Source organism: Lampris incognitus, chromosome 4, assembly GCF_029633865.1.
Source record: "Lampris incognitus isolate fLamInc1 chromosome 4, fLamInc1.hap2, whole genome shotgun sequence".
Taxonomy (NCBI): domain Eukaryota; kingdom Metazoa; phylum Chordata; class Actinopteri; order Lampriformes; family Lampridae; genus Lampris; species Lampris incognitus.
In genome coordinates, this window is record NC_079214.1 from 61,643,470 (window position 1) to 61,754,187 (window position 110,718).

General features: G+C 45.8%; 1 protein-coding gene across 1 annotated transcript; it reads left to right on the forward strand.

The window, feature by feature from the left end:
* Positions 1-9,166: 9,166 nt before the first annotated feature.
* Positions 9,167-97,186, forward strand: LOC130111866 (insulin-like growth factor 1 receptor). Its single transcript, XM_056279163.1, has 20 exons — positions 9,167-9,303; positions 71,247-71,550; positions 71,728-71,864; positions 74,080-74,224; positions 75,577-75,785; positions 79,072-79,198; positions 79,330-79,565; positions 83,983-84,150; positions 84,280-84,487; positions 86,267-86,574; positions 87,024-87,157; positions 87,889-88,048; positions 89,264-89,363; positions 90,555-90,625; positions 91,409-91,638; positions 92,089-92,196; positions 93,176-93,299; positions 94,925-95,054; positions 95,608-95,742; positions 96,685-97,186. Exons 1-20 carry the CDS (start codon positions 9,219-9,221, stop codon positions 97,184-97,186), a joined length of 3,621 nt encoding a protein of 1,206 aa, XP_056135138.1. The 5' UTR covers positions 9,167-9,218.
* Positions 97,187-110,718: the final 13,532 nt, after the last annotated feature.

Here is a 110,718-nt window from a genome sequence, read left to right on the forward strand (position 1 = left end):
TCATCAAGGCTGCCCTGCTCATTCCTTCTCACCTTACCTCTCATGCAGAATGGTATTTGTGAATTAGTTTTCACCCTTGGGGCAGACTGTCACAAACAGAACAGAAATAAGGGTTTAATCGACTCGCCGTCCCGGCAACAGCAGCAAGTGGCGCTTCGGCCGAGAACCCGTATTGTTCCCTGTTTCTTTAGGAAACGTCTTTGTCTTTCTGTAGATTTACTCTCGTTGTTTATGTGGACAGTGGAGGAGCAGACGGCGACGGGGAAAAGGTTATCAAAAGTAAACGTGATTTGGCGCGCCATTAAAGCGCCGGGGGAAAGACGTGTGTACACAGCGGTGTGAAATGTGCTAGCAGAGCGGGGGCTGAGCCGCTACACCTGCTGTCGGTGTTTCCCCTTAGCTGGCGCGCAGAGCCAAGATTTGGATCAGAAACTTATTTTAATTTTCTCCTTTTTTTGTCACAGAGCCTTAGTGTGGTTGGGAGGCAGTTCCCGTGAAAGGTCTCCATGGTGGCGTTGCAGCGGGGGCCACACAGGGTGATACGTTTTTAGCTGCTGTGATGTAACTAGTCACACGTAACGTCGCCGGGCAGCGTGTGTTGTTTTCTGGGCCGGGGTGTTGTGGATTGTTTTTGCAAGTCGGCAGCTGCAGACTGTAGGCAGTAGCAAGTAGATTAAGTAGAAAGATGCAGCGGGCGTAGCGGACAGGCACGCTGCTTTCCCCGGATCATAATGGGGGGCCTTTTGTAATGGCATAGCAATGGCTCTGGCGTTCTCTCCGGAGGGAATATACAGATCTCAACCGGTTGATTAAACACTGTAAATATTGTGCCGTTATTGATTCCTTTTTGTATTCTGTGGTTTGCTATTCCACAGGGAAGAAAATTAATAATATCGAAATGAAAAGTGACGTCACAGACAACTGTCTAATTCAAGGAAACCTCAACATGGGGTCCTAGTAGGGGTTTGGGCCATAGACTCTGTAAGTATTAAGGACTCTACTGATGTGATGACACTCCCAAGATCAGTTCAAATGAAACTTAACTGACCCATATGGGGCAACATTTTTTTTCATATTGACAACAGATAAGCAAAAACAGTACTAGGGCCGTCCTGGTGGTGTAGCGGTCTATTCCGTTGCCTACCAACACAGGGATCGTCGGTTCGAATCCCCGTGTTACCTCCGGCTTGGTCGGGCGTCCCCTACAGACACAATTGGCCGTGTCTGCGGGTGGGAAGCCGGATGTGGGTATGTGTCGTGGTCGCTGCATGAGCGCCTCCTCTGGTCGGTCGGGGCACCTGTTTGGGGGGGGACTGGGGAGAATAGCGTGATCCTCCCACGCGCTACAATCCCCTCACGTGCTACGATCCCCTGGTGAAACTCCTCACTGTCAGGTGAAAAGAAGCGGCTGGCGACTCCACGTGTATTGAAGGAGACGTGGTAGTCTGCAGCCCTCCCCGGATCGGCAGAGGGGGTGGAGCAGTGACCGGGACGGCTCAGAAGAGTGGGGTAATTGGCCAGATACAGCTGGGGGAGAAAAAGGGGGGGGGGAAGCCACCAAAAAAAGATGTACTAATACAACCAGTCTGCGTTACACAGTAAACACAAAGATACGCCATTCTGGATGAATATTTGGCGGTTACCTGTCATTCTCCCGAGAGCAGTGTGGTACAGTTAATGCAGTCCCTTTGTGACTACTTAAAGTTAGAATCTTAAAAGAGTTGAATTATTTAGGGCAGGGATTCCCAAACTGTGGGGGTACGCATTGTGTCAGGAAGGGCATCCGACATAAAATTATGCCAAACAATTATGCGGATTGACAAGACCGTACCGGATCGGTCGAGGCCCAGGTTAACAGCGGCCGCCATCGGTGCTGTGCCCTCACAGGCTACCGATGGGAAACTGTACAAATTCACTGTGGTGACCCCCCTCAGAAACGGAACAAGCTGAAAGAAGAAGATTCCCAAACTGTGGTGGTAGTATGCGAGGCTCCACCCGGTGGTACGCAGGAGCCTTGCTGAATGGCCTAACAGTTGCAGTCCAGCTGGCCAGCTCCTTAACCTAAAACCGAAATTTGTCATTTGATTTCATTTTATCACAGACAACAGTTAACATCCATCCATCCGTCCATTATCCAAACCGTTAGGGATGCTGGAGCCCGTCCCAGCAGTCATTGGGCGGCAGGTGGGGAGAGAGACACCCTGGACAGGCTGCCAGGCCATCACAGGGCCACAACAGTTAACAGGCACATTAAAGTGATGTAAAAATTAGTTGTTAAAATTAGTTGTTAGTCATTTAAATATTTGGGAAATAAAATGTGCCTATGCTTAGCCACGTGGGTGTGTGTGTGTGTGTGTGTGTGACGTCACGTCCGACATAGCACGAACTAGTAACGCAGACCTTGACGCAGGGGGATTCGGATTCCTCAGTCGTAAATTTTAGTTAACATTATTAGCCTGTCGTGCTTAAGTACCGCAGCCGAATGGACGCAGTCGGAGCCAGATCTGTGGTGTATGCTGACTGCACCCACGCCTGACATTCCAGGACTATGTCGATGCAAACAGGCTTATCCATCCCACTGAAATGGCATGATTAATATTATTATTAATGATATTAGTAGTAGTAGTAGTCAGGGGTGGACTTACGTAGGTGAGGCGGCTCTTTCATTGTTACGTTGTTGGTATCTGCAGTGGGAGGTGGTTTGGCACATAGTGGTACATGGTCCGAAAAGTTTGGGAACCTCTGATTTAGGGTGTTGGGGATGCGCAGACAACAAACAGAATGCTCTAAGTCTTGGTTGTTTGTTAAAAAAAAAAAATCGGATCGGTATAATTTCACAATTACACCAAATACAAAATAGTTTCTTTTGCAAGTTGTAATCAATTTTGTCTTCATTTATTTATTTATTGGGGATTTTCTCCCCAATTGTACCCAGCCAGTTCCCCCACTCTTTTGAGCCGTCCCGGTCGCTGCTCTACCCCCTCTGCCGAGCCGGGGAGGGCTGCAGACTACCACATTCCCCCTCCGGTATATGTGGAGTCGCCAGTCGCTTCTTTTCACCTGACAGTGAAGGGTTTTACCAGGGGTGGGGAAGGGACGCCCGACCAAGTCAGAGGTAAAGCGGGGATTTGAACCAGCGATCCCCGTGTTGGTAGGCAACGGAATAGACCGCTATTTCCTCTGCAGCAGGCAGTGCTGATGGTGTGGTGGGCTGCCACAGGACAGTCTATGTATGAAACACTGAAAACCAGTCGGTTACCTTGTTGTCTCAGACAAAAACAAATGATGAAATGTAAGTATGACGGTAGCATTCACCTCGGCAGTCTTGCTCTCTCATTGCTGACCGCTCAATGAGGATTTGAAAAGCGAAGGGCCTCATGGCTGCGTATCAGTTTTACTATTTTAACCCACCGCAGTCGTGATTATCACTGTCATTACTCTCGTCAGAAACTGAATATGTTGATATTCTCACGGCTGATGTGGACATATTGTGAGAGTTCTGATCATGGATGGTTGGGTTTCACCGCTGTTTGCGGAGATGTTCTGGTGTCGCCGGCCGACACGGTCCAGGTGCGTTTTGTCTGTAGTTGATGGATCAGTTTGCTCCGCCAGCTGCTATTTCAATAGACGTCGGGAGAGCGAAAAGGCAAATTTCCCCACAGCAGTCGGTAAAATGCTGGACAAAAGACGACGGGGAGACCGGGCGCAGCTTAACGGTTGTTTTGCTATAAGTTCATTACTGAAATATAACACCTGTCCTTGTGTTTGCATATAAAAGGCGTCCTCGAGAAATCTGCTTACATGCACGTTTTTCAAAATCGGTCTGCAGCTTCTTTCCCCCCCCCCCCCTTTTCCCAGCACCATTCTGCTTTACAGTCATGCAGTGAAGTTACAGACGTTCAGCCCGGTACTGTATAACCCGTTAGCCTGTTTGTGTGAGTTTTCGGTGACTCATTGCCCCGCAGCCTTTTAAGTCAGACTGGCGGTGTTGATGTGTGATAATGGCCTCCTCGTGTTAGGAGCGAGGTGGATGAGTTTTCCTCGGGATCCTGCTCGGGCTCGGCTCAGGTTATGTATTGTTTGCACAGTGCAAAACACCGTGCCAGTTTTGAAGTAGATACTGAAAACAGTACACGCTTGTCCTGCAGCAGTCCTTTGGAAGCCCTTAATGGAGGGTTATGTCATTGTGAGGTATTATTTCTAATACGGGTTCTTGATTTATCACTGCACAGTTTTCCGGACACCTTTTCTTGTCGGTTATTTCTTCTTCTTTCTTTTTTTTTTTACACAAAATATATATTTTCCTCTTCTTTCGTTCTAGAAATAAGATATGTTTTCCTTTCCTTTTTTTTTTTAGAAAAATATGTTTTCCTTTTCTTTTTTTAGAAAAAAGATTTTTCCTTTTTCTTTTAGAAAAAGGTGTTTTTCTTTTCTTTAAGAAAAAAGATTTTTCCTTTTTCTTTTAGAAAAAAGGTGTTTTTCTTTTCTTTTAGAAAATATGTTTTCCTTTTCTTTTTTAGAAAAAGGTGTTTTCCTTTTCTTTTCTTTTAGAAAAAAGATTTTTCCTTTTTCTTTTAGAAAAAGGTGTTTTTCTTTTCTTTTCTTTTAGAAAAAAGATTTTTCCTTTTTCTTTTAGAAAAAAGGTGTTTTTCTTTTCTTTTAGAAAATATGTTTTCCTTTTCTTTTTTAGAAAAAGGTATGTTTTCCTTTTCTTTTCTTTTAGAAAAAATGTTTCATTTTCTTTTGGAAAAAGTATGTTTTAATTTTCTTTTTTTAGCAAAAAAAGATAGGTTTTCCTGTTCTTTTTTTTTTTTTAGAAAAAAAGATGTTTTCCTTTTCTTTTCTTTTAGAAAAAAGATTTTTCCTTTTTCTTTTAGAAAAAAGTTTTTATTTTCTTTTAGAAAATAGATGTTTTCCTTTTCTTTCTTTTTAGAAAAAAGGTATGTTTTCCTTTTCTTTTAGAAAAAATATGTTTTTCTTTTCTTTTGGAAAAATGTTTTTCTTTTGGAAAAAAGATATATTTTCCTCTCTTTTTTTTTTTTAGAAAAAAGATGTTTTCCTTTTAAGAAAATACATTTTTCTCTTTTTGGGGGGAAGCTATGTTTTCCTTTTAAGAAAATATTAGTATTTTCTCTTTAAAAATTGTAAGTTGTACAATTGCTGAGATTAAACTCAGCTTAATTCTTTTAATTCAAACCTCGGGCTTCTCCGTATGAATCCCGTTTAAAGCATTTAAAGTTCCAACTTCAACTTAACCATCATTACAATTCCTACACTAATCAAAATAACTTGTTTGTTTTGTTGATATTATTCCATGAATAAAAAAATATTAATTTATAACAACAAAACTTTGAAATAACGATGCACTCAAGAGTTAAGTTTTTCATTAAAGTTTGTTAGTGTAAAATTTCATTTGAGATATTTCAAACTACATTTGAGCTTGTATTGCCTGGGTCTATATGAAAATAACCTGCTCTGCTGCGGCTATCACTTGGTACATTTATGTTGTATTCTAGTGGATAGACTTGACCAACTGAGTCTGCACACTTTTCACGTTAAACCAGGAAAAACAAAGCGGCTCCATTTAGATAACTTGGAAAATCACTAAAGCAACTTTTTCCTGGCCTCTGCAGTGCCATAAGCCTGAAAAACACCAATTTGCCATTTAATTAAAGCAACAATTACCCAGCATTCTTTGTAATTCTCATATATTCACTCAAGGTTCGGCATGGCAAAAATAAATGCATGTATTATGCAAACTGTACGACTTTGCATAGTTCCCTTAGTAGATGGCAACTTGGCGTCTTTAATGGCCCCGCCGTACTGGAGATTACGGCTGGGTAGCACTTGGATTTTGTTAATACTCGTTCTGATTCTGCTTATTATTGGCTTATAACTGAATGCCAGCTTGGATTTTTAATCCATATATTTTGAAAAGAAAAGACGACAAAATATTTCCATTGAATAGAGTTCTTTGGATTGTGTGCATATCGTCCTGACAGATTTAGGCTGCTACAACCAGCAAGTTACATAAGGAACTTTCCCCTCATGTTGTTAACAAAGAGTGCAGCAGAATAAAGAGTCTGGCATGTTTTCGGTTGACGTTTGACTCGGTAGCAGCAGATGCTTGTCCTTGTCCAGACTGCCCACAGATGAGGCTGAAGTTTGATTATAATCGTTGTAAGCTAATGAGACCTACTCGTCAATTGGCAGGTCATCCTCTCTTCTGATTGGAAGGTTTCAGACGCATGTTTAACACACAGCCATCTACTTATATGTTGACCCTTTTTGTTTGTGATTTTACCCCCTTTTTCTCCCCAAGTACACTTGGCCAATTACCCCGCCCTTCTGAGCCACCCTGGTCTCTGCTGCACCCCCTCTGCCGATCCAGGGAGGGCTGCAGACTACCACATGTCTCCTCCGATATATGTGGAGTCACCAGCCGCTTCTTTTCATCTGACAGTGAGGAGTTTCACCAGGGGGGACATAGCCTGTGGGAGGATCATGCTACCCCCCCCAGTTCCCCCTCCTCCCCGAACAGGCGCCCCAACCGACCAGAGGAGGCGCTAGTGCAGCGACCAGTACACATACCCACATCCAGTTTCCCACCCGCAGATATGGCCAACTGTATCTGTAGTTACGCTCAACCAAGCCGGAGGTAACACGGGGATTCCAACAGGCGATCCCTGTGTTGGCAGGCAACAGTATAGATCGCCACGCCACCCGGACGCCCATGTGTCATATTATGTTCCCCTCTCTGTTTTCCATCTAGTGGCATTGCCACCAGCATGACTTACTGGGACCAACCTAAAAGCAGTGAATCATGGTTATTGTATTTTATAAGCACACGTTCAGTGCTCGAACACATTAAATCAGCATTGTTGTATTTTTGGAAATGATCCTTAATCTTCAATTTATAAAAATGCAGTTTTTGCCCTGTAGGTACAGTATAATTGTGAGCATAACTTTTCCTGCATGTTACATTAATGTAAGATTATCAGTACCCTTTCATTTTATTTGTCAGATCTCTTAACGGGTGACCAGTTTTATCCTACATTTGCTTTAAGGTTTGTGAATTTGGGAATTAAGTAAGGCTGCTATGATGCAGAATATACTGTGGGGACACTAGCTGGACAGAACACAAACAATAGGCTAGATTCACAGTGGTTCCCAAACTTTTTCTGCAGGGACCCACTTAAAAAAAAAAAAAAAAAAAGACAAACCATCGCAACCAAATTCACAATAGAGCAGATCTATAAATCATGAGAAGAGCGAATTGGTGCATAAATAAACACTCCTGACCATTTTTGCTGCCATTTCCGCATCACCTCATATTATCCCGAATAGATAAACCAGCCATTTTGAAGAGATATCCATTCCGTCCATCCATTATTCGAACCGCTTATCCTGCTCTCGGGGTCGCGGGGATGCTGGAGCCTATCCCAGCAGTCATTGGGCGGCAGGCGAGGAGACACCCTGGACAGGCCATCACAGGGCTTGAAGAGATATACGTTTGCTAAATCACAACTTCATTTTATGCGCGTGTTATTGGAGACACATACATGTGTTAAATACTTTATAAATGAGACCAAATAAATGCGTTTAGGCAGAGTTAACAGGCTGCCGGTTTTTTTGCTCTCGCCAGTAAAACAGACAGGATGTACGCTAGCCTTTCATATTAGATTCAGTGTTACAAGTACAATTATCAGAACAATATGAACATTCAGTACTATCAGAAACAAGCCTTTGTTGACAGTTTATCAGAACAAGTGGGCTTGTGTTTAAGTGCAGCTATTCTTATCAAACAGATAATCAGTTTGAACAAACAGCAATCAGTTCGTTAACCACATCCGGTCTATTCCACGTCTAATCTCATTAGGCCCGTTTTGTGCTATTTACTCATTCTGAATATTATCGTTTTAGGCCTACTCCAAATATCCAACTGTGTATATTAATCTTACTTATACCTTGCTAATGTGATAGCTGGGCCTGCTTGTCGTGTAGCATTGATTTCCAGTCCAGTGTACAAGAGAAGAGCGCAATGCAGCGTTCACTCTATTTTTTGGCGGGAACCGAGAGTGTGGTAGCAATACCAGCGAGCTCTCCCATGTGGCTGAAAGTTGTGCTGCAAATTCATTTGGTGACCCAAATAAAATCTTCTGTGACCCACCTGTGGGTCGCGACCCAGTCTATGGGAATGCCCGGCCCTAGAGGCTTGACAGTCAAAACTTTATTGCATTGTTTACCCATTTGTGAATGGAACCTAGCTGAAGTATTTGCTCTTTTACAACTGTGCTGAGCTTGGCTTTGGGATTTAGAGAACTGAAAAGCAAATGGGCTTTGTGAACCGTTCCTCAGCTCAAATATAAACTGTCAATATTTTAAAAAAAAGTATTGATACAAATCTGGTTTTAGTTCATAGTATTTCAGGAATGCCCATTGTTTTGTAAAAACAATCACATTAACTTGCACTTTTTACAAAGGGAGGGTAAATGGCTATTGAAATGTCTTTTGTGACCTAGCTGTTTGCAGACAAAGAGTTGTGTTTCACCCCAGCCATGATGCATTCATGTTTTCATAAGGCTTTATCACTGTTTATCAGCTGTAGCACTGGTAGGGCTGTTAGCATCAGCCGAGATTATAACTCCATGCGGAAATTCTTTCATGTAATTTTCAAAAACGCTTTATTCTCTGACTTTTCTAACCATGTGTCAATCTTCCCTTTCTTCCGCCATCCAGTCTGTGGTCCCAGCATCGACATTGGCAATGACATCAGCGAGTTCCAGCGTCTGGAGAACTGCACGGTGGTGGAGGGCTACCTACAGATCCTCCTGATCGGAGACAAGAACAACAACCTAAACCAGGAGCTGTTCCGCACACTCAGCTTCCCCAAGCTGACCATGATCACTGACTACTTGCTGCTGTTCCGCGTGTCGGGTCTGGACAGCCTCAATACGCTCTTCCCCAACCTCACCGTCATCCGTGGGCGCAACCTCTTCTACAACTATGCCCTTGTGATCTTCGAGATGACCAGCCTGAAGGACATAGGCCTGTATAACCTGAGGAACATCACTCGGGGGGCCATCCGCATTGAGAAGAACCCTGAGCTCTGCTACCTGGACTCAGTGGACTGGTCACTCATCATGGATGCCGAGTTCAACAACTTCATTGCTGGCAACAAGCAGTCAAAAGAATGCAGTGACGTATGCCCAGGCATCATGGAAAACAGCCCTCAGTGCAGGAAGACCATGTTCAATGACAACTACAGCTACCGCTGCTGGAGCTCCAACCACTGCCAAAAAGGTAGGCTGTCAGTCTTCACCTTTGCCGATAGTGCGTCAGAGTTTCTCTGGAAGCGGATCATACATACCGTTTATCCTGCAGCTTGTGTGAGGGGGATCAAATTTGCATGCATTGGATTTTTGAATCCGATAAACACTTTTGTGTCAACAGCTGTGACATGGAGATAAATGTTCAGATGTTGGGTCCCACTATGACGTTCCCTTGCGGTTTGCCAACCATATTCAAAGAAGTCATATGGCACCTTTCTGCAGCCAGAGCTTAATCATGATTTGGCTGGGGGTTGGGCTGCTGCAAACCTATGTTGTGAAAACATGGAGAAGGCCTGCGTGAGTGTGTGTGTGTGTGTGTGTGTGTTTGTGTGTGTGTGTGCGCGCCCCTGGCTTCTGACACAGTTAAAAACATTTGCTCTCAATGTTTAAAGAGAAGGCAAACTTTTCCTCAGTTTGTGTCTTTAATGTGCCTTGTTTAAGGAACTCTGTGGAATAACTCCCCTGCATCGTTTTTTTAATGGTCGTCTTTAAGATATTGACTTTTTTTCCAACTAAATTATCAGTATTTAGATGGACGACGTAGGCATCTGCCAAATTTGCACGTATATCTATAATTCCCAGATTTTCTCTCCTTTCAGTGAATGATGCAGTGATTAAACTTCAGGTAGTCATTTTCTGTGGGCTCCCCGGAAGTTGCTCAAGTGCCCCATGTATCTCAGCTTTGGGCTACAGTTTTGAATTGAAGGGCTTTTTGCGTCCCCTCTGCCCCAGTGGGCTGGAGGCTGAAGGTTGTCTGGTGTTTTAAAAGCAGCCTACAGTGTTTCTGGCCTTGTTCGCCGTTGTGTTTTGACTGACAGATCTGTGCATCTGGCTGACTCGTTTCCTTGGGGACTGATGGCCTTGCTGCTGACATGGCACGTTAGTGTTTTCAGTCTTGTGACTTGAGTCTGCCACTGCAGGGGCCTGGTTTGCACGCACACACACACACTAACGCAGTCACAGACATATCTCCTTTAGCGTTGTAGTAGGGGAGAGGTGGTTGTGGTGCGTAGGTGTAAAACAAAAGATTAATGAGGCGGATGAAGTATTCGAAATACGCAGTGGAAATTGAGGAGCTAACAAATGAAGCTGCTCCAGCCAGGTTGTAGTAACCATTTCAGCCAGTAGGGGAAAACCCCGTTGGCAAGCCACAGCATCCCCTGTCATACATATCCTTTGCACCTGGGCTACATCGCCCTCCCAAATGTCAGCTCCTCCTCCCCTCACATCTTTCTCTCCTCTCAGCCTCTGTTCTGTCTGGCCAAAGCATCCACCCTCCCAACAGAGCCAGGAGGTCTTTACCTTTATCAGGGGCACTTTACCTATGTCCCCGACCATAGGCTTAGGGGTCTTTTTTTGGGGGGGGATGTTTCTCCCCCTTTTTTCTCCCAAATTGTATCTGACCAATTACCCCACTCTTCCGAACCGTCCCGGTCGCTGCTCCACCCCCTCTGCTGATCCGGGGAGGGCTGCAGACTACCACATGCCTCCTTCGATACATGTGGAGTCGCCAGCCGCTTCTTTTCACCTGACAGTGAGGAGTTTCACCAGGGGGATGTAGCGCGTGGGATGGTCATGCTATTCCCCCCAGTTCCCCCGAACAGGCGCCCCGACCGACCAGAGGAGGCGCTAGTGCAGCGACCAGGACACATACCCACATCCGGCTTCCCACCCACAGACACGGCCAATTGTGTCTGAAGGGACGCCCGACCAAGGCGGAGGTAACACGGGGATTCGAACCGGCGATCCCCGTGTTGGTTGGCAACGGAATAGACCGCCACGCCACCCGGACGTCGCCTACAGTGGTGTCTTACAGGGCAACTGAGTACGACTCTTGAACCTCACCTTCTGAGTAAAAACTTCTAACTTGCTCTTTCGTTTACACTTCCAAATATGCGGTTTAGACTTGTTGAAACAAGTGTGACGGTTGTGTTGGCCCCGTTTGATGCCGTTGTAAAGCTGAGGCAAGCGGTGGTCTTGTGTCCGAGATCTCCACACTGAGGCCAGTGGGTAAAATGACATCGGAACCGATGTGCACGATAGCAGAAACGATGAAAATACGACCCAAGTTTTAAAAACAAAAACCCAGAATTATCATTTAAACAATTGCAACCACAAATTGTGTGTGTGTGAGAGAGAGAGAGAGAGAGAGAGAGAGAGAGAGAGAGAGAGAGAGAGAGAGAGAGAGAGAGCACCTTTGTTGCAAGTGACGTTTTATTTTTTTTGACCATTTGATTTCTTTTGCTGGGGCCGTCTGGTGACAGAGCTCGGCTTTGGTATCTTTCGTCATTCCCTCCCTCCCTCGTGGAACTGTCTGACCCACTCTGCAACCGCTGATACCAGCCCACTTCCCCTCCTGCCCCATTCCAACCTCTCCTCTACTGGAAACTAGGTTGCCATGACAACACTTTCATTACCTTCAGAAGCAATCCGTCTTCATTTGAATGATGACACACAGTTGATGAGCGGAGGGGCTTGCTGTAAACAGGACTGTCTGGATTACTGTTGTTGAGAGCAACCCGTGGTTAGCAGGTTGAGGGTCAAGCTACAGTGCCAAAATAACAATCCATTGCTTCGCTAAACCAGACCTTGCAGACAGCTAGACCTGAGGATGGCACAAACGTCTCCTCATGCCCCACAAGACAAGACTGACCTTTATCTGTTATTTTCCTACCCTGTTTGGGCGAGACAGAACTGCTGGGGTCTAGTGACAAGGACGTGTAATACAGGGGGCTGTGATTGTCAAGCCAACAGAATTCCAGGCATCTGTCCAGATGCACTGTGGAATGATGCCAGGGACAGAAAGGGGGGAGCGGTGCGTCCGGCTAGCTTAGCGGTCTTTTCCGTTGCCTACCAACACGGGGAATCGCTGGTTTGAATCCCCGTATTACCTCCGACTTTGTCGGGCATCCCCTACAGGCAAAATTGGCCGTGTCTGCGGGTGGGAAGCCGGATGTGGGTATGTGTCCTGGTCGCTGCACTAGCGCCTCCTCTGGTTGGTCAGGGGGGAGGGGGAACTGGGGGGAATAGCGTGATCCTCCCACACGCTACGTCCCCCTGGCAAAACTCCTCACTGTCAGGTGAAAAGAAGCAGCTGGCGACTCCACATCAGAGGAGGAGGCATGTGGTAGTCTGCAGCCCTCCCCGGATCAACAGAGGGGGTGGAGCAGTGACCGGGACGGCTCGGAAGAGTGGGGTAATTGGCCAAGTACAACTGGGGGAGAGAAAGGGGGAAAAATCCACAAAAAAAAGAAAAGGGGGAGTGGAAACCATGTACAATAAGGCCTGAGCTTGATGAAGACCTTCGCTTGGTATTCCTACTATGGACCCTAGTTTGGTAGACTTGCATAGGAGAATTATGACGTGTGAGGTAATCACGACGCCACCTGTGAAATCTCATGAATTTAAAATTATAAAACCAGATTTCACAACAGTCAAAACTCTTGAAAATATTGCAATTAATTGCCACATTTGCCCAGCTAGATGTGTAAAAAAAACACGACAGACGCTAACTGTATGGAAGCGTGAGCGCTATAAACCCACGTCAGAGGGTCCCCAAATGTTCTGTTGCCCCCTTTCTTGAATAAACGCCGTTTTTTTTTTTATTGGTGACTTGAAATGTCACTCACGTTGCAGCCAAGCTCTTGTGCTCACATGAGGCCTGATATTTCCTCGTCACTATTTCCATCTTATTACAGAAATAGCCTCTGAATATTTTATTGAACCAACTTCTAGTGAGCTGAGCACAAACAACCCATTTATATATCCAGCAAATCATTCAGTATTAAATATAGTATATTTATACATCCTAACTGCAATACTGGCTTTTTTTATATTAAATATACACAAGCCAAGTGTTCCTGGATGACGATGGGAAACCAGTGATACCCAGCTTGATAAGGCACACCAACGTGTTGTGTTTTCTGTTTCTAAGTTGTACTGCTTTGTAATTTACCAGAACCGGTAAACTGTATTTATTCAAATCAGCCACAGATGTAAAACAATAACCGCATCACTTATACAAATGACCAGCCTTTATAGTACCTTTATAGTATTTATTGGATGTGCGCATACTCGGTTCCTCTTCTGATATTAAAATTCAGCCGCATGGATTTTAAGAAAACATTTTGCAGGAGATTAGCTTATCTATTTTACCAGTCCATACTGTTGGCCAATCTTTTAGTTTATTTGCATACATACTGATACATAGTGCGTCCACGCTAGAAGACAGGAATGGGTCGTAAGTACATTGCAATATAGTTTGCTATCTTTTGAAGTGGTTTATGAGTAGCCATGCTGTTTTGAAATTAACATGGTATTTCCACTCTATTTCAACTGACTGCTGTCATTTTGAGTTTATCTCATGGTGCCACTTGGGTCCCTCCTGGTTAAAGTGGTATGCAAATGTTTTATTGGGACATTGTTTTACATAGGAACGTTGTTATCGGGACATTGTTTTACAAAGTGCGGCACGGTGGCACAATGGTTAGCACGGTCGCCTCGCAGCAAGAATGTCCTGGGTTCGAACCCAACCTTGGGGGTGGTCCTGGGTCGTCCTCTGTGTGGCGTTTGCATGTTCTCCCCGTGTCTGCATGGGTTTCCTCTGGGTGCTCTGGTTTCCTCCCACAGTCCAAAGACATGTAGGTCCGGTGAATCGGACATACTAAAGAAAAAAAAAAGGTCCCTAGGTGTGAATATGTCACAGACTAATATCTCCTCTCCTCTAGTTAATCTCCCCTCTGCAGCAAAGAGACAGATGAGTACCGAGGGTGGATGAATATTACCTGTCATTTAGGGGTTATATTCCTTCTTAATAGTTGTTTCCTTTATTTAGGGAGGGATAACAGACAATTTAAATGTATATCCTGCTAATTAAATTGTTTTTATTTCTATCTTATGTTAAAACTGACTACATATATAGTTGGTATTTTTAATGATAGTAAAATTAGAATAGGAGTTCTAAAGAATGATAATGTCAACGTGTAGTAATATGAGTATGATATTGCTGTGAGGCGTCTAAGTTCTCTCAAGCCCCAAATACTGTATTGAGATAATGGTTTTTGCATTTGAGATATTTTGGAATTCAGCAGGAACCAGATTTGATTCAGAGACTAAAAGGATCACCCAGTGCCGGTGTCAGAAGATGTCCACGCGAATTCACATTTGCGGCGGCCCCACCCAGTACCATCCATGCAGTGTCTTTGTCCACGTATGCGTCTAAGTTTTGTCTTTGTTTGATGGCTGGGAGAGCTGGCGCTGAATCGGCTGGGAGGACTTGGTAATGCCAGGGGCGGTCTGACAGGACACGGAAGTGGGGCGGGCTAAGCTAACTGCTAACCCATGCAGACCGGCGGTTCCGACAGTCATCCTGGCTGGCAATGTTCCCTTGGACAGTGATTTTTTTTGTGTAGTTTGGATATATGTGTTAGTTTGGATATGTGTTCTTGTAGTTTTTGGATATGGTTTTGTCTTTGTGTTGTACTGCTGTGGGCTGGGGGAAACGGCATTTCCTTTCATTTCATGTACACCAGTGCATGAAGTGAAACGACAAAGTGTTCCTGATTCCTGACAAAATGGTAAAATCAATGTATTCAGAAAAGCGGTGCCCGCTTTTTCCCAGCTGATTTCTTGGGATCTGGTGAGAAGGATAACACCTTTAGGCTTGGCTAATGTGCAAGTGTTCAATTAAACCTACCGGAAAAACAAGTCTGCCTCCTTGATGGGAGGACTCCGAGTTTAAGTAGACTTAATGAAGGTAACTTGAAGACTGACCCTTCGAGGCTGTTTAAGCCAATCCACACAGCACAAAGAGAGTTTGTTAGCCAGGATAAACAGGCCTTCATTTGGGAGTGCATTCCTAAAAGAGAATCGATCTCAGAAACAATGTGAGCAAGTTCAGAATCCCAGAGCCCTATTGTCCTCGCTTCAGTGTGACAAAAGACTATGCTGTGTTGCTATTTATTGGGCTGTTTATATGGGCAATGTCCGGGCATCATTAAAGAGAGGAAGTCGGATAACTCTTAATTACTGAATTGACAGCCCAAAGTTTTCCATCCCCTCAGGCCATTCTCTGGCAGCCCCTGGACCACCTAGAGACCACTCTATGTTAAGCTGCGCCTCAGTCCTTTGTTTTCATATGCTGTATAAAAGGAATGGGTGGTGACTGTCTCCTTGCTGCTAGAAACTGCCCCACTTTAGGGCCTTGTTCAGACTGCTGGCCCAAATCCGTTGTTTTTTGTTTTTTTTGGCATATCCAGATTGTATTCAGATTGATTTTAGAAAATCTGGACGGCAAAAAAACAGCCACATGAAATGTGATTTCTGCAGATTGGATCTAAACCACATTTGGAGGTGCTTTGGAATCCGATTCCAATCGGATTTCTACAGATGTGTCTCAGTCCGGAAGCTCTGGCCACCTAAATCGGATTTCAAACTGTCTTTTGCATCACTGACGATGTGGATGGCACCACATCTCTCGGTGCACAGCGAAGCCTGCTATGACTGCAGCATGGCATGGACCATCACAATATATACCAGCCTCCTCCGTCGTTGAGTTTGTCTGGTGCAGCGGAGGAGTTCTGCACCGCGGCTTGACAGCGGGATTGTTTGGAGGGTGAGATGATGGATCGCCGTTTTTCATGCTTCTGTTGGTAAACCATTACCAGCATACGTAGTTACTCACGCCTACGCCGTTACCACAGCAACTCATGCAGATAGGTTAGTGAAGTCTGGACACACAAGTCCGATCTGATCACTTGCAAATAACAGTGTGGACAGTCTGTCTAACAAATCCGATTTTCCTGCAGTCTGAATAAGGCCTTTGTGATGTCGTTACCCTGTTGACAAGAGCAGGAGAAGTGAGGGGTTATCTGTTGGTTAGAGAAGCTGTCTCTCAACCACAATTACCCAGCTCTAAGGTCCTGTGTCAGCAGAAACCCAGCCAGTTGGGGCATCTGGGTGGCGTGGTGGTCTATTCCATTGCCTAGCAACATGGGGTTCGCCGGGTTGAATCCCGGTGTTACCTTTGGCTTGGTCGGGCGTCCCTACAGACACAATTGGTCATGTCTGCAGGTGGGAAGCCGGATGTGGGTATGTGTTCGGGGGGGGGGACTTGGGGGAATAGCGTGATCCTCCCCCACGCTACGTCCCCCTGGTGAAACTCCTCACTGTCAGGTGAAAAGAAGCGGCTGGTGATTCCACGTGTATCGGACGAGGCATGTGGTAGTCTGCAGCCCTCCCGGGATCGGCAGAGGGGGTGGAGCAGCGACCGGGACGGCTCGGAAGACTGGGGTAATTGGCAGGATACAATAAGGGAGAAAAAAGGGGGGACATTTTTGAAGAAAAAAAAAGAAGAAATCCAGCCAGTTGAAACGTCTTTCGCCACTTAAACGCTAAAATCCTGGTATTTTTCAAGCATTTAAATCTGGGAATTATCGCTACAACTCCCTCATACCGAAAAGTTGCTCTCTTTAGCCCCATTAACAACACCGTGGAGCTCCAAGGGTGGTGAAGTTGATCTGTCGGTCTGTTCACCAGTTTGTTCGATGGGGTTTAAGGAGTTGTGCCTATGACCGCCGACTAGAGAGCCTGTGTGTGGCTTCACATTCACTCCCATGCGGACTGCCTGCATGTGAGCAGTGCCCTCTCTATACAAAATGCCCAAGTGAAACTCAAGAAGAGGGTGGGAAACTGCATTGTAGTTGGCAATACGTGCATGAAAAATGTTATTTATCACATCTTTTAGTTACAGTTTTGTTAGAGGTTAAGTGTTTATTGAGATAGCCATTTCCAGTGCACTGCCTCCTTCATCGAGGCAATGAGTGTGAGACGTGTCGTGGCTGATGGTCTAGTCAATGCAAATTTTGAAAAAAAGTCCCAAAAACAGTGTTTTTATAGTAAATCTTATTGTCCGAGTGCTTGGATATTGCTGATAAAGGTAGCAAAGTGTGTCATGAATTATATGCATATTGAGACAGGACATGACTCGAGATGCAGACTCTTGTTTGTATATTGCCTGTGTTTGCTCAACGTGCAGTTGCTTTTAGCCATCGTTACCACATCAGCTGCAGGGGAATATGAAGGAATGCCCTAGAAAGATTGCTGTGCTGTATCCAGGTCCAGTTTCCCAGGATGAGATATGGAAGATCTCACACTATTTTTACTTGTATTGTTTTGGCTGTCCTTTCTCTCCTGATAACAACCCTGTGATCCAGCACATTTCTTCTCAGCTAGGATGTAGTTGTGATAGCCAGATGTTTCTTTATTGTAGTGTTTGATTTCCAGAGAGCCCTGTGTGATCGGTCATGTCCTCTTTTCTCCATTTATTTCATTGATTCGTGGGAATCGGCGGCTGACGTAAGGGAAACACAGCATTGTTTTTGAATCAATAAAGAGCTAATGGTATTAGTGTGAGCTCATTCATAAAAGCATCAGAAGGCACAGTGTGTTAGCTAACCAAGTCTGTTGTCTTTTTAACATCTCTGCACACTGGGAGGCTTGAGCAGGAGAGGCTGGAGGTATTGCAGCTTATTCTAAAGGAGGAGCATCACCAGGGCAATTATTCAAGCAGCCACTAGACAATTTTACTGCCTTGTTTTGTACACGCCAGTTAGCCTACATTTTAGTCATTTAGCAGATGTCCTTTTCCAGGGTTACTTGAAGTTTCTTTCCAAAGTAAGCAAAATTAGATTAACTAGATCACCCACATTACAAGCAACAGTGAGGGGATCAAACCTGAGAGCCACAGTACACCGATGCAAGGTTACAAGAACGTGCGAGTGTTCCTGTGTTCCGCTTGCGGTGTGGGAAGATGGCGGCGCGAATTCACGTTTGCAGCGGCCTCACCCAGTGCCGGTGTGGGAAAATGGCGGCGCGAACTTACATTTATGGCGGCCTCACCCAGTACCGTTGATGCAGTGTCTTTGTCCACGTCTGTGTCTAAGTTTGTTTTGTCTTTATTTGATGGCTGGGAGAGCTTGGTCTGCGGCGTCCTGTGGGCCCAGGGACCACGGCCCTGATCAGAGCTGCATCTGAAGCGGTAACACCAAGGGCGGTCTGACAGGATGGAAGCGGGGCAGGCTAAGCTAACTGCTAGCCCATGCAGACCAGCAGTTCCGATAACACCAAGGGTGGTCTGGTGGCGGCCTTGCCTAGTGTTGACTTTGTTTTAGTGTCATTGTGTGGAGTGCGGGGGATGTGTGACGACGGTGTCTGGCTGGGAGAGCTGGCATTGGATCAGCTGGGGCAGCCTGGTCTGCTGCGTCTGGTGGGCCCAGGGACCATGGCCCTGCCGGAGCTGCTCTCAAGGAGGAAACGCCGAGGGCGGTCTGACAAGATGCGGAAGTGGGCCAGGCTAAGCTAACTGCTAGCCCATGCAGACCGGCAGTTCCGACAGTCATCCCGGCTGGCGTTCGTTCTCTGGACAGTGGTAGTTTTGGACTGTGTTGCACTAAGTGGACTGTGTAGTTAGCCGTGTGTGTGTGTGTGTTTGTGTGTGTTGTTGTTGTTGTTGTTGGTGGGTTTTTTTGCTTTGTTCTCTGTTTTTGATGGTGTCGGTTTGGGGAAATTTGGGATGTGTGTTTTTGTCTTTTGTGTCACACTGCTGTGGGCTGGAATTTTGTTTCTTTTGTGTACGCAAGTACATGAAAGAAATGAGAGTAAATTGTTCCTGATTCCTGATCTTAATATTCTCGATGTCCTTGGATTGTGTGTGTCTGAGAGCGCCATTTTAGAAGATTGAGGCGTTATCACTCTGGTCCGCTTCAGTTCACTAGGGCACCACTTACCCCAGAATGACCTGCTGCTCGTAGCTAGCAGGTTTCAACTACTGGTAGTTTGAATTCCAGGCAGTGAAAGATAGGATTTGTGACTTATTTTACCAGAGTCATGGAACAAAATCACAAGTGTAAGATATGATCTCAGAAAACAGCCGATGAGCCGGATTTTAAACGAGACTGTGGAAGATCAGTTGTTATGATCCGCACTTGCACAGAACTCTCTGTTCCTGCTATGGACAGTGTCGCACTTCACACATGCCCCGCTTAAATATCACTAAACAGTCGAGCCGTGACTCTCAGACCTGACAGACTGAGACTGTACAGACTGGGAAGCAGCCCGTTGTTTCTCCGGTATTCCTGTTGCATGTCAGCTGGCTTTCAGCTGGGACACGCCGATACGGCAGCTGGGTCTCATTACCCTCGCAAACAATAGATGATCCACCTCATTGTTGAAGTAATAGGTCTCCATCTTTATCAAAACAGATGAGTCAAAATAAAAACTGTTTTGACCGCTGCAGGGCGCAACAGTTTTTTCGCCTACAGGCCTCGATGACCAGTTTATTCAAGACTTCTCGAGAGTGCATTTAGGGAACATCATTTTGCCAGTGAGCCCCTTAAGTAATGAATGTCCCTTTGGAATCTGGTTGATGTGCATCGTACCCACGTTTTAACATCACATGCATTGGAAACTTAAACTACACTAAAAATTACTTTCTAGGTGTAAAAAAATAAAAAGGAAGGACCTCGAGTGCCAACACTGATGGTTTTATTTTCAGTTGATGTGTCTCACATTTGAGAAATCCATTCTGCTCTTACTCATCTCCCAGCCAGTTACTGTTGGTATTGATTTATTCATCTTATGATCCTCGAAGCAGCTTGTGAGATACACAACCCACTCAGACCACACTAAAAACAACAGCTCTGCCTCAGTGCGGGTTTTGTTTTGCTTTTTTTGTTTTTTGTGAACCCCCCCCCCCTTTTTCTCCCCAATTGTACCCGGCCAATCACCCCACTCTTCCGAGCCGTCCTGGTCGCTGCTCCACCCGCTCTGCCGATCCGGGGAGGGCTGCAGGCTACCACATGCCTCCTCCGATACATGCAGAGTCGCCAGCCACTTCTTTTCACCTGACAGTGAGGAGTTTCACCAGGGGGACGTGGTGTGTGGGAGGATCATGCTATTCCCCCCAGTTCCCCCTCCCCCCCGAACAGGTGCCTTGACCGATCAGAGGAGGCGCTAGTGCAGCGACCAGGACGCATACCCCCATCTGGCTTCCCACCCGCAGACACAGCCAATTGTGCCTGCAGGGGCGCCCGACCAAGCCGGAGGTAACATGGAGATTTGATCTGGCGATCCCCGTGTTGGTAGTCAACAGAATAAATCGCCACGCCCCCCGGATGCCCCCTCAGTGCAGGTTTTGACTGACATCTCTACAGATTAAGAAGAGCAGACAAATTAGGTTAAATTGTGTAACAAAGGACTTCACCAAAGCAAGACTCAAAATTTGACTGATCAATTATTAACATAATCATCAGCTGCAGCCCTAGTCCACCTTCTTCCATATACATGCCTGGCTGTTATTGGCTCTGAGTCAAATTAAACTCCCAAACTCACCCACAAAATTCCAACCCACCGCTCCGTTCCTTTCTGATATACATCAAATCATGGAAGTTTGCAGTGCTCGAAATGCCATTTTATGGGACCCTTTAAGCATGGTATGACAGCAGGGGAGGCTGAATGGTGCTGATTGAAACAAAATGGTTCACTGTCCTCCCACCCACTCCCCAGATTTGCATGTTCAGAAACACAGAAGCCAGGCCATACAAGTAGTTTGTAGTTGTTTGACGCGCCAACACCTCAAAAGGCTTGGCTTCAGGTTCTCAGTGAATTATGCAATGGTTGCAGTGAACAGTATTATCTGAGGGTGTTTGACAATGACATCTTGGGAAATGTGCTGTGTATCTTCTACCTTTCTATAGGATTTTTTTCTCTCCTTTTTTTCTCCCCAATTGCACCCGGCCAATTACCTTACTCTTCCGAGCCGTCCCAGTCGCTGCTCCACCCCCTCTGCCGATCCAAGGAGGTTCTGCAGACTACCAAATGCTTCCTCCAATACATGCGGAGTCGCCAGCCGCTTCTTTTCACCTGACAGTGAGGAGATTTGCCAGGGAGACGTAGCGCATGGGAGGATCACGCTATTCCCTGAGTTCTCCTCCCCCCTGAACAGGCACCTTGACCGACCAGAGGAGGCGCTAGTGCAGCAACCAGTACACATACCCACATCCGGCTTCCCACCTGCAGACATGGCCAATTGTGTCTGTAGGGACGCCCGACCAGGCCGGAGGTAACATGGGGATTTGAACTGGCGATCCCCGTGTTGTAGGCAACGGAATAGACCGCTATGCCACCCGGACGCCCCTAGGATTTTTTGCCTTAATTGATTTTATTTGTTGTTTTTTACATTGTTTAACAATGGGGATCAGGATTCAGGTGCAATAATAAATAGCACTTTTATGGCTGATTTATGGCTCTGAGTGGAGGTGACCATGGAGCACTGCTGCAGGCTATGGCAGTGTCTCCATAGCTAAGCAGGGAGGCAACGCCGTAGCCTACTTTTACCTCCTCAAAAATGTGTACTGAGCGTTGAGGTTATACAAGCTAAATGGACACTGCAACAGCTGTGATTGGTTTGCTTAGGCTGCTTACCTGCTATGTGTTTCCAGATCTGGCAGTGTCATCCGTCTCTCGCATTTAGCAAACAAAATGGCAATCCCTTGTATCCTTGCCTCAACATGTTCAGTGGTCTCACAGATCAGCTCCTCTTCGAACAAAACAAGAAACTCCTCTCAATTATGCCAACAAAATTTGCTCTTTTTGCTCATCTAGCAAAGACGTTTCCATCTCAAACCTTCTCTTCACTGGTTTTGTAACCAGTGAATGTGAGAGAATCATTTCATTTCATGCACTTGTGCGCACATGAAATGAAACAAAACATCGTTTCCCCCAGCCCACACTAGTGCAACACAAAGACAAAAAACACGTCCACAAACTACAAGAACACATACATTCAAACTAACACAAAAATCTAAACTAAACAAAAAAATCACGGTCCAGGAGAGCGAACACCAGCCAGGATGACTGTTGGAACTACCGGTCTGCATGGGTTAGCAGTTAGCTTAGCCTGCCCCGCTTCCGTGTGCCGTCAGACCGCACTTGGTGTTTCCTCTTCGGGCACAGCTCCAGTCAGGGCCATGGTCCTTGGACCCACAGGATGCAGCAGACCGAGCTCCCTCAGCTGATCCAACGCTAGCTCTCCCAGCCAGTCACCTTTGACACACTTCCCTGCACTGCACACAACGACACTAAAAACAGAGTCAAGGCTCAGCGAGACCGCTGCTAGACCGCCTTCGATGTAATCGGAGCTGCCAATCTGCATGGGCTAGCAGTTAGCTTAGCCTGCCTCGCTTCTGCATCCTGTCAGACTGTCCTCAGTGTTACCTCTTCGGACACAACTCCGGGCAGGTTTGTGGTCCCTGGGCCCACAGGATGCAGCAGACCAAGCTCTCCCAGCCAAGTTAGCACCAGCTCTCCTAGCCATCACATGAGGTTGAACTTAGATGCAGACATGGCCAAAGACACTACATGGACTGTACTGGGTGAGGCCGCCGCAAACGTGAATTCATGCCACCATCTTCCCAGACTGGTACTGGGTGAGGCTGCTGCAAACGTGAATTTGTGCCGCCATCTTCCAACACCAGATGCAGAAAAAGTGGAAGAATGAAAACATGATTACTTGCTTTCGCGCCAGATTTTTCTGCATGCATGGACAACACTGGCATAGTGCGGACAACTCTGCCATCTAGTTTTTCGTGGTGCTCAACAGCTAATGGCTTGCATCTGCAGAGTAGTATAAATCGAGTGCTTCATCATAGGCGCCTACAACAGGGCCTCATGGTCACCTTGACAAGGAACCATAAATCTCGCCTTCATTAACTCCAACATAGTTGCACTATGTCTTTACTATACGCTTCCTTCAGATGTTGTTGGTTGGATTTAACCCTTGACCACACTTCCACACTGTTTAATTAAGACAAGAATGGAAACGTTAAAATATCATTGGAATGGATTGAAGGCATGGCATCACATGTGAACTTGAAATACTTTGGGAAGCCTAAGCAGTATTGAGATTTTTTTTAATATCATCTCAATGGAAATATGCACCGCATAGGGTTGTCAAAATAGTGTACGCCACTGTTTTCCACTGAAAAATGCCACTGCATATGCGGTAAAATTTCCTCTCCGAGATTTTTTTGTGTGGACCAATTTTTTTGCAATAGGTAAGCTGCTCGGTACCTCTTTCTTTCTTAACCTTAGCTAGTATTGTGTTATTCACATAGATTTTGTTTTTGACAGCTCTACTTTTTTTCCCCAGAGCTTCCATTATCTCTCAGCAGACTGAGAACAGTCTGTGTGGTGTTTGCTTATGTTTCTCCCCAGGTTGGAAGGGCTAGACTATTATATAACAATAACAGTGTGCCAGAACATCTGAGAGGTTGACATCTGTATGTGTTCCATGTGGGGCAGAGTCTTCTCAGGCCATCTGATCACAGACAAGACCTTCACTACTTACCCAAGCAACCGTTTGCTGCAGGTTGAGGGAAGACGAAGTTGTGTGTGTGCACCCGCATGTGTACGTACTAACCTCTCAAGGGCTTATGTGTGCAAATATTTGTAGTAATTGTATTTGACATAGTGTTGGTGCTCCATTGTATTCCCCCCACCTTTTCTCCCCAATTGTACTTGGCCAATTACCCCACTCTTCCGAGCCGTCCCGGTCGCTGCTCCACCCCCTCTGCTGATCCGGGGAGGGCTGCAGACTACCACATGCCTCCTCCCATACATGTGGAGTCACCAGCCACTTCTTTTCACCTGACACTGAGGAATTTCACCTGGGGGGCGTAGCGCATGGGAGGATCGCGCTATTCCCCCCAGTTCCCTCTCCCCCCCGAACAGGCGCCCCGACTGACCAGAGGAGGTGCTAGTGCAGCGACCAGGACACATACCCACATCCGGCTTCCCACCCACAGACACAGCCAATTGTGTCTGTAGGGACGCCCGACCAAGCCGGAGGTAACACGGGGATTTGAACCAGGATCCCCGTGTTGGTAGGCAACAGAATATACTGCTGTGCTACCCGGATGCCATTTATTGAAAATCTTTGCGAATTATATCAATTATATTTCCATTTTCTCTTTAACATCAGTGACACACGTGCTTAGACACGTGTACTTGTTTCTTAGACACATGTACATGCCACGATGGAGGCACTTAATCAACACTCGTATCCAGAGATACAAAGTCTCTTTTTCAAGAATGCATCCGAAAGATGCATGGACGTTGATGGACACAGTTTTACTGTTGTGGGAATCGAACATGTGACCTTGGCCACTAGGTTCCTGTGGGGTAGCTCTATGTTAACACAGTTATGTAATTGGGAGCCTCAGCAGTCCCCTCCCCCACAGGACCAAAAACATGAGTGGAACGGGCAGAGGAAAGAGAATAAGGTGACTGGGGGTTAACCAGCCTCGGGTACGATATGTTATTCTGTCAGGCCAGTGAGCTGAACACATGTGATCACTTCTCTGAGAAGGTTCCAGATTAATTGAGGATGTGTGTTTGTGTGTGTGTGTACTTGAACTACTATCTTTGTGAGGACCAATTTGAGTTTTTAACCATCAAGGTGGGGATATTTTTGCAAAGTGACGACATTTTTGCCAGTCCTCGCTTTTTTAAGGGTATGTTTTAGGGTTAAGTCAAATCAGTTTTATTTGTATAGCCCAATAGCATCAATCTATGCATCCATTATCCAAACCACTTATATCACAAATTACAAATTTACCTCAGGGGGCTTTACAGCAACACAACATCCCGTCCTTAGACCCTCACATCACACAAGGAACAACTCCCTAAAAATCCCCTTTAACAGGGAGGAAAAAATAGGGAGAAACCTCGAGGAGAGCAACAGAGGAGGGATCTCGCTCCCAAGATGGACAGACATGCAATGGATGTTGTGTTTACACAATTAACAGAATACAACATTAAAATATGATAGCAGAAGTATAATGGAGTTATAAGATATATGAAGAATAGGATGATGAGGACGCCAAGCAGTGTCCAGATGCCACCGGAACAGATTAGGACCTGAGCTACGTAATCGCCATCACCATGTAGACCTGGCAGGGGGACAGACTAGACATGCACACAGGGAAGACTCGCGTCACACCATTCACATACATGGGAGAAGAGACAAGAAAAGACATTAGTCACACATTGGAGAGAGAGAAGGACATTGGAACAGGATAACACAATTATATGGATTCATAAGATTTCTAAAGAATGTGTTGAGGAGGATGCCAGGCAGCATCTTGGGGATGACCACCATCACTATGGAGACCTAGGTGGAGGACATGACTACACGCGCACACAGGTGAGACTCGCATCACACCGTTCACATACATGGGAGAAGAGACAAGGGAAGACATGTGAGAGAAAAGAGAACAGTTGCAATAGTCTGTCTCTGTACTCTATAATCTCGTCTGCAAAACAGTGTGTGAAAAATTCACCGAGACAGAAACTGACCAACCATGCAGTTCAGGTCGTGAAGTATTCAATTTAAAGGCAACTAAGTGTAGGTTAAGGCAAAAAACTGAGTTTCAGTTTTGGATTTAAAGGACTCAGTAAACTCTGATTGTCTAATGGCAGCAGGCAGGTTATTCCACAAGAATGGGGCCCGATGGGACAAGGTTCTGCCACCAGCTGACTTCTTTTTAACTTTGGGTACACACAGGAGCCCTGTATTTTGAAAGCAGAGAGCTAGAGATGGAATGTGCAGTTTAAGGAGATCAGACCGGTATGATGGGGCAAGCCCGTTTAGGATTTTATAAGTCAGCAGAAGCACCTTGAAGTCTGATCCAACATGGATAGGAAGCCAATGAAGGGAGGCAAGAATTGGTGTAACATGGTCAAACTTGTGCATAATGACCGAAACCAACGACCAGTTTCATATGCAAATATGGGTGTGACCATTAACTAGAGCTTCAAATGCCATGTGTACTGTTCACAGAGGACTAGGGAATGTTGCAATCACAGCATTGTAAGATGGCGACAGATGTATAATGACCGAAACCAACGACCAGTTTCATATACAAATATGGGTGTGACCATTAACTAGAGTTTCAAAGGCCACGTGTACTATTCACAGAGGCTTTTAGAATGTTAGCAATCACAGCATTATCAGGGTCCTGATACACCAGGCTGATGGTCGGCTGTCGGCAAATGTTGGGCTGTCGGTGAGCGTCTGTGACCCTAGTTTTTGCAGTGTGTCCTGCACCATCGGCACTAGTCAGACCCCTGTCGGCAGCTTTTTGGCTGATTCAGCATGTTGAATCGGCGGAGCTCGTCAGTGAGAGAGATCACTCTGATTGGCTGTTCCGCATAGCAAATCAGTGCAGAACGTACACGCTAGTTGGCCATTGGCTGTAATCTTTGTAGTGTGTTCAAGTGCTACTTTTTGGCCCAGACGGCAGGCAACTTGAGGCGACGCAGCAGTCGGCCTTCGTCGCCGCTAGTCCGTTTGGTGTGTCTGGGCCCTAAGATGGCGACATATGTACTCTTAGCCCCCACCCCCCTCGGTTCAGGGATGGTCCTTCCCTCTTTACATAGATGGCCTCTTTGCAAACATTCCCAAAGTTTGTATTTATTGTATTTGTTTGCCTTATGTGCTCTATTTGTGTGTTTAAATGTTGCTGCTGCTACACAACAATTGGCCCTCTGGGGACAAATAAAACCTACTTGACTTGACTTGACTTCTATATGGGTCGAAAGTTGTTGATACACAACTCTCTCTAGTACTTAAGAGAAGAATGGAAGATTAGAGACTGGTTGATAGTTATTAAAGACCCTGGATCAAGGTGCAGTTTTTTAAGTAGAGGTCTGACCACAGCTTTCTTTAAACTGCTGGGAACAATGCCAGTAGTAAGTGATAAATTAAAAATGTCTAACATTTTAGGTCCCAGGAAAGGCCAGAAGTCTCTAAAAAGTTCTGCTGGTAAAAGGCAGAGTAGGCAAGTAGTTGGTTTAGAAGGTGACACGAGCAAAGTACCAAGAGAGACAGTCTCAAAAGCTGTAATAACAGGGAATATCAGTGACTCATTGTAGAGATATTAATTTGGTAAGACAGGATCTGCAGAAGTAGCTGGAGTAGAAGAATTCCGTTTCTGATCTCATCAACCTTATTGCAGAAAAAGTCTGGAAACTCATGGGCCGTGAATGGTGAGCAGCTAATAGAAGGATGCTTTTTAGTAAGTTTAGATACAGTGTCAAAGAGAAATATGGGGTTATGTTTATTAATATTGATTAGGCAAGAGAGTAGTCTAGATACCCCTAGACAGGAAAGTGTACATACACATAGAGAGGCCTACATACTCAAGTTCAAATGCATTCATTTGAGGGAAAGAACTAACTGTTGCAAACGCTAACGTGTAGGGACTAGTTAGTCCTAGTTTCCAGAATTAGCAAGCCGAATACGTTCATCGTCCTGTAACAGTGGCTGTCCCTAGAGTTGAGCATCGTGAACTGGTTCCAAGTTAGAACCGGTTCCAAAATTTCGATTCCAGTGGACTCATTAAGACATTTTAATTTCAATTCTGCTTACCGGTTCCTAATAGAGTTTCCCTCGCGCTAGTTTCAGTTTCAGTACCAGGTCATGGCTATATCTGTCTGCACGGCTGCGCCTGTAGTCATGCGAGTTGAATGCATGCATGTCTTCCCGTCTCCGAAGCCACACACTGGTGCTCTTCTTGGACTGAACACTGCCGCACAAGGCAATACATTTTGTTTGGTTTTTTTCTTTTGTGAGAAGAGCAATAAGAGTAGACCACAGCAAGCACTCAAAACGTGGCTTCATTTTGTTTAAAGAAATGGTGGGTCGGCATAATGCAACGCCTGTGGTAAAACTTATTTCGTGCAAGGGAGGATGCACTACTAACATTGCAAAACACCTTTGCCAGCATGGTATGCAAATCAATGAGTGCACCGTGTTTGACGTGTTGCGTATTTGACGTGTCTCCCTCTCCCTCACATGCCTCATCCTCCTCAGTCAAACCTCAGCCAACATCCAGCAACTTGCCATAATTGGGTAAATGAAAATTAAGTAACGTTTGTCTTATTAGCAGCGAGACAGCAACCAAGCTATACTTAATCAAATTGTTAAAAACTGTCAAATTTGTGCAAATATTGTAATATATTTTTTTGTAGATGAACGTTCGTACAAGCTGTTCCTACTTCTCACTCGTCAACACCCACATGGGCTGCAGCTCCATCCATCCATTATCCAAACCACTTATCCTGCTCTCACGGTCGCAGGGATGCTGGAGCCTATCCCAGCAGTCATTGGGCAGCAGGCGGGGAGACACCCTGGACAAGCCGCCAGTCCATCACAGGGCGGGCTGCAGCTCTCTAAACAGTAAATTAATTGGTTTTTAGAGTGTTGCCGCGTTGTCATTTTGGTGAGTTTCAGTGTTACAGTCAGTACATTAAATGAAAAAAGAATGAACCGATTTTTATTGAATCACATCGTTTAGTAAGAGCAACCAAATTAAACTGAATGAAATTAACTTACAGCTTCCACAAACTGTATGAAGTCAATTGCAAATACGAATGACTTGTGTAAAGGTGTTTTAAATAGGTTTTTTTCCCCCCTGTGAAATAAGCATGTGACCTGTTTTGACTCCGCTCCTCAAAGAATTGGAATTGAGAATTAAGAAACCGAATCAATAAACTGAATCGGAATCAGAATCAAACCGGTACCCAACCCTAGTTGTTCCTTAATAATGCCATCTTGTTAGAAATGTGAGGTGGCACTCTCTGCGTTCAGGACAACTTCCAACTTCTTCTTCTTCGTTTGGCTTGTTCCCCGTTTCCCAGGGGTCGCCACAGCGGGTTTGATAGTTTCATTGGTACCCTGTGAGGGCACAGCACTTGACCGATCTGGTGTGGTCTTGTCAATCTGCATAATGATTTGGTAAAATATCACGTTGGATGCCCTTCCTGACACAACCACTAATCCTATGGACGGGGGCACAGGTAAAGTGCTGGATGCCATTCCAGTATTCATGGACTTGTGCCCATGCCTGTCGCCATACACTTTCTGCGTTCAGTACAACCATGGTCGCAATCTTTGTTGTTGCAGATTTTGCTGTAACAGGTCGGAAATGACAAAATAATGACAATACAAATATTTGTTCTTAACCGAGCTGTAAATCTTGGCCTGTTCAGAATCAAGCTCACTCTCTCTCTCTCTGCTTAATCCTGTCACATTTATTCCAGGTTTGCCTGATTGCAATTATTTGAGCTGACTGCAGTCATTTTGCACACTCCTTAGATTCCACAGTCATATGTTTTCACCAAAATTTTAAGGGAGTTTTACAATGCTAAAAATATTGCAACACTCAGTTTAGATTAGGTGCATTCCATCAGTTAGGTTGAGGCCACAAAAAAACCCCCCAAAAAAAACCCCTGATCTACCTGAAAACTAAGTTCCTCTGTTAGGAAAAAAAGCATGGAAAAAGGGGTTTGGCTACCTTGACCTCACTGTTATTGGGCAGGTGGTTTTGTGTCAGCTCACATAAAACCATTTTTCTTGTTTAACAAAGTAAGATGAGAGCAGAGAGGTGCCAATAGGTCACTCTGATGCTTAAACCAATGAGTCTCCTTATTCATAGTGGAGTCTGTACCCTATGGGCGCAGCAGTGAGTTAGAAAGTTCTTGGAAAAGTGGTGGAGATAATTTATAGACAGTCTCTTTTTCAGTATGTTTAAACTATGTAAGTGTATTTCTAAAATGTTCCAATATAAAATGTTACAGGAGCATCCTTGGGGGGGGGGGGGGGGGGTCAATCACACAGCAGTGGAATATTCTGACATGAAGGCTATAACAGAGCAATTTTACTCTCCAACTCTTACCTAGTGAAAATATTTATCACACAAATTGGTACTTATGTAGTTTAGGCCTACACCTACTATTGATGACTGAATATGCCTGTGACAAGTTTGGTTTTCCACTACCTTCATGGCTACTGGACTTGAGTTGCTGCCACTCATAATGTTAGAAAAATGCAGACATTTTTAAAACACATCTACAGATTCCCCATGCCAATGACTGAAACCATTGAAGCATTGAATTCTGGTTGTAGTCCGTGGATTTGTGGACCAACATGAGGCCAGTTGCCTTAGATTGTCCAGTGAGGCAGATCATTAGACAGGTCTACCAGGTCAGGCTGCCCAAGGGTGGCTAGGCCTCCTCTCCACTGGCTCTTGGATCAAATTCCAGGGATGTTTCTGCCTTTGTGAACCAAGTAAACACACAAATACAAAGAACGAGGAATGCAGAAGACTCCTTATGATGTAGGCAATAGAAACTTTCATATTAGGGATCAGTTGAAAGCACTAATATTTTACGCACATTTCCTTTTAACAAGAAAAGAAACACCCTTCACGGGGCTTCACAGTTAATCTTGTCAAACCATACATCATGATTGTAGTTTTCAGTCAGTTGGTCTTCAATATTTGATATGTCAACGTGAAAACACGTTGTTTTCATAAAGAAAATTATTTTATTTGAAAATAATGATAATACAAACACATTGAATAACACAAGGTAGGTTGTTGTTTTTAATGTCTTTTAAATACAATCACGTTTTCAGTATCTTAAAAGAAATTGTCACATTTAGATTAAATGGAATGTAATGACATTTGGAAATAAACAACTTATATCTGGCTTAAATATAAAAAAAGAAAATAAGCTGTTGTCTATTGGTATTTCTAATACCAATTAGGCTATCCATCTCATAGTGAAAAAACAACCATGTAGTCAACATTTTAGTAACTGCATTAACCATCAAAGTTTTTTCATTTTATTTCATTTACCTTTATTTAACCAGGTTAGCCCCATTGAGATTAAAATCTCTTTTACAAGAGAGACCTGGCCAAGAATGGCAGCAGTACATCAGTTTCAGCACACACACATGAAGACAACAGACTAGCTCAATGTGCAAAATAGCATAAAAATGAAGGTAAAAGGTACAAACCTGTTATCAACTGAAACATTTACAATTTCTAAAGTGAAGTCTTGTCTTGAAACAAATCTGACAGAGAAAAAACAAAACTAGGTTAAAACCTGGTTTATAGCTGCCTAAAATATGTGCTCCGGCGACTCTGATAGATACATTTTTAAAACGGTTTATTTCTGAGTCAATTTTCAGAGCGAAATAGGCCAAAAGAAAGGCGGTAGCATTACATTCGAGGTTGAGGACGCTAAGAAATCTCTCGACTTCTTGTCGACCGAGATGGCAACAGTCGGCGCTCAGCAAAAGAGGTTTTTGGAGCTGATGGTCGGAAGTCTAGTCACCGAAGCAACAAAACGTGGAAAAAGATAGAACGATCACATCTTTGGAGAACCAAGTGGCCAACCTCAAACAGTACTCCCGGATAACTGATCTGATTATCACCGGCCTAAAGACCAGGCATCAGACCTACCCAATGTTGGCCTCTGGGCACAACAATGCCTGGAGCAGGGCCGAAGACTCCCAGGCCGAGAGGGAATCACTGGACATCAGGTAGTTGGCATCCTGGATGGCGAAGGCTTTTCTGGCGACAGCAGGGACATCGGGGCTTGTCACACCCTGCCCAGCAAAAACAAAAGTGCAATGCCAGCTATAATTATCTGCTTCAACAACAGGAAGAAAAAACAGGAGCTTCTCAAACAAAGATGGGAATTAAAGGGCTCTGACGTGCACATAAATGAACACCTCACCCAGAAAAATGCGGACATTGCAAGGAGCGCATGCATACCAAACAGAGCATGATCCAGGTGACATGGACAGCAGGCTGCATAATATTCATTAAGCTGAATGGATCAACACTAGAGGCAGCTTAAGTTCTTATCGTACATGACATAAATGAACTGGACAAGTTTGATGTATGAAAGCTGGGAGAGCAATCACAACAAGGTCACAGTATGAAAACATGAAGATCAACAAGGTGACCGAACTCACGAAACACACCAATGTCAAGTTCGCATAGAAATCACTCATCCACAGAACATGAAAAACTGGACTTGAAAACTTTCAAATATACTGAATATAAATCACAAGACATGATGAGGCCACAACACAGCTGGAGATTGGGGTTTGTTTGGTGGTGTAACAGTGGCTTGTGTATGGCTGCAATGATTCTGAGGTAAGGGGCTCCTTCCGCTATGTAGCTTAGTGGCTAGAGAATCATAGTAACACTGCCATAGACTCACAAGTCAGCCTCTAAATACTTCACTCAATTAGAGACTGAGGACAATTTCCCAGCTTCCGTTCTAAAACTGGGTGGAAACAATTAGAGAGTTTAAAAACCCCCAATCCAAGTTCTTTAGGACGGCCCTTCATATTGGGGCAGGGACATGCAGAAGTCATGTGGTTGTAAACACTGTCATACCAGCAATACGTGCATTATTGGATGGCTCAGCAGCAGTCACCGAAGAAAACTCCTTTCAAGTTTGTTGCCTTTGGGGCGAAACATATTCATCGGTTAAAAAAACAAACAAAAAAACCACAATCAAATAATCGAACATTGCTCGGGACATCCATTTTCAATGTTTTAAAAAGCTCTCTCCATGTTACAAAGTAATTCACTATATCTCCAGTTTGTTTCACTATAGAGGAGGATGGCAAGAGGCATCATTTCCGGTAAGGCAATTTCCAAAGCAGTAGGTATGGGTTTGTTACTGGTCGTTCTCGCCGCCATTGTAGCAACTATCTTGCATTTAGAAGCCTTCAGACATCTATCCATCCATCCATCTATTATCCAAACCGCTTTGTCCTCTGACATTGGTATCAGAATCAGAATCATGTTTATTAGCCATGTAGGTTTGCACATACATGGAGATTGACTCCGGTTTTGTAGCTCTCTCAGTGTACTTAACGTAGAATAACGACACTACAACACAACAGTCTTCAGATATATACACATGCTTGACTTATACAGGTGAAATAAGAAGTGATGAGGTGCGGTGGTGCAGAGAATATATCAGAGATGCTGAAATAGATGTTAGCAGGTTACTTACATACATGCCTGAGGTAGATGGACATGACGGAGCGTACCAGTATATGTACAATGTACAGTATATACAAAAGCGGTTGGATTTATTTGACGGTGTTAAGCGTCCATCTGAATGACAGCCTGCGAAAAGAAACTGTTTTTATATCTGGTTGTTTTGGGGTACAGTGTTCTGTAGTGCCTGTCAGAGGGGAGGAGTTGGAACAGGTTGTGAACAGGGTGTGATGGGTCTGCAGTGATGTTGCCTGCCCGTTTCCTGAGTCTGGAGGTGTATAAAGTCCTGAATGGAGGGCAGGTTGGCACCAAAGATTTTCTCTGGAGACCTAACTGTCTGTTGTAGTCTGCCTCTGTCCTGTTTGGTGGCTGATCCAAACCAGACAGTGATGGATGTGCAGATGACAGACTGGATTATTGCAGTGTAGAACTGAATCGGCAGTTCCTGAGGCAGGTTGAACTTCTTGAGCTAGCGGAGAAAGTACATCCTGTGCTGGGCCTTTTTGATGATTGTGTCTCTGGAACAACTTACCAATACACATAAGATCTGCTCAGACCCTAGAGACTTTTACATCTTGGTTAAAGACCTACCTCTTCTCACTGGCATTCAATTCAAGTTGAGCTAGACACCGTGATTTTATTGTGGAAATATACTTTTACGCTTGTGTTTTGTTGTTTACATTTTAATTCCTTTACTTTTACATTTATTTTTATATTCATATGTGTTACTTATTTTATATTTTATTTTAAGCTTGTGCAGCACTTTGGTTCAACTGTGGTTGTTTTAAATGTGCTATATAAATAAACTTGACTTGACTTGACTATGTTGGATGCCCACCTTACGTAGGTGGTAGGTGGAGGTCTCGGATTGTCTGGTATCACGAGACTGACACTGCCAGAGTTCAAGGTCTCATTCCCATTTTTGCCACAGAAAATTGAAATGGTTGGTCAAGGTGGCTTTACTGTGCTGTGGAAGAAAGTCCGTTGAAGGGCAGACACTTGTATACAATAGTACAGCGCACCAAACATTTGCTGAATTTTTAGTGGTCAACTAAGCCTCAATATGCCAAAGATCCCAGATGTTAGCATCCCAATCTGCTCAGCAGACCGACTGTGGCTCTCTCCGCATCCCCACACTAGTGCTCGGCAATATGGAAAATGTTAGCATGATAATCATAAGGGGATTTTACACAATAGCTGAGGGTCATCACATTGAACTGTCTGCTAATTTGAAGTATAAAATCAAACCAACGCGGTGTCCGGGTAGCGTGGCGGTCTATTCCATTGCCTACCAACACGGGGATCGACAGTTCGAATCCCCGCGTTACCTTCGGCTTGGTCGGGCGCCCCTACAGACAAAATTGGCCATGTTTATGGGTGGAAAGCCAGATGTGGGTATGTGTCCTGGTCACTGCACTAGCCCCTCTGGTTGATCCTGTTTGGGGGGGACTAGGGGGAATAGCATGATCCTCCCACGCGCTATATCCCCCTGGTGAAACCCCTCACTGTCAGGTGAAAAGAAGGGGCTGGCGACTCCACACTTATCGGAGGAGGCATGTGGTAGTCTGCAGCCCTCCCTGGATCGGCAGAGGGGGTGGGGCAACGACCGGGACGGCTCGAAATAATTGGGGTAATTGGCTGGATACAACTGGGGAGAAAAAGGGGGGAAATCCACAAAATATATAAATAAAATAAAATCAAACCGACACTAGTTTTCAAATAATACGCCCTCCCTATATTTCAGTCAGTATTTATTTTAGGAAATAAATTCTCACTATCATTCGTTTAGACAACAGAACTGGGTGTCACAATATGATGGTATCTGAATTTCATCCTGAAATACCCCTTAAAGAGGATTAATGATGATATTGAATTACTGCACGGCTCTACCCCACACACGTCACTTCGTTGGAGAATGCCTTATAAGTTCTTACTACTGCCCCTTAGTGCAGTGGGTAGGTATGTACCATAGCACTACCCTTGGAAATGACAGACTGCTGTTGTGGTTGTGCCTGTTTTGTCCTCTCAGAAGTGGAGCCATATCAGCCCCCCCCCCCCCCCCGCTTATCTCTGTTCAGCGTCAGATGTGTCGGGTAACATTTCAAGTGATCTCACGGGGTGTTACTTCCTCCATCTTTGCTCTCCGGACAAAACCAGGGGAGCCGAGATGGTACGATTGTGTTTTTCGGGGGTGGGGATAGGGGTGTTAGGAATTCCTTTTGTCCCGAGACTGGCTGTTGTGTCAGGCGAGTTGAGAGAGAATGAGGGGACGGTGAAGAGGAAAGTGTTTTCCCGTAAGGAACAGAAAACAGACAGGTTTTGAATGCACCGTTTGCTTGATGTTGCCGCTAAGGCTTTGTCTAACAGATAAATGTGGGAGGATGATTTGGCTATACAAGCTGTACAGGTAGACTGGCTAAAAAGCCTCTTTTTGTTTCCCTTTTTGTCTGCTCTGCTTTGACTTGTGCCCTAGAGGACTCAATGTTCTGCAGCATTACTCAGACTCTGCCACCACCTTTCAGCAAACTAAATGTAGGCAAACGATTAGGGTCAGGACCGGTTTCATGAGCAATTCTTTTCCACCGTATGAGCTTACTTGATTCTTTTTTCTTTTCTTTTTTTTAACTCTTGGTATTGTTCAGAGACGGGTTGCGTTGTCCCAGTACACATTTCACTTGTCATAATGCCAGCGTCCGTGTAGTAGTTGTTGGGATATGGGACAGGGAACGGGAAATGAGAATTTAGGGCTGTTTAGAGTTTGTGATTAAAGACTTGAAGCATCTCAGCCCACTGGTGGTTTTGGGGTATGACTGCAGGCCAATCGGCAGTACAGCAAGCGGGCTATTACAAGCAGCAAAAAAAAAGAAAAAGAAAAAGCGAGAATGTCCATACAGAAAACAAGCCAGACGTTGGGCGGAAGACAATTGTACACAATGTACAATTGTGGGCTTCTTGCACATCAGCCCCCTTGTCACCCTGGACAAGTTGAGCTGAGACTACCTATGGTGGTGGTGTACAAACAGCAGGGCTAGCCCGCATGGGCCAACAAAAAGGTGATGGTACCCGCTGAAAAAAAGGCATCGCTGTCTTAGGGGCGTTTAAAATGGTCTTGCAGAAGAACGTGCAGATGCATTAATGTGCAGCATTTCTGGCCTCAGGAGAAGCCTAAAAAGAAGAGACGTGTTGGCAATTGTTCGAACTGAGGTTGAAATGCAGTAATATCTCCAGATACTTTCACACAACTGTGGGCACACAGGTATTTTAGACAGGCTCATGATTTTCATTGAATCCCCGATGACACACACAACACACACAGATGAAGAAAGAGAGGGATCACTGAGCAGTGTGGTCCTTTTGTTAGAAATAATCATAGGATATTCTGGTAATCACAGTCTCCAGGATGTCATCATTTCCTTCCATGCTCCTACTGGTTATTCATCAGAACAGCGTTGTAGCTGTAGTTTTTGTCGTCGTATCCCCCTTTCACACTTTATAATCACAGCCCAAATTTTCTGACACTGCTAGAACTTCATCGGAGCCTACAAACAGCCCTCTGTTGGCTGTCTTTAAGTCTATCACACTGAACCACCCAACAGCCGACCGCCGCTCAACGATTTCCCTACATCTGAACTTTTTTCCAAGACGACCTTACGAGAGACGGAGAGTCCTGTCCCCATACTCTCTCCTTTCTATTCACAAGCAGGAACCAGTTTATTAGAGGGTCTCACCTTTAAATGCAATTTGTGTGTTTTCTTCTGCCATTGGCCACAGGCCCTTCCTGCTTTCTGCTACAGCTCTCCAGGCAGCTCCCACCTTCTCCTCCAGGAGGATTTACAACCCCCAAACAAGCTGTAATTATCCGCAGGAAGCTCTGACTGCTCTTTAATAAAATGTTGTGAGCCAGTCCCCCGACCAGGCCTGTCTCCTGGGAAGCCTCCTCAGCCTGGATGAAGAGAGGGGATGAATGTGGTCTGGTAGCACTTTGATGTCTTGTCAGCAGCACGGCATAAAACTACGGCTCATTAGACATAACATACATCTGGCGCCCACCTACCCCCCCCCCCAAATTCTGCTTGCACTTGCCCATGCATGGGCCCTGATATCAGAAAATGACGTTACGCTAACCTGCACATGTTAGGGGTTTGCGATACCACGACCTTAGACAGTGATAATGTACACAATGATCAAAACTTCTCCACAATTTGCCTCACAGAGAAATCGGAAGTGTTGCGCCTCATTGCTGCTGTATATTTTATCATAATAGTCGTGCTGACAACATTCATACGCACCGCTTCCATGCAGCTTTCTCACCTCATCTTTTGGCAACGTGCAGGCCTAACTCAAGTCACACTCCGTTTTACTAGCCCTTCCCACATTGCTCAAAGCACACTCATTTACAGCCCTGCTGACTCAACATCATGGGGTTTTTTTTTTCACAGTCTGTGGCTTATTTGTACCTCCAGCCCTGCCGTGACCAGCACTTTATGTGGCTGCGAACTTGCTTGTAAATAACGCTACACTATTCAAAATCCAATTCTGACGCGGTGATCTCACAGTATACGGTCCAAAACACAACCCGCTGTGGTCTGAAGTGTGCAGGTGCCCGATTTCCAAAACCAAAACACGTTTAAAGGGTTGTTGATTGTCTCGCGGAGCACACACGATGGTAAAACCGATGCGGGTTTCAGAGAATCCTTTGAGATTCTTTAGTTTATGCTAACTGTGACGGCTAACCTTAGCATAACTTTATGCTAACTGTGATTGTATACTTCAAGATAGCTGGCTGGTGTGTACAGTCTCAAAATTGTTTAATTTAAGTACTTCACAGAATTTCACGCTTGAATAGTTTACCTTTTGATACTTGCATAGATTTGAGGGATTGTGTTTTGTTTTGTTTTAAACTCTGATTGCGTGGGCGTGCTAATTAATCGGCAATGTTTAACTCGCTGGATGTTTAACAAAGTTGCACTCAGGTGTTTAACCTTTAGAAACTGATGTGGTTTTCATTAATAAATGTTTGGGGAAAGTACTTTGCCCTCAGTGGTCTTTCAATTAGACCTATTTTCAATTGTATTACAAATAGTGGAATTTGATTAATTGTGTTTGTAATCTTATATATTTTCTTACATTTTCCTAAATATTTCCTGTATTTTCTTAAAATGGTGCAAATACATGTATCAGCTTGGATGCACTGTTCATTCACTTTCAAAATTACATTTGAAAAGCGACATGGAAAAAATAATTGTTTCATATCGTGTATTGTGATATTGCCTAAAAAAAAAAAAATCATGACATTTTTGCCGTATCACCAAGCCCTGTTTATATGTTGACATCCTGAAGGGACCATACCCCGCAGACAGGCGGGCCCATTTGTCGGGTCACTTTTCCATGTGATCTGCTGCTGTCCCACTCCATGTGTCAGAACATGAGGCAACCATCAATGCACTCGGTGACCACAGCCGGTTTGATGAAAAGCACTTCCTGAACAACACATTTCAGCGGACCAGACTCGGCTGTGGCCAGCTCTCATGTCCAATGTCTGGGCTCCCTCTGTGGGCTGCTGGGAGGTGAAGAGATTAGCCATTGGGATAAATGATGGTCAGTCATGCACAGAGTTGTGAATGGAGAGGCTGAATGGTCCTCTTTGTTGTGCTGAGGGCAGAATGGGCACAGTCGGGATGAATCAGCCTGGGACACAGACTGTTGGATGAACACAGCAGAACCATGGGAGCAGACACGGCTGACTGACTGTCTATTTGACTGACTGGATGACTGACTGGGTGACTGACTGACTGGCTGGCTGGCTGGCAGGCTGGCCGACTGAGTAACTGTAACAGAACATACTTTGTCTTTAGGAAGTGACACAATAGTTTTTTTTCCTCCCTCTGTGTCCTTCATGAAGTTGTTTTTCTGTGCTTTACATGCCTGTCTGTCTGAGGAAATTGTATTAACTGGCCACTGGAATGCTTTGGGAAAGAGAAGGGGAGGGCAGACAAATAGGGCAGTGGGACGAGTGGAGCGAAGGAAACTTATGACATTTTTGCCACTAAAGAGTAGGGAGCAATTTCGATTTTCTTATTAAACTTCATTTACTACTTAATAAACCTGTGCCCCAGTTGAAGCCCCATGGGCAGTAGCTGGGCCTTTAGGGGCCAGGATAATAAGGTGACCTGAAGAGCAGGAGGTGGGTCAGTGTTATGATGTTGTGTATGACTATATTGGAACTGCCAGTGATTTGACCTGTTTGCCTTCCGCTCTTACAAAATCCCCTGACGGTGGGATTTCAAGTATAATTTATTGAATAACAAGTTTCCAAAAGTCAGACTGGTTTAATCATTTGTAAGCCGTTTTAAAGACCAAGGCTGTCTCTCGCACCTTTTTCTATCCGATAGGTGCAATATAGTAAACTTTGCAGGGGCAGCCGGGATGTGTTGCAGAATACAGTGTAGTACTACACCATAAGCTCCGTCAACCACAACATTAACTGCAAAAAATTCTTGCTTTGATCAGAAATATTCAGTCAGAACAATGTTAACCTCAAGCTTCAGTTTTTCATCTGAGGTTGGAGTGGAGCCAGATGTCCCCACAAGTTGTTCATTTGCAACTGACGGGGGCAAGAAAAGCTAGTTTATACCTTAAAAAACTTATGGCGTCTCAAACAGTTAAACTCGTCTACTTTCACCATGTTATCAGGCATTACAAACAAGTTTACCACCCAAAAATGTGATGTTAAGGTTTGGCATTCCTTACATTACCTATACCTTGTTACTTCTGCGCACTTTAGGCAGCTTCATTCATAAAACGGGATTAATGTCATAGCAAAAGAGCATTATATGGGCATCCGGGTAGTGTGGCGGTCTAGTCCGTTGCCTACCAACACGAGGATCTTCAATTCGAATCCCCGTGTTGCCTCCGGCTTGGTTGGGCGTACCTGCAGACAGAATTGGCCATGTCTGCGGGTGAGAAGCCGGATGTGGGTATACGTCCTGGTCGCTGCACTAGGTCCTCCTCCTCTGGTCGGTCGGGGCGCCTGTTCGGGGGGGAGGGGGAACTGGAGGGGAATAGCGTGATCCTCCCACATGCTACGTCCCCCTGGCGAAACTCCTCACTGTCAGGAGAAAAGAAGTGGTTGGCGACTCCACATGTATGGGAGAAGGCATGCGGTAGTCTGCAGCCCTCCCCTGATCGGCAGAGGGGGTGGAGTAGCGACCGGGACGGCTCGGAAGAGTGGGGTAATTGGCCAAGTACAGTTGGGGAGAAAAAAACCCCAAAAAAGGGCATCATATTCTGATTCACCAAATGTCTAACTGCCTTTAAGTGGATGGAGATGAGATGGATGGTGGATGGAGTTGGCAGCGTTTGAGATGTAGAAACAATGTTAACTCGCATGCCCAAAGCTGTATTTACATGCAGGTAAATAATCTGACAGCAGTCTGACTGATGGCTTGATCAGAGAGACTGACCTTCCTATGAACACCTGAACCGGAAGAGATTTATCAGATTGAAAATTCTATCCATTCACGGGGTGGTGTCACACTTCTTGATGGTTTGTTAACTAGCCATACAGTTGGGCCTGACTTTTCTTAGTCAGTATGGTTGTGTACTTTTTTTGCGCATGATGACTTGCGTCACGCTGTCGACAAGCAACGACAAACACGCCAGGTTGTGGTAATAACTGGCCAGTGGACGGGACAAACTGTATGCCCCAAACTTTGAAAGACTAGCGTAGTTGAGCGTACTACTGTAGCCGGTTTCTGTGTTGATTAGATGGAGGAGGTACAGGCACGCTTCCTCGCAAAACAAATTACGATATACAATGGTGGATCTGACACAACATCTCTCTGATTTTAATCTCATTTGATATCAGTGTGTCTACTTCTGTGCTATTTACAGGACTTGTTGTGGTAACTTGAGGCTAAATGCCACTCTTCCCATGCACAGAGGTTATGGTCGGACTACACATATATATTATCCATCATTATCCAAACCGCTTATCCTGCTCTCAGGGTTGTGGGGATGCTGGATCTTATCCCAGCAGTCATTGGGCGGCAGGTGTGGAAGACACCCGGGACAGTCCATCTCAGGGCTGACACACACACACACATTCACACCTAGAGACAATTTAGTATGGCCGATTCACCTGACCTACATGTCTTTGGACTGTGGGAGGAAACTGGAGCACCCGGAGGAAACCCACGCAGACACGGGGAGAACATGCAAACTCCACACAGAGGACGACCCGGGACGACCCCCAAGGTTGGAGCACCCTGGGGCTCGAACCCAGGACCTTCTTGCTGTGAGTCGACCATGCTAACCACTGTAATTTGAGATATTGGGCTATACAAATAAGTTTGATGACTTAACATATAAGTGGATACTTTAAACAGATCACCGGGTTTGGTGTAGCTCATTTGGAATCTACAATCTGATATAATTCCTTTGGATAGATGAAAACCTCTTCACTTCATTAAGACACAGTTAATGATAGGGGTCTCAGGTTTCCATGTCGAACACAAAACCAGCTGATTTCACTACTTAGCACTCTCTCATCTGTAGTAGAGGAGGGGAGCCAGTCACTGGTGTACCGTCTGGTTGGGGTGACAAACTGCAAACTCAAGTCCGTCAAAGACCAAACATTTGATATCTCTGGACTAGAGCGACTCTTTGGGAAACAGTTCCCTCTGGCTCCACCCTCCACCTATAAAGCCCCTTTCAGCAGCTGGAGTCGTTAAGCGGCCATTTTATGAAAGACGAGAAAGGAGGGGAGAGGAGGGGTGAAGAGCGGGAAGGGGAGGAGAATGAGGGAGTAGGTGAGTGAGGTCAAGTTGTGAGTATTTGTGCTCTGCTCCTCTGAGGAGGCGCTTGTTATGTCTATGGAGACGGTGGCTCCCCCCCACCCACCCACCATCCCCCCCTTTTACCACACTCTGTCCCTCAAAACATATCCATCCCTCTGAACCGCCGCTGGTATGCCCAAACTCTTTTCAACAAACAGCGGACCCTATGACAGTCACAGTCTGGTTGGCCGCCGTGTAAGGAGTCTCTTAAGAAAGACTTTTTTAACTAGATCAGTTTCCCCCCTAATCAATTAAGCGTGGAAGCATTTGTCGGCCGGACATAAGAGACCACAGGTCATGCTCTGGTTGTCTTAGCGTGAGAACTGTGAAGCTGTGTCCACTGGAAAAGACGAGCCTGGACTCTTGTTTATTTCTTTACGGTACTCAGTACTTCCCTAGACTATCTACTACTTCAGTAGAGCCTCAGGGTGCTTTCACACTAGGGACCCGGGCCCGGATCTGAGTTTGTTTTTTCTTTTGGGGGGGGTGGGGGGGATTTTTTTTTGCCCCTTTTTCTCACCAATTGTACTTGGCCAATTACCCCACTCTTCCGAGCCGTCCTGGTTACTGCTCCACCCCCTCTGCTGAGCCGAGGAGGGCTGCAGACTACCACATGCCGCCTCCGATACATGAGAAGTTGCCAGCTGCTTCTTTTCACCTGACAGTGTGGAGTTTCCCCAGGGGAACGTAGCGCGTGGGAGGATCACGCTCTTCCCCCAAGTCGTCCCGCCCCCCCCGACCAGATGAGGTGCTAGTGCAGCGACCAGGACACATACCCACATTCAGCTTCCCACCTGCAGACACGGCCGGTTGTGTCTGTAGGGACGCCCGACCAAGCCGGGGGGCAACACAGGGATTCGAACCGTCGATCCCCATGTTGGTAGGCAACAGAATAGACCACCACGCCACTCGGACGCCCAAAGTCCAGTTAGTTTGAGTCTTGTGAACACTGTGTACCGTACCCGGGCACAGTTTGATTATCTGTACCCAGGTCCACTTGAAAAGGTGGTCTCGAGTACGTTTCATGTGTACTTGAGTACAGTTCATGTGGTTCATGTGTACTCGAGTACAGTTCATGTGGTTCATGTGTACTCGAGTACGGTTCATTTAGTTCATGTGTACTCGAGTACAGTTCATGTAGTTCATGTGAACTCGAGTACAGTTCATGTAGTTCATGTGTACTCGAGTACGGTTCATGTAGTTCATGTGTACTTGAGTACGGTTCATGTGTACTCGAGTACAGCTCATGTGGTTCACGTGTACTCGAGTACGGTTCATGTGTACTCGAGTACAGCTCATGTGGTTCATGTGTACTCGAGTACGGTTCATGTGGTTCATGTGTACTCGAGTACGGTTCATGTAGTTCATGTGTACTCGAGTACGGTTCATGTAGTTCATGTGTACTTGAGTACGGTTCAGGTGGTTCATGTGTACTCGAGTATGGTTCATGTAGTTCATGTGTACTCGAGTACGGTTCATGTAGTTCATGTGTACTCGAGTACGGTTCATGTAGTTCATGTGTACTCGAGTACGGTTCATGTGGTTCATGTGTACTCGAGTACGGTTCATGTGGTTCATGTGTACTCGAGTACGGTTCATGTGGTTCATGTGTACTCGAGTACGGTTCATGTGGTTCATGTGTACTCGAGTACGGTTCATGTGGTTCATGTGTACTTGAGTACGGTTCATGTGGTTCATGTGTACTCGAGTACGGTTCATGTAGTTCATGTGTACTCGAGTATGGTTCATGTAGTTAATGTGTACTCGAGTACGGTTCATGTGGTTCATGTGTACTCGAGTACAGTTCATGTGGTTCATGTGTACTCGAGTACGGTTCATGTAGTTCATGTGTACTCGAGTACGGTTCATGTAGTTCATGTGTACTCGAGTATGGTTCATGTAGTTCATGTGTATTCGAGTATGGTTCATGTAGTTCATGTGTACTCGAGTACGGTTCATGTAGTTCATGTGCACTCAAGTACGGTTCATGTGGTTCATGTGTACTCGAGTATGGTTCACATCAGGTGTGAAAACAGCTGTACCAAAACACGGAAGTGGGCTGCTCTGCTACAGAGGCATTTCTCAACGCCGTCTGTCTACTCCGAAACCTGCGTACGTATCATGCGGGTACGAAGCAGTCGTACTTCATGTGAAAACACCCTGGACATGTAAAACAAATCCTGTAATGGAACCCGAAGAGGGCGGTCAACAAAAAAAAGCAATTAAATTCAACTTTCTAACATGCATGAACAAACATGTTTTGGCTCTTTACCAAGTTGCAAAGTTGCATGATTCTAAAAAAGGCATTGTCATTTAAAAAAAAAACCCAAATTGAATCATATTCACAAATTGTTACCATCGCAGAATATTTCATGTTTTTACATCATGGCATTTTTTATTCATGTTTTCCCCTTCTGCAGAGAGTAGTATAGGTGGTAGTAACCCGTGCTCTTATCTCGCTCCCCATTCATTCACCAGACTTTTCTTTTGGTGTATGCCCACAAGTGCAGGGTGACGCTACTGAAAGAAAAACATATTTGTTAGGAGGAGAATTTTTTTATTATTATTTATTTATTTTGTGAATTTCTGGAGCTTGGTGTTGAATTAGGTTCAGATAAAGGCAGTAGCAGGAACGGAAACCTCGTTCTCCTTCTGAAGTGGACAGGTAATGTGTTTTGGAACGAGAGCCTTCAGATCGTTATCTGTGTTGTGTCTAGACGCGTGCCGCTTCCCCTGCTTTCATTTCGCTGCGCTCATCGGCGCTGGCTATCGACAGAGGGAGCGGTAGGAGTAACTACAGCCTGTGCTGTTGTGGCTGCTGCCCGGGGCTGTCTTTCAGCAACTCGCTCTGTGTGGCGGAGCCGGTTCCTGTCAACCCGCCGTCCCTGTGTGCGTGTGTGTGTGTGTGTGTGTCTTTGTGCATGTATCGTTTGTTCTTGGGATAAGAATGGGGGCCGGGGGCATCCGGGTAGCGTGGCAGTCTATTCTGTTGCCTACCAACACAGGGCTCGCCGGTTCGAATCCCCGTGGTACCTCCGGGCTTGGTCGAGCGCCCCTACAGACACAATCCGCCGTGTCTGCGGGTGGGAAGAGAGATGTGGGTATGTGTCCTGGTCGCTGCGCTAGCGCCTCCTCTGGTCGGTCGGGGCACCTGGTCGAGGGGGGTGGGACTGGGGGGAATAGCGTGATCCTCCCACGCGCTACGTCCCCCTGGCGAAACTCCTTGCTGTCAGGTGAAAAGCAGCGGCTGGAGACTCCACATGTATGGGAGGAGGCGTGTGGTAGTCTGCAGCCCTCCCCGGATCGGCAGGGGGGGTGGAGCAGCGACCGGGGCGGCTCGGAAGAGCTGGGGGGTAGTCTGCAGCCCTCCCCGGATCGGCAGAGGGGGTGGAGCAGCGACCGGGGCGGCTCGGAAGAGCTGGGGGAAATCCCCCCCCCTCCAAAAAAAAGAATGGAAGACGGAGGACTGAACTCCTTCACTTTATCTACAATTCAGGACAAGAGAGAAAAAAAACAAAAACAGAATTTGTCCGCTGGCTTTAGTTTGTGTTTAGTTTGTGGCAGATGTTGAGACTCCAAACTTCTAACAAGTTTATAAGCTGACTGAACCCGTAAGAAAAGAAAATCCTGCCAACACATGGTCGGTTACATTCTATAGGAAACAAATTGATCACCGTGCCGAGCTTGCGGCTCATCCCAGCTGCTTTGTTTCTCCCTTGAAGCCAGTGCCCGTCATCCTGTCACGGGCTCGCAGGACCGTTTCCTGGATGCCGTGTGTCAGCCAGATGACCTATTGCAAACAACAAGGACTCGAAGTGAGTCATCACGGCTAGCGGCATCTATTTCATAACAGTCTCACAGAAAACAACTGGTTCAGAAAACGCTACCCCAAAGTCGGCAGTTACAGTCAGTAAAAAAGGTTTAGTGGTTTGTACCGACAGAAAGGCCTGCTGGCAGTGGCCTCTGCCTATGTGTACAGGGTAGTCAGAATCTTTGTATACAGGGTGGTCAGAGTCTTTGTATACAGGGTGGTCAGAGTCTTTGTATACAGGGTAGTCAGGTTCTTTGTATACAGGGTGGTCAGAGTCTTTGTATACAGGGTAGTCAGATTCTTTGTATACAGGGTAGTCAGAATCTTTGTGTACAGGGTAGTCAGATTCTTTGTGTACAGGGTAGTCAGGTTCTTTGTATACAGGGTAGTCAGAATCTTTGTGTACAGGGTAGTCAGATTCTTTGTGTACAGGGTAGTCAGATTCTTTGTGTACAGGGTAGTCAGATTCTTTGTGTACAGGGTAGTCAGAATCTTTGTGTACAGGGTAGTCAGAATCTTTGTATACAGGGTAGTCAGAATCTTTGTGTACAAGGTAGTCAGAATCTTTGTGTACAGGGTAGTCAGATTCTTTGTGTACAGGGTAGTCAGATTCTTTGTGTACAGGGTAGTCAGAATCTGTGTACAGGGTAGTCAGAATCTTTGTGTACAGGGTAGTCAGAATCTTTGTGTACAGGGTAGTCAGGTTCTTTGTATACAGGGTAGTCAGATTCTTTGTGTACAGGGTAGTCAGATTCTTTGTGTACAGGGTAGTCAGAATCTTTGTATACAGGGTAGTCAGAATCTTTGTGTACAGGGTAGTCAGAATCTTTGTGTACAGGGTAGTCAGATTCTTTGTGTACAGGGTAGTCAGATTCTTTGTGTACAGGGTAGTCAGATTCTTTGTGTACAGGGTAGTCAGAATCTTTGTGTACAGGGTAGTCAGAATCTTTGTATACAGGGTAGTCAGAATCTTTGTGTACAAGGTAGTCAGAATCTTTGTGTACAGGGTAGTCAAATTCTTTGTGTACAGGGTAGTCAGATTCTTTGTGTACAGGGTAGTCAGAATCTGTGTACAGGGTAGTCAGAATCTTTGTGTACAGGGTAGTCAGAATCTTTGTGTACAGGGTAGTCAGGTTCTTTGTATACAGGGTAGTCAGATTCTTTGTGTACAGGGTAGTCAGATTCTTTGTGTACAGGGTAGTCAGAATCTTTGTATACAGGGTAGTCAGAATCTTTGTGTACAGGGTAGTCAGAATCTTTGTGTACAGGGTAGTCAGAATCTTTGTGTACAGGGTAGTCAGAATCTTTGTGTACAGGGTAGTCAGATTCTTTGTGTACAGGGTAGACAGAATCTTTGTGTACAGGGTAGTCAGGTTCTTTGTATACAGGGTAGTCAGGTTCTTTGTAAACAGGGTAGTCAGAATCTTTGTGTACAGGGTAGTCAGATTCTTTGTATACAGGGTAGTCAGAATCTTTGTGTACAGGGTAGTCAGAATCTTTGTGTACAGGGTAGTCAGATTCTTTGTGTACAGGGTAGTCAGAATCTGCAGGTACATTGCGGTGTGAGAAACATAGGTCTTTTTTCTGTTGATTTGGTCTTTCCCTTTGATGGTTATATCTAGTCATAAATTCAGAAATAAATAGTTAAAATTGGGTGCTGTGCTAGTGCAGAAACAATTAGTCAATCAATCACTTAATTGAGCAATAGAAATTTATAATTTTCCGACAGAACAACTTTGAGACGTCACTTTGAGCTCTGGAAACTTGTGGTTTACATTTGTCTTTATTCTTTTTCTTTTTTCTTTTGATTTTTTTTCCTCTCCCTTTTTCTCCCCAATTGTATCCTGCCAATTATCCCACTTTTCCCGAGCCGTCCCGGTCTCTGCTCCACCCCCTCTGCCAATCTGGGGAAGGCTGCAGACTACCGCATGCCTCCTCCGATACATGTGGAGTCGCCAGCTGCTTTTCACCTGACAGTGAGGAGTTTCACCAGGGGGACGTAGCATGTGGGAGTATCACGCTATTCCCCCCCAGTTTCCCCTCCCCCCTGAACGGGTGCCCCGACCGACCAGAGGAGGCGCTAGTGCAGCGACCAGGACACATACCCACATCCGGCTTCTCACCCGCAGACACGGCCAATTGTGTCTGTAGGGACGCCCGACCAAGCCGGAGGCAACATAGAGATTCGAACCGTTGAGCCCTGTGTTGGTAGGCAATGGAATAGGCCGCCACGCTACCCGGACACCCCATTTGTCATTATCCTTGACATTTTAAAATAAATGATAGATCAATCGATAATGAAAATAATCACTAGTGGCAGCCCTAGATTATACAAATGGTGGAACGGCTGTGTAATGGGATTTCAGTGCAAACCATTTATCTACAATATCCTGGATTTGAGTAGAAACTTGGACCTTTTGTTGTCCTTCACCCCCTCTCTGACCTATAGTTTCCCCTTCAGCTGTCAACACTTTGAATGAATAAGAAATACATTGGTGAGTTGGATGCCCACCCTCCTGTTTTTGAAAAGGAAACGACAATATAATGCAATTTCTAGTCCCCTTGCTAGCTTGGAATTCTGCAGCAAGTAGCTATACAAACACTTATCTGAAGTTCTGATTTCCTTTGTTTCAGTCTTGGCTCGTTTGCCGTTCTTTTAAGTGTACCACCATCTCGGCCAGATATGCAAGCCATCAGCAGCTCACTTTGTATAACCGGAGAAAAGGATCCGTTCATTTTCACCGTGGTTGTTTTGTTCTGTGTTTCAGTGTGGTAAAAGTTCCCTCACCTGGAATGTTAAGGTGACATTACCCACCTGCAGTCAATCACATACTGGCATGTCCTGCCTATTTCTGCAGGATTCTTGATGCTGCAGCTGTCAATTAGCCATATCCTCAGCCGCAACGTGACTCTGTTTCTGAATGTAGAATTGTAGTCATGTTAAAGGTATGCAACGCTTCCTTGTAAACAACTCGGTTTTGTTTACATTCCGCTTCTCACCAAAACACATTGTGTTTGTGTGTCCTTGAGGCCTTGCAAACATGCTGAATGCATTTCCTACCTCATAAAACATTTGCAAAGCCTTTTCTGGAACGTTCGGGAAGCTACATTGTTTACATGGGCTCGTGATCTTCTTTTATTTTTATTTGCAGATGTGGTACATTTACCGCCACCAACTTTTGAATTGCCTCACTAATATTTATGTGATTTCCTTATTTGTCCGTTGTTTTCTCCGTTCTACATTGTAATCAGGCTTAAATTTCTTGGCTTTCGTTGCAGATGCTTTGCTTTCTCTAGCGACACATTGTTGGGCGTTGTGCTTTATGTCTGCAGAAATGCTCAATATGTGACCCTTCTCTGCTTGTGGTGTGCATACACATCCTTGTGCTGATGCTGGAAGAACATGGGACACAAACAATACAGGAACTGACTTTTCTTACTGTGCTGTATAGTGCCACTAGTGGTGAAAAAAAAATCCAAATCCATTGGACACTCTCTGTATCTGCAGTCAGCCTTACATAGAACACCATAGTAAATTAAATAGGATAAATATAGACTATAGAATACAAACAAAATAAGTTGTTTCTAACAAAGATTTTTTTTTTATAACTTGTACAAATATGACGCCATGACTGCTGGGATAGGCTCCAGCATCCCTGCGACCCTGTGTAGTATAAGCGGTTGGATAATGGATGGATGGATGGACAGCGGAACACTAGATAGCTCAAAAAATATTTCTTAAAAGATGCCAACACTGGTCTGGGTTGTTGACTGTGAATTGGATGCCGTAAGTATGACAGTGCTGTTAAGAAGCTGCAGCAGAGACAGTGTACAGTGGAGACAATGCACTACAATTTAGAATAGGCCAAATGCTAAAGATGGTGGCACTGATGACATAAGACCGTGTGAAGTCATGCTGTCAGCAAAACTGGCCAATTAAAGCGCCTTCGTCTTCATATTGTAAAGAAAATCTGCCAATCACATGTTCGGATTCATGCAGGTCCTCTACTTTTATTCACACCAGATCACAAGCAAATTTCAGTGATTCCTGAGGAGGTGAAAAGCGTGTGCGTGCAATCATAGGTAAAATGCAAAAAATATAAATTTTTCTTTGAAAACAGTATCCTTTGGAACAAACTTTAACACTCCATTTTCTGTGCGATTTATTAGTGTTCCTAAACGTGAAATGCAAATGATAATATATGTCTCAGAACCGAAGCTATAGATGATTCTCATTGAAAAAATTGGGGTTTAGTCTTGCTGGTCAAGAACTTACTACCCTGCAGCATTTCCAAAATGGTGCCCGGGTGAGACGGCTTCTCTAGAGAGGCTTTAGCTGCGGCCCGGTGGGCAGGCCTGTCCCCTTCCTGTGAACTGACAGGCTGTTACCAGGGAGACAAACAGAATGTGCTGGCTCAGGTGAGTTCCCACACTCCCTGGAGATTCAGGGAGCAGATAAAGAGATGCAGGGAGCGGTGACGGCAGGGATAATGAGGGCCAGCGAGAATCATGTGCAGCCGAAAACTCCACACAAACCAATCTGTCTAATGGCCCCTCTCAGAGACAGCAGGTACCTTGCACTAATCTCCATCAATACCAGACCCAGTCATTGCGTAAGGAAATGGCCGTTCACATGAGTAGACACTGACTGTGCTACCTCCTCTTAAGACAAAATGGTTAAATAGTGATGGCTGATTGTCTGCTTAGGTGGCTGTTTACAGTAGACTAACTTATCTACTACAGTCATAATGTAAAAGCATCTCACCAGTGGTCATTTATTATTGCACTGGAATGTTAAGTCAGGTCAAATTTATTTATAGAGCACATTTGTAACAGCAACCCACGCTGACCAAAGTGCTGTACAGACCAGAGCAGCTAGCTAAACACATATAAATACAAGAAACACCGACACAGACAACAAGGGACATAGTTCGTAGGCACAAATAAACAACACATGGACATAGGTACAAGCCAGAGATCAGCCACATCAGGAAGACTCAAACGCTAGAGAATAAATGTAAGTTTTGAGCCAAGACTTTTAAGAGTCGATGGAGGAGGCAAATCTTATAGGGAGGGGGAATGCTGTTCCACAGTCTAGGGGCTGCAACCGCAAAGATGCGGTCACCCCTGAGCTTAAGTTTAGATTTGGGGACAGCCAGGAATCCCAAGTCACCCGACCTGAGAGAACTAGAGATGGAATAGAGGGTTAAAAAGTATGTGATATAAAAGGAGGCCAACCTGTTAAGGGCTTTATAAATAAACAGGAGAACCTTAAAATCAATTCTGAACTGCACAAGCAGCCAGTGGAGAGAGGCCAGTATAGGGGGTAATATGGTCTCTCTTCCGGGTGCCTGTCAGGAGCCTGGCTGTGGCGTTCTGGGCCAGTTGCAGGTGGGACTGGGACGGCTGACTAATCCCAATATACATGGAGTTGCAGTAGTCCAAGCAGGAGGATATCAAAGTGTGGATTACTTTCCTGAGCTCTTTAAAAGAGAGAAGTGGCTTGATTTTAGCAATAGTACGAAGCTGGAAAAAAACTGCCTTTCACTACTGCATTAACTTGCTTGTCAAATTTGAAGGCGGAATCAAATATCACACCAAGGTTTTTGAGATAATGTTTAACAAGAGTGGACAGGTTACCAAGACTGTTGGTAAACACTTTAACAGCGTTACGGGAGTGAAATAGGACAAGTTCAGATTTGCCTTCATTCAGCTTTAGGAAGTTTTTTGCCATCCAGCACTTTATGTCCTCAGTGCAGTTCAAGAGGCTGGCTAGATTGGACTGATTGTTTGGTTTCAGGGGAGATAAAGTTGAGTGTCGTCAGTATAACAATAGAAGAAAATGTCATGTTTTTGAACGATTTGACCTAGGGGAAGCATGCATATAGAGAAAAGAATGGGAGCAAGGTTAGAACTTTGTGGGACCTCACAGGAGTGACTAGCTGGGGGAGAGGAAAAATTGCCCATGTTAATGGAGAAGCTTCTATTTTTTAAGGTAGGATGTGAACCATTTCAAGGTATTTACACCAACCCCGTACTGGAGATGGTCTATTAAAATGTCATGATCCCCAGTATTGAACGCCGTGCTGAGGTCAAGAAAAATTAGAATGGTACAGTCACTGGAGTCGATAGAGAGGAGCAGGTCATTGTAAACTTTCAGCAAGGCAGACTGCTAGAAGCCTTAAAACCTGGCTGAAATCTATCCAAGATGGTGTTTTTGTGTAGGTAGGGCAGCAATTGACTGAGAATAACCTTTTGGAGAACCTTTGACAGCAAAGGAAGTTTAGAATAGGTCTGTATAGGGGTGTCCGGATGGCGTGGCAGTCTGTTCCGTTGTCTGCCAACATGGGGATCGCCTCTTCGAATCCCCGTGTTACCTCCAGCTTGGTCAGGCATCCCTACCGATAGATTTGGCCATGTCTGTGGGTGGGAAACTGGATGTGGGTATGTGTCCCGGTCGCTGCACTAGCACCTCCTCTGGTCAGTTGGCCACTGCATGCTTGAAATAGGTTGGAACGGTACCAGTGACCAGGGAGCTGTTGATAATGGAGAGGATACTGGGCCCGGCTACATCAAAGGCATCCTTCAGGAGGGGAGTAGGGACAATGTCAAGAGGGCAGGTTGTAGGTTTCATGATGGAAACAGTCTTTACCAGTAAGGCAGTGTCATGGCAATTATTGAATTCCACGCTGACAGAAATGAGGAACGAGACAAAAATCTCTTACAGTATTATCACATGATTTTAATATATGTTCATGAACAGACACATCCAAGCCCAGGTGCCTGAATGTGCACCGATCAATACAGTACAGTCGCTCTTATAGGACAGTTGTCTGTTCTTCCCCTCCTTATCTCATGTCTTCCAGCACTCACCCACCAAGGCCGTTTCTCCAATTTACTGCATACAGACTTGCTACACTCAGTTAGTCTCCCATAAAGTCACCAATTAACAATAGGCCCTTATTTGTGCACCTGGAGAAGACACTTTATAAGACCACCTTTGTTCTACTACACATGGACTTCAAGCATCCATCTAAGCAATGTAAGATCATGGTGAAAGATTAAAAGTAAGCAAACATCAAATATGAATTGCCCTCACAGACAGCTAGGCTAGGGTGGGCAGATGTTCAAACTTTGCTAATGAAAATTTTTGAAAATTCTTCGCACTTAGCAGGGGACATATCTAAGCTGGTACTGGGGGCAGGGCAGATGACAGAATTTTTGGTACTGAATAAGACCTTGGGATTATGAGAGTTGTTGGAAATTAGGTCAGAAAAGTATTTTGCTCTTGCAGCCTTAACTGCTTTGTGATATTTGTGAAGGTTGTTTCTCAAAATTTCGAAGGAAGTTTGAACCTTATCATTCTTCCACTTTCATTCAGATATCCTGCAATCCCTCCTCAGGACTCTGGCGGTGTCGTTAAGCCAAGGCAGACCTTTAGGCTTTTTAAATTTAAATGGAGCAACAGTGTTCAGAATAGAAAAGCAGGTGGTATTCAATAAGGAAGTGAGTTCCTCAGTATTGAGATGGGGGGGAGCCTCAATAGTGCAGGTAGTGGGATCATCTATGAGAGCATCAGAGAACTTAGCAGTTGAAGAGTTAATGTAGTGAGAGCAAAATTCAGGGAGATAAGGTTTAGTAGAAGAGAAAGGCAGAGATGCATCAGATATGACAGCACTATGATCCGACAGAAGCGTCAATTATATCCACGTTGCAGATCGGAAAACCAAGCAATAAGACTAGGTTTAGTGTATGGCCTAGCTTGTGAGTGGGACCAGTAGTAAGCAGAGCAAGATTAAGACTCAGTCAGATGTATGAAATCACTTACGAGAGAGGCTTAGTGGGACAGCAAGCATGAATATTAAAACCACCAAGAATCAGAATTCAATCAAAGTTGGGCATAATGTTTGAAAGAAAGTCCGCAAATTGAGTGATAAAATCTTTATGTATTTTTGGTGGGCGATAAACAACCAATTAAGAGGGGATTGACAAGGTCCACTTTAATTAATTGCACCTCGAAGCCGGGGAAATAATCAGAGTTTAGTAAATGGCAATTAAATTGTTTTTTTTAAACACAGCAGCTAGACCCCCCGCCGCGTCCGGAAGGTCTAGGCGTGCTAAAGAAATTACAGTCATCTGGACGGATTAACAAGTGGGAGCATTTTAGCAGGTTTTCGTTCACTGAGCTAGCCCAACAGTGAAATACTGGTCTGGCTTACAAATTTCTCGGTGATTTAACTAGGATCAGCTGTGTTGTCACCCTCTTAAAGACCTGAGCCCACCTTGGACTTAACAAAATACTTTAGTAAGGAAGAAAGAAAATCATCCTGTTAGAAGACAATAATATTGTTGTGATGGGTTTTTTTTTTTTTTTTTTTTTGGAGGATCGATTTTGACTGATTAAAGATACGTCATGCCCCAAGCAGCCCCTGATGTAGTCTGTTGCGACTAGGGGAAATGTAAGCCTTGACTTTGGGCATAGGTTGTCGGGGGGTGGAGTTGGTGGCCTGCTGAGACAAGCATGTACCAGCATGGCCTCTTGACATAAAAGAAAGTATGAAGGCCAGCAGGCAGAGGCCCCCGGAGACCACTGGCCACAGGATGCACGCAGATGCAGTTGCAGGAGCAGGAGCCCCACCGCTAGCACTCTGTTATGCAAACCCGTCGACACACATTGTAAAACCAATAGCACATAGCTTGTACAGAGCTGAAACCAACAGGAATATGAGCACTCTTTTTCCGATAATGAGACCAAGTGTAACCTGGAGAGTTTAATGCTCGCACAGGAAGTACTGATGGTCTATAAAACTTGAACTGTTTTGGTGCAACTCATATTTACAGAGAAAATGGTCTTTACCTGTTCAGAGAGCCTGCCCCACAGTTACTACATGTACTGGCAGGCATGCACATTGCGCAAAGAGGCAACCCTAGACACACACTGCCTGCCATAATGCTTTTAATGTACCCGCATACTCTCTGTCTCTCTTGAAAAACAAAGTAGTGTACAGCTGGAATAAACAAAAATATTGTTTACCCGTGGCTCGCTCCCATTTGTTGCTATGGTTTATTTAATGGTGAAGCTCGTAGAAGCTCGGGGATGAAGTTTCTGCTGGCATAATAGGACAGTTTGTACACAAACACCACCAGTCACTGAAGGCTTTTAGCAGCTGGCTGTAGCTGTATGTGCAGCCACTGCAGCACCAACCTCCACGTGTCGTTGTTAGATTTCCTCAGTGCCGTATTCTGGTTAGTACAGGTATGGGCTCAATTATTTGAAAAGCACATCAGAATCATTTAAAAGCTTTTCAAGTGAGACACGCTGAAGACATTTTGCTGCCCAAACAACAGCTGAGTGCCATGCGTAAACATGGCCGCTTGTGCCTTCCCAGGAGACACGGACAAAAATCGAAACTTGACTCCCATTTCTCAGCAGCAGTTCTTCCGCCACACGGTGACAACACAGCAAAATGTCACTGGACCGCAGAAGTAAGCAAGGGTTCGACAGCTGGCTACGGCACTACAGAGAACACCGGCAAGTCTGCCGGATGGTAACAATCATGGAAGCCCTATAACTAATAAATAATATAATAAATGCATGTGATTTAAAATTGGTGTAAGGTTCCTTTAAAGCTGCAATGAGGAGGTTCGGATTTGTGCTGGATTTGCGTGATGCCCTGGACAAACATGATGGTGCTTTGTGGAAGAATGACTTAATTGTCACAAAAAAATGTGCGTTCGCCTTCTGGCCTCGTGTGTGTTTGTGCTGAAAAGGAGACAGAGATATGGTAATGTTTTGGAAAGACAGCTGTTTGCAATATGTATAGCGATGAGGTAATGTATCTCTAATTGTATCTCGTCTGTCCTTAAGTCGTTTCCTCAGACTTGTGGAATCCGGCCTAGAGACAAATCTCCTGCCGACTGTCTCGTTTGCTTCTGTCGATCATGCAGAGGCGTTAATGTTGAGACTGCTAAATACTCGGTGAAACACTCATCGTGGTCGCTTTAAAATGTACAAAACCCTGTTTCACAAACCAAACGTTAAGACAGACCGAGCCTGTTTTCGGACTACCCACAACAATAAATCCTCCCTAGTAGTAATTTCTAATTAGTTTATCTCTGCAATAATTAAAAATACAGGCACGATGATTAAATTAGGATGGCGACATGAGAGAATAAAAATAAAGAAGCGGCGCCAGTAACGTACCGGTGCAGGTGCGCTTAAAAGAATTCACCAAAGCTAATTAAGGCCAAGCTAATAAAGACGTCCCCTCAAAGCAAAAAGAAAAAAAAATCTATATATAAAAAAAAAAACCCAATAAAACCTGAAGTTTTGAGTTTTTTTCCCTCAGTTTCGAGTCCTTTCTACGTAAAGTAGATTACAGCTAGTTTAACACAGTTAGCCAGCTAAATTCCAGTGTTTTAAATTCTGTGCATTTTTTCCCCCATTGTAATAAAGTCGAGTGTGTTGCTGAAATGTCGCCGTTGTGTTAACCCCACTGGTTTCCACAAGTTGACCTACGCTTTTGCATGTCGGTGATTTTTGGTGAACACGTTAACCCTCTAAGGCTATGTGGGCGAGCAGTAATAGTGCTGATTGACAGGGCATATGTGTGTGTGTGTGTGTGTGTGTGTGTGTGCCTTTTTATGTGTGCACAGACTGCACACATGAATGTGTATTAAAGGTGTGTGCTCTACATCAGCAGGCATTGTTGTTTGTCTGGCTCCCCCTGCTGGCAGCTGCCTGCTGTACTTAACCAGCAGTCTGAGCGCTTCCCCTAGTGTTTGCGTGTGTTTGTACACACACACACACACACACACACACACACACACACACACACACACACACACACACACACACACAAGCAGACATGCATATTTGTAGCAGCATTGACTCCAGAGAGCAGGTCAGCAATGCAACAAGCACCCACATGGTGTGTGAGGCTGTCGGTTGTCCTTCTTCTCCAAGGTTCTTGATACACTCTTTTTCTCCTTAAGAAAGTCCCCCTGCAGGTGAGTGAATTCAGATTCAGATTCAGACAACTTTATTTACCCCAGAAGGGCAATTCACCAATTGAAGCTCACCAAAACAATTGTTTGCTTTGTAAAAGTAAAAAAAAAAAGTCACAAAATGTAAATCATTAGATGAGGTTTTTGTTTGATCAAGCTGTCATTACAGCCTCCTGCCATGTTCACTCGGGAATAACCTTCCTTGTTGTTTTACTGTCTCTCTCAGATCCGGAAAGGCCAGGGCTTATGCTGTAGGTCTGCTTGTGAAGTGTTTCAGACCTCGCAGGGAAAGTGTAGGCTATAACAACAACAACAATAATAATAATAAATCAATCTTATATAGCACTTTTCTAGCACTCAAAGTTGCTTCATAATAAACGGGGTGAAACAAAACACCAGATAAACGCAACACAGACATACAGGGGTGGATGGGAAGGGGGGGGGGCTACGAGAGGGAGAAGCGGCAGCCACACACGATGCCAGCAGTACTCTCCCACTTAGACAGACCCAAAAGGGCAAGAAAAACAAAAAACAACAGCACTGTAGATGTTGATGTTGTGTAGGGATTTACTCCCGCAGCCTGTTCCTCTCCCGAGGAAGTCCACTAGGCAGTGGCACTATTTAACCCATAGCTGGGGGTTGGTTTGTGGGCATCAGGGAATATCCACACACCGGTGGGCCTGCATACTGCACGTCTAGGGGCCAGGCCTCCTCCCGAGTCCCTTGTAGTTCAGCCAGGGTCCAAGGTGTACCCAGTTACCGTGTGTCGCCACGAGGAGGCGCTACATAGGGCTTCCTGTTGGAGAGGCTGTGTACTGGCAGGGAGATACTCTCCTGTTCGCATGTCGGCTAGCCAGCGGTGAAGGTTGAGAGTGAGATATGACAGCCACAGAACACTACACCAACACAGTAGACGCTTCACAACAACCCCACTTCTTACACAAGAACGTCAGACACACTATATACGTACACGCTATGTGAGTAGACACTCAGTGGATGCTGATACAGGCCCAGTGCCCCCGCGGCCCTGATGAAAGTCAAAGCTGACTTTTTTTTGGCTGGACCTACAGACGCAAATGTCGCCGAGTGACCATGTTTAGAGTGACTGAGTTGAACAAGTTACGCGATTGGGCCACTGGATCAGATGACCGATGACGTCATTTAAGTTAGACGATTGGTCAGCCAACCGAACGACGTCCCTAGTAAACAAGGAAGGGGGAGTTTCCCAATTGACCTTTCGCGAAGTACTGCCCCAGAACGGTGCTTGTCCAATCCTACCTTAGCAACGGTCCGTCAAGCTTTCAAACACACAGCAAAATGCTGAACCGGTGTGCCTATGGGATCTGCGGATCGGATACTAGATATCTGGAAAGTTTGGAGGGGGGTGTCATTTTCTTTCCCTTCCCGAAACCCAGAACGCAAGAAGCGCAATGTCGGCAATAGAGTTGGCAGTATAGCAGACCCCATGGCTAGCTTAATCCATCCAGAACCAACAAAAATACCTGTCTGCTCCAAGCTAAGCTTGCTACTAGCTAGTATTGCTAGCTAATACAGCTAACGTATTATTACTGTTACCTTTACCCACGCAATGCGCTGATTTCTTCCTTCATGTTTTGGTGTTTTCCGGCTACTTCCTGGATAGTTCTGAAATGCTTGACGGGCGTAGCAACAGTAACTAAGGGGGGCGGGACTTTGCGAAAGGTCAATTGGCCGTTGCACTTTCAAAATGAGTCGGCGCAGCGGTTCCAGCTCATTCCACGTGTATCTTAAGCTAACGAACGGGCTATAGTATATCTGCTGGTGGATGCGACTGAAACGCCGAGGGCGGATTAGTCTGCTGCTCCTTGCACATCTGGTGACACGCTGTGACAGTGCAGCATAGCGCAGAGTAGGAGAGAAACCAGCTCTCCATGTGCCGAGAGGCGCCCCAAATAACAACCACTCTGACAAAACACTCAGCAGAGCGAGTCTCACAATAACGGCAGACATCTGCAGATGGAGACAGTTGAAAGAAGAGGGGGAGTTAAGAGATAACTAGAATCGTTATCATTACAATTAAATTAAGTTCTCTTTCAAACCAAACATCCTAAGATATGAGTGGAAAGTATTGTTCTTGCAAATGCATTTATAATCTTTTTTTATACTCGAACGTAGCTTAACCGTGCCATGTGATATGCTACTTCAGTACACTGTAGCAACAAATATTACTGGAACCACTACAGAAAAATTGCAGATGAACGTTTAATGTCCAGTAATTCACATTATAGACACTGCCACTGACTATCCATGTAACACTGGCCGCAATTTCCTACATTGACCATGCACGGTGCAGTAGGTTTTGACCTGGTCAGGTTTGTCTACAGTCGAAACGGATTTACCTTAGGGCTGTCCAATTTTAAATATTCATTTTGGATAATATCAAATATCAATGTCTGTGCGCAATAATGTAGTATATGGTGATTATCTGAACATTTCATCGGATTGAAGGTCTACATTTGTTGAACATAGTCAAATTGCTGATGAGATGCAAAGGAAGTTGAAATTGTCTTTCTTTAAAAACATTTATTATTTTAACAATATCCAATTATATCTAATAACCCAAGAATGATATAATAATAATAATAGTATTAGTATATCTAATAACCTAAATTTTCATTTTACCAGTAATATTGCTTGTAGTACTATTCAAATGAAAGTTGCTTAATTTTTTACCTTATTTTTCTATTTTCTAATGGTTTAAATTAAAGCTGTTCAAAGTGATGCTAGGCAATATGGAAACTTTTATGACCCTCCTAAGTTTAGAGGATTTTACACCCATGTGTGTGTCTGAGTTTACATAAGTATGCAAAATACCATATTTAAGAATCCAACTGAGGTTCATCGGAAAGTTTTCGGTATACTTCTTTCAGATATTTTAGGCTTCATTTTGTGAGAAATGTTAGGTAATAGCTTTGTTATCATTAATTTAAACAACAAAACCGTTATTGAGAGTTGCATTTTGACCCTTATTCACTTTGCCATGTGATCCTGCACTTTGACCCTTTTTGGTCTATTTAATTCTATTTCATTTCTGTTTTTGTCTTTTAATTTCACAATCTCTTTTTTAATTTTTTTAATTTCTTTTTATTTTATTTATCTGATTTAATGTCTTTTTTGTGCCCTGTGTAAAGCACTTTGAATCACCTTTGTGTATAAATGTGCTTAACAAACTTGCCTTATTAGCGATGTGGCAATATCCAGACGTCATGCTGGTGCTCGAGCATTTAAAGAAGAGAAACGGTAAAACTGAATTACCGTCCAGCCCTCGTTGACTCCAGCAGCAGAAATGCGTTGACCTTGTTTTCTCTGGGAGGCGAATACTTCTTGCTGTCGCGTCAACTGCTCACCTTCCCCTCACCTCTGTCCTTCCCCGTGATCCCAGAGGCCTTCCTCCCTCCTTTCTAATCCCCTCAGCTCAGTGCCGAACGTCCCAGGACATCCCCGCCGTGCCCTGCTCTCATCCACCTGTCTGGGACAGGGATCACTCCTGTCATCAAGGCTCCGCTATACTGTGACGCCAGCCGATTTTCTGTTGTCGCCCCTAAGGGGTTTAAGTTGTCTTCGCCCATCGGAGCCCGTGACGTCTCCTCTTCCTCCTCGTCTTCCACCAGCACCCTACCCAAGCTTCCCACCCAGCCAGCGGGGCTGTCTGTAACCCGCCTTTGTTACCACATGTCAGTCCAGAGATGGCGGTTGTTAGCTCGAGACTCATCACAGCAAGACGCCGTTCACACCTCACTAACGACGCGTCCGTCTGCTGTCAGTTTAATTAGATCGGATTAATCAAACTTTCTGACAAACTCAGCTCATCAGACACATTTCCTTTAGTCGGTTTAAGGCCAGTAAACAGGCTTAGGCAGTACAGGGTATGACAGCACTACGTCATCAGAAATATCCACGTAAAGACCAGAGGGTTTTATAGGAATTCCTCGCTAGAGGAGAAGTTATCTACGGTCGCTCTGGATCAATTTTAGTTTAAGCTGTGTGCCAATCATTTTCATCGCTCTTAATGTATAATCTCTTTATTAACACATCAAATTCTCAACCTTAATAAAGCATGAATTTTTTGTGTATTGATGGGGGGTTTTTTTCAAACCAATTTTTGGTATTTACTTTTTTTATTCACGACTTCAAAGTTCACTTTGCTTTTGTGACCATCAGTCCTATACAGTTTATGATGGGCTTGCCTCCGGAGGGCTTGGTCGGGCGTCCCAGCAGACACAATTGGCCGTGTCTGCGGGGGGGAAGCCAGATGTGGGTATGTGTCCTGGTTGCTGCACTAGCGCCTCCTCTGGTCGGTCAGGGCGCCTGTTGGGGGGGGGGTAAAAAAATAAATGTGTGAAGGGCTGTGGGTCCACTGTATTTGGCCATTGAAAAACTATAAATGTTTGTCGGTTGTGTTTTCTGATGTGGGAGAGGAACCTGCTAGAACCCTTCCCATCATCACTGCTGACCAGAGAGCAGCTGGAAAGGTAACCAGATTACACTCGTTTCTTTTTATTGCACAACAGCGCGAGTGCTCCTCGTTGTCAGTTGGAAGGTTAGGTCTTTGACAGCTCGCTGGCCGATAACCACTTCATTTTTCCATCCCTCTTCAAAAGCAGTGTTTTGCTGCATTTTTGTCATTCAGACAACATACCATTCAAATTTCTCTGCTGACCTCCGGCATGGGCAGTTTCAAAAAGCAGTAGGAAAGGGATTTCAGCCAGTTGAAGGCTTGATTGTTGCGTAACAAGCTGTATAATCTGGTTTCGGGACCTTTGCTGCATGTCGTTCTTTCCCCTCCTCACCTTGTGTTTCCCGTCCACACAATCCTGTCTAATAAAAAGGCTAAAATGCCAATGATAATATAAAAAGCCGTAACAAAGCTGACTAAGAAGTATGTATCTGCTAATGAATCGAATATTGATGGAAAATCTAGGTGGCATAGTTAAGGCTTAGTTCTCCCATTTTGATTTTAACTGAGAATCAGAGGCATATCCATGACTGTTTCTTAAGTCTGAATAATGCCTCGATCAGATATGGTGGCATTACTACTCTGCCTGGAAACCTGGTCCGTCTTTCTCTGCATGGTCTTGTTGTGTTTTGCAAATGTGCCGTAACTCACTGCTGTAATCAGAACCGGGACTCCCCCGAGACGGGGTCTGTAATCCTGTTTCAGAATCCAGCGTCAGAAGGCTCAGTAAGTTCTCGAGCCACAGTCAAAACACTCTTCCAGTCGGCAACTCTCTGCTCCCCAAGGCAAGCTGGCGTTAAAAAAAAAAAAAAAAAAAAATACTATCCTCAGGCGTTCGGGTGTACATTACATCACTGCTGGGTGGCGCCTTATCTCACTGCCGTTTCAGAGGTTACAGGGAGGGATTAGGAAGTGGAGCTAGAGGAAGAACTTTATATGCCAGAGAAATGCATCGCTTTTGTCATTCTTGCTCACTGCTTGACGGCATTCTGTGCCTTTACACTGCGACGTAGTACTTTATACTCTCTTGCTGGCCAGTTGCAGGCTGAATCAACTCTCCATGTAAACATAGACTGTATCCTGAATTAATAAATCAAGAGAAGGCCATTTAGAGCAGCGGTTCTCAAGCTGGTCCTCAGGTACCACCAGTGTGGCTGTATTTCTGTTCTGCACGTAGTTCATCTGTTGTGTCTGTTCACATTCATCTGTTGTGTCAGGCTTTCAAACCTTCGATCAGGGACATTTCAGATGTGGAACAACGGGTGAACATAATTCAATATCTAGCAGAATAGAAACCCATTCACAATAGTGGTGCCTGAGGACCGGATTGAGAACCACTGGGCCGGAGGTCCAGAAAATAAAAGGACTAACCATGCACCACCCATGTACTAAACCAGCTGATCCGCACTGCAAGGCGGAGGAAACTTGTTGGTGAAATTGCTAGTTTAGTACATGGGTGGAGCAAATACATGGTTAGGACTCATATAGTTTCTTAAATGGCCCTACCTCTTCCATAGTATTCCCGTGCCCCAGAGACGGTCTATCAGTCAGTCCATTCAAAACTGAGGCGTTAAAGAGAACTTCCTCCGGAAGCTATCGTGTTCCGCTGAAAAAGCTCATCAAACTGGGAAGTGTTGCGCTGAATCACGACACCGTGATCGTGAAGGTGCGTTCCCCTCGGGAACAGGCAAGGCAGGCGATTATAATGCTAAAATTTCACATCCCAGTGCTAGTAGTGTGCTAGCTGTGCATGGCTTATATATGTGCAGTGCTTCAAGCTCAAAACGTCACTTGGCGGCTCTCGTCCCTTGGTAGCTAAACGGTAAAATGGATTGTGTTTATGTAGCACTTTTTCCAGTTGCAGCAGCCACTCGAAAGTGCTTCACCCACGCACACACCCACACTCATACGCCGACGGCAGTGTCAACCACGCAAGGTAACAACCAGCGCCTCGGGGGCAGTTAGGGGTTAGGTGTCTTGCTGAAGGACACCGCGACATTTTTGCAAGGAGGAGCCGAGGATTGAACTGGCAGCCCTCCAGTTACCGGACGACCCGCTCTGCCTCCGAACCACTGTGGCCACTTGGGGTGACGGGTGGGGGGGGGGGGGACTCTTTCACTGCCACTCTCAAGATGCAGAAACAATCAGGAACAGCAGCAGGTGCTTTTCCTACGCTATTCTTGTCCCAGACAGACATGGACAAGGTTGAAAATTGGTGAATTTTCCCTTTAAACCACACAACCGCAGATGATGAGAGATTCTTTTGGGCCCTGACAGCAACACCTAGGCTCTCTCTGTTACACTAGGTCCAGCGTCGCTAGTCCCTTCTCTATTCCCTCTGACTCGGGAATAGAGAAGGGGGGGAGGGGAGATGTCCCCCACATATCCAATAACACGGGAGAAAACATCAGCCTGGCATGTCGCTGCAGGCCATCTCATTTTCATTCCCCGTTTCCTCCCTTCTGTTTGCCTCTTAATGTTGCAGCCTTATTAGAAGTTTCACCTTACATTAGTGCCCGCCTGCGTGAATGGGAGGCTCGCTGGCAGTGGAAAGGAAAAAAAAAATCCCAGACCTTTCCGTCTCCATTAGCACAGTGAGGGTATCATGGGGACAAGCATTTGATGACACAGTTTTTTTTCTGTCGCACCCAGATTATGTCAGCGAGCAAGAGCACCCACTACCTGCCTCGCCTACCCAATGCTGCAAGCAGCTAAAAAAAAACCTTACTCTGTATGGGTTTAAGCAATGAGGAGACGGAGGTCCCGCAAAGTGGGGACGGTCCTGACAGTGTTCGGGGGGGGGCTTGTGTGGTGGCATTTGTTACCGAGGAGGAACCATAAGGACACTGTTTGTTCAAACATCACACCGTAGCCCCTGCAGGAAGGATTTAGGGAGCCACTTTGGTATGTTAGTGTGCGTGTTTGGTAGTAAGTGTTGAGCATGGCTGAACTCGGACCTCATTATGAAATACTGTTTAAACAGTGCTGACACTACTCAATCCTGGTTGATGCCCCCCCCCCCCGCTCTCCTCCTTCAGCTCTCTCTGTGTTCACTTTACTGTTTTAAAGCCCACGGCCGAGTCTCTGCTTCCTTCTGTAGCACAAACTTCAAAAATCCCCTTTCGACCATACCTTCCGTAACGTGGCCGGAATGGTTTTTCCCGGCACCGGCGGCAGTTTTCCCGGTTCCCACATGCAGCTTCTCTCTGTGCGATTTACAGAAAGTGTTTATTCACGTGACATGACCGTGTCTTCCATCTCGTTCCCTGCTCGCGTAGGACGTCTCTATGTCGTAAAGTGCGGCATCTCTCGCGGGATTCTTTTATTTATGCGTTAATTAAGTTATTCATTTATCATTTTGGTGTTCTCGATTTTCCAAACGAGGGTGCCACACCGCTAACGCTTGCTTTCCTCCTCCGAGCGGACTGAAAGAAGCTCCTTTATTTGTGGGTAATCTGTTTTCCGTATTTTCTAGATTATCTCTTTTACTGGTTTAAAAATAAATCCAGGGGCGTCCGGGTAGCGTGGCAGTCTATTCCGTTGCCTACCAATACGGAGCTCGCCGGTTCGAATCCCCGTGTTACCTCCGGCTCGGTAGGGCGTCCCTACATACACAATTGGCCGTGTCTGCGGGTGGGAAGCCAGATGTGGGTATGTGTCCTGGCCGATGCACTAGCGCCTCGGGGGGGGGAGCATGATCCTCCCACGTGCTACATCCCCCCTGGTGAAACTCCCTCACTGTCAGGTGAAAACAAGCGGCGGGCGACTCCACATGTATCGGAGAAGGCATGTGGTAGTCTGCAGCCCTCCCCGGATCAGCAGAGGGGGTGGAGCAGCAACTGGGGCGGCTTGGGAGATTGAGGTAATTGGTGAAGTACAATTGGGGAGAAAAGGGGGGGGGGTCCAAATAAATCAATACATGAACCCAACACATTAAACTGAGGGAAGGTTTATGGGTTAGCTGGCATGTCTGAACGAGGCTAGAGACGCCAATAGCTCACCCGTTGGTGCTCCCTAACTACAAGCCACAAGGCTGAATGGGGGTTGAGGGGGGTTAACGGGCTAACCATTCTCGCTGTGATGACTCATGGTGAAGTGGTTCATTCTGTGTTTTTCCACGGGAAGCCCTCCTTGTATAAACACGTCTTAGGAACATCCAGCTCAGGTAAGCGAGCACGTATTGGAAGATAAATTCAACATTGTGTTTACTCAAAGCCGCGCTTTCTCAGAAACCACCGGGTTCGTGTTAAAGGAGAGCCTTGTGCATTCCTGAAGCTGTAAGTGGCAAACCTGTAGGGGTGAAAGGTCATCTCTTTTCTCAGCTCGGTTCTTTTCCTAGCACTTGCCTCTTACATGATCATTCCAGCCGGGGTCACATGTCACTGGAATGTCGTCATGGCAGTGGGGGGTGGGGGGGGGGGCAAGAAAAATGTTTTTAACAGGGATAATCACATATCACATTGGAATTTGGGCTCGTTCAACTGTTACACTCGTTGCACCCTGGGAGTCTCGGCTAAATGACCAAATGTACAACAAGCACAGGTAGAAGACATCTTCTGCCTTTCAGCCATTATTTCAGCTGGCAGACTGGCGGGCGAGGTGGCATCAGCAGCAAGCAGGAACCTGCTGAAGGGTTTTGTTACCAGGCTTCCTATGTACCCCCCCCCCCCACATACACACACACACAATACAACTGCTGCTAGGATCCGAACAGGTGAATGCTTCTCTTGGCTTGTGTTTCTACTGAGTCTCGGCATATTGGCTCTTAGCGTTTGAGATGGATGACATCACCCCAACCTGGACCTTCACTCTCTCATCCACGTGCTTTTCATTCAGCCAACTTGTCGTTATCGTTCTTATAGACAGCTAGAGAAGAGGAGCACAAGTAGGCCTGTCACGATAGCTACTTTTGTTGGACAGTATATTGTCCCAGAAGTTTTTGCAATAAACGATATTGTTGTCATTTTGAGACCATTTTATGCCACTGATATAATGATAATATAATATAATGCAAGTACACACTTTCAAAAAGCAATGAACTTGAAATTCTCAAGAATATTCAGAAGTTGAATGTGAATTTATTTTTATGTTTTTAAATATTCTTAAGCGTCCGGGTAGTATAGCGGTCTATTCTGTCGTTTACCAACACGGGGTTCGAATCCCCGTGTTGCCTCTGGCTTGGTCGAGCGTCCCTACAGGCACAATTGGCCGTGTCTGCGGGTGGGAAGCCGGAGGATGTGGGTATGTGTCCTGGTCACTGCACTAGTGCCTCCTCTGGTCAGTCGGGGCGCCTGTTCGGGGGGGGGGGGGGTAGATTGGGCGGAATAGCGTGATCCTCCCATGCACTACGTCCCCCTGGTGAAACTCCTCACTGTCAGGTGAAAAGTAGCGGCTGGCGACCCCACATGTATCGGAGGAGGCATGTGGTAGTCTGCAGCCCTCCCTGGATTGGTAGAGGGGGTGGAGTAGCGACCAGGACAGCTCGGAAGAGTGGGGTAATTGGCCAAGTACAATTGGGGAGAAAAACGGGAAAATGCAAGACACCCAAAGCGCTTCACATTGAAGGGGGTAACTCACCTCAACCACCCCCAATGTATAGCACCCACCTGGGTGATGCACGGCAGCCATTGTGTGCCAGAACGCTCACCACACATTAGCTTGAGGTGGAGAGGGAGGAAACATTGAGACAACTACATGGGGGGGTTATGTGGCCAAATGGAGAGAGCCAGGTTGGGAATTTTGCTGGGACACCGGGGGACCCCCTACTCTTTGCGATAAGTGCCTTGGGCTCTTTAATGACCACAGTGAGTCAGGACCTCAGGTTAACATCTCATCCGAAGGACGACATCGCCTACAGCACAGCACAGTGTCCCCGTCAGCACTGGGGTTTTGCTGTGTGTGTGTGTTTTTGTTTTGTTTTGGGTTTTTTTATGTTAGAACCAGAGGGAAGACTTCCCCTTACTGGCCCACCAACACCACTTCCAGCAGCAACTCAAGTTTTCCCAGGTGGTCTCCCATCCAACTACTAGCCAAGCCCATACCTGCTTAGCTTCTGTCATTCGGCAGAGCCAGGGTACATGTTGGTTGGCTCATTTCTGTTAAAGGCTCACTGACATGTTTACTTATTAATACATTTGTCATCAGAAGAGACTCTGGTTTCAGTTTTGAGTGTGCCCATGACTGCGCCATCTATCTAGCCAACATTTTTAACTGGTGACACATCGTGATCTCTTGTTGTGAGCTCCTAAAGGTACTTGTCTCAAAAGGCAGCAGGGACTAAATGGGGTCATTGGTGTCATGGACAAAATGGGGAAAGTGGTTAGCAGCGTACTGAAATGAAGAAAATGAGACCATTGCATCTGTCCGCCATCCGGAGAGTGTTAATGTATGTGCACACATATGGGAGTAGAATCCTGGGGAGGAGAGAAACTTCTGCAGAATGCCAGCATGCATGAATACAGGTTTACCGATTATGTTCACCCTTGCCAGGGACTTCCTCTTTCTTTCTGTTTCTGTAGAGTTAGTATAAACCACACTGTGATTGTCTTCGCCTGTAAACCAATACTTTCTTTGTTTCTGGGTTCTGGTTGTAGTTTATAGCAACAGATGAACTTCTCCATCACGACTGGCCAAGCATCCGTTACTGCTCTTTAGGCTAAGATCAGTTCTGTAATTTTTTTTAAACAATAGACTCTCTGTACAGCTCAGACTAGTTGTGGGCTCATCATATTATCTTGCCTGTTGAGTGTTTCTTAACAGTCTCAATCCAGTCCAGTAAACCGACCAGAGGCAGCCCACCAATTCTCAGCGGAAGAAAACATTTTTTTCTGCACCCTAACTAACCGTTATCAGGAGGAAAGGCTCCATCTTAAACGTAGGCTGGTCTGGGGCTAAGATCTATGTTTTCGATGCTTGACCCCTGAATTGAATCACATGTGTGTGTGTGTGGGGGGGGGGCATTGACTCCCGAGAGCAGGTCAGTAAGGCTCTGGGTTACAATGGGGTTCAGCCTCATCTGTCAACTATGGCGGTGGTGTGAACTTATGTTCATGGTGGCCTTACCCAGTACCATCCATGCCGTGTCATTATCCACGTCTGCATCTGTTTGTTTTGTCTTCGATTGATGGCTGGAAGAACTGGTGCTGGATCAGCTGGGAGAGCTTGGTCTGCTGCATCCTGTGGGCCCAGGGACCACGGCCCTGACCGGCGCTGCGCCCGAAGAGGTAACACCAAGGGCGGTCTGACAGGACGCGGAAGCGGGGAAGGCTAAGCTAACTGCTAGCCCATGCAGACCGGCAGTTCCGATAACACAGAGGGCGGTCTGGTGGCGGCCTCGCCTAGCCTTGACTGTGTTTTGGTGTCGTCATGTGGAGTGCGGGGAGGTGTGTCCAAGGTGTCTAGCTGGGAGAGCTGGTGTTGGATTGGCTGAGGGAGCTTGGTCTGCTGCGTCCGGTGGGCCCAGGGACCACGGCTGTGCCAGAGCTGCACCCGAAAAGGAAGCACCGAGGGCGGTCTGACAGGATGCAGAAGCGGGGCAGGCTAAGCTAACTGCTAGTCCATGCAGACCAGCAGTTCCGACAGTCATCCTTGCTGGCGTTCGTTCTCTGGACAGTGGACTTTTTGAACTGTGTTGCACTGAGTGGACAGTGTTGTTAACTTGGTATTTTTTTGGGGGTTTTTTTTATTATTATTATTATTATTTTTTTGCTTTGTTCTCTGTTTGTGTATGTTTTTGGTGGTGTCGTTTTTGGGAAGTTTTGGATGTGTGTTTTTGTCTTTTGTGTTGCACTAATGTGGGCATGGGGAAATGGAATTTTGTTTCTTTTGTGTACGCAAGCAAGTACATGAAAGAAATGACAACTTGTTTCTGATTCCTGATTCCTCAACTGCTTTCACATCTAACCTCTGTCTTTTTTCTTCGTTAGATAACTGTAATTTTGTTTACTATACCAATATTGCCTCAGACAAATGGAAACAAGCATAGTATTGTTGGAGACTGGAGGGAATATAAGGTTCCTGTAGAGCAGGGAGCATTCAGCCTGCCCTTTCTCTCAGCTCCTGCTTTCCCCAGCTCTCATTTGGGCTGGAAGAGATTTTGTGTATGTGTGTGTGTGCGCGTGTGCGCTTGTGTATTTGTACATGTGTGTTTTTACCCTGCAGTAATGCAAATTTGTTTAGGATGGTAGCCAGTAGCATCATGCCAGTAGCTAATCCAGACTGAAAACTGAGCGGTTTCATTTCTTAGTGCTACTAAAACTGGGTGGAATGTGCCTTTATTGTGGGCAGAGTCAGACTGCAACGTCATATGAAGTAGGGACAAGCTAGCCAGGCAGTTTGTTATACGTAGTAGAGTGTGCAGTAGGGTTTAGCCTAGGTGTGGTACAGCATAGGTTTAGTAGGAGTATGATATGTTGTATGTGTTGTGCATGTCTCTACGTACACTTTTCTAGGGGCGGGAGTCTTTTGGTTTCTCGTGATTCGATTTCGATTCTTGGGGGTCACGATTCCATTCGAAATCGATTTTCGATTCAAAAGGATTCCCGATGCAAAATCGACTCCATATTTGATACATAGAGATGCTAATTTCAGGATCTTTTCCAGCCCGCTGTGCGCTGAGAAGAGCGGTGTGGCAAATTATGGTGTGAAAGCAGACTAAAGTGTGTAGAAGATTATGTAGTTTCTGTATTTGAAAAAGTTGTATCAATTGATTGCAGTAATGTGAACACATAAAGGCCAACCTAACCTTTCTCGGTAAAAACGACGCGATGGGGGAAAGCCGGTTTGAATCCCCGTGTTGGCTCCTGCTTGGTCGGGCGTCCCTACAGATACATACAATTGGCCGTGTCTGCGGGTGGGGAGTCTGATGTGGATGTGTGTCCTGGTTGCCAAACTAGCGCCTCCTCTGGTCGGTCGGGGCACCTGCTCATGGGGGAGGGGTAACTCGGGGGAATAGCGTGATCTGCCCACGTGCTACACCCCCCCCCCCCAGCAAAACTCCTCACTGTCAGGTGAAAAGAAGCGGCAACTCCACATGTATGGGAGGAGGCTTGTGGTAGTCTGCAGCCCTCCATCAGCAGAGGGGGTGGAGCAGCGACCAGGACGGCTCGGAAGAGTGGGGTAATCGGCCGGATACAATTGAGGAGAAAAAGGGAGAGAGAAAAAAAAATCCAAAAATGAATAAATAAATGGACATCCCAGTTTTCATGTGCTGTATTAGTAATTATTTGTGCGGCCCAGTCCTCAGTCTCTCTAAACTGATCTGGTTCTCTGTCCCAGCATATACCCCCGGGTCTGCGAGCTTGTCTAGACTTAATGCTGCAGGGCATGCCTCTCTCCCAGTGTCTGTCAATCACCATCTTGGCTATGCTGTGTGCTGTAGCTGAAACCTCGAAGACATATCCTGTCAGTCATTCTCAGTGAGTTGTATTGTCGGCGGTAGCAAAAATAACACAGTGGCGTCCGGCAAGGAAGTTGAACCAGATTCAGCTTCTGCCCGAATGCAACCCGACGTAACGCTGTGGCAGATGTAAGCCGGCGATCAAAACCGAAGACCCCTACGTGGGCCGTGAGCGCTGATCGCAATGGACCGTATAGTGACACGCCCACACCGCCGCTGCGGCAAGGCGCCGCATTGCCCGATTCTGTGTGAATGCGGCCCAAGTCTGCACTGTTCAGCAAAAATAACGGATCAGATCGGTACGCGATATCGGTCAATACTTAATGATCTGTACTTGGAATTTGTAAGCAGCGAAGAAGTGATGTCGGTGCATGTTTAATAAATGTTGAAAAACAACCTGTTCCCCCCCCCCCCACCCCCTCATCTTTGTCCTCCAGAGTGCCCTGAGAAATGCGGACGGCGAGCGTGCACTGCAGATGGCAGGTGCTGTCACCCCCAGTGCCTGGGCAGCTGTACGGCCCCCGACAGCGACACAGCGTGTGCCGCCTGCCTGCACTATTACCACGAGGGGAGCTGTGTGCCCACCTGCCCGGCTGGGACCTACAAGTTCGAGGGCTGGCGCTGCATCACCGCCGACCTCTGCTCTAAGATTCATCTGCCTGACTTTGACAAATTCGTCATCCACTCCAGAGAGTGCATGCCAGACTGCCCCTCCGGCTTTGAGCGCACCGCCCCAGACAGGTGAGCCACCTTTCTTCTTCAGGGAGAAGCTACTAGAGGGAGCGAGGCTGAATTACTGTTTTAACACGAGTCCTTTTGGTAGCCAAATGTGAGTAAATAGATGGTTTAGTCTCAGCAGCTTGTCCTGTTCTACAGCCCCACTTACCATCTCTCTTACCCCTTTCTGTCTTCCTCCAGCATGTTCTGCAGAGCATGTGATGGTCTGTGTGATAAGGTGTGCGAGGAGAAGGTTATCGACTCCGTGGATGCTGCCCAGTCGCTTAAAGGCTGCACTGTTATCAAAGGCAACCTGCACGTCAACATCCGCCGAGGCCGTAAGCACCAAAGCATTACCGCAATATTTCTACAGTAATACTACTATATTGTTATTAAAGGCAAACTGCACATTAAGCACTAGTATTACAACTAATGATATTACTCCCTGCACTGCACAGTAATGGAGTAACAAAAGATCCACAGGAACCATAAGTATTATTACTACAGTACTACAGCAATTATGCATTACTTTTTTTTTTCTTAAGAAAAGGGCGGCACGGTGGCACAGTGGTTAGCGCGGTCGCCTCGCAGCAAGAAGGACCTGGGTTCAAACCCCGGGGTTGTCCGACCTTGGGGGTCGTCCCGGGTCGTCCTCTGTGTGGAGTTTGCATGTTCTCCCCGTGTCTGCGTGGGTTTCCTCCGGGTGCTCCGGTTTCCTCCCACAGTCCAAAGACATGTAGGTCAGGTGAATCGGCCGTACTACATTGCCCCTCGGTGTGAATGTGTCGGCCCTGTGATGGACTGGCGGCCTGTCCAGAGTGTCCCCCGCCTGCCACCCAATGACTGCTGGGATAGGCTCCAGCATCCCCATGACCCCATTTAGGATAAGCGGCTTGGATAATGGAATGGACAGAGCAACTGTACCAGTATCAAAACTTTTAGTAGTACAAGTGCTAGTAGTAGTAACAAAAATGATATACTAACCTTTGACTATTAACACTAGTAACTTGAAAAGGTATAGTAGGCTGCTTCCTCCAACTTTTTAGGCCATGGTTGCTGTTAGTTGGTGACACTGAAGCTTATGGGAGGTTTCCAGCCTGATTGTTCCATAGTGTATTGTTTAACTGTTCTCTGATATATGAGCTGCAGACATAATGGTGACGCCATCAGCGGCGCCCTGAGTCGTCGCTCCCAGCAGACAAGGCTGTCTGGAGATTGATGGTCTGCAGACGGTCTGGTGGAATTTAGATGATTCGTAACTCGAGCGCGCAAAGGACAAGGCGAAAAGTTCTTTAGTTTCTAGTCAACGCTTAGACAGTTGTTATATCCTAAAGCTCTGTTGAGCGAGGAGGAGGAAGAAAATAGCAGAGCCAACGGCAGAAGACAATACCAACATGGGTAACACTTTCTATGAAGCTTGCATCTATAATGCCCTATAAGCATCTATAATACTCTATAAGCATCTGTAACACCCTATAAGCATCTGTAATGCCCTATAAGCATCTATTGCATCTATAACACACATACTTTCCTATAATGTGTATTACACTGACTAACGGCTATGGCTGAAGACTGTGAAATAGTACTGAAGTCTCATTATGCATCTCTACAAAACTTCAGCAAAACAAGTTGGCGATGATGCATTATGGCATTTGACAGATAAACAGGCTAATGATGACATATTTATAATGCATAAATCAGTTTTAAATTGACATAATATATCATAAAGGTGGTCATGAGGTGTTGTGAGGGCGTATACATGGTTATAATGAAGCTTACAATGACTTATAGCTACACTTAAAGGGCATTATAGACACTTATAGGGCGTTATAGATGCAAGCTTCATAGAAAGTGTTACCGCACATACAGATGCACCATCTGTCTCACAAATATAATTGTCAAAAGCAATTTTTTTTGTGTAGATTTGATCTTGTGTAGACAATTGTAAGTATAACTCTGAGCAAAAACATATCTAGGGGCATCCAGGTAGCATAGCGGTCTATTCCGCTGCCTGCCAACACGGGGATCGCCGGTTCAAATCCCTGTGTTACCCCTGGCTTGGTCGAGCGCCCCTACAGACACGATTGGCCGTGTCTGCGGGTGGGAAGCCAGATGTGGGTGTGTGTCCCGGTCGCTGCACTAGCGCCTCCCCTGGTCGGTCGGGGTGCCTGTTCGGGGGGGAGAGGGAACTGGGGGGAATAGCGTGATCCTCCCACGCGCTGCATCCCCCTGGCGAAACTCCTCACTGTCAGGTGAAAAGAAGTGGCTGGAGACTCCACATGTATCAGAGGAGGCATGTGGTAGTCTGCAGCTCTCCCCGGATTGGCAGAGGGGGTGGAGCAGTGACTAGGAAGGCTTGGAAGAGTGGGGTAATTGGCCGGATACAATTGAGGCGGGGGGGGGTCAAAAAAAAAGAAAAAGACTGTAGATGGTTAAGATGGAAGCCTTACGGAGTAGGTATGTAACATTGTTGGAGTAAATGGAGGAGTAAGTGTAAAGGCAGCTCAGGTGCATGGAGGTGTTGACCGAAGCCATGTTTCCGCTTATGTGCAGACAACATGGTGGCCGAGTTGGAGAGCTTCATGGGGCTGATCCAGAGGGTGACCGGCTACGTTCGGATCCGACACTCCCACACCCTGGGGTCCCTGGCCTTCCTCAAGAGCCTGCGCTACATCGACGGAGAGGAGCTACTAGATGAGTATGTAAAAACCCACCCGCAAAGGGCCACGGAAACTTTGAAGGGCCTGGCCCTTTGTCGTCAAAGACGCATGCCAAGACATTCTTAGATGTGCACATTCTCACCCCCAACCACCCGATGAGTCTCGCTACGTCCTCTGGGCTTCTCGTGGGTATCTGAGTCTGTCGGAGACTGGAGCAGCATTGATGCCGGTCTTTACTGTACTCTACTGTGTAGCAATATACCGTGCAGATGTTTTCAGTAAGCAAAAATCTCAATAAGAAAAAGGTATGTTTGTGGTCCGTCTAAGCTTCAGGCGTCCCCCTCCACCCGTGCATCTGTTCGTCCGCCATCATTATGTCCTTCCTTCGGATGGGTACGTAGACGCTATTCAGATTTTTAGTTCAGTTTTATGTTTTGTCTGTGGCCCTGAGTGTTTCCATGGAAACCACACTGTGCAATTACATGTCGGCTGTGTTGGAATGCAAACAGAGGTGGTCGTCACGGCGACCACAGGCCGGCGGATAGAGGAAAACAACAGAAAGGACTCGTATTTATCAGCGGATATTTGACTTTCGGGCTCCGGCTGACAGCAAAGTGTTGTGTGTTAAATGTCACTCCAGATAAGACATCACAAGCCTTTATGCTCTGTTTGTCTGAAAAAACACACTTTGGTTGTTTGATGGAGATTAAAAGGACCTGTTGCGTAGCTAATTAAACATGATGTCACACACACACACACACACCCCCGATCAACTGACCAGGTGAGAGGTAAAGGTTAGGTCAGGAATGTTTGCTGAGTAGCATTGTGGGACGGCGGTGTAGCATGCACCAGGCCGGTGCCACTGCTATGGTAGTGGAAAGTTTTTCAAAGATGGCCACCAGGGTCACGGGGAGGCCTTCAGCTCCCGCCCCTCCCCGCCCCTTCTCCTCTATGAGACTGAAGCTGTCCTCTGTGAAATCTTCTCAAGGCCCACATTCCAGTCATTCTTCAGTCGGGACACTGAGTAATATGCACCCTGTAAACACCTTGTGTATTTTGGACATATTCCCATTATGAGAACTACATCGTTTGAGTTTTTTCATAGTATTTTACATTTTAACTTGTTGTATTAATAGGCCAGGGGTCTCTCGTGAATAAAAACGTAGCCCGTTCGGTGTCAAGTGGCAAATTTTGGGGAACTATGACACCCCCCCCCACCACCACGTCAAAATGTGTTATATTTTCATGCCTAATTCCACTCCACCTATATCTCAGCCCTTTTCTCTCAAGTTAAAGGCTGTATTTGAGGACTGGGCTGAATCTGTCTGTCTGTTCAGCAGTTTATCCGTCCTTACACTCATACCCTGTGTCTCCTCTCTGATTCCTATAGTATGTACGCCTTCTCGGCATTTGACAACCAACACCTGCAGTACTTGTGGGACTGGAAACAACACAACCTGACCATCAAGACGGGGAAGCTGTTCTTCAGAGCCAACCCCAAGCTCTGCATATCCGAGATCCGTAAGATGTGGCAGAAGACCGGTGTCCAGGGAGACTTCGAGCAGAGTGACATCCGGAACAACGGAGACAGAGCCAGCTGTAAGGGTTGACCGAGCCACACTAAAACAATAGCAGGAATAAAACTGAAATTGAAATCCCTTTAAAACGACAAGTACTAAGGCGTCCGGGCAGTATAGCGGTCTATTCTGTTGCCAAGGCTCAGCATTTTCGGTTTTTATTTTTCAAAGCCATCCAGCATGCCGAATTTCGCCACAAGAGGACACTGTTACATAACCTCACACGAACAGGAACAACTTTGGATCCGTGGAAACATAAAATCCAGGTGAAAGTCAGTTTAAAAATCTGGATATTTTTCGGTGAAAATCGGTAAAAACCGAAAACGCTGAACCACGATCCCCATGTTACGGGCTTGGTCAGGCGTCCCTACAGACACAATTGGCCGTGTCTGTGGGTGGGAAGCCGGATGTGGGTATGTGTCCTGGTCGCTGCACTAGCGCCTCCTCTGGTCGGTCGGGGGGGGGGGCTGGGGGGAATAGCGTGATCTTCCCACGCGCTACGTCCCCCAGGCGAAACTCCTCACTGTCAGGTGAAAAGAAGCGGCTGGCGACTCCACATGTGTCAGAGGAGGCATGTGGTAGTCTGCAGCCCTCCCCAGACTGGCAGAGGGGGTGTAGCAGCGACCGGGACGGCTCAGAAGAGTGGGGTAAATTGGTCAAGTACAATTGATAAAGAGGGGGGGGAAGCAAAAAAACCAAAAACAAAACAAGTACTACAAATGATGAGGAATATGCCTTGGTGACAGAAGTGTAATTGACAGTATAAAGGGTAATGTATGCAGAAATTAACTGTTGATCACATAGGGGACTGGGGCTTTACAGCAACCAAGAGAGAAGGAATGAGTTGAAGAACAAAAAAAAAAAAAAAAAAAAAAAAACTGGTACTAATATGAATTTGAACTAATAAGAGCAGAAATGAAAATGTAATGAATTTTAACCTGGAACATCTCTTAGTTAAGCAGAATTCTCACTACATTTCCTGTTGGCTGATTTAAAGATTTTTGCACTGTATAGATATTTATTCCTGCACATTCATCAACAGTTTCTGGCATAATCAAGTTTACAAATGGCTCACGTTTTCAGAGTATATTCTGTATGTTCAGAAGATTATTTAAAATAGCTTCTCTCTACATGATTACACTCCTGGAACAGAGAAAACAGGTCCTCCTGTACAGTGAAAGAAAACCATGTGAGACATAATTAAGGTCTTTGTGGCATTTCAACTGTGATACACATGGCAATGTGTAGATCAAAAAAAAATTACCCTTTACCCTCTTACATGGTTGGTGCTCAAACTTTCTTTAATTTAGCATTCTTGAAAAGGCTTGGTGATTAAGATGATAGCCTAGCAGGGATAGGCAACATGGTCGAGAAAGGTCCGGTGTGGGTGCAGGTCTTTGTTCCAACCAAGCAGTTACACACCTGATTCTATAGAGCAACCAATAGTCTTTGTTCCAACCAAGCAGTTACACACCTGATTCTATTAGGCAACCAATAGCCTTTGCTAAGGACCTTGATTTGTAGACTTAGGTGTGTAACTCCTTGGTTGGAACAAAGACCTGCACCCACACCGGACCTTTCTGGACCATGTTGCCTATCCCTGTGCCCTAGTGGATGCAGGAATCCATTTTGATAACATTGGTCACTTTGGACAACCCTGCTTTTCTCCATCAAATCTATTTTTTTGGGGATTTTTTTCACCCCAATTGTATATGGCCAATTACCCCACTCTTCCGAGCCATCCTGGTTGCTGCTCCACCCCCTCTACTGATCCGGGGAGGGCTGCAGACTACCATATGCCTCCTCCAATACATGTGGCGTCGCCAGCCGCTTCTTTTCACCTGACAGTGAGGAGTTTCACCAGGGGGATGTAGCATGTGGGAGGATCACACTACCCCCACCCCAGTCCCCCACCCCACCCCCCCGACAGGCGCTCCGACCGACCAGAGGAGGCTCTAGTGCAGCAACCAGGACCCATACCCAGATCCAGTTTCCCGCCCGCAGACATGTTAAATTGTGTCTGTAGGGACACCCGACCAAGCCGGAGGTAACACGGGGATTCAAACCAACGATCCCCGTGTTGGTAGGCAGCATAATAGATGCCCACCCGGACGCCCCTCTCCATCAAAACTATTTAACTGGTCTTAAGTGTTTTGCAAAAGCACAGTGTACCCTTAACAGCTTTTCTCACAAATCCAACAACTGCAACTTTCACATTGGATGTCAAACCCTGATCTGTGATACTGTGCCAGATCAGTGTGTATTCTAGTAGTACTAAACTGGTTTGTTGGATTCCTTTTTCCCCTTCGGGGTGTGTTAGTATGTGCTGTGGTTGTATTCAAATCCTTTGGCGGTCCTGTTGTCCCTGTGCTGTGTGTCTCACTCTGTTAGTATGTTGGTCAATAAGTGATTCACTAAAGCTAATTCCTGGACATTCATTTCAGCCAGAGGTCAGAAAGTACTGAGAAAAATTATCTCCTCATTGTAGACCCAGGCAAATGTAGAATTTAAATTGATACCAAAACAGAACCTGTCTCTATTCCTTGCCTTCCAAACAGCACTACCTACACAGTTTCTAGTTGAGTTGAACATTGTCGTTTTGCATAATTTGACACAATCGCACCAGCAACAAAGTTAGGTCAAGTGGGGAGGAGGACCAGGTAAGGTAAAGGGGCAGAGTAGAACGTTACTATTGTGGCTACTCATCAATGAACAGCCAGTGATTTACAAATTTGCTGCCCAAAGGACTTATTCTAGTGATGTGCAATGTCCACACATTACCTTCCAACTGATTGTGCTATAACTCTAAAAGGGTTACTGTGTGCAACACACACACACACACACACACACACACACACACACACACACACACACAGAGTCTCTTTCATTTAAGATTGTCAACAACAAGTTTGTGCAGAGCAAACAGCTGATCTTGGTTTAACACAGGCCTGTGTATGGAGCTGTGTGAATTGTTACATAGCCTTTGCCCTCTTAACATCTTTGGATACTACAGCTAACTTTATAGGCTGCTGAACTCATAGCTACAGATGGGTCCAATTTTTGAGGATGTGTGGTATGTGTGTACCCCATCTTACCCAGAAAGAAATACTTTGAGCTTAATATAAAGGGCTACTAACCAAGTGGAAAAGGAATAGATTAGATGTTCGTCACACCACCATTGCAGACTTTTGAGGATACGTTGTAAGTGAGATTTAGGCAAGAGGTCTCTTTCAGTTCTCCTGTCAAGTGATCCTGGTTGGTCTCTCCTCTAAGTCAATGCTGTCTTTCTGTCTGTATCTGTATTCCAGGTGAAAGCACCATCCTTAAGTTTAAGTCCAACAGCACCAGCAGCACAAGGATCAAACTGACATGGGAGCGGTACCGACCCCCTGACTACAGAGACCTCATCAGCTTCATCGTCTACTACAAGGAGGCGTAGGTTCCCTTAGCCTTGTGCCCCTCCTTTTTGTTCAGTTCCTCTAGCTTACCTCCACCACCTTGGGTTTTGGGTTAGCTCTGTTTAGCCTCTGACCCTTTTGTGGCTGCTCTGTCTACCTCCCTATCAGGCCTTTCCAGAACATCACTGAGTTTGATGGACAGGATGGCTGTGGCTCCAACAGCTGGAATATGGTGGACGTGGAGCTGAGGCAGGACAAGGACACTGACCCTGGAGTGCTACTGTCCAACCTTAAGCCTTGGACCCAGTATGCTGTGTTTGTGAAGGCTATCACTCTCATGGTCGAGGACAAACACATGCCTGGTGCAAAAAGCAAGTTGGTCTACATCTGCACCACCCCAGCAGGTACACTCAACAAATACCTCTTAAGAAGAGTGACACCTTTAGTAGTATTGTCTGTGAATGTTCTCATTCATCCAGGTCATGGTTATCCAAAGGAGTTGAATCAAGTGCAACTGGACTTGGTATATATCCGTGAAGACGTTTCGCCTCTCATCCAAGAGGCTTCCTCAGTTCGTGCCTTTGACTAGACCAAGCTAGTCTGACTGGCTGGTGATGAGACTCAGAATTTATCCTCTTGGAGTCGTTCTCAGAGCTATAGATGTCTATGGCGCTTTGTGTCCCGATGTTTACCAACGCCCGCCACTAACAGAGCCATAGATATGAGTGGCTCTTTTGTGTACCAATGTTTGGCCATGCCCGTCGTTATCGGAGCTATTGATATGCGTGGCTTCCTGTGCTCCGATGTCCAGCCACGCCCGTCGCCATCGGAGCTATTGATTTGCATTTGTTTAGCAGCGACGGTCATTGGGGGTGTTAGTTTCGACTTCAATAATCAGTCGTTTGAGCCGTTAGTGACCGACTATTCTTGGAGGCTAGGCTTCTTGAGTCTCCTGGGCAGAGATGAAAGGACAGCATTGTAAGTGGGAGATAGGTGGTGTTGCAGACCTCTTCCTCTGTTGAGGGATAGTTATCCAGTTTCGCATAGATGGTTGGTGCTCAAACTTTCTTTAATTTAGCATTCTGGAAAAGGCCCATTGCTGTGCAATGGGCTCACCAGGAGCCAGTTTTACAGACAGAAACACGGCTGTGCAATGGGCTCACCAGTATCGCCCATTGTGGCCAACTTATATATGGAAGAGGTAGAACACAGGGCCCTGAACTCCTTCAGAGGAACTCCTCCGAGCCACTGGTTCAGATATGTGGACGACACATGGGTCAAAGTCCAAACACAAGAGATGCAAGCATTTACCAAACACATCAAGTCAGTGGATAAGAACATTAAGTTCACAAGGGAAGATGTAAAGAACAACAGTTTGCCCTTCTTGGACTGTGACGTCCACATTGGGGAAGACAGGAGCCCCCACATTGGGGTTTACAGGAAACCTACACACACGAACCAATATCTACTTTTCGATTCACACCACCCTCTGGAACACAAACTGGGCATCATCAGAACTTTGCAACACAGAGCTGATAATGTGCCCAGCAGCACTCAGGCCCAACGGGAAGAACACAAACACCTGAGGGGAGCTTTAAAAACCTGCGGCTACCCCAGTTGGACCTTTGTGAAAACTTCAACACGTTCCAGAAAGACCAACCAGGTGAGCAACGAGCAGAAAAGGAACAGAAGGAATAGCACAGTCATCCCGTATGTTTCGGGGGTCTCCGAGAAACTCAGGAGAATTTTCGACAAACACCGCATCCCGGTATACTTCAAACCCAGCAACACACTCCGACAAAGACTGGTTCCAGCCCAAAGACCGTGTACCACACACCCAAAAAAGCAATCTGGTGTATGCTGTACAATACAATGAGGATTGCACTGACCTATACATAGGAGAAACCAAACAACCACTACACAAACGGATGGCCCAGCACAGAAGGCCAAACTCCTCAGGACAAGACTCAGCAGTCTATCTACACCTAAAAGAGAAGACACACTCCTTCGAGGACAGCAACGTACACGTTTTGGACAGAAAAGATAGATGGTTTGAAAGAGGGGTGAAGGAAGCCATCTATGCGAAACTGGAAAAACCATCCCTCAACAGAGGAGGAGGTCTGTGACACCACCTATCTCCCACTTACAATGCCGTCCTTTCATCTCTACCCAGGAGACTCAAGAAGCCTAGCCTCCAAGAACAACAGTCGGTCACTAACGGCTCCAACGACTCTCATGACCACTGAATAATGAAGTCGAAACTAATGACCCCAACAACCGTCGCTGCGAAACAAATGCAAACTAAATAGCTCCAATGGTGACGGGCGCGGCTGGACATCGGAGCACAGGACAGCCACGCATATCAATAGCTCCGATAACGACGGGCACGGCCAAACATCGGTACACAAAAGAGCCAGTCATATCTATTGCTCTGTTAGCGATGGGTGTTGGTAAACATCAGGACACACAGAGCCATGGACATCTAAATCTCTGACAACGACTCCAAGAGGATAAATTCTGAGTCTCATCACCAGCCAGTCAGACTAGCTTCATCTAGTCAGAAAGGCACGAACTGAGGAAGCCTCTTGGATGAGAGGCGAAACGTCTTCACGGATATATACCAAGTCCAGTTGCACTTGATTCAACTCCTTTGGACATTAGTAGTATTCCTCTGGTGTTTTCTGATAGTCAAGAGACTAAGGAAGAAGAGAGTTTCATTTACTTGGCTCTTATCCAGAGAGACTTAAGATGAGAAGCTATTGTTGAGTTAGTGTTCAGTGTCCATCTCAAGGACACTGAGGCGTGGTACATTGCTGTTGCTAAAATCAAACTGGTGACCCTATTCATTGGGATCTTGTGAAAAGGTTAAGACTACCCTGCCTTCCAAAAAGACATATTTCTGCTCATTCTCATTGGTTGGAAGATTTATGAAAGCCCTCAGTTACTCTACAAGCTTTTTTTGGGGGGGGGGTGGACTAATCTGTAAAGATCAAGCTGTAACCCTTGACTTTGTCTGCTTGTTATAAATGCTCATTAAAAAAAAAAGATTTGTCTTATAACAGTTCGAACACACTCAAATGCCTAGGGTTAGACCAGAAGCTCATTCATTTCAAATGAATTTGTTAACGCTGTAGCATTACATCGGGGTTGCATTGCAAATGTGTTGCAATTCAAATCTTGCACACATTGAATTTATCTTACTGATATGTTATAGATGCACGCTTGATCTAGTAATTTTGCATATGGTAACACCGTCTTAAAGCCACAAGGAGTCAACATTGATTGATCCCAATAACCCCAAACCCCAAAAATGATTTTAGTTCTTTTAGACTTAAGTGCCGCCTTTGACATAGTCGATCACAACATCCTCTTACATCACTTAGAAACTTGGGTTGGCATCAAAGGCTCAGCTCTTATCTTATTACGCTCTTACCTCACCAGCAGAACTTTTTCTGTTGTTCTGGGTAACTCTACTCCCTCAGTGGCTGCGTTGAGTTGTGGTGTCCCTCAAGGCTCAGTTCTTTGCCCCCTTCTCTTTTCTTTAAACATGCTACCCCTTGGCCAGGTCATTCAAAATCACAATGTGCTCTACCATTTTAATGCTGACAACACTCAGTTATACATGCCACTAAAACCCACAGATCCTAGTGCCCTAGCAAATCTCACAACATGCTTCTCTGACATTAAATTCTGGATGTCCTAAATTTTTCTCAAGTTTAATGATGATAAGTCTGAGCTCATTCTGTTCGGTCCCGAAAATTCCATCAGCCCTTTTGTTACTAATCTTGGTGGTCTGTCAGGTAGTCTTAAGCAGGCTGCTAAGAATCTTGGGGTAATATTTGATGCCAAACTTGGTTTTGATAATCAAACATGTTGTTCAGTCATGCTTTCTCCAGCTCAAGCTAATCTCCAAAATTAGGTCATTTTTGTCAATTGCAAATCAGCAAAAAGTTGTTCATGGTTTTATCTATTCTCAGCTTGACTATTGTGATTCACTTTTTCTGGTATCAGCAAGGGCTCTCTCCACCGTCTGCAGTTGGTACAAAATGCTGCTATACAGCTCATTACAGGGACAAGGGCATGACCATATCCCTCCTGGGCTTGCCTCCCTACACTGGCTCCCTCTTCTATTGTGAATTGATTTTAAAGTTTTATTGCTCACTTTTAACTGGTTATTCCCAGGTCTCGGTTTGTTAGAAAGGGTGATCGGGCTTTTGCTGTTAGAGCCCCCACACTATGGAACTCTCTTCCTACCGAACTAAGACAAACCAGGTCTCTAGCTTCTTATAAATCTCGTCTTAGAACTTTTCTTTTTGTGAAAGCTTTTACAAATGTTTGATATTTGTTTTTATTTATTTATACAGTTTTTATTTTTACTCTTACTTATTTGGTCTTACTTTTATGTTTGCCTTGTCTGGTTTTTATTTCTTTGTAAAGCACTTTGTAACATTGTTTTAGTAAAGTGCTAAACAAATAAAATTATTGTGTAAATGTTCACATAAATCTTATCCCCCCCCCCCCCATAATTCTTCTATTGGAGGGAAACTAGTTAGAAATTGCCAAAACACGTTTCTTTAATCTCTGTAAATATTCTTTAATCTCTATAAATATTTAAAGAAGTGTTGTACAACTTCAGATAGCCCAAGACCACAGTTAAATCATGGTCGTCCATCTTCAGATTCTGCATCATACTTGCGTAAAGATGACTGAAACAAATGCCTATGCATTAAGTGTGCTTGCACCATAAGACATGTCAGTTGGGCTCTTTAAACAAATCAAATCCAGTCTCTCACTCTCTCTCTCTCTCTCTGCCTCTGGTAGCGCCCTCGATGCCACTGGATGTACGAGCTTACTCCAACTCCTCCACCCAGCTGGTGGTTCGCTGGTCTCCCCCTGTCTCCCCCAATGGAAACCATACCTACTACCTGCTTCGCTGGCAGCAGCAGGCTGAAGACAGGGAGCTGTATCAGCACAACTACTGCTCAAAAGGTGGAACAAGCACACACTCTCTTTCATATAGATCCGGCACATCTTTTGCATCAGTGTATCTGATTTTTTTTTTACTGTGTAGATGGTTCAGCTCTTCTCTCTCTCTCGCTCTCTCTCTCTTCTGTCCAGAGCTGAAAATTCCTATTAGGATAGCTGCCACGGGTGTGGGAGACCAAGAAGAGGACACAGAACCCACCAAGCCGGACCCCGATGGGGCCGACAAGGGCCCTTGCTGTCCCTGCCCCAAGTCTGTTGAGGACTTGGAGGCTGAGGCAGCTGACGCCTCCTACCGCAAAGTCTTCGAAAACTTCCTGCACAACTCTATTTTCACACCTCGGTAAAGAAGGGCTTTAATACTCCTCGTTTAGAAAGGGCTTAGCACATCTCCGTCAGCTAAAACATAGAGAGACAGCTTTATCATGTTGTCTATCTCTGTCACAATCTCTCTTTCTTTATTTTCCTGTCCTCCTCTTCCTCACTTTAGAAGAAGACATTTTTGGACACGTGTGCAATGATGCAAATAATTAGCCCTAAGCCAGGCCTAGCTTAGAGTAGGTTTTAAACTAGCCTTAAACAGATCGAAAGGCAACAGAGAGGGATCAGTTTACCCTGTGGCTTTTTCTTATCCATCAAGACCTAGTTTGGCTCAACGTCAGGGTGTTTTTAATTGCACACAATACTTTGGGTGTTATACATGACCAGGTTTGAGAGATAATTCATTCAAATTGTTTCATGGTCCCTTGTAACCTGATTTCCCTCAATAGCACACTATTAATTTGGATTATTTAAAAGGTGGGTGGGTGTGCTTTATTCTATTGTTCACATTGCTGTTTTTGTTGCCTGTTTTGCCCAAATTGGGCTTGGTGTTTTTTGAACGCAGAAGATGATTTTTGTCCTAACAAAGAACTTGTCTTGCTTTTGGGACTTTAAATGCATCGGACAGAACATTTCACAAAACAAGGGATTTTCCACATCCAAACTGATGGGCAGTTTTAGCAGAAATCTAGCTGTGCCAAGCCTATCACAGTATAAGACATCACTTGATTAAGATAACCAACTAACAATGTATCTGGCCAATTCCTCCACTCTTCTGAGCCGTTGCGGCCTCTGCTCCACCTCCTCTGCCGATCCAGGAAGGGTTGCAGACTACCACATGCTTCCCCCGATACACGTGGACTCACCAGCCCCTTTTTTTCACCTGACAGTGAGGGGTTTCACCAGGGGGACATAGTGCGTGGGAGGGTCCCGCTATTCCCCCCCAGTTCCCCTTTTCCCCTGAACAGGCGCCCCAACCGACCAGAGGAGGCGCTAGTGAAGCGACCAGGACACATACCCACATCCGGCTTCTCAGCCGCAGACACGGCCAATTGTGTCTGTAGGGACGCCTGACCAAGCCGGAGGTAACATGGGGATTCGAACCGCCGATCCCCGTGTTGGTAGGCAACGGAATAGACTGCTACGCCACCCGGACGCCCCCAAAGCATTTTCATTATTGTCTTGAGATCGGAGCCAGAGGGTTCATATTTAACTACTTTGCACACTTGTCTAATGTATATAGTATGTTATCCTATGTTTATATTTTATATTAATACATGTATAGTGTATTTTCTTTATATTGTGTCTACTACTACTACTACTACTACTACTACTACTACTTTCGGCTGCTCCCGTTAGGGGTCGCCACAGCGGATCATCCGTTTCCATTTCTTCCTGTCTTCTGCGTCTTCCTCTATTTTCTTTATATTGTGTATTGTACACATTTTATATATATTCTTCTTTTGGCTTTTATTATATATATATTTTATATTTTTGTATATACTGTATTGAGCTATTTTATTTTATTTGTTGTTTATTTTTCTATTGATATATACTTCTTTCTTCTAGTGTTGATATGAATATTTACTGTGTATTTACTGTTCCTGGGCAATGCCTAGATAACTTGCTGCTGTAAAACAAGAATTTCCCAATATGGGATCAATAAAGTATATCTATATGTCTATCTATCTATATATATATCTCTCTATCTATGCCTGTCTAATCCCTATCTCCATTTTTCATGTCTCTGTCCATCTCTGTTCTACCTTTCCTTCTGTCTCCATTCCATCCTTTCCTCCAGTCCTCCAGATCGTCGTCGTAGAGACCTATTTGGCGTCGCCAACGCAACCGTCTCCCGCACCAGCCGGCCATACACCAACACGAGTGCCCCTCCCCTGCAGGCTGCTGGCAACAGTAACAGGAGCACCTCGGACTCAGAGCTGTCAGAACAGGAGTTCGAGTTCCTGGAACAGGCTGTGACAGAGAGGGAACTGCAGATCTCCGGTCTGCAACCTTTCACCGTCTACCGCATCGACGTGCATGCCTGCAATGAGCAGGTCAGGCGCTGCAGCGCCGCAGAGTTTGTCTTCTCGAGGACCAAACCTGCAGGTACAGAACGTCTTTGCAAAAAGAAAAATGCTAATTTATAACAGTCAAGTCAAATCCGCCACATGAAACGCATGATAGTCCCGGGTGACCTCAAGCTTCTCTCCTGTTCTTGCAATATTCATCCATCCATCCATTATCTGAACCGCTTATCCATGTCAACCATCATCACAGAGGAAATATATTGAGGAAATATATACAGCTTTAGATTTGGTGTGGTTGCTATGGCTCTAACCCCTGACCTCTTGACTGTAGATTACTTATGTTGGCGAGTTAGACGCCAAAGCTTATTCTGTGGCTGTACTCTTTGTAAGTCTCTAAGGAAATGAACACCTCGGCGTTTGCAGGAATTTAACCCATCCACCCTTGGGTTATGGGGGAGTAGGCAGACCTGTGGTTGCTATAGTAACACAGTGAGAATAATTCAGTGTCTTGTCTCCCTGTGCTGCCAGAGAAGGCAGATGACATCCCTGGACCAGTGAGCTGGGAGGGGCAAGAGGACTGGGTGGTCCTGCGCTGGCCAGAGCCGCCCCGCCCCAATGGACTAATCCTCATGTATGAGCTCAAATTTAGACTGACCGCTGAGGTAAGAAACACTGTCCAACTTGCAGCTCCCCTGCTTCTTTCTAGTTGGTTCAGTCCAACAGAGATAGGCTGTTGAGGTAGTATTTACACAGGTCTGTGAACAGAATGTGATCGTTTCAGTCCCCCCCCCCCCTCTTTTTCTCCCCAGTTATATCCGGCCAATTAACCCCACTCTTCCGAGCCATCCCGGTCGCTTCTCCACCCCCCCTCTGCCAATCTGGGGAGGGCTGCAGACTACCACATGCCTCCTCCGATACATGTGGAGTCGCCCGCCGCTTCTTTTCACCTGACAGTGAGGAGTTTCAACAGGGGGACGTAGCGCGTGGGAGGATCACGCTATTCCCCCCAGTTCCCCCTCCCCCCAAAACAGGCGCCCTCACCAACCAGAGGAGGCGCTAGTGCAGTGACCAGGACACATACCCACATCCGGCTTCCCACCCACAGACACGGCCAGTTGTGTGTATGTAGGGATGCCCGACCAAGCCAGGGGTAACGCGGGGATTCGAACCGCCGATCCCTGTGTTGGTAGGCAACGGAATAGACTGCTACGATACGCACATGCCTATCATTTCAGTTCTTAAAAGTTTTTTTTTCAAATCCGGAAGACGGTGTTAACAGGTTAAAACGCTAGGTCCATATTTTCTAGTGAGAGTCGCCTACCTGAGCTGAAACTGTACGTGTGTGCCTGCCTGTGTGTGTGTGTGTGTGTGTGTCTGTGTGTTCATATTGCAGACAGAGAAGCATGAGTGTGTGTCGCGGCAGATGTACCAGGAGCTGCGTGGAGCGCGGTTGTCCAATCTCAGCCCTGGGAATTACTCTGTCTGCATTAGAGCCACGTCACTCGCCGGGAACGGATCCTGGACCCAGCCTGTGGCCTTCTATGTACCTGAACGTAAGGCGCACACACACACACACACACACACACACACACACACACACACACACACACACACACACACACACACACACACACACACACACACACACACATTCAGATTATTTACTTTGAATTTCAGCAGCAAACATCCATCAGGCATGCAATGAACAAAACCAGTCTGTAGATGATGTTCGGCCCTTTTCTATAGATGAGAGACTGGGAAGGTCAAAGTTCATGCATATTCATTTTGAAAAGGTTGCAGCAGAATGTGAGAAATGGCTATAGTAGATATTCTGATTAGTCTAATTTGATGCTCTGGGCATACAAACCGGCATGTAAACCATTTATATGGAGTTCTCATACATGCATCTTTTTTCCAGAATTTTAAAGTGTGTCTTTTGTAATCGCACCTTTACATTGTCCTTCATGTTTACTAACGCAAATATATATAGATAAATCTTTGCATACAAGCCAAATATCACATTCAATAAATTAACCAGAGTATTGGTTGCACTTGGTAGTGTTACCCTGTGTTCCTAGGCATGAAAATAATCCCCCCCCTGCTGTTTCCCAGAGGGTTGATAGATGAAAGAAGATTAAAAAAAAGCGCTATATAAGATTGACTCATTATTACTCAGTATTATTATTATGGAAGAAGATAATGTGGGGCGTCCAGGTAGCGTGGCAGTCTATTCCGTTGCCTACCAATGCGGGGATCACCGGTTCGAATCCCCGTGTTACCTCCGGCTTGGTTGGACGTCCCTACAGACACAATTGGCCGTGTCTGCAGGTGGGAAGCCGGATGTGGGTATATGTCCCGGTCGCTGCACTAGCGCCTCCTCTGGTCGGTTGGGACGCCTGATCAGGGGGGAGGGGGAACTGGGGGGGAATAGCATGATCCTCCCACGTGCTACGCCCCCTGATGAAACTCCTCACTGTCAGGTGAAAAGAAGCGGCTGGCGACTCCACATGTATGGGAGGAGGCATGTGGTAGTCTCCAGCCCTCCCTGGATCAGCAGAGGGGGTGGAGCAGCGACTGGGACGGCTCGGAAGACTGGGGTAATTGGCCGGATACAATGGGCTGGATACAATTGGGGAGAAAAAGGAGGGAAATTTAAAGAAAAAAAGAAGGTGCTGTGTACTCGGGGTCCTGAGTTTTGAAGCCAGCTTGCCAAACGGTGAAGCAGAAGTCACTTGTAAACTGACCAGTGAGTGTGTCTGCACCAACAGGATATGAGAGCTTCCTCTACATCATGATTTTTGTCCCTGTCGCCATTGTACTCTTCATTTGCTCCCTGGTCACACTGCTGGTCGTCTTCAACAGGAAACGGTATGTAACTGTGTGTGTGTGTGTGTGTGTGTGTGTGTGTGTGTGTGTGTGTGTGTGTGTGTGTGTGTGTGTATATATATATATATATATATATATATATACACTACCGTTCAAAAGTTTGGGATCACCCAAACAATTTTGTGTTTTCCATGAAAAGTCACACTTATTCACCACCATATGTTGTGAAATGAATAGAAAATAGAGTCAAGACATTGACAAGGTTAGAAATAATGATTTGTATTTGAAATAAGATTTTTTTTACATCAAACTTTGCTTTCGTCAAAGAATCCTCCATTTGCAGCAATTACAGCATTGCAGACCTTTGGCATTCTAGCTGTTAATTTGTTGAGGTAATCTGGAGAAATTGCACCCCACGCTTCCAGAAGCAGCTCCCACAAGTTGGATTGGTTGGATGGGCACTTCTTTGAGCAGATTGAGTTTCTGGAGCATCAGAGGACAGCACAAACAGGCTCTAACCAGAGTAGAAAAAGAAGTGGGAGGCCGCGTTGCACAACTGAGCAAGAAGATAAGTACATTAGAGTCTCTAGTTTGAGAAACAGACGCCTCACAGGTCCCCAACTGGCATCTTCATTAAATAGTACCTGTTAGAGCCTGTTTGTGCTGTCCTCTGAAGGGAGTAGTACACACCGGTGTAGGAAATCTTCAATTTCTTAGCAATTTCTCGCATGGAATAGCCTTCATTTCTAAGAACAAGAATAGACTGTCGAGTTTCAGATGAAAGTTCTCTTTTTCTGGCCACTTTGAGCGTTTAATTGACCCCACAAATGTGATGCTCCAGAAACTCAATCTGCTCAAAGAAGTGCCCATCCAACCAATCCAACTTGTGGGAGCTGCTTCTGGAAGCGTGGGGTGCAATTTCTCCAGATTACCTCAACAAATTAACAGCTAGAATGCCAAAGGTCTGCAATGCTGTAATTGCTGCAAATGGAGGATTCTTTGACGAAAGCAAAGTTTGATGTAAAAAAAATCTTATTTCAAATACAAATCATTATTTCTAACCTTGTCAATGTCTTGACTCTATTTTCTATTCATTTCACAACATATGGTGGTGAATAAGTGTGACTTTTCATGGAAAACACGAAATTGTTTGGGTGATCCCAAACTTTTGAACGGTAGTGTATATATATATAGATTTATATATAATGAGCCTTGTGCATATGTGTTACTCAGGAACAGTGACCGGCTGGGGAATGGCGTCCTCTATGCATCAGTCAATCCGGAGTATTTCAGCGCAGCAGAGAGTGAGTGAATTCTTCATAGAATGGCTGTGTATATATATGTTTGTGTGTGTGTGTTGTGTGTGTGTGTGTGTGTGTGGTGTGTGTGTGTGTGTTGTGTGTGTGTGTGTGTTAGGGGTGGGATGATTCACAAATCTCAGAAGCGGCTGGCAACTCCACATGTATTGGAGGAGGCATGTGGTAGTCTGCCGCTCTCCCCGGATCGGCAGAGGGGGCGGAGCAGTGACCGGGACAGCTCGGAAGAGTGGGGTAATTGGTCAAGAAACGGCGGTCATTTTGATCACCCATGGTCGTTTTTTAGGTAGGACGGAAATCCCGGTCATTCTATAGCTGGGATGGGCAACATGGTCCAGAAAGGTCCGGTGTGGGTGCAGGTCTTTGTTCCAACCAAGGACTTACACACCTGAGTCTACAAGTCAAGGTCCTTAGCAAAGACTATTGGTTGATTAATAGAATCTGGTGTGTAACTGCTTGGTTGGAACAAAGACCTGCACCCACATCAGACCTTTCTGGACCATGTTGCCTATCCCTGTTCTATAGTGTTAATAACACATTATCTCACGAAATGGGGAGAGTCTGGAACCATGAAGACCGTATCGAATGATTCGAATTCGATCCAGTATCGTCCCACCCCTAGTGTGTGTGTGTGTGTGTGTTGGTTACCAACATGCCTAGCTGCATGTGTTCACATTCAGTCATGCCCTGCAAATTGTCATTTGGCATCCTTCTCCTGTGCCGAATGTCTTCCTGAACTGAAGTGAAAGCCAAGCTCCTCTCTGTGTGTAGTGTACGTGCCAGACGAGTGGGAGGTGGCGAGGGACAGGATTACTCTCAGCAGGGAGCTCGGCCAGGGTTCCTTCGGCATGGTGTATGAGGGTATGGCCAAGGGCGTGGTCAAAGACGAGGCAGAGACCCGCGTCGCCGTCAAGACCGTCAACGAGTCGGCCAGCATGAGGGAGCGCATCGAGTTCCTCAACGAGGCCTCCGTCATGAAGGAGTTCAACTGTCACCACGTGGTATTCACACACGCTATCTATCCTTTCTGTGTAGTATGTTTAGAGTTACACAACCTTTTGTTTCACCACAAACTTCCTTTTCCCTTTGTTCTGTTGGAAGTACGTACTCACCCCCTGCCCAACGGCATCATGGACGTCATACGAGAAGCTGAAAATATTTGGAACTTGAAGAAAAAAGCTCTTTTCTTCAGCAAAGTTCTATATTATCTCCAGGCAACAGCAGATGGACTCCCCAAAAGCACATTTTCTGAGCCACCGGCTAATAAAGAGAGCTGTGTAGTGGATCCACGGGCCTCGTCTTGCTTCGAATCGAGATGAAATGCTAAAACAAGCCCAAATCAGATTCAAGTCGTTCCGAGTAAGGTCGTCATGCTTCTCGGCAGAAGCATGAGCCAGCCGTTTCCTGTTCTCAGGTGACGCGTCACTCACGTTTTGCTGTGATTTGTGCAGGTACGTCTCCTAGGCGTGGTCTCTCAAGGACAGCCCACCCTGGTCATCATGGAGCTCATGACCCGCGGAGACCTGAAGAGCTACCTGCGCTCACTCCGACCCAAAGAGGTACTTGCCTGACTTTACCGCCTACCTGTTGGCTCATCATCTGGCTGCATATGACACTTTGTTCAGGCAGGGGCGCTGTAGAGATTAATGGGACAGAGGTGCCTTTCATGTTTCAGCCCTGTTGTGGGTTTGATTCCAGCTGTTGTTTACTAGACTGAATACTGGACAATAGAGTTCATCAACATTCAGCTCTTTTAGTGATTGTTAGTTTCCTCGGTGGTGGCGCAGTGGTTAGCGTGGTCGCCTCACAGCAAGAAGGTCCTGGGTTCGAGCCCCGGTGTAGTCCAACCTTGGCGGTCGTCCCGGGTCATCCACTGTCCATGTAGGTTAGGTGAATCGGCCGTACTAAATTGTCCCTAGGTGTGAACGTGTGTGTGGGCCCTGTGATGGCCTGGCGGCCTGTCCAGGGTGTCTCCCCGCCTGCCGCCCAGTGACTGCTGGGATAGGCTCCAGCATCCCCGCGACCCTGAGAGCAGGATAAGCGGTTTGGATAATGGATGGATGGTTTCCTTGGGCTATGTACAGAACGGTTCCTATCATCAAATAATCCTTCCTTACTTGCTTGTTATACATTTCAGTATTTTGATAGTCTAATATGTAGATAATGTTTATCAAGACTATCAGATATTCTGTGTACTTGTTGTGATGAAATATCCCGGGTTGTGTAAATGGTGTGTCCCACCAAAAGGCATCGCTTGTTCGTGTTAACTTACTAGGTTGTCAGTCAGCTTGAATTCCTGGCATTTTCCGACTGCATAACAGCTAGGATTGGTCAAGTAGCAGCATACTTGACTACATGATGAGAAGGCAAGGCATTTTAATTATTATTATTGGTTGTCAAGCACTGTACAGAGCTCGCTCTCTCATTTTCTCTCTCCCTCCCTCTCTCTCTGTCTCTCTCCGTCTCTCTCCCTCCTACCACACGTCTGTGTCTCAGCAACAGACGTCATCCGGCCTGTCTCTCCCTCCTTTGAAGAAGATGATCCAGATGGCGGGGGAGATAGCAGACGGGATGGCCTACCTTAACGCCAACAAGTTTGTCCACAGAGACCTGGCAGCCCGGAACTGTATGGTCGCCGAGGACTTCACCGTCAAGATAGGAGGTACAGGAAAGCAGACGTCGCTTTAACCCTCTCGCTCTTGTCGTCCTTTGTAGAGGAACGCCCTCTACTCTTCGCCCCCGTCCCTTCCTGCTGTCGGCACTCTGCGGTGACACATCCCCGTGGTTACTCTGGTTCCAGTGAAAAAAAACATGTTTCTAGCTCGAAGGCTTTTTGGTGGTTGAAGGGTCATCATTTTTGTTTAACGCACTGACATAGACACTATGGTAACTGCAGTGGTGTTTGAGCAATCTTGGAAAACAATTTGAGGAGTGCTAGCGCTATTACGTCAACGCCTTCCCCGCCGCCGAACAAATAAAACACAGTTAAACCTGGGATTTAGCTGTTGATATTTATATGATGGTGGAGTCTTCTATAATCTTGGTCTGCTATATTGGCTAGCTTGCCAGAAGAAGTTTGCTTCCTCTTCAGACTCGCTGGTGCCTGCCCCCGTCTTCCACACTTAGCTGTCATACTGAAGATGTGAAACACTTTATCCTCCGTCAGTTTTGCCAAGGAAGTCCTACCAACCAGTATCCATTAAAATGTGAAATTACCAAAGCTTTCATGATAATAATCTATTACAATTACATTACATTTACTAATTTAGCAGCCACTTTATCCAAAGTGGTGTACCAGAGATCCGGCGGATTAGTAGATATATTGGTTGCCAGCTAACTGGTCACATGCCAATAGAGGTGGTAGATGGAAGAATCAAGTTATAGAATAGATGGGCAATGCTAATTGGCTACCCCCCCCCTAAATTTCCCCCCTTTTTCTCCCCAATTTGTATCTGGCCAATTACCCCGATCTTTTTGAGCCGCCCCATTTGCTGCTCCACCCCCTCTCTGCCGATTCGGGGGCGCCCCGACCGACCAGAGGAGGCGCTAGTGCGGTGACCAGGACACATACCCACGTCTGACTTCCCACCCGCAGACACAGCCAATTGTGTCTGTAGGGACGGCCGACCAATCCGGAGGCAACACGGGGATTCGACCCGGCGATCCCCGTGTTGGTAGGCAACGGAATAAACCGTTACGCTACCCGGGCGCCCGCTAATTAGCTATTTATGTAATTATGCCAGAGATAGAAAGTATCGGCGTCCGGGTAGCGTAGCGGTCTAGTCTGTTGCCTACCAACACGGGGATCGCCGGTTCGAATCCCCGCATTACCTCTGGCTTGGTCAGGCGTCCTTACAGACACAATTGGCCGTGTCTGCGGGTGAGAAGCCGGATATGGGTATGTGTCCCGGGCGCTGCACTTAGCGCCTCCTCTGGTCAGTCGGGGCACCTGATCCATTGGGGGGGGGGGGACTGGGGGGAATAGTGTGATCATCCCACGTGCTACGTCCCCCTGGAGAAACTCCTCACTGTCAGGCGAAAAGAAGCGGCTGGCGACTCCATATGTATGGGGGGAGGCATGTGGTAGTCTGCAGCCGGGAGAAAAAGGGAGGAAAAAAAGAGAGATGGAAAGTATCAAAGCATATTTGTGTGCATGCACATCTTCAGGGTTGTAAGTGATGTGACTGAAGACCAAGTGAAGCTGATCTGGTGATGTTTTTATTGGAATCAGTGGCCGTAAAAGACTCGTAAAAGCATCAATTCTTTCTTGTGTGTGTGTCTGGTTAGACTTCGGTATGACCAGGGACATATATGAGACAGATTACTATCGCAAAGGAGGGAAAGGGCTCCTGCCAGTCCGCTGGATGTCCCCCGAGTCTTTGAAAGATGGAGTCTTCACTACCAATTCAGACGTCTGGTCAGTATGTGGTCACACAACATATACACGCTCACTAACACTGTTCACACACACACATACAGTACACGGCCATGCAGGTATACAGGCAGACAGCATGTGGTAACCTCAGGGCAGTCTACAAATGAGAGCAACAGGCTTTCTCTAGCTGACCCCTCTCTTTTTCTGGCTGTCTTCCTCTGTTCATTAGATTCCATTAGCAATTGCAGCTGAAGGGCACCACATCCCTTCACTCTCCTCCATCCCTTCGTTCCTCCCCCCCTTCCCTGGTGTCCTTAAGATGCCCTTCTCTTATAGTTCTCTACAGTTCCTTCGAAGCCAGGGGAGGGAATGAGAGGGCTGGGGTGGGGGTGGGGGGTGGAGGATCTAGAGAATGTGTGCATTGTTATCCGCCAGATGTTGGCTCACCATGTTCACTCACTCCCCATACCTCCTGTAGACTGAATTGAAGCCAAGGCATGAGCACACGAGAGTCCCTGCATCAATTATATCAAGTCTATCCCTGTGTTTCTGGTTTTGTGTGCGTGTGCTTGTGTGTGCGTCTTCTTCTGTCCAGGTCGTTTGGAGTGGTGCTGTGGGAGGTGGTGACCCTGGCGGAGCAGCCCTACCAGGGGATGTCGAACGAGCAGGTCCTTCGCTTTGTTATGGATGGAGGACTCCTAGAAAAACCACAACACTGTCCTGATATGCTGTAAGACACACATACACACACACACACACACACACACACATATGTACATATATATATATATTTACTCCAGATGGTTAGTAGCAAGGGACGGCTCGGAAGAGTGGCCGGGTACAATAGGGGCGAAAAGGGGTGGGGGGGGGAGATTAAAAAAAAAAACTTTTTCCAGCAGGCTAAAGAAAATCTTTGGGCTAATTAGCTGTGATGAAATATTGACTGCACACAGACTAGTTTGGAGGGAGGATTCCACAGGTGTCCATCTTTGTCCTCTCACCAGATAGTTCACCTGTCAGGCCGCCCTTTCCTTGTTTTGATATAAATCATACTTAATAATAATACATAATTTATATTTATTCAATTTGTTTGCTATGCAAAACGTTACACTGCAACTTCTCAGTGTGTCATAGTTTTGTTTATCTTTATCATTCCAATGCTTTCTGTGCAGAAGCCAGCATTACCCCCCCCCACCCCCCACCCCCCCCCCGTGGGGTTGGGTGAGAGGAGGGTGTGATGTCTCAGTGGGCGCTCCTGCCTCTACAGACATAATCTGTGATGTCACAGATAGTCATCTGAAGTGACTGAGCTCCCTCCCTTCGGACTGTAAGATATTAGAGACGCTGTGATCCGCTGGTGTACCAGTGTAGCGGAGGGGGGTAGTTTGTCAGCTCGCGGGGCTTAGTGTGAAGCCATGCACAGGTAGCATAGCGCCACCAGCTGGCCGGCTGCAGGAAGTGAAAGCGGCGTCAGCTCTACTTTGTAAACAAGTGCCGCAGGCAGAAAAACAGCCTGTGTACCATTTATAGAAACCGATAGCAAATGTGTGGTTAAGAGCAAACGTGGCCCGGCAGTTAGAAGGTTGAGTCTCCCTGTGGGTGAAGCAGCAGCCGCAGAGAGATGTGTTAGTGATATGCACATTATCGTGTGTGTCTGTGTGTGTGTGTTCAGGTTTGAGCTCATGCGGATGTGTTGGCAGTACAACCCTAAGATGCGTCCATCCTTTGTGGAGATCATCGGCAGCCTAGCGGAGGAGCTGGAACCCAGCTTCCGGGAGTTCAGCTTCTTCTACAGCGAGGACAACAAAACGCCCGGCGGCCAGGAGCTGGACATGGACAACATGGAGAACATTCCGCTGGACCCGCCCACCTCCGACCACACACTGCAGACCCCGGCCCCGCAGCAGGCACCGCCTTCCCCCAGCTCCAAACCTTCACCTGCCCAAACAGTAGGTGCCGGGCATCCCTCGGCCCCCTCTCCCGTGCCCCCTTCCTCCCCTGGTTCTGCCATGGACAAGCAGTCAGCGGGCCAGCAGGCAGCCAATGGACCGGCGGGGGCAGTGCCCGAGGTAGTGATGTGTTCGTCACTGGATGACCTGCCCCCGTATGCCCACATGAACGGAGGACGCAAGAATGAGCGTGCCATGCCCCTCCCCCAGTCCTCAGCCTGCTGATGACTTCGGACCCCTCCCCACGCTGCTCTCCGGAGCCCGGCCCCCTCGGCGGGTTTGTCTCCATTCCCTATTTAAATTTGAAAAGGAAAAGAAAAAAAAAACGTCTGCCAGGTATTTTTATCTATCCCTGAGCGGCAAAGACTTACGGGAAGGTGGTGACAACGAAGGTGTAGCATCTGTCTTTCAACCCACCGATCTCTGCTCTGCTGGTGGTACATGTTGTTTTGTTTCGTTTTTTTTTTTCATATTTTGGTTCAATATATTGACTCTGCCAGTTGGCTGTCGATGTGACAGCCGCTCCTCTGCTGCTGAGGACAACGGAGGACAGGAGCGAGGAAGGAGGACAGGAAATCGTTCAGGTGGAGGCCCTTATCCCCCAACACACACACACGCTCACACATCACTGAACTTGTTTGATATATTGTCGTTTTGTTAAATTTTATATGGTTCCAAATAGGGAAAAACATGCAGGCCTTTATCAGTGACCAGTGTTTTGGTCTGTTGTGGACGGGCATTATTGTAAAACTGTTACGCATATCTGGGATTAATTCCAATAGAAAAGCACTTCGGAAAGGTCGCTGCCGCTATCATCCACCCCCCGACCCCCCCGCGCCCCTCCTCCGGGAGCATTTTGGTGGTGTATGTGAGGGGGTCAGATCTGCCAAATCTGTTGCCAAATTGTATTTTTTGTTCTCTCCTACCAGCTGGCATCCTTGTTTGGGTTTTGCCCTCCTGTTTCCTCCCCGTCTTCTCTTCATCGATGGATCATCACATAGATCTAGACCATGCAGAGCTCTTCCACGTTGATCTGTACCGCGTAGGTGGCCGCCATATCGATCCCATACTGTATAGATCGTTTTTTCCAAGGTTGAGCCGCATCCTGTTCCATGAAGTGATGTTCCATAAGGGCCTATGCAGAAAATAGAGAGGTAAAAAAAAAAAAGACCTCAAAGGACTGGGAAGAGGCTGGCATGAAGATGCGAACGACACGGACTAGATCTCAAGAAACGACAGACTCAGGGGTTCGCCCCGAGAGTTCAGTCTAGGAGACGTTGTGTAAAAGCAGGTAATGTTTTTTTTTTTTTTTTTTTTTTTTTTTTTAGTCGTCAGTTTTAACTGACATTGTGAACATCTCCATGTGGGTCTTACAGTTGTATGTCGGACCGCAGAGCATTTACATACACATCAGTTGTTTTTGAGTTACTTTTCTAACTTTTTTACGGTTTGAGGCATTCATCTGTACAGAAAGAAGCTGCTATTTTCATTCTTATCTCTCTTGTGGTTGTAATATAGTTGATATATATATATATATATCTGTATATGTATATATATATATATATATTACACACACGCACATATGTTTATGTGTGTGTGTGTGTGTGTGTGTTTGTGTGTGTGCGCGTGCGTGTGTGTAAAAAGAAGGGAGTCCTTCAGGTTGGATCTGTGACCGTTCCCACTACAGTCCAGTTGCTTATTTTTATGCTTTTAATTGGTTACAATGTATCCGAGACAACTTTTTCTATGTTGCTTAAAAACCGACGACTATTATTTTGCCACATAGCTTCCGAGGCCTTTACCCCCACCCCCCCCCCTCCCCACATCCCCCTTTCTCACCTTTTTTTTTTTTTTTCTCTTTTGGCACACCTCAGCTTTGCCTCCTCTACCCATGGTGTTTGGAGTCATAGGTCAGGTGTCGCTGCTGAGCCCCGCGTGATTCTCAGGTCAAAGAGGAGTTGAATCCTTTTCTTTTTATTTGATTTTTTCCCCCTCGTACCGATGTGTCTAAGGGGATTTTGCTGTGTGGATGCAGCCCGGCTTTGGGCACCAGAGAAACCTCGCCTATGTTAGTTACCTCCCTGTCTCACCCCCTTTCCTGTTTCCTCTGCTATTCTACAGGGATCACTCTGATCTTTAGATTAGGCCAGTGCATGCCTCAAACTGCAGAGCTGGGTCCAAAGTAGGTCCAATTACTGTTTGTGGCAGGTCCCCCACGTGATATGAGTGGAACTCAAAGGCTGCATTAGAAATGATGAAGTCTGAGTTACAGACTAAAGGAGACCCCCCCCCCATCCCCCCCGCTCCTAGCCCAAACCAGTGATGGGACCGAAGGTCCAGGCCCTGCACTTACTTTGAGGTAGCGCTGGCATGAAAATATTTCCGTAGTCACGCTGCTCCCCTCATACGGACACACCTCAGCTGGTGGGAGCGTAGGGACCGAGATAGCTGCCGCTGAAACACCATGAGATCGACTGAACTTGAGACAAATCCTTCTTTCCTGTTTTCGAGGAGTTGGGGTGTGCTAAAGGAACGCAGCAGAGTAGCCACGACGATGTGACGGCGTGCGTTCGGATCTCAGAGGACCGCTCGGGGGGGGGGGGGGGGTGGACTTTAAATGCTTGTCCACCTTTATATAGAAGAAAGAAAAATCCCCAGCCCCGTGAGCTTTTCCTTATTTATTTAATTTTGTTAATTGTAAATCACTGTACCATTACCCTTAAGAGGTTTTTTTTTTCTTTCTTTCTTCATTTTGTATGCTTTTTTTCTATTTGGAGGAACGCTTCTGTTGTTCCTTCGAGCATTCATCTACCTCACTGTTTGTTTTAATCTCTGCGTTCGGAAACAAGAAAGACATCTCACCTCTGTTGTCCACTCGGAAGGTCCTATTTAGGGCTCCGGACAACCTTGACACACCTTTTAACACGACGCGCAACACACGGGCGACAGAAACCCACCCACCCTGCCGGAGGGAGGGAGGCTGGACCGAGACGTGCCGGGCTGCTTCTGCGGCCGCCTTACTTAGCCTACGAGCTCTGCTTAACATCTGTCTGGTCGGGTGGAGAACGTGCACCAGCTACTGTGGCCTGCGGTTGAAGATGTTCGTTTTGTTTTTTTGGGTTTGTTTGTTTTGTTTTTGCTCCTGCAAAGCTATGCAGTGCCACCGAGATCAACGCCGTCTGCCCTCTGGTGGGCACCCGAAAGCATGTCCTCCGGTTTAAAGCGACGTTAGTTATCCGGGGGAAGGGGAATATTAATGGAGTTCCTACTTTGGAAGGCCAAACCACTCCTCCTCTCTGGGCGGAGAGAGTTAACGAGTCAATGTTGAATTTACAGAGTTGCACCCTCCCCTCAGGCTTCCTCGCAGTTTTAAGTTCAAATGTATGTTGAATAAACAGACAAATGCCATATTGCAGAGACGGTCTTCCCTAAAGGTGGCTGTGCTTAGACAGAGCCTCGTATTTGGTAATAATCGGCCTCCCCTTCAATTTCCCTAGTGGTAAACGCACAAAGTTGGAGCTCCATCGGCTCAGCTGTCTGGTGGAACGTACCTTTAACCGAGGGGGGGGGGGGGTGACCGTGCGTCATCTCCCGCTGTGAGGAGCGATGTGGGTCCAGCCGGCCTCAGACACAACCCCCGTGTTGTGGAGGAAGACGGCAGAGAAGACAGAATCTGTCCGTTCTGTCGTCAGGAGTCCCCAGTGTGTTGAGCCTACCGACCCTCCCACACGCAGGATGGCGTGTGGGAGGTGACGGTTTATGGATGTGGCACATTAAATCAGGGCACAACTGCATTTTGCTATCCAAAGTTTGTAAAGATTGAAGAATGAAAGTGAAGCCGGTAGAGGGGGATGTTCCTGAGTGGAAAGCATTTCTTTTTTTGTTGTTTTGAAATGAATTTAGATCAACAGGTCTGCGCCCATGGTTTCACCATATATGAATAGCTATAGATTATTATATGGGTGCAGATAGTACAAGTATAGAATAAATCTTTTTCTGTATGTCTTTGCACCTTTCAGAGTAAATATTTATTTGTTTCCATGTTATTAGAGATGGAGATTGGCTTGTAGTTCAGCGGATGGCCCGTGGCATTTCTGGACTCGTCAGATTTACTACTAAATCCAAACCATCACAGTAGAATACGGGTCGTTAGATGACAGAAGAGAGGGGCTCTGACGGTCACCGCGGTCTCATCGGATGGGCCGCTAGACCACGGCGAGGATACTCTGGTGACGCCAGTCAGGATCCCACCCTCTGAAAACCAAGTTTGTTTTCACGCAATATACTCTTAATTTGCTGAACGCCGCAACACTTTAACGGAGTTTGCTGTGTTAATTGAGGTTGCTGCTAACATATGGGAAAGTTAAGACGTGTTCATCCTTGACTAAACACAGCTTCATTTAATCTGTTGTGAAACACTTTTTTTTTTTTTTTTTTTTTAGGAGGGGGCCAGCGAAATGTTTAATCTGCCTAACATTCCTGCCTGTTCTTCCGAGAAGCCTTAATCGAACCCGCTGTCCTCTCTTTAACACCCGCTGTTTGCCGAGTGGAGTTTCAAGTGGTTTTGGTGGAGAATGAAGACGCCGCTAACCAGATTCTTGTGAACGGTCTTACTCACAAATTGTCGTTTTTGACCGTCTGATTGCTTTAAGACATCTTTTCCGCCTAGCCTTGTGAACTCGTGTCATGTCGGTTGTTAGTGGACTTTGTTTTCTGTCCAAAGACAACACTGAGACAGCAGGACGGCCACTAGCTAGACTAAACCATGGACCACCAAAACAGTCAGAGTGTACCGTCAAGTGGAGTACAGACCCCGACTGGGCTGGTACTGTTTAGTAAGGCTGAGGTACCATACAGATAACAAAACATTGGACTGAAATAGTTACCTTCGACACTTAATGCGCTTTTACAGTAGTGACTTGGGAACTGTCTTTGTGTGTGTCAGCTGTGATTGCACATTCTCAGGGGAACTTGGCCTACGTGCACACACAGGCAGCCAGTTTTCCTATCCTACTTACCCAGCATTGCCATCACTTTGTGACTTTAGAAAAGTGACTCCGCTTCCCGGGTGTGGAAACGACCGGGCTGGACGACCAACCCGCAGACGTGACGGTACACAAGCCCAAGTTGTAGCCGTGGCCCGGCGGACCTTCTCCACGAACGCGGCCGAGGCGCCTCGTCCCGGTAGGGTAAACATCGGTTCTCGACATTTCCTGCGGCGTTGGAGTCAACTTTCTGTCGTCGTCAGTTCTGTCTGTGGTGGTCCCTCATTCTGGGTTTCAACACAATGTGTAATAACACAATACAGGTGCGGTCACTGACGTAGCTTTGTTTCCGTTGTCCGACAACAGCACATCTATAAAAAGTTGATCCATCCCTCTCCTCCTCCTCCTCTTTCTCTACCCCCTCTTCCTCTCTCTCTCTCTCTCTCTTTGCAATAGACGAAACCCGTTTCACTAAAACCTGATTTCCACAAGAATTCTTGTCAAGCTGAAGTGAAGTGCGGGTACGGGCAGTTTAGACAGGGATTTTTAGGGTTTGTTGAGCAGATCTCCAGTCTGTTGCTTGAAGGCTCGTTCTTCACAGCCCAGGACTTCGTCTTCCCCCATGCGTTGTCTGCGATGGAGGCAAATGGCCCAGTTTGGGACTAGCACAAACCACCGGGCGGGTGCTAGTCCCATGGAAACGCGTTGATGATCTCCGGGAAAACTTTGTTTTGCGCTGTTTGCGGCACTTTTGACTTGGGTTTGGTAAGACTTCCCGATCCAAATGTGCCAGTCTGATAAACTTTCTGAGATCCTTGAAACCTTTTCTGTAACCCGAGTGAAATATAGCATTTGGAAATATTTGTGATAAAGTTTAAAATCTTACTTTTGTCCGGCTTGTCCAAGTTTATTTTCAGTGTGGACACTCCTGTTCTACACCTCGTTTTCTGAATCCATAGAAGCGCACCAAATGCACCCCTCCTCGTAGAGAGGCTACTTACTAGTTTCTTTTGTCCCTTTTGTAAAAGAAATATTTTTATTTCGTGCAGAATGATGTCCACCGTAAGAAACCAGTTAGCTCAGGATAATATTTTGTCAGTGTACAGTAAGTTGAAGTAGAAGAACAGGAGCATACATGTTAAAGTGGACTTGGACAAGTTACGCGAAGGTGAGATTTTATACATTCCATCCATCTGTTATCCAAACCGCTTATCCTGCTCTCAGGGTCGCGGGGATGCTGGAGCCTATCCCAGCAGTCATTGGGCGGCAGGTGTGGGAGACACCCTGAACTGGCCGCTGGGCCATTTTCAAACAATATGTGTTTCACTCAGGGTTTCAGGAAAAGGTTCAAGGACTTCAGAAAGGTTACCACATCTGCACATTTTGGTTGGGAAAACTTGCCCAACCCAGGTGAAAAGTGCCACAAACGACACCAAACGAGTCTTCCAGATAAGTGTCATTGCGTTTCCATGGGATTAGCACCCACGCAGTGGTTTGTGCTAGTCCCAAACGGGTCTAGAAGGCAAAGTACCCAAAGCCCGGGTGATGCACATCTTCACATTTGGAGGCCGTTACTGTGGTACTCCAACCAGCTTCAACTTCCCTTTAGACTGGTAGGCCATGATGAAAACGATCCAATATGGTAAAATGTGAAAGACCTACCCTGGATCCCGGATCCCGCCAGCCAGTGCCGCTGTAGCCTCACCCACTGGGTACAGCCTTTCCCCAGCTGGTGGGAAGCAGAAACAGCAAGCAACTGCTGGAAAACAACGGCTGGGACCACCACAAGCCCCCTCCGCCCACCCCGAACCAACGTGCAGACGAAGAGCTGTCCCAGGGGCAGACGCCCCCGCCCACCACAACGCGCATCATCCTGAATCCCCCATGACCGCCACATTCAACGGAGAAGGCCCCGCAGCGTTCGCAACCAGGGAGCTGCGATGCCAAGGCCCAACCCAGGCCGCCACAGTGATGGTGTCCCTTTGGGCAAAGTAATGTGAGCTGGGTTGCCGGAATGCCAGCTAGCTAAACAACGCTAACCGTCATTTCAGAATTTTGTGACCTCTGTCAAAGCACTTCACAGTTGTGCCGTCGTCTGACAACAGAAACAAAGATGAGTCGATAACAGCAGCGCCTGTATTGTGTTGTACGCTGTGGTGAAAGCTGCAGACAGTCAGAGGCCACAGCAAGTTGGCTTTTTAACATCGTGGGCTATGAGAACCCATCTTCACCTTCCGGCTAACAGGGGGCAGATGTTGGCCACGGTTGTGACAAAGGTCTATTATCCCACTCCGAGCCTCTTTTTATAAACAGCCGGTCGTTCTGGAGCTCTAAACGTGGCCGGGCGGTACAGTATGGGAGCTGGCTTGTCGAGATAAAGGACATACCGGTTCAGTGGGTTGGTGTGTCACACGGCAGGTGGCGTAGAGCAGTGTTTCTCAACCCAGTCCTCAAGGACCCCCTATCCTGCAGATTTTCTTTGCAACCCTGAATAAGGCACCTGTTTATAGTTATTCAACCAATCAGCAGTGATTGTCAGAGTTTGCACACCTTGCATAATTAAGTGCTTCGAGATGATTGGTCGAGTAAGTACAAGCAGGGCTACCTATGCAGGGTTACAATGAAAATCTGCAGGATAGGGGGTCCTTGAGGACTGGTTTGAGAAGCACTGGCGTAGAGGGAAATCTCACCTCCTTAACAGGTTGATACTCAACAGCGCCGCCGGCGGGTCATTCAGTGTCTCGGCCGCACCGCCCCCCCCCCCCCCCCCATTTGGAGTCACAGACTAAACGGACACATCTAACACAGGTGGACTTGTCTCACCAAACCCTCACTCCTCTTTTGCTCTGTCTCTCCATTCATTTCCATCCCACCTTCTCTCCTGGTACTTGATCACTATGTTTGTGTTTTGGTCTATATTGTGCAGTTTGTGTGTTTGTGTGTGTGTGTGTGTGTGTGTGTGGCTGTTGGTTTCTGAGTTGGTACTGGTTGTGGTTTGATGCATTAAAGATAAGCGGTTCAAATCGGTCTATCAGCTAGGGTCCTGGCTCAGTGTCGGGCGTTTTCTTTTTTCTTTTTGTTGTTGTTGTTGTTGTTTTGGACACCTTCATAAAATCACTGGTGTGTTTTGATGAACACTTTCAACATTTGTGGTCTGACGTTTGCCTCAATTTTACCACTTGGACGCCTCTTAGAGCTGATAGGCTAATGACTGAAACCCCCCCTTTTTTTTTGTCGTAAATTGTGGCCATTTTGATACCGACACGTCGATGTGTGTAAATTGGCCTTCAGAATTGTTTTTTTTTTTTTGTGTCTCTTTGTTGTATTGATTTATTATTAGACTGACGCTTCATTCTTCATTTTCTTTTGTATATTCTGTTGTGTTTTTTTTTTTTTTACTGCTATCAAATATTCTAAATCCTGGTGACAAAATTGAATGGCTGAAGGAAAAGAGAATGTTGGTTTCTCTGATTCTTTTTTTTTCTAAGCGTTTACCACAAGATTTAAAATGAATAAAACATATGCAAACTGTGTCGCTGCGCCTCTTTTGTTGTGAAGGCGGCGTGTTGTTCAGTGCAGCGTTTCCTTTGGGGCGAGACCCTTTGCAGCCATAGCAGCAGTCCCCTCACTCTGACCATGTAGCCCCGACCGGACCGACTGGGGCTGCGTGGACCTGCGTTTACATCAGAATCAGGAACACCTTGTCGTTTCCTCAGCCCGCAGCGGTGCAACACGAAGACAAAAACACATCCAAAACTACAAGGACACACACGTCCAAACTAACACACATACCCAAACTAACATATCCAAACTAACACACATATCCAAACTAACACACATACATCTAAACTAACACACATCCAAACTAACACACATATCCAAACTAACACACACACGTCCAAACTAACACGCATACCCAAACTAACATATCCAAACTAACACACATATCCAAACTAACACACATATCCAAACTAACACACATATCCAAACTAACACACATATCCAAACTAACACACATACATCTAAACTAACACACATCCAAACTAACACACATATCCAAACTAACACACACACATCCAAACTAACACACATAACCGAACTAACACACATCCAAACTAACACACATGTCCAACTAACACACATCCAACCTAACACACACATCCAAACTAACACACACATCTAAACTAACACACACATCCAAACTAACACACATATCCAAACTAACACACATCCAAACTAACACACACATCTAAACTAACACACATCTCAACTAACACACACATCCAAACTAACACACACATCTAAACTAACACACACATCCAAACTAACACACATATCCAAACTAACACACATCCAAACTAACACACACATCTAAACTAACACACATCTCAACTAACACACACATCCAAACTAACACACACATCTAAACTAACACACATATCCAAACTAACACACATATCCAAACTAACACACATATCCAAACTAACACACACATCTAAACTAACACACATCCAAACTAACACACATACATCTAAACTAACACATACATCCAAACTAACACACACATCTAAACTAACACACACATCCAAACTAACACACATACATCTAAACTAACACACATACATCTAAACTAACACACACATCCAAACTAACACACATACATCTAAACTAACACACATACATCTAAACTAACACATACATCAAAACTAACACACATCCAAACTAACACACATATCCAAACTAACACATACATCCAAACTAACACACATCCAAACTAACACACACATCTAAACTAACAGATATATCCAAACTAACACATATATCCAAACTAACACATATATCCAAACTAACACATATATTCAAACTAACACACATATCCAAACTAACACACATCCAAACTAACACATATATCCAAACTAACACACATATCCAAACTAACACACACATCTAAACTAACACACACATCCAAACTAACACACATACATCTAAACTAACACATACATCCAAACTAACACACACATCTAAACTAACACACACATCCAAACTAACACACATACATCTAAACTAACACACATACATCTAAACTAACACATACATCCAAACTAACACACATCCAAACTAACACACATATCCAAACTAACACATACATCCAAACTAACACACATCCAAACTAACACACACATCTCAACTAACACATATATGCAAACTAACACATATATCCAAACTAACACATATATCCAAACTAACACATATATCCAAACTAACACACACATCTAAACTAACACATATATCCAAACTAACACATACATCCAAACTAACACATATATCCAAACTAACACATATATCCAAACTAACACACACATCTAAACTAACACATACATCCAAACTAACACACATATCTAAACTAACACATATATCCAAACTAACACACACATCTAAACTAACACATATATCCAAACTAACACATATATCCAAACTAACACACACATCTAAACTAACACATACATCCAAACTAACACATATATCCAAACTAACACACATGTCCAAACTAACACATACATCCAAACTAACACACATATCCAAACTAACACATATATCCAAACTAACACACACATCCAAACTATCACATCTAAACAAAACAAAAAATCACTGTCCAGGAGAACCAACACCAGCCAGGATGACTGTCAGAACTGCCAGTCTGCAAAAAAAGTATTAACCACTACAACTTGAAGTTTATTTTATTAAGTTGAAGTATCTACTGCTACTACTGCTACTACTACCTTCGGCTGCCCCCATTAGGGGGCGCCACAGCGGATCACCAGTTTCCATCTCTTCCCGTCCTCTGCATCCTCCTCTGTCACACCAGCCACCTGCTTGTATATTTCAAGCATATTTAATATCAGTGCACTAGTAGTATACTTGTAAGTATACTTAGGTATAATTTTGTTTAGTATGTCTCTGATAAGTACTTAAAATATAAACCGAAGGCATACTCACTGATGTTTAGTTTAAAATAAGTATACTAATGGCACACTTGAATAGTCTGCTTGGTTGTAAGGGTGGGCTAGCAGTTAGCTTAGCCTGCCCCGCTTCCGCATCCTGTCAGACCGCCCTTGGCGTTCGCTCTTGGGGCGCGGCTCCACTCAGGGCCGTGGTCCCGGGGCCCACCGGATGCTGCAGACCAGGCTCTCCCTCAGCCGATCCAGCGCCGGCTCTCCCAGCCGATCCAGCGCCAGCTCTCCCAGCCGATCCAGCGCCAGCTCTCCCAGCCATCAAACGAAGACAAACTGAGACGTGGGCAAAGACACTGCATGGACGGTACTGGGTGAGGCCGCTGTCGCAGATGTGAATTGGTGCCGCCATCTTCCCGTGCTCTTCTTCTGCTACAGAAGCAGTGGCTGCAGGAAAGGCAGCATTACTTCTCCTCTGGTCATGAAAAAGATCAACCAGTAAAAAGAAATTCATCCGCCACATCGAGACGGATAAGATTCCTTTGCTTGTTTCTCCTGGTTCAGCTTTTGTCTGCTGGGGCCCTCCATGGTTTTCCTTGCAGGTACCCGGTAGACAGTCGGGTCATCAGCACAGCTGGGCCCAGTGTTCCCTAGAGGAGCGCCCCGTTCGGTCCCGCATGGAAATTATTTCCTGTTTCGTTTACCATTTATGTCGTTACGCTTAATGACCAAATCACGTTAATCTGATTACTCATGTCTCTCCCAATATGTGCCCCCCGGTTTCGAGCTGGTCATGACCCCACACCTGTCTCTGGTGAACCGTGTCTCCCTGAAGTCAGTTCTACCAACCGGGGCTCCCCGCATAGAAACAAGCAGCGTTTGCAGGATGGTCTGCAGGCTCAGTCCAGATCCAGCTGTGACTGAAAGAGAGAGAATGTCATTTCTGCACCACAGCTGCAGCATTATTTTTGTAACTATGGTAAGTCCTTTAAACTTGTAACAGCTGCGCCATATGTCATCTTTACACGCTGCATTCGTCATATAACAGTTTCTTTTCGACCGCTGGAAACCCCACACAGTTAACTCGTTTTCCTGTAACACTATAATTTCTGATTGCGTTCAGACAAAATGCAAATGTAAAGCACATTTTGCACGGTACCCTGTAAACACAAAGGTCATACAATTGGCATAAAGAAAATCGTTGAAATACGTCTTTCTAATCAAAATGGATTGTATTGTTTACAGTTGACTTCTATCGCTCCCACATGCTCTTCATTACACAAATCCTTACATGCAAAATACTAAAAACAACAATCGGTACAACAACAGGGTCGTGTGGATGAAACGTTGTGGGCGAACTGGCCGGTAAGCTGCTACAGTCAGATTTTATGCATCAGATCAGTATTTTCTTGTACATTACACTAGCTGGGAATACTGTAATAGATATCTTTACCCAGATAGCATCCGGATGTGGGCCACTTCAAGCAATGATGCAACACTGACGGCCTTCTTCCGGCCCTGACAAAATGGATCTGAGCCTAAAGTGGCCCACATGTATAATACCAAATATGGCCCAAATATGTCAACTCAAATGTGGGCCTTTTTTTGGCAAAGATGCGGTGCTCTCAGCAACATGTCATCTGGATGTGACCCTGAAGTGGCCCGTGTGGTAAATGGTGAATATGGCCCAAATATCACACAACAAATATGGGCCACCTTTGGTAAATATGTGGCACATGCGGCATTGCTATGGCTTGGTTCTGGCCCAAATCTGGCAAACAGGAGCGGACCGCCCAAGTGCCATCATTCCATGTGGTATATGGGCCGGATGAAGTGCCGGGTGTGGGATGGGTCCGGGCCACAGCAATTTTGCTATCTGGGTATAGATTTGTGTGTGTGTGTGTGTGTAGAACAATCTATATTGACTGCTACTTTACACTGTAGTTTACAGACAAATTGCAATGATTTGGTGATCATCAGCTCTAAGTATGGTGCATAAATATGTACCCAAGGTTGACCGTGTCATATTGATGCCAATACTCAGCATATTATTTGTCTTTACTCATGCGATAATTAAAATACTATATATGTATGTATTTCCATTTGGTGATGTGTACTCACAATTTTTTTTCACCCCGTTTATTGTAAAGTGACTTTAGTGTTAGAAAAGCGCTATATTTTCCAAACTTTATTGCAGACTCAGGGTCCATAACAGACAAAGACAAATAGAGAAAGGACAAACCCCAGAGTAAACACAATAGAATAACATAAAAGGAACAAATCAGTGTCTTATAAGAAGGCAGCTACACCAGTGGTCCCACTGGTAGCGTGTGGCACTGAATCTTATATTAGTTAAACTCTTGATGACTACATTATCAGAGTCATTGAGCCGGCAAATAAATTTATACATGAGATTTCTTAGAAGAGCCTGATAGGTACTGACTCCTGCAGCCACAAACATGTCACCTGCACTACACCATCCAGGTCTTGTTAGTAGTATTCCCATAGCATCATTATAAGCTACTCGAAGCCTCTGTAAGCTTGCTTTTTTATAGTTTGACCACAAGGGGGCAGTATAGAGTGTTGTACAATATGCTCTGAACAGAGACGTCTTCACACTAACTGAGCACATACCAAACTTGCGTGACAGAGTGTTTGCTTGTGCACATACATCATGCGGCATTGCCTATAAATATCATCATCGTCTGTCATTTGTTCAGTCATATAATGCCCAAGATTACATACCCCAAGATTATTATCAGACAATTTAAAATCAGGACATGTTAGATGATTGACCTCTTTGGTTCTGCAGATCATGACA

What these genes read in the sequence shown, in the direction of transcription:
- LOC130111866 (XM_056279163.1), top strand. Translation starts at nt 9,219, where the DNA reads ATGGAAAACAGCCCTCAGTGCAGGAAGACCATGTTCAATGACAACTAC. An exon ending in AATTTAGACTGACCGCTGAG is followed by an intron (nt 87,158 to 87,888) that starts GTAAGAAACACT and finishes TTCATATTGCAG; the next exon opens with ACAGAGAAGCATGAGTGTGT. An exon ending in GTATTTCAGCGCAGCAGAGA is followed by an intron (nt 90,626 to 91,408) that starts GTGAGTGAATTC and finishes CTCTGTGTGTAG; the next exon opens with TGTACGTGCCAGACGAGTGG.